Source organism: Mesoplodon densirostris, chromosome 15 (assembly GCF_025265405.1).
Source record: "Mesoplodon densirostris isolate mMesDen1 chromosome 15, mMesDen1 primary haplotype, whole genome shotgun sequence".
Taxonomy (NCBI): domain Eukaryota; kingdom Metazoa; phylum Chordata; class Mammalia; order Artiodactyla; family Ziphiidae; genus Mesoplodon; species Mesoplodon densirostris.
Window position 1 is genome coordinate 7,453 of NC_082675.1, and position 144,179 is coordinate 151,631.

Here is a 144,179-nt window from a genome sequence, read left to right on the forward strand (position 1 = left end):
AGATAGATATAGATGCAACTAACACGTACATTGCTAAGTGAAAGAATCCAGTCTGAAGTGCTACACACTGTATGACCTCATTTATATGACATTCTAGAAAAGGTAAAACTGACACTGGTAAACAGTTTAAGGAATATGTGGTAGAAATAGTCCATATGATACTTTAGTGGTGAATACCTGTCACTATGCATTTGTCTACACCCACAGATTTTTACAACACAACAAGTAATTTACAATCTATTCAAACTTAGCTACTTAGGATATGGGAGTGTCAAAGCCTGGAATACAGAATGTAACAAAGAATCTAACTGTTTCAGAAATGTATGGAAAAACTCACTGTTGGTAGTGGGACAAATGGGCTGACCTAAGTTAACTTTGGAAATGTACAGAATCTGTAGACCAAAGACAAAATGTGCCATACATACACAGTGGACTCTAAGTTCTTTCCCATGAGGGGTAGTAGCTAACAGTACTGAAACTACTATATCAGTAATTGAATGGAACAAGCACTGAATTTAATAAATGACAAATGGTGGAAGCCAGGTTTCTTACCACTGGAGTGGGATGTTACAGTCAAACAAAGGGAAAAGGTTACGATATCCATGTCATAACAGATCCGGTTGGAGACATCGGTATAAACTATCTTTAGCCTACACATAGTTCCACATGGATATCTTTATAATTATGTGTATATGCATAGGCTGGGATACATGCATGTATTTCTATGTACTGTCAGCTGAGCATATTTAGCTCCCACATGTAAGTTTTTAATACCATTCTCTAATAAAAGGAACAAGGGCTCTTTGAAGAAAGGGCTGATGCTAGGACTGAGACAGTAAATATATGAAGCAGCGTAATCTTAAAATATCAGAAAGTAAAGAAGTACCCAAAATTTTAAAAACCCACAAAAGGAAAATTATGTAAAATGAAAACAGGAGCAAATGGAAAAAGCTCTCAACAGCCAAAGCAAGAATGAACTAAGCAGTCTAATAATGTAGTGCTGGATTATAAACAAAAGTTTACAGTAATCATTCATGTGTCCAAACTGGTAAAAATAAATTACATAGTTTTCGATGAATGGTGTTAAATAGAAATCTCCTATGCACAAAGCTTCTAAACAATTCATATAGACACTCAGCTGTAACACCTCTCTCCTCAAGTGTGGCTTCTGCATTATGACTTCCTCCTAAATAAGACACGCAGGATGGACATGGGAAAAAAATTAGCCTGTGGGAAAACTTGACAAACACTACTTCAGCTAGGTGACCAAAGTTAAGAATATAAGTGAGAAGTTTCCTTAAGAGCCTGTCCTCTTGATATATAGTGAAGAGGAAGCACTTCACCTCTGTGATCTGCTTTTTCAAAGCCAAGTCTAACCACGACAAAAACACCAAGCAAATCCCAGTGCCCGGCAGTCTATACAATACCTGACCAGTCCTCCTCCACACTGTCAAGGTCATGGAAACAAGGAGAGTCTGAGCAACTGTCAGAGCCCAGAAGAGACTAAACAGACATGATGACCCCATGTCCTTTGAGACCCTGGAACAAAGAAAGGTATAAAAAAGGGAACGTGAATAGGAACTTCAGTTAATAGTAAAATATCAGTATTTGTTCATTATTTGTCATGATTCTGTAAAAAATTAGACAGGAAAAAGTAAACGTCAAATAAGAGAAATCTACTGTAACAAACTGGAAATCTAGAGGAAAAGGGGGATTTCTTTGTAAAAACACATTACCAAAATGGACCCTAAATTAAGGAAAACACAAAAAGGCCAATTAATCACTGAGGAACCTCTTCCCCTACTGGTTATCCTATCACTGTTCCAGGCTTTTCCTCTCCTGGGACAGGGAAGGAACAGGGACAGAGCTGTTTGGCAGCTCCCCTAGTATATGACCCCACCCAGTGTCTTCACCTCCCCCAGCCACGCCTACCCAGTGAGGACACCTGAGGAAGGATCAGGGATTATTGACTCAGATGTATCAACCAGGACTTTTTCTTTTCCCAGCGACTGGACACACTTACGGAAGTAAAATAAATTAGTATTTATTGTAAGGGTAGAAATACATTAATACTTGCAAGTGACAAGTTGAAGAATGGGTTTGGACCTGGCAGGTCCAGCGGCTCACACTGTCTCAGTGTGACCTTGCTTCTCTCCAAACCTTAGTCCTGCTCAGTGCCTTTGGGGGACCCCATTCACAGGCACAGGCTCTCTCACTGCCCTTTGGCCAACAGCAGTTCTAGGCTGACAACCACTCACCATCCATTTTCCGAGAAAGAGTTTCTCCTTTTCTTGGATTCCAAAAAGTCATGGTTTTAAATGCCTTTGATCTGGCTTGGGTTGCATTCTCATCCTTGACCCAACACCAGAAGATGGAAAATGGGACTGGCTAGATGTGGGTTGTAAACCCTTCTTCGAGCTGGGTGGAACATGGGGTCATCCTTCTGCAACTGTTTGGACTGGAAGCAGGTGAGATGTAATTCCCAAAGGAAAACTGAGGCACTTGGGCCTGAGAACAGATGTTGGCTGGGAGAAAGCAACAGATTCTAAGTCAATGACAGCTCACTGCACAGCACAGAATCTGACACAAAAGGAAGAAAGGGGTTCACTTAGGGTCAGGGGCTGCAGCTACTCATCCAGTGCTCTCACTGTCCCTCCCAAGACTGCAAGAAGTTCTTTCACTTGCTGAAAAGTCAGGATCATTGGTGGTGGTAAACTCAAGTCTCTTTCCTTGGGCATCAGGTCCTCACATCTCAGAGGCTGGCCCAGAACAGCCCATGTGCCCTCAGAAGACCCACAGACCTCATTCCTGCCCCTGAGATGTGGGATCCCGTGAGTTATGCCATCTCCCTGGCCATATTAACTACCCATCCCTGAAAAACAATACTGCTCCTTTTCCAGTTTCTTCTCTCTCCTTTTCTAAGGGAAGAAACCAAATGCTAGGGTGGTAAGGAAACTCTTGTGCAATGAAGTAACGGGAGGCTCAAGAATTATTCCATGCCATGGAACCCATAATTGTCAGGCTTCCAGAGGCCACATGGATGCATATGGCTCTCCAAGACAATGGCAGTGTCAGTGTAAACCTCCCACTGGGCGGTCCAGGTGCTCCCATATCTTTGATTCTTAATGAATATGCATGTCAAAAGTTTCTAATGACTGAAAGGACAAAGGATTGCAGGGCCATGGTCTACTGTATGGGTGTTGTGTCAGGGACACAGTCCAATGTTTAGAGGATTATTACTTCTCTTGGCAGCCTATGAGGCTGTGAGCGGGAGGCCTTTTTCTCAGCCACATGCATGTTAGTAGTTGAAACTTCTCAAAGAAATGTCTACACTGCCCAGGTAGCTCTTGAATTGCCCAGCATCATGGTCAGCTCCGTAACTGTACATGAGGGCCTGACAATGCCCAGGCTGGACTGAGCTAGAGGACCACAGATGCCTGCCTGGATAGTCAGAGGTCAAAGGCTGTCCTGCCTGAGACTTGATCATCTATTCATGCCCACTCAGATGGAACAAAGGATGCCTCCAGGGCCAGGAGGGCCCCACCAGCCCTTAAGAAGGCGGCATCTGGGGGCTGGCAGGTCACTGCACCCAGTCCTGTATAAATCCACACGTGTCCGCTGAGTGCCCTCCTGTCTTGGCTGTGCTGGAACCTGGGGCTGCCCAGGCAGAGTAGGGCCAGCATCACCCTTCCCAGGTAGGAGGGCAGAAGGAAACCATGCATGACTTCTGACACCCTCCCCAATCCTTGACAGAGGTTGACTTGGATAAGAAACAGTCCGAGACAAGAACAGACATTTCATTTTTCTCTCAGAGCCCAGGACTGGGGGAAGGGATGCCAGAAAACCAGTTATTGACCTCAGCTCCCTGACTCCTGTTTGACCCTGGGCAAGTCCTATCCATTCTGGAGGCTTCAGAGAGAAAGAGAGGGGAGGGCAATGAGGGCCAATTGTGCTTAAACCTAACTCTAACCTTTACCCTAAGAACCCTAACCTCTAACCGTAACCCCCTAACAACCCTAGCCCCAGACCCCTAGACCCTTGCCCCGACCCCTAAACTCTAACCCCCGACCCTTTAGCCACAGCCCTCTACCAGGATGCTCCAACAATGACCCCTAACCCTAAACTGTGACCCCTGAACCCTCACACTGACTCAAACCTAGGCCTAAAGCCTGGCCTAGTGGGTACCGAGGGATGACTGTATGAACTCTCAAATAAACCAAGGAATTAAATCTTCCTGACCATGAATTTAGCTATGGTTTCTTAGATTAGACAGTAAAGCATAAGAAATGAAAGAAAAAAATAGATAAATTGGATTTCCTCAAAATTACAAACCTTTGTGCATCAAAAGAGGCTATCCAGAAAGGAAGAAGACAGCCCACAGAATGGAAGACAATATTGGCACATTCTATATCTGATAAGACTCTTTACCTAGAATATACCCAGGACTTTTCCAACTCATCAACACAAAGACAACAACATTTTTGAAACAGACAAATGGCTGCATGGACTGCTCTCCAGGCAAGACATACAAATGGTCAACAAGGACATGGAAAGAGGTCAAACGTCATTAGTCATGATGAAAATGCAAATGAAAGCCACAGTGTGATGCCCCTTCACACACACTAGAATAAAAATAAACTTTAAAATCAATTTTAAAATATATAAATAAAAATAACAAATGGCAGCAATGCAGAGAAATTGGAACCCTTAAAAGTTACTTGTGGAGATGCACAATGGTGCAGTCTATGCGTACAAACCTTTACCATTTACTTAAAAATATAAAATATAATTACCATGTGGTTCAACAACTCCACTCCTAGATATATACCAAAAAAATGGAAAACAGGCATTCAAACAAAAACTTGTACACCAATTATTCATAGCAGCACTGTTCACAATAGCCCAGGATAGAAAAGATTTAAATGTCCATCAGCAGGTAAACGGATAAGCAAAATAAGGTAGATTCATAAGCTACATTATTCTGTCATATAAAGGAATAAAGTAAAATTATACAGCCGCTGTGGAAAACTGTATGGTGGCTCCTAAAAAACATGGATGTGATCCCTTGATTCCACTCCAGGGTGTACACCCAGAATATTAGAAAGCAAGGGCTGGAACAGACATTTGTACCCCATATTCATAGCAACGTTATTCACAATAGCCAAAAGGTGGAAGCAACACAACACATCCTTCAACAGATGAATGGATAAGTACAGTGTAGTAATATACACAATGGAATATGATTCAACCTTTAAAACTAAGATAATTCTCACACATGCTACAATGTGGATGAACCTTGAAGTCATTATGCTAAGTGAAACCAGCCAGACACAAAAAGGACAAATGTTCTATGATTCCACTAGTATGAGGTATCCAGATAAGTCAAACTCAAAGACAAAGTAGAATAAGGTTGCCAGGGGTTGAGATGAGTTCGTGTTTAATGGTTACGGTTTCACATGGGGAAAATAAAGCTCTGGAGATGGATGGTGAGGATATTTTTACAACAATGTGAATGTAGTTAATGCCACAGAACTGTGTACTTACAAATGGTTTAAATGGGGTTTTCCCCATGGCACAGTGGCTAAGAATCTGCCTGCCAATGCAGGGGACACGAGTTTAAGCGCTGGTCCTGGAAGATCCCACATGCCGCAGAGCAACTAAGCCCGTGAGCCGCAGCTACTGAGCCCTCGTGCCACAACTACTGAAACCTGTGCGCCTAGAGCCCGTGCTCCATAACAAGAGAAGCCACCGCAATGAGAAGCCTGCACACAGCAATGAAGAGTAGCCCCGCTCGCCGCAACTAGAGAAAGCCTGCGTGCAGCAACAAAGACCCGACACAGCCAAAAAATAGAAAATAAAATAAAATAATTTTTAAAAAGTTTTTTAAAAATGATTTAAATGGTAAATGTTATGTGTTTTTAATCACAATGGGAAAAAAATGAATGAAATAATGATCAATGTTACAATGTGTATAAACACTGAAAACATCCTAAGTGAAAGAAGCCATACAGAAAAACCACCCAGATCATGATCATCTTGTACACTTTAAACCCAGCAAGGTTTTTTAAGTGAGGAAAAGCCCCAGTGATGGTTCCAAGAAAAGAAAACTGGATTCGAATAGAAAAATACATTTCCACAAAGCTGGGGCAGCTGGTGAAAGTTGAAGCAGGTCTGTAGATAGGATTATAATGTGGAAACCATAATTATTCCTCATTTGGGGGTTATGTGCTCGTTACCTGGGAGAGTGGCCCTCCTACTCTCACAGGGTAAAACAAACTGGAGTATTTTGTGAATGTGGAAAACTTTATACTGTTATTTAAAGTTTTTTATACACTTGAAATTTACTAGAAAATAAAGTACTTATCAAAACAGCCATGTCATACCATGCCAGAAATACAGACAGAGCTATAGGGACTTGCCTGGGGGCACGGTGGTTAAGAATCCAACTGCCAATGCAGAGGACATGGGTTCGAGCCCTGGTCCAGAAAGATAACACATGCTGCGAAGCAACTAAGCCCGTGCACCACAACTACTGAGCCTGTGCTCTAGAGCCCGTGAGCCACAACTATTGAAGCCTGACGCCTAGAGCCCATGCTCTGCAAAAAGAGAAGCCACTGAAATGAGAAGCCCATGCACTTCAACGAAGAGTAGCCCCAACTTGCTGCAACTACAGAAAGCCCACGTGCAATAACAAAGACCCAACACAGGCCAAGAAAATTAATTAATTAAAAAAAATAGAGCTACAGAGCATACAGCACTTCCACTCCTGGGTGTACATCTCGGGAGAACCATAAATCCATAGGACACAGGCACTTCAACTATTAGTGCAGCCCTTTTGCAGGAGCCTCGACTTAGAAGCAATATAAATGTCCCTGAAAGGAAAAAATGGATAAAGATGATATGGTACTTATGTACAATGGAATATTACTCAGCCATGAGATCAATGAAATAAGGCCAGTTGCAGCAACTCAGGTGAACTTAGGTACAATCATTCTAAGTGACATAAGTCAAACACAAAAGGACACTTAGCATAAGATATCACTTATAGGTGGAATCTAAAAATGGCTACACATGAACTAAATTACAAAAGAGAGTCACACATTTAGAAAACAAACTTAAGGCTGCTAAAGGGGAAAGGTGGGGTGGGGTGAGGCATAAACCAGAGGGTTGAAATTAGCACAGATAGGGTTCCAAAGACCAAATAGGTAATTGACAAGACCTACTCTATAGCTCAAAAAACTAGACTGGGCACACTCTAGTCACCATAAAAGAATATATACGACTGGTAAGAATCTGAAAAAGAATTTATGGATGTCTCTCTGTAAGTGAATCAAGTGGATGTGCAGCAGCAAGAAAGACAGCATTGAAAATCAGCTATACCCCATTATAAAAATAAATTACAAAAAAAAAAAAACCAAGGAGAAACTGTTACAAAATTCGTTCAGGGGCTGTGATGAAACCTGCATTGACCCCATCTAGATCTACAGTGAAACGGGACAAGAGCAGAGGGCTCCATCTCTGTCTTTACGTTTACAGTCTAATGCGAGCTCAAGTCATTTTACCTCTGTTCGTACACTGCTGATTATTTTCAACAAATCACAAAGATATTGGTGTTTTATATTTACTATTTGGTGCTTGAGCTGGAGTAGCAGGCAGCGCCTTGAGGATATTAATCCTGGCTGAGCTATGCTAACCTGGAGCGCTACTTGGAGATGCCCAAATCTTTAATGTAGTCATAACAGTCCCTGCACTTGTAATAATTTTCTTTATAGTTGTACCCATTATACTGCAGGGTTCAGAAACTGACTTGGGCCACTAATAACTGGGATACCTGAGGTAGCATTTCCCCAAATAAATCATGTAAACTTTTGACTACTTCCCCCATCATTCTTACTCCTACTCATATTACCAATAGTAGAAGCTGGTTCTGGTAAAAGTGGAACTGTATATTCAGCTCTAGCCTGCAATCTGGCCCACGCAGGAGCCTCTGTCGACCTAACCATTTCCTCCTTACCTTTAGCAGGTGTCTCTTCAATTCTTCGTGCTATTTCTTGTATTACTATAGTCTTTAATCCAAAACCAGCAGTCAAATCCCAATACCAAACACCATTATTTGTTTAGTCTTCCCTAACTATAGCCATATTACTATAATTACCACTCTCAGTCCAAGCAGCCAGAATTGCCACACTGTTAAGAGATAGAAATCTCAACACTACATTCTTTGACCCTGCAGAAGGAAACCGAATCCTATAGCAACACCTAGTTTGATTCTTTGGTCACACTGAAGTGTGTGTATTCATGGCCTACCAGGGTTTGTTATAATTTCACATATCATTACATTCATTACATTACGATTTAGGACAAAAACTGTCTTTCAGCTATTTGGGAATATTATGAGTCATGTCCACTGGCCTTTTAGGATTTCTCTGTGGGCCCATCTTATATTTACCATAAGGATAGCTGTCGACTCAGTAGCATACTTTGCATCAGCTACCATAATTACTTCTATCCCTACAGGAGTAAAAGTATCTAGCCGATTAGAAACTCTTTATTTAATTTTTTAATTTTTTTATTTTTGGCTGTGTTGGGTCTTCATTGCTGCGCACCGGCGTTCTCTCGTTGCGGTGAGCGGGAACTACTCTTCGTCGCCATGCGCAGGCTTCTCATGGCGGTGGCTTCTCTTGTTGCAGAGCACAGGCTCTAGGCATGTGGCCTTCAGTAGTTGTGGCTCATGGGCTCTGGAGGGCAGGCTCAGTAGTTGTGGCGCACGGGCTTTTTGCTCCGCGGCATGTGGAATCTTCCTGGACCGGGGATCAAACCCGTTTCACCTATATTGGCAGGCCAATTCTTTACCACTGCATCACCAGCGAAGTCCCTGATTAGCAACTCTTCACGGAGGTAATATTATATGAGATCCCACTCTATTATGAGTTTTAGGCTTTATTTTCCTTTTTACAGTAGGTGGTTTGACAGGAATCATCTTAGCCAACTCATCCCCAGACACTGTCCTCCAGGATACATACTATGTAGTAGCACACTTCCATGACGTAGTGTCCATGGGAGCAGTCTTCACTATTATAGGAGGCTTCCTACACTGATTCCCACTATTCTCAGGTTACACAGTTAACTCAGCAGTAGCAAAACTCACTTCACAGGTATATTTGTAGTAGTAAATATGACTTCCTGCAGCACTTTCTTGGCCTCTCAGGGAGGTTACTACATTCCTCTGAGGCACACACAACATGAAATATTTTGTCTTTAGGCTCATTCGTCTCAGTAGCAGAAATAATGTTAATAATCTTCATACTGTGAAAACCATTTGTGTCCAAAGGAGAAGTCTCAGCAGTGGAAACTGCTGCTCCTAACCTAGAATGGTTGCACGGATGCCCTCCACCATATCCTGTATTTGAAGTCCTACCTAAGTAAATGTAAAATAAGGTAGGACTCAAGTCCTTTTCAAGCAGTTTGAAGCCAACAGCATAACAATTATGTCTTTCTCAATAAATGAGATAAAAGTAAAAAGTGATGTAAAATTTTCAAAGTGAAATCATAGGCTAAAATAGTGTATATCACGAAGGCATATCAATTTCATCTAAGCTCTCAAGATACAACATCACCGATTATGGAAGAACCTTTACATTTTCATCACACACATTAATAGTGATTTTTAAAAGAAGTTCTCTAGTCCTCTATATTATTTCACTAATATTGACAATTAAACTAACTCATATAGGTACAATAGATGCACAGGTAGAGAAAATTTGAACATTTTACCAGCCATTATTGTAATCTTAGCTGCTCTATCATCATTGTGAATCCTTTACATGATACATGAAATCAATAACTCTTCCCAAAGCATAAAAACTATGGGTCAGTAATGATACTGATGCTACATATACACAGATTAAGAAGATTTAAATGTTGACTGCTCTGTAATCCCCACATCAGAGCTAAAACCAGGAGAATAGTGATTAATAGAAGTCAACAACCTAGCACTATAGAGATAGTCATTGAAGGTTAGTTTCATCTGAAATTGTTGTACACTCCTGAGCTGTTCCTTCTCAGGCCTAAAAAGAGCTGCTCTCCCAGGACGCCTAAATTAAAGAATCCTAATACCGACAGGACCAGGCCTATGTTGTGGACAATGATCAGTAGAGGTCGTTTTCCTGAGGTCAAAGACAGGACAGAGGGATATGGCTGAGATATGGGGTGAATCTGGAGCCCATGGGGATGCACCCTCCAAGATCCAGGATAGGAATGGGGCCTCTGGGGTCCCAGGCCACCCACCACGCCCTCCTGAGCAGCATCTTGGCAACATTCCCTGTCGGTGATGAGGCAGCCCCAGCACTTGTCACGCCCCAATGCTGTGTCCTATGTGGGTCCCCTGCTCTTGGGGCCACACCCACACTCTGCAGGTCCACGCTGCAGGGTCCTTCCTGCCTCAGGAGTAGAGACCCCACAGCAAGCAGTTTCCTCCCCAACCAGCAGGAGGAGGGCAGGAGAGCAGGGGCACCAGGGGAATCTCACTCAGACAACACCCCAGGGGTGCCAGCGGGAACAGTGATGATGCAGATGAGGCACAGACCAAGAGACGGAACCAGAGGACCCAACAGGCAGCTGGTCAGGTCCTGGCTCATCTGCACCCCAGACACCTTTGTCCCTCATACAGCCCCTTCCTCATACACCCTCTCCTTAAATGCAGATTCTTCAGATGCAAACAGGCAGAGCTTCAGACTGAAAGTCAGCTATTCCAAAGTGACCCCTCAGCAAACACGGCAGGATTCCACTCCAGTGGGTGCCCTGGAGTCCACAACTCAGGACTGAAGTGGATATCGGTGCCAGGGGCAGTGGGAGGGAATGAGGAGTGAGACGTTCGTGGTTGTGGAATTTTGGTTTTGCAAGATGAAAAGTTCTAGGGATGGTGGTGATGGCTCCACGAGAAAGTGAATAGATCTGATGCCTCAGAAACGTGCACTTAAAATGGTGAAGATGGTAAAGGGTATGTGACGTGTGTTTTATTTCACTTAAAATAAATTCTTAAAATAATGTCTTGTTCACTGTGATTCCATTTCGACTCCCCTTCATCACAGATGTCGGAGGCCCAGACACAGTCCACTACCTTAGGGGCCATCACGGTACCCTCACATGGCACATGGGAGACCATTCTTAGGGGGGGCTAGTCTGTGCTCACCTGACCTCTGTCCAGGGGGACCCAGGCAGTGGTGACCCCCATAGATTAGACATATGATATGATATGTTATTAATACGATACCACCAAGCATTGTCACTCACCAGAACACAGAGCAGCAACCCACTCAAACATGCCTGACCTCACATGAATGTGAGAAGACTAAGAGAAGAAAAGGTACCACAGGTTAATCAGGTCAACACCCTTAATGCAGAGGTTGGAAATCTCAAAGGGGAAAAGACACACTGCAGGCAAAGAGCACATATGGGCTCTCCCCGTACATGTGATCCTGACCCATGCAGATGTGGTGAGAGCCACACAGTCCCCACACCCTTTACCTGGGGTCGCACGTCCACACTCACCACGGTGACCCCACCTCCCTAGACCCTGCACCTAAAGTCACACGTTCTCTCTCAACAGGTGACCCCTCCTACCCAGACCTCTCCACCTGAGTCACATGTCCACAGTCCCAGGGTGAACCGCCCTCCCCAGACTCCCCCAACTGGGGTCACACGTGCACAGTCTCCAGGGTGACCTCACCTCCCCAGACCCTGCACCTGGGGTGACATGTCCCCTTGGTCAGGACACCATGGCTCTGCTGGTGGATCCCCTCATGTGGAAACAAGCTGTGTTCCTGGGGCCTCCTGGGATGGGAAAATGTGGCAGGTGGGTCTCCTCTCCCCACACTTGTACCAGAGAAGTCCTCCTTTTTCAGTTTGATTCTGTTGATTTTACCTGTTTTTAAAGCTTTCATGCTAAAGTTGAACACACTACTTGGTTCTGGCAGGCTCAGTCCTTTCTTGTCTCACATGCTTGTTGAGATAACTCACAGGACAGCAGGGCTGAAAGCAGAGGGGCAGCTCTGGACGCTTCTGAGTAGGGACGGTAGAATGGAAGGAGAGCTCAGCAGCAGCCTCAGCTGTTACCCATCGGACTTTTGCCCGATCTGCATGCCCTGCAATCAATTCACCAGCTAAACCTGCCTCCCTACGCACCATGCAAGTGCTGGTGAATTGGAATTATTGCCAGGTAGCCCTCCTGTGGATTCTCCACGAGCCCCAGGGAAGGTGAACCTTACAGGGATTAAGACTAAGGCCCCGACCAGAGCACTGACCCTTGGGAGGACCAAGTAACCACACTCAGAAGAGAGGCTGTTACTTAGAGAAGCCCACCTCAGTTCCAGACCCCAGACATTTAAGCACTCACCTTCAGATGCAGGCACGGAGCTTCCCAGTCCTGAGGCCAGGCCGGGTTTCTACCCAGGTTCCCATAGTCCTAGCGTACACAGAACATGGTCAGGCCTAAATCTTCTTCTTATAGACAACACATGGTCAGCTCTGAACATAATCACTAGAAAGGACATACAGAGGTCTAAATCTACCATGTAGCCAGAACTTGACCATGTTTAAACTAGCTTAGGGCTGATCTCATAGGAGGTACAGATCACACACATGGGTCTCTCATCTTTGGACACCCACATCAGGAAACTGAACAAAATCTTTGTCATTAAACATTTCAACAGGCAAAACAGAAATGTTACCAGTTTCTCTGGCCACCTGATGGTCAGGATCCATGGGTGAGCCATGAACTTCTGAGAGTGCAGCCCTGTCTGCTGCCAGGACAGACAAGAAGTGGCCTGATTCCAGCCTCCCAAGCTTCCAGAAGGAGGCGGCCGCACTGGAACCCAAGCAGGACAGTCCTGCATGGTCCGGGCCGGGAGATCCGGTCTGTCCATTCCACTGGCCAATTCCGGGCGGGGCGCTCAGGGCCACTGAGAGCCCTGCACTCAGGTCCTGCTTCCCTGCAGCGTGTGCATGTGCATGTGCGTGTGTGTGTGTGTGTGCGTGTGCGTGTGGGTGTGTGTAGAGGGGGCGGTGGCTGACGGCTCCCATGGCTCCCGTCCCGGGCACCGCGCTGTCTTCGAGGGGAGTCACGGGGAGAGGTAGGGGCACAGAAGCTGTTGGAGAGGAGAACCCACCGCGGAGCTCCTTGCACACTGGCTCGCCCCACCTGGTGACCCGCCTGCCCACCGTGGGCCGCATGTCACCCCCCAGCCCCCACCCCCGAGGGCAGGGCGCCTGCTCTTTCAAAAGGACAAGGTCTCACATGAAGGAGACCCAGTGGGGACTGTCACGCCCCCACTCCTGATGCTGACTTTGGGAGAATGAACCCCCTTGACTGGGTGATGGGACACTGTGAGGAAAGAGGTGGCGGCCCCATCCAAGTCGGGGCCTGGCTGAGAGATGGGAACACAGGAGCCAAGTGCAGGGCCTGGAGGCCAGGCCAACAGGAGGGGCATCCCCAGCCTTGGCCGGCCTCTCCAACTGTGACATTGTAGCTTTAGGGGACCTGGGGCAGGTGACTGAATGTAATGGGGGTCTAAACTGGACCCTGAATGGGGCTTAAGGAAGGTGTGAAGGATGTTACTGAGACCGTGACAGTCATTGGAAGACAGACTCTGTGTCAGGACATCCTGCTCCATCCATTTAAATCCCTGAGATCTGTGACCTTTACGTGGCTACGCAGGATTGTTAGAGCAGCTGCGTGTGGATATATCTGCAAGTGGTTCCAGCAAACACACAGTTGTGCACACAGGCGGGCATAGCACACACACAAACATATGTAGGTGCACAGCACAAATATATTCACACACTAGCATATGAACACACATGCATGCATATGCCCATGCACACACTAACGTGAGCAAGTGCACACTAACGAACGTGTGCAAGTGCACATACCTATGCACATGCACAGCATAGGTATGCAAACAGGCACATGCACACGCATGTACATAGCACACACACAGGGAATAAAGTGAATCCATAAAGTGAGTCCGTAAAGCATTAAGTCCTGAACACAAGTGAAGCTGACATGTATTTTTCCCTTTTCTTAGCTTTGATGTTTTTCACAACAAAAAGTTTAAGGAAAAAGTTAATGGCAAATGACTTTTGATTCATAGGACTTTCTGACGTTATTCCACAAATATTATGACAGGAGAAATGAATGTAGATAGTACATGTGTCCACTAATGGATGAATGGAGAAGAAAAACATGGTCCATCAATACAAGGGAATGTTATTCAGTCTAAAAGGGAAGGCAATTCTGACACAGGCTGCAGCAGGGATGAACCTTGAGGGCATTAATGCTCAGTGATGTAAGCTAGACACAAACAAACAAACAGTGCTTGATCCACTCATACAAGGCCCCTAGAGCAGTCGGAAACATAGAGACAGAAAGTAGGATGGTGAGTGCCAGGGGCTGAGGGAGGGACAATGGCGACTGAGTGTTTAATGGGGACTGTTTCAATTTTGCAGGATGAAAAAATTCTGGAGGGCGATGGCGGTCAAGTTTGCACAACAGTGCGAATTACTTCTGGACCCTGAAATGTGCACTTAAAAATGGTTAAGATAGTAAAGTTTATGTTTTGTGTATTGGACCACAATTTTTAAAACTTTAAAAAAAAACCAACAGGAAGTAGTCCGTGAATAACACAAGATGCACAACTTCACTAACAACCGAGGGATTAAAACCGTAAGAAAACTACTGTGCACACACCTACCAGAATGGCAGACATGAAGACACAGTATCAAATATCAGCAGGATGTGGAGCAATGGAAAGCCTGGTGCGCAGCGGGGGGTGCAACCACTTCTGAAACAATCGGGCCTCAGAGAGCGAAGTCCGTGCACACAGACCCACAGTGTTCCTCCCAGCTGAACACAACCCCCCCCCAGCCCTGCACCAGGACACACAGACATGGACTCTGCAGCCACAGGAGCCAAACCTGAAAGAACCTGAAGACCATCACAAGCAGATGCAGAAATGAACCATGCACGCTCCTATGAAGGAATATTCCACAGCAATGGAGTACATTTTGTTTAAAGGCAGTAAAACTATAAAAAATCATTTTTTTAAAAAAACTATATTCACAAGATGAAAGAATCTATAATTCTGGCACCTAGGGATTGTTGAATGCTCCTAAAAATAGATTGTTGTGGAAACGTTTATTATAAGGAAATTGACATATTCTCTAGGAAGGACGGGGTGAATGGGTCTGTTACATTTTCTACATTGAAGACATATACAGGTTTTGATTCTACTTCTGTTAACTCAAGTGGGGCTTCATTGGATTTCTGCTACCGCGGAGATAATCAAATTCTGGGTAGGGGTCAGGAGGAAACTAGTCATAGGCGTTCTCGTGTAATAATTACTGTTGAAAGTGTAAATGATCCATTTATCAGTAAGACTGAGAGTAGAATAACTGCTACATTACTTCATAGGAGGTTGTGTGTGCTACTGTCCCTAGGGCTCCAGTGAGTGAGTATTTTGAATGTGAAGCTCATCCAGATCTGAGAATGGAATAAATGGCTAGAGGTGATATGGCTAATATACATAATATGCCAACATTTATATTAATTAGTGGGTAAGATATGGGAAGAGGAATTCATGTTTTGAGAGCCAGGGTTAAGGTTAGCATTGGGGCAATAATATATAAATTGATGATGTTGATGGACATAGTGGTTCTTTAAGAAGTAATTTGTATGCCTCAGCAATGGTTTGTAATCATCCATGGGGGCTGAGGATTGTTGGCCCTTTCTGGATTTGTATATAGCCTAGGATTTTCCATTTAATTAATATGAGGAATGCTATGGTGAATTAAATTGGGTCATTTGTGAAAGAATGTTGATTATAAACATATTCTTAGGAAGAGGACTTGAACCAGTGCAGATAAAGGTTTCAGTTTTACATAATTACCGGGCTCTGCCACCTTAACACACATGGCTCTACAGTAGGGTATGTATAAATTAATTGAATGTAGAGTATATCATCATTTAGTTTCCAGACATTTTGTAAAGTAAGCCGTAATGCTCTTGTCCTTTCCTACTGGCAGAAATCTGCAATAGACAGAAAGCAACCAGGATGACTCCAGTCTGAACTCAGACCACGTGAGACTTTAATCGTTGAACAATTAAAAGCAGTTATACCATTGAAATGTCGTGATCCAGCATCAAGGTCATAAACCATATTGCCGCTATGAACTCCAGAATACAATTACACTGTTATCCCTAGTAAAACTTGTTCTGTTGATCAGTGTTTTAGAACAGGTGATAAAGCATTTTGACTAGTTGGTCTAAATTTTGATCACTCAGAGGTGGTTGATTCTCCAAAAAATAAATGACACACGGGCCCAAGGCGCACCAGCTTCAGTAGTTGTGGCACACAGGCTCAGAAGTTGTAGCCCACTGGCTTAGTTGCTCTGTGGCAACTGGGATCTTCCCAGACCAGGGATCGAACCCGTGTCCCCTGCATTGGCAGGCGAATTCTTAACCACTTCATCACCAGGGAAGTCCCAGAATCGCAGTCTCCCTTTTAGTATACCTTAAGCCCAAAGAATCCATGGAGAATTGTTACAGAAAATAAGACAATAAAATATTGTAAGGACTGTGACAGAAGCATATAGTACACAGTTCATATAGACACAGCCCAAGCAGTTACAAAGTATATTAAAAGGGAGGCTGCAATTTTATTTTATTATTTTTGTTATTTTTAACATCTTTATTGGAGTATAATTCCTTTACAATGATGTGTTATTTTCTGCTTTATAACAAAGTGAGTCAGTTATACATAAGCATATGTTCCCATATTTCTTCCCTCTTGCATCTCCCTCCCTCCCACCCTCCCTATCCCACCCCTCTAGGTGGTCACAAAGCACTGAGCTGGTCTCCCTGTGCTATGCGGCTGAGGGAGGCTGCAATGTTAAAAGAATAAGATAAATTATACCCACAAACTCCCAATCTTTCCTGAAACGTTGCAATCTGGAACCCTATTGTAGGAAGCAGAAGATTCCAGGAGACATTGTACAAATGAAGGACTCTAAACCCTGTGGTTGGATAAGGAATTCTGGAAGGAAGGTATCCTCACCCGAGGAGAGCAGGTTCCTATACTTGTCTAACATCACATACCTGGACAGTTCCCACTGATCTTGGTCCAGGCATTGCCTGTCCTCTTGAGAGAAAACTATGGCCATATCCTGGAATGTCAGCAGTCCCTGAAATTAAAAGTACACATACCGTGTGGCCACGGGAAGAGTTCATAATGTGACCCAAGAAGAAAAGAGCAAGTTTAGAGAACTGGTTTTAATTTAGAAGAGTGTCTTCAATTACCCACTAATGTATATATATATATATATATATATATATATATATATATATATATATATATATATATTTTTTTTTTTTTACAAAGTAAGTTTCTCTATCTTATTTCTAACTACAAGAAAAGAGTGTGGCATGTGATCCACAAAACCAGTATAGAGACTATACTTATCTGGAAAAGAAATGATAAAATGATGGTTTCAACACAGGCATATGCATTTTTGAGTGTTTTATTTATATCAAATTGGATAAAATGTGTGTATTTCTCAGACAGAAAAGACGTGTCGAGGTAGAAATGTACCTTTCAACTATTCATGGGTACACAAGTACACTGGGGAGATTGTAAAAGTTCAGATTGTGATTCAGTAGGTCCGGTGGGCCTGAGTTCTATTTTTTTAACAAGCTCACTTTTAACTAGTGATGCCACAGTCTGATTCATTATCGACAATTGTGAATAGCAGAGACATAATTAGAAAGGTAAAAATTCATATTTAATTTTGAGCTTAAAGTGTTTTATGGATTTTACACCTTTAATAGGATAGTAAGCACAGCAGCAACAATCATTTGTGAATATTTACTATAGACCGTGTATCTTTCTAACTTTGTAGTGTAGGACTCCAGGAAAAATGCCTGGGCTGCGGTCACAGTGGGCGGGGCCCTCAGGCCGGGCCGCCCCTCCAGGACCTCCGACGGGGCCCTGCGCTCCTGGCGGCTCCCTCCCCCGGCGCCTCCGTCCCTCCCAGAAGGCCTCGGGGCAGAGCGGTCCCACCCACTGCGCCCAGAACGGAGCCCGCGTTTCCGCAGAGCTGGAGCTCCCGGCTCGGGGTCTCTTCCCTCCGCCTTCACGGAACTGCCCCGGAGCCCGCGGCGAGGGCGGCCTCACTGACGCTGCCGGCTCTGGAGGGGCCCCGGAGGCCGAAGCCGCGACAGTCGTGCGGACGGCGGGCCGGGTAAGTGGGCGCCGACCCTCCGCCTGGTACGGTGCCCTGGCGGCAGGGCAAGACCAGCTTCTGAGGGGCAGGGGTTCGCTGCCACCCGCCGCTGCTGTGCAGAAAGGGCGGCCCCCAGCGTCTGGTCCCGGGAACTTCGGTCCCTCCTCTCGCCCCTGCCCTCGGCCTGGCTCGCGGGGCCTGGGGGGCGTGGGGAGGGGGTCGGCCTGAGTGTCCTGAGGGGAAACGGGGCAAGGGAGGCGCAGGGCCCGGCTGCAGCGTCAGCGCGCCTCCCCGCGACTGCGGGGAAGGCAGCTAAAAACTCCTCCCGAGGCTCGCAGGCCCCTTATTCAGCGGAGTCCCTCTGCCCTCCTTCCTCCCTGAGCTAAAGGACCGGGGGGAGGGGACAGGGCAGGGCTCTGGCGCAGGTAATGGGGACCATCAGCAGGTGATTGTTAACTAAGGAAAACCGGCTTTCCCAACGTGAGGAATGCAGCGCTTTTCTTTGTTTGAGGAGATGCCAGAGGCTGGGCTCCCTGAATTCCTTCCTTTCATATGCACCTCAGCGCTCTGGGGCCTGCATTCTGTATTTGCATATCCTGAGATCCTCAGGGCTCGCGGCTCACACTGGAGGGCTGCAAGGGCTGATGACTGTGATATCCTTTGTTTACTGAGATGGCAAGAAATATTCCATTTCTCACAGGCTTGAGGGGCACAGAGTGAAAAGGGTAGGAGAATCTCACTCGGCATGTACTTTGGTTTACATGTAGATAATATGTACACTTAACTGTGCTACTAGAGGTTCTCAAGTGCGATCAATTGTACTACTGCCCTCTATGGATTCATTTCATGAATATCATAAGATACATGCCTATAGAATTGACTTAATCCATTTAAATAGGATAATGGTTTTTAAAGGAAACATAATAGAAATATGACAACAAATCCCTTACCACTAAAGGCTGGGTCTGGAGCAACCTAAATAAATGTTCCATTGTTAAAATATTGAAAGATGTATTCAATAGAAATATCAACAAAAATGACAAATGATGAGGGCAGCAGAATGTTGAAATGTTCTATCTTTATCCTTAAAGTGGCAGAACATCATGTATTAGTAGGCGCTGAGGGCAGAAGATGCCTGATTTATACCTTTGTCATATTTGTACAGTTGTTTCAACAAGTAACTTAAAGACCAAATGGAAAAAAAGGAGGTTTGTGCCTGAGATCATGTTGATGTGAAACCAGGGATGGCCACCTTGTCCCAGGTGAGTTAAGTTTACCTGGCAGGTAGACCACAGAGCTCCTGAGAAGCAAGGGTTGGAATTTTTCTGCTGGGTGCCCCTTAGGTTCTGTGACTTGACTGATTGTGAGTCATGTTTCGGGAAAGACCTGATCACAGGAAAAGGGTGGGGAAGAGTGATTTGGGGAGCAGCTAACAACATGCATCACGGCTCATGGCTTGAATGAATTTTAAAGAAACAGGAAAACAAATGCTTCTTATGGAATCAGAGAATGTCCAGCCGGACAATCCCAGAAAATGAGGAACACCCATCCCATTTTCCAGATGAGAAAACAGAGGCCCAGCAAGGTGAAATCCCTCACCCAAGTTGCACCCGTCTCTCCTCCCCACTACATGGTTCATGAAAGCACGACTTTTCCTGTCGTGATCACTGCTGAACCCCAAAAAGGACCAGGCATCTAGCCGCTGCTCCAAAAATTTTGGTTGACTGTAGGAACAATGCTATTTTTTTCTTTCTCACTCTTATTCAGGATTGTGCCAAGAACTCCCCAGGCTGCAATGTAATTCGATAAATGTAAATATTAATTGAGTTTTGTTGTGATGAGGACTTAGGCTTTGGAGGTAACAGACTTGGTTCAGATCTTGGTTCTGCCACTCAATAGCTGTTTGGCTTTGGGAACATTACTAAACCTCTCTGAGCTTATTTCCTCCTTTGTAAAGTGGGGATAAATGTATCTGAGCCAGCAGAGCACCTGCATGAGAGATGTGCACTAAATATTGGTCTTTCTCACTCTCCCACGCCATCTCTGTGCTTCCCAGAGAAGATGTATAGAAGGATATAGTACTTTTTAAAATTAATTAATTAATTAATTAATTTTTGGCTGTGTTGGGTCTTCGTTGCTGTGCGCGGGCTTTCTCCAGTTGCGGCGAGCGGGGGCTACTCTTTGTTGTGGTGCGCGGGCTTCTCATTGCAGTGGCTTCTCTTGCTGCGCTTGTTGTGGAACACCGGCTCTAGGCCCACGGGCTTCAGTAGTTGTGGCCTGCAGGTTCACTAGTTGTGGCGCATGGGCATAACTGCTCCGCAGCATGTGAGATCTTCCCTGACCAGGGCTCGAACCCATGTCCCCTGCGTTGGCAGGCATATTCTTAACCACTGCGCCACCAGGGAAGTCCAATATAGTACTTTATAAAGAGGGGTTTTAGTTGATTTCAGATAGTGTACATGTTTCTTGTAGAAAAGATTTTTCCACTATAGAAACATTAACATGCAATACCACTACAAATGCAGTATTCTATGGGTTAGATATTATCAGTAAATTTTATAAGTAATTGGGCAAAGGCCAAAGCACTAGGTACTGGGGAGTAAGAAGTCTCAAGTCTGGGGTGCCCCCCCACCCCAATTTCAAGAGCAGGGTGTGTTTTTCAAATCCATATTTCATCTGGTCTTTGTTTCTCATCCATCCTCTGTGTCTGCCTTTCACAAAAGGCTCAGATCCTCCACTTTCACACCCACCTGGCTGGCTGTGCTCCAGCTCCCGTCCTGGAACCTCTGCACGCATGGGTGTGTCTGCTCTCCCTGGGCCTCACCAGCTTTGCCAGGGAGCTGCTGTATCGTGCACTCCTAGCTGTACCCCAGAGTGCCTAGACCCTTCTGGTACATGAAGTACACCCTCATCACCATGAGTGCACGCCCATCCCCTTACCTTATATCCTGCCTCTAAGCCAGGCTTGGGGGTGACTAGTGTGCATTCAGCTATGTGAGGTGCTGGGATCAAAGTGAAGTTCCCAACTTTTGAAGTTGCAGGCTTGAGGGGCACACAGTGATGTAAAGTCGGGTCACCTGACCTAAAGCGGGGGCTGATTGCTTTAAAGCCAGGGCAGCTGGCTTAAACCCTGTGTCCCTCCGCTGCAGGACGAGACCAACTTTGGCGCTGCTCGGGTTTGCTCCAAGCCAGCACTGCTGTGCAGGAAGAGCTTCCAGTAGCGCCTTAGTGCGGGGGGACTTGGTCCGTTGTCTTGCCGCTGCCCTCAGAGCGGGACCACCTGCTCTTCTGGAGGAGAATCAGGGAGGGGGAAGTGCAGAGTCCCGGCTGGAGTTGCGGCACCCCTTGTCTGATGGCAGGGAAGGGGGGACGGGGCTGTGTGGTGTCCTGGGGCTGGACTCACCAGGTCGACTCAGCCTCTCAGCCTCCTAACCTCACCCCACACACCCCACAAGAGTCTCCGATAATATGTAATTGTGCCTTAGGTTCTCGGTCTTCAAACTCATACCCAGGCTCCCAGGTCCCTTGATTTAGCCAATTCCTCTGTGCTCTTTCTTCTATTAGATACAGTCCCAGAGGGAGGGGCTGGGGGATGGGACTGGAGGGACCCCGGCAGCACTGGCCTAGGCTGACTAAAGAGATCCAGGGCCTGCGCTATGACACATGTGCGAGGACCCTTAAGGCGCAATCGAGGGGGCCAGTTAGAGGCAGTCCTTGTTGCCTCAAGTGAGTATGGATCACCGTCGGGTGGGGAGCATGCTGACCCCTGAGAAGTACTGTTAGAAGGATGTGTTCCTCCCTCGGGTTCAAGGACATGGGTGGGCTTCAGGGCTCCATTTCCCCTCCAGACCTCCAGGGCTGACTGCACCCCAGCGGCCTTGCAGACCTGGCTTCCTGTCCCAGAACTTGCCAGGCTCCAGGAAGAATCCAGACTGCAGAGATGGTGCTTGAGCGCTCCAGCTCAAGAAGTGCTGTCCCTGGGGACCCAACAGTGGAGGGAGGAAGGGTGAAGGGAGTAGGGGGGTGGGGTTGGGAGGGGTGGCTGCCCTGGGAGACGTTGAGATAGAAATATCGCCCCCCACACCCCCTGCCCCCTGCAACTGACTGACCCACTGATGCCATAGGATCTCAGGCCCTTTTAGTCAGGGATGCCTCGGTTTCTTTACTCCTGCGTTCAAAGCTATGCAAAACCAACTCTTCATCCTCTTGCTGCCTGGCCAGGACTTGTAAAGCACTGTTCTTTTGGAGCACTCGTTCCCTAAACTGCAGTTTGGAGCTGTCCCAAAGGTGTTTAAAGGTGTTCTCCTTAAACTGAGACTAAATCCTACTCTTTTGGAAAAACGCCCTGCACTTCCGAGGAGATCATGTTTTCTGCCCATTCCTTCCTTCTACTTCCCTCTTAAGCCCTGTGCTCAAAGGGCTTGGTGACTTATTTTTTGCTTGATGTCAAAAAGAAACCTTCCCCATGCACCGCAAAAATCTTTCCTGGAGCATAGGTGTTTCAAAACCATGACCGTGTTTTGCAGTCAGTATACACTGGGTAGACTGCCTAGCAGTCCCTCCAAGAGCCAGAGGTGAGCGTAATCAACTTATCTGATTGGATGCCCTTCAAGTTTAGGAAGGTCCCATTCTTATGCCCCAGCAGATAAGACAGGGCCCTGGATGGCTGTGGCTGTGATTAGATAACTTCTGATGATTTTATTTCCCTTACTGAGCTGCTGCTTCTAGGTTAAATTCATTTTATTACCTGTCCTTTTTTTTTTTTTTTTTTTTTTTGCGGTACGCGCGGGCTGCTCACTGTTGTGGTTTCTCCCGTCGTGGAGCACAGGCTCTGGACGCACAGGCTCAGCGGCCAAGGCTCATGGGCCTAGCCGCTCCACGGCATGTGGGATCCTCCCGTACTGGGACATGAACCTGTGTCCCCTGCATTGCAGGCGGACTCTCAACCACTGCGCCACCAGAGCAACCCTACCTGTACATTTTTAAAGAAAGACTGAAAAAGTCACTGTAATAGGTCAGGAGTCTGAGCTCAGGGTTAATCAAAGGTACTCACAGGGAGGAAGGTGGATAAACATAGGTGCGTAAAATAGGAGGGTTGGCAAGTACAGCCAGGACAACAGGGCTCACCTTGCGCACTAATAAAGGCCAGAAACTCCTCATTTATCTCTGGTGGGAAGTTCTGATGGTTTCTCAGGATCAAACTCAAATCATATTCAAACTAGGGGGCTTCCCAGAAGACGCTGAAGCACCGGCAGAGCCCACCTGTGCTCCCACCTTGGCACTCCAGGATCAGAGTTGGGTTTGGAGATGGGGTTGCTGTAACCCCAAGGAGGTGAGCAGAGAGGAGGAGTTGATTACCCGTCTCCTCTGACTCTCTGGCCCAAATTGCCTGGCTTCACGGTGGGGGTGCAGAGTTTTGCTTTGAGCAACTTATGGGGCACTTCCAGACTGGTGGGGTTGCCCAGTGGCCCGACAGTCTGACAGGCTGGCTGCGGTGTGACCGCCCTTTGTTTCTTCAGAATCTGTTCATCAGGAGGTGCATGGTTGCGGAAGCCCATTCACCGCCCCCCCCCCCCCGAGGGTGATGGCACCTTCCCTGGCTGTACCCTATGATCACCAGGTACTTGAAATGAATGCAAGGTTTTTGACTTCAAGGAAGAGCTCACATAACCCCTTCTGCCTCATAATGTGTGGGATTTACTATAATGGAAGGACATTATAAAGAACAGGTAGAAAACTCACCTGTTGGTCTCCATGTAGGAGTTTATTTTGCATGAATCTCTCCTACATGAGTAGATAGCAGAGGTTTATTTTTGTTCCCGTGTGTGTAGTTGTGGCAGAGGACATAGGTATGGTGGTTTGAAGCCCTCAAAGAAATATTCTCAGAATTCTCAAGACTTCTCTTGATTGGAACCGAAAGAGACCTGGGAAAGGAGGAAAAGCAAAGGAGGAGGGAGAACGAATGGCTGTTTCTCAGTAAATTCACCTTCCTCGTTGATTTTTCTGTCTTCTCATTTCTTTTAACTTCTATGTATGTCTAATGGAATGATGTAGAAAGGCTGATTTTTATGCTTTAAAAGATTTTACATCACAAAGAAACTAGAAGTGGCTAACAGAACTTATTCACATCAATGTTACATAGAGACTTTGATATTAAATTCGTATACTAAAATGGGTTAATCCAAATTTTCTTTTTCTTTTTGAGTGAATATTTGTAACATATTTTTGTAGATAATAATTTATCCTAGATATACAAGATTGTGAGAATGGGTACCATTTTTCACCACTTAAATGATTTCTTTTAAATGAATAGATCGTACACTTTAAAGGCCAATGTTGTCTTACATGTTGTTTTTTAATTCCTTGATTTCCAAAACTTGTGTTTATTTAATTGATTTCTATCTAATAATCTGTCTCTCCTTTATTGTTTCTTACTTTATATTTTATTGATCTATAGTTAATTTACATTATTATATTAGTTTCAGAGGTACAACATGGTGACTCATAAATGTTTAGGTTCTTCTCCATTTATACTTATTATAAAAGAGTGGCTCTATTCCCCATGCTATACAGAACGTCACTGTAGATTATTGATTTTATACATAGTGGATTCTTCCTCAGAATCTCCTACCACTATTTTGCTCCTCCACCCTGTCTCTCCCTGCTGGTAACCACTAGTCTGTTCTTTAATCTGTGAGTCTGTTTCATTGTTGTTGTTGTTGTAATCAATGTTTTAGATGCCACGTGTAAGTGATAACCTACCAGGCTTGTTTTCTCTGCGGCTTATTTTACTAAGCATAATACCCTCCAAGTCCATCCATGTTCTTGCAAATAGCAAAATTTCATTTTTTGCTGAAGTCATCATAAATATCATTTTTTATCCCCTAACCTATTGATGAACACTTAGTTTGACTCTATATCTTGGCTATGGCAAATAACGCTGTTATGAACATTGGTGTGCAGTTATTATTTTTTTTTAAATAGTGTTTTTGTTTTCTTCTGATATACCCAAGAGGGAAATTGCTGGATATTATGGTAGTTCTATTTTTAGTTTTTTGTGGAACCTCCATTCTTCTTTCCACAGTAGCTGCACTACTTCACATTCACATCAGGAGTTTACAAGAGTTTCCCTTTCTCCACATCCTCACTAACCTTTGTTATTTGTGACCTTTTTGATGACAGCCATTCTGACAAGACTGAGGTGATATATCTCATAGTTTTGATTTGCATTTTATTGCCGATTAGCTATGTTTAGCATCTTTGTGCATTCTGGCTGTCTATCTGTATTTTTTCCTTGGAAAAATGTCTATTTAGGTCTTCTCATTTTTTAAAAAAATATTTTGGGTGCAGTTCTGATGTTGAGTTGTATGTGCTGTTTCTGTAGTTTAGATATGAACCCTTGCTTGGTCATCTTTTTGGTGTTAACCTCTTATCATGTGCAAATATTGTCTCTCCTTCAGCAGGTTGTCTTTTCATTTTGTCTTTGGTTTCCTTTGCTGTGCAAAATCTTTTAAGTTTAGTGAAGTCCCATTTGTTTATTTTGGCTTTTGTTTCATTTGCCTTAGTAGACTGAACGCAAAACTGTTGCTATCATTTATGTTGAAGAATGTTCTGTTTTTTCCTCTCGGGGTTTTGTGGTCCTACATTTAGGTCTTTATTCAGTTTTGCGTTAATTTTATATACGGTGTGCTAAAATACTCTAATTTTATTCTTTTCCATGTAGCTGACCAGTTTTCCTAGTACCACTTATTGAAGAGACAGTCCTTTCTCCATATTGCCTGCTTTGTCATAAATCAATTAAATATACGCGTGTGGGCTTATTTCTGGGATCTCTATTCTATTCCAGTGATCTTTGTGTCTGTTTTTGCTCTGGCCCGATGCTCTTTGATTACTGTCGCTTTGCAGTATAATCTGAAGTAAAGGTGCCTGATGCCTCCAGCTCTGTTCTTTCTCAAGATTGTTTGGCTATTTGGGGTCTTTGTGTTTCTATACAAATTTTAAAATTACTTTTTCAAGTTCTATGAAAATGCTTTGGTATTCTGATAGGGATTGCATTAAATCTGTAGATTGTCTTTGGCAGTATGGTTATTTTAACAGTATTAATTCTTCCAGTCCATGCACCTGCTATATTTTCTCATCTTTTTCTGTTGCCTTCAACTTCTTTCACCAATGGCTGATACATTTCTGAGTACATGTCTTTTACCTGCTTAGGTGTGTTTGTTCTTAGGTATCTTATTATTTTTAGTGTGATTGCATATGGTATTGTTTTCTTAATTTTTTTCTTTCTGACAGCTTTGAGTTTTGTTTTTTTCTTCTTTTTCTAATTCCTTCAGGTGTAATGTTAGGTTGTTTATTTGATATTTTTCTTGTTTCCTAAGAATAAGCTTGTATCACTATAACTTCCCCCTGTCAACTGCGTTGGCTGTGTCCCATAGATTTTGGATCACTGTGTGTTCATTTTCATTTCTCTTGGGTATTTTTAGAATCCCTCTTTAATTTCTTCACTGTTCCTTTCTTCCCCTTTTATTCATCTGTGATGTGAGGACTATCTTTAATATTATGTTTGTATTTCTTTCAGTTGTGTGTGTGTGTGTGTGTGTGTGTGTGTGTGTGTGTGATTATTTAAGTTGCTGAGCTCTTAATTTTACATGGACACTAACAACCCTGCATTGTTACCCTGCTCCCCCACAGTTACTGAATTTGACCTTATATTTTACATCTACTTGTTTTGTGTGTCCCTTAACTTCTTATTGTGAATATAGATGATTTTATTACTGTTTTCTTTCATCCTTCCTATTAGCTGTGTACATGGTTGATTTACTGCCTTTGTTGAATATTTGCCTTATCCAATGAGGTTTTTCCGTTAGTAAGTTTCCTTTTCTAATTTTTATGTTTCAGTCATGGCCTTTTCTTTTTCACTGAGAAAAGCCCCTTTAAGATTTCTCATAAAGCTGGTTTGGCGATACTGTGCTCTTTTAGTTTTGCTTCTCTGTAAAACTTTAGATCTCACCATCAAATCTGAAGGAGAGCCTTGCTGGGTAGAGTATTTTTGGTTATAAGCTTTTCCCTTTCATGACTTTAAATATACCATGCCACTCCCTTCTGGCATGCAGAGGTTATCCTGAAAAGTCAGCTGATAACTTAATGCAAGTTCGCACGTTTGTAACTTGTTGCTTTTCCTTTGCTCCTTTTAATAGTGTCTTTTTATCTTTATTTTTTTGCCATTTTAATTACAATGAGTCTTGGTGTGGTCCTGTTTGGGTTGATCCTGTTTTGGCCTTACTGTGTTTACTGGACTTGGATGTCTGTTTTCTTTCCCAGGTTATGGAAGTTTTCAGCTCTTATGTCTTCAGGTATGCTCTACACTGCTTTCTCTTTCCTTTTTGCTTCTGGGACCAGTATAATGCAAATATTAGTACACTTGATGTTTCACATGTCTGTTCAACTTTCTTCATTTCATTTTAATCTATTGTTTTACAGTTCATCTTCAGTGATTGCCAGTACTCTGTCCTTCAGTTTTCTGATTCATTCCTCTGTGTCAATTAGTCTACAGTAGTTTCCTTTTAGAGTATTTTTCATTTCAGTTATTGTATTCCTCATCTCTGTTTTGTTGTTCTTTAGTGCTCTCTTTTTTAAAAAATTCTACCTTCTTGCTCTGGTCGTCCACTCTTCTCCTGAGTTCTTTGGTCATCTCTGTAGTCATTACCTTGAACTACTTTTTGAGGAGGTTGGCTACCTCCACTTCACGTAGATCTTCTCCTGAGTTCTTTGATCATCTTTGTAGTCATTACCTTGAACTACTTTTTGAGGAGGTTGGCTACCTCCACTTCACGTAGATCCTCTTCTGAGTTCTTTGATCATCTTTGTAGTCGTTACCTTGAACTACTTGTTGAGGAGGTTGGCTACCTCCACTTCACGTAGATCCTCTTCTGAGTTCTTTGGTCATCTCTGTAGTCATTACCTTGAACTACTTTTTGAGGAGATTGGCTACCTCCACTTCACGTAGATCTTCTCCTGAGTTCTTTGATCATCTTTGTAGTCATTACCTTGAACTATTTTTTGAGGAGGTTGGCTACCTCCACTTCACGTAGATCCTCTTCTGAGTTCTTTGATCATCTTTGTAGTCATTACCTTGAACTACTTTTTGAGGAGGTTGGCTACCTCCACTTCACGTAGATCCTCTTCTGAGTTCTTTGGTCATCTTTGTAGTCATTACCTTGAACTACTTTTTGAGGAGGTTGGCTACCTCCACTTCACGTAGATCCTCTTCTGAGTTCTTTGATCATCTCTGTAGTCATTACCTTGAACTACTTTTTGAGGAGGTTGGCTACCTCCACTTCACGTAGATCCTCTTCTGAGTTCTTTGATCATCTTTGTAGTCGTTACCTTGAACTACTTGTTGAGGAGGTTGGCTACCTCCACTTCACGTAGATCCTCTTCTGAGTTCTTTGGTCATCTTTGTAGTCATTACCTTGAACTACTTGTTGAGGAGATTGGCTACCTCCACTTAACGTAGATCTTCTCCTGAGTTCTTTGGTCATCTCTGTAGTCATTACCTTGAACTACTTGTTGAGGAGGTTGGCTACCTCCACTTCACGTAGACCCTCTTCTGAGTTCTTTGGTCATCTTTGTAGTCATTACCTTGAACTACTTTTTGAGGAGGTTGGCTACCTCCACCTCACGTAGATCCTCTTCTGAGTTCTTTGGTCATCTCTGTAGTCATTACCTTGAACTACTTGTTGAGGAGGTTGGCTACCTCCACTTCACGTAGATCTTCTCCTGAGTTCTTTGATCATCTCTGTAGTCATTACCTTGAACTACTTGTTGAGGAGGTTGGCTACCTCCACTTCACGTAGATCCTCTTCTGAGTTCTTTGGTCATCTTTGTAGTCATTACCTTGAAGTATTTTTTGAGGAGGTTGGCTACCTCCACTTCACGTAGATCCTCTCCTGAGTTCTTTGATCATCTTTGTAGTCATTACCTTGAACTACTTTTTGAGGAGGTTGGCTACCTCCACTTCACGTAGATCTTCTCCTGAGTTCTTTGGTCATCTTTGTAGTCATTACCTTGAACTACTTTTTGAGGAGGTTGGCTACCTCCACTTCACGTAGATCCTCTTCTGAGTTCTTTGATCATCTTTGTAGTCATTACCTTGAACTACTCTTTGAGGAGGTTGGCTACCTCCACTTCACGTAGATCCTCTTCTGAGTTCTTTGGTCATCTCTGTAGTCATTACCTTGAACTACTTGTTGAGGAGGTTGGCTACCTCCCCTTCACGTAGATCCTCTTCTGAGTTCTTTGATCATCTCTGTAGTCATTACCTTGAACTACTTTTTGAGGAGGTTGGCTACCTCCACTTCACGTAGATCTTCTCCTGAGTTCTTTGGTCATCTTTGTAGTCATTACCTTGAACTACTTTTTGAGGAGGTTGGCTACCTCCACTTCACGTAGATCCTCTTCTGAGTTCTTTGATCATCTTTGTAGTCATTACCTTGAACTACTCTTTGAGGAGGTTGGCTACCTCCACTTCACGTAGATCCTCTTCTGAGTTCTTTGGTCATCTCTGTAGTCATTACCTTGAACTACTTGTTGAGGAGGTTGGCTACCTCCCCTTCACGTAGATCCTCTTCTGAGTTCTTTGATCATCTCTGTAGTCATTACCTTGAACTACTTTTTGAGGAGGTTGGCTACCTCCACTTCACGTAGATCTTCTCCTGAGTTCTTTGGTCATCTTTGTAGTCATTACCTTGAACTACTTTTTGAGGAGGTTGGCTACCTCCACTTCACGTAGATCCTCTTCTGAGTTCTTTGATCATCTTTGTAGTCATTACCTTGAACTACTCTTTGAGGAGGTTGGCTACCTCCACCTCACGTAGATCCTCTTCTGAGTTCTTTGGTCATCTCTGTAGTCATTACCTTGAACTACTTTTTGAGGAGGTTGGCTACCTCCACTTCACGTAGATCCTCTTCTGAGTTCTTTGGTCATCTTTCTAGTCATTACCTTGAACTACTTTTTGAGGAGATTGGCTACCTCCACTTCACGTAGATCTTCTCCTGAGTTCTTTGGTCATCTCTGTAGTCATTACCTTGAACTACTTTTTGAGGAGGTTGGCTACCTCCACTTCACGTAGATCCTCTTCTGAGTTCTTTGGTCATCTTTGTAGTCATTACCTTGAAGTATTTTTTGAGGAGGTTGGCTACCTCCACTTCACGTAGATCCTCTTCTGAGTTCTTTGATCATCTTTGTAGTCATTACCTTGAACTACTTGTTGAGGAGGTTGGCTACCTCCCCTTCACGTAGATCCCCTTCTGAGTTCTTTGATCATCTTTGTAGTCATTACCTTGAACTCTCTGTTGAGGAGGTTGGCTACCTCCACTTCACGTAGATCCCCTTCTGAGTTCTTTGATCATCTTTGTAGTCATTACCTTGAACTACTTGTTGAGGAGGTTGGCTACCTCCACTTCACGTAGATCCTCTCCTGAGTTCTTACCTTGTTCCTTCATTTGGATCGTGTTTCAGTGTCACCTCATTTTTCTTAACTTGCTGTTTTTATTGCTGTGTATGTAGTAGGTTCGTTACATTTCCTGACCTTCTAGAAGTGGCCTTTTGTAGGAGAGGTCCTATGTGTCCCAGAAGCCCACTGTCCCCTGGTCACTAGAACTATATGTTCTAGGTGTACCCCCTATGTGGGCTACTTGTGCTCTTCTATTGTGGTGGGCTGACTGCTGTGGGTGGTCTGGTAGGCTTGGCTGCCCCCAGACGGCTTGTTTGACAGACTCTGCCTTGTATGGAGGCTGTCTGTGCTGCTTGGTGAGGCTAAATCATAAGGCAGTTGGCTGCACGACTCTGTGGGACACCAAACCTAATGCTGGTTCACTTATGGGTAGAATTGCAGCCCAGGTGATATCAAGGCTAGTGCCCAGTCACTGGGGTGATGCTGGCTACTGGGAGGAAGACACAGGTCCTGAGTTCTGGCTGCAGGGCCCAGGAGTCTCAGAGTTGGTGTTGGATCACTGTTCCTGACACAGCTATCTGCAGGGTCTGGGGTATCCCTAATCTTGTGCTGTCATTCTGATGGGCAGGGTCAAGACCCAAGCGAGTCCATGGCTGCTTCTGGCCTGCAAGTGAGTGTTCTGGTCACACAGGCTGCTGGGCTGTGGTATTCCTGGCGCTGGTGTGTGCCTGTTGGTGTATGAGGCTGATCCCACTGCTAGAGCAGATTTGCTGTTGGGTAGGTCCAAGCTCCATCCAGTCCCTGTGCAGTAATCACCTGCCGACGGTGAGACTGATTCCAAGGCCAGAGCTGGCTCACTTGTCAGAGGGGCCAAGGACTCTGGGGCTGGTTCCTCTCCACTGAGGTGTGGAGGCTGGTCCTGGGGCTTTTGGTGGCTGGGCCCATGTCCAGCGGCAGCTGTGCATTGAGAGGGTCTGAAAGCAGCCTGTTTGCTGGTGGATGGGGCTATGCCCCTGCTCAGTCAGTTGCTTGGCCTGCAGCATCCTAGTACTTGTGTCTATAGTCTGGTGGAAATGGGTAGGGCTAGACCCTGAGGCTAAAAAGATAGAGGGAGGACTCTGAAATTACGCTTGCTGGTACCAGTGGCCACGAGGTAGAAGGAGCTCCCCCAAGTGGCTGCTGCCAGTGTCTGTGTCCCTGAGGCTGTGCTGTAGTTGCCTCTGGACTCTCTGGGAGACTCTCCAAGACCAGGAGGTAGGGGTGACCCAGGATCCATTCAAATGACTGCTTCCGTTCTGATTCTCGGGTCATGTGGGATTTTGTGAGCATTTTTTTTTTTTTTTTTTTGCAGTACGCGGGCCTCTCACTGCTGTGGCCTCTCCCGTTGCGGAGCACAGGCTCCGGACGCGCAGGCTCAGCGGCCATGGCTCACTGGCCGAGCCGCTCTGCGGCATGTGGGATTCTCCCAGAACAAGGCACGAACCCGTGTCCCCTGCATCAGCAGGTGGACTCTCAACCACTGAGCCACCAGGGAAGCCCCGTGAGCATCTTTTAAGTGTGGAATCTCTATTTCCCACAACCCTCTGGCTCTCTGAAAATAAGCACCACTGGTCTTCAAAGCCCAACTTTCTAGGAACCCTTCTTTCCAGAACAGGGTCCCTGGGCTTGGGAGCCTGATGTTGGGTTCATACCCCTTGCCACCTGGGTGCACCTCAGAAATTGTAATTATTCTCCCATCTGTGGGCCACCCACCTGGGGGGATGGGTCTTGACTCTGTTGAGATTTTGCCCTTCCTTCCTGTCTTGCCGAGGTGCCTTCCTTATATCTTTAGCTCTAAAACATCTTTTATGGTAGGTCCCGGCCTTTTTCATCAATTGCTGTTCTGTAAACAGTTGTGACTTTGGTGTGCCCATGAGAGGCATCAAGCTCTGGGTCTTTGAATGCTACCATCTTAGACAATCTCTCCACTTCATTCTTAAATCATATGATTTAATTTTTCTTAGTATCTTATTTGACCAGCGACAGTTTAAAATTTATTATCACTCATGTTTACTTCTCCTGTTTTAAAAAAAATTGAATAGTGCATTCATTCATTTTGAAATGAAGGTAGTGACCTGTGAATTTCCATACCTCAAAAATCAAGGGTAGAACAAAAGCATTTTCTACCGGTTTTACCCTCAAACTCTGCACCCCACACCAGACTGGGGATTAACCTCTTGCACCCATGCTCACCTTCTTTTTTTGGACCGTTAACCATCGCTGCATCTGTATGTGTGTTGACAAAGTGAACTCTAGTCTTTCCAGTTTTTGTGTTTTGTTTTTTGGATTAGGGAACAGTCCTACTATCAATGTACATTTACTGGTCTGCTGAAGTTCATATTAAACCTGTCAAGCACATTACCAGAATTGGAATTGCTTGTATATACACTTTGATAAATTTTAGAGACAATGGTAGAACAGAAGTAAATTGTATTTCAAATCCCACAATATTCTCACACCATGAAAACCCTTCCCTTTTAAATATATTTGTGTGTAGTTTATCTTTTTGCCCATACTTTATTTCCCAGAGATGGGTAAGTGTTACGTTTCTTGCTAGCACATTTACGGTATTGTTCAAAGTCAGGCGTTTAGTGATTTAACATGATCATATTTCCATGAACTTGCAAGTACAAGATCTTCTCTCACACTGTCTTTTACTCCCTGCTTTTTTATATTGCCCTCCTAATTCTCAGTCCTGGTTTTTCTTTATGTTCTTCATCAACCTGGATAGGTTATACTATTTTTTCCCTTATTCAAGACCAATAGAATAGAATAGAACACCCAGAAATAAACCCTGATATATGGCCAAATGGGTTTTGACAAGTTGCCAAGTCTTTTCAAAGTAGAAAGGATAGTATTTTCAACAAATGATGCTGAGAAGTCTTGTTGTCAACATGCAAAAGAAGGAAGACGGACTCTTACCTAACATCATATGCAAAAATTAATGAAAACATATCAAAAAACTAAATATAAGACCTAATAAAATAAAAAGTCTTAGAAGAAGACACAGGAGAAGAGTTTCATGACATTGTATTTGGCAGTGATTTCCTCAATATGAAACGAAGGAACAACAAAGGTACAGCTAACAAAAAAATAAACAATTTGCAGTACATATTTAAAAAAATGTGTATCAAAGCAATGTAAACAGAATAAAATGGCAACCCACAAGATGGGAGAAAATATTTGAAAGCCATCTATCTGACAAGAGATTTCTATTCCGAATATACAGAGAACTCCTACAACTCAACAAGAAGCAAACACCCTGATTCAAAAATGGATAAAAGACTTGAATAGATGGTTCTTCAAAAAGATGTACAAATGACTAAGCACTTGAATAGATGCTCCATATCATTAAATGCATGTTTATATATTTGTGTGCATGCATACACACACAAGCACACACACACATACACAAGCAGAAAACAAGTATTGGTGAGGATGTGAGGGAGTTGGAAGCTTTGTGCTCTGTCAGTGGGAATGTAGAATGATACAGCTGCTTTGCAAAAGAGTATGGCAATTTTTCAGATATTGAAAAATAGAATTACTACATGATCCAGGAAATTTTTACTATGAGGTATACCCAAAGGAATTGAAATCGGGGTCTTAAAGTAATATTTGTACTGCAGTGTATAGAGCAGTAATAATCACAGTAGCTAAAATATGAAAGCAACCTAAATGTTCATCCACTAGTTCCTGGATAAGCAAAGTGTGGTATACCCATATAATACAATATTATTCAGTGTTAAGAAGGAAAACATCTAGGAATATGCTACAACATGGATGAATCCTGAGGAAATTTAGCTACCAAATATGCCATTTTTGTGACTTTTAGTGAGTCATAACAATGCAACTACTTATTTCAATTATATGGGGTACTTAGTGTAGTCAAAACCATAGAAATTGGGAGGGTAATGATGCTTTTCAGGTGGTTATGGAACAAAAAGGAAAGTTATGTTTAAAGGATATAGAGTTACAGTTTTAAAATGTAGAAAAGAATTAGAAAGATAAATGGCGATGTTGATCGCCCAATAATATGAATGTATTTAATTAATATCACTGAACGGTGCACTTTATAATAATTAACATGTTATACTTTATGTTATTTGATGTTACTAACATACAAAATTGGGAAAGAATGTAATATCAGGAAAGGGAGTGGCCCTGGGATAGAGCAGAGAGTAATCAGAAGGGTGAGACACTGCATATGTTGAAGAAGAAGAGCTGAGAGTGTTCATTGGACAGAAGAGACTTTATAAAAAAGAAAACAAATTCCTCTGAGGGCGTATTAAATAGATATCTGTGGGTGTACTGCTATCTCCCATGGGTTATCTTTAAGAGTCTTTAATAAAGTCCATAAGGCTTGCTGAGGCTTTTTTAAAAACTGGATTCCCTAGAAGATAATTAGAAGGTGGTACTTAAGTCTATGTCTAAGTTGACAGATTTTGCAGGGAAGACGAACCTGAGGACAGTGGAGGTCCTGAGAGTGTAAGTACATGGAAATTGGAAAAAATAATAATAAAGGGAATTAGGAAAACTTTTGACTTCGAAGGTCATGTATTACTGAGTCATACCTGAAGTTTCTAAGGAGTTATATACACAGTTGCTATTTGGATTGCTTGTTGATGAAGATCAGTGGAAAAACTAGAGTCGTTTCCAAGTGGAGGTAAGATATAATGAGAGGATGGAGGTGGGAAGTAGGGAGGCCCAGAGAAAAGTGGGAAGGTCATACTGGGCCAAGATGGTGGTAATATCCAGCAGAACGGATGGTAGGGCAGACTGTGGTTTCATCTTTTTTATTTCGGCTCCCCACCTCATCCTTAATAATTCTTTGGGAATATTTCATTGCTCTGTGATGCAGGTACAGAATTCGAGTGAGGAGACTACACCCTCAGTGTCCAGCTGTCTGAGTCCTCAGTGTGCTTCAAATGATGGAGAACTATTGCTGCTTTATGAGAAGAGTTAGTACCTCGTAGCTAAGCTTTAGCTGGAGCTTATGCAGGATTGATTCCAATTTATATATACTGTTGGCATGGAGGTTCCTCCTCCTCTTTTCTTGACCGTTATGAAATGAATCTATATTTCTCAATATTTGTGTATATCAGATAAATACATTAAGTAAAGGAATCTTATATATTGCTCCCTGCATAGTTTGCTCTTTCTTGTTTCTCTTTTACCTTTACTAAATTAGCACAGTGAGAGACCGTGCAATGTTCTAATCAGGAGAGATTAGAACATCATATTTCTAGAGAGGTTGGTTGGACAGAGCAGGGGTCCCAGTGAGAATCAAAGCTTCTGTTTCTACTTGGAAGTGTACCTGTATAGAGTAGAGGGCTCCAGGAAATATCCTAGAATATTGCAATGTCCCTGCGGGAGATCATTAAGAGAGGCAGGATCTGGTCCCAGATCAGTGTACTATGACATGTTTGTCAGTCATCTGGTGTGAGATTCTCAGAGCCAATCCCGTATGGTAAAGCTGGGTGCAGAGTATGAAGAACCTGTGAAAGCCTTTGATTGAATGTTAAAGATGAAGCTCTGATTTTGGGGAGAATTTTCTTACCTGACTGAATGTCACCCTTCTGTGGGGATGAGATTCTGTGCTTTTCTTCTCTTGATGACCACTGACTGAAAGTCATTAGAGGATCATGTCTAGACAGCATTCTTTATTTAATTTCTTAAAGAAGAAAACATAGAAAACATTTTTATCCACTTTCAAATTGAGGGTCAAGGGGAATGACATCAGTGAAAATGTCAGAGTAGGGAGCTCTAGCTTGTGTCCATCACCAGAAGCACTGACATACGTGGTAAAACCTGTCAGAATGATCTTATCAACACATGTAAGTTTTCTTTTCTTTTCACCCTGTAGATTTATCTTTCACTGAAACTTAACTTACTACAAGATGTGGAGAATAAACAGGGAAGTAGAAACTGCATTTCCTGATGAGAGAATCACTAAGTCACATTAGTTGTTCTGAGCTATGTCTTACTCACTGTGACTGTAATTAAAACAAACAAACAAACAAAACATTTTTTTTTGGTAAGTCAGTTCTGACATTTCCTCGTTAAAGACAAGGTAACAGATACAGATTTAGATCTACCAGAATTGAGCAAAATGTTGATTGTACCTGTGCTGCATATATGAGCATGACCTGCTACAAATCTTCATTATACTTATTGCCACAACTGACAAATTCACTTTGGCCACTCCTGATATGTTGCATGTAAGGAATGCATAGGACACTAACCCCAGCTGGTCACAGGTAAACTCTGCCACGTGGATTACTGCATGTTTTCCTGCTGGAAGACCACACATTCTCGAGTATCATGACTGCAGAGTATGTGGGCTCTTCTTTTTTCTGGATAAAGGTTAGATAATCACCTAATTTTATGAGAAATATATAAATTGTATTTGCATATTCTTCAGGTTTTTATTTATCCATTCTCTTTCAAGTCCTAAGTGCAAATATTAAAGTGATTTCCAAGAGGGTGGTAAATAAGACAGCTACGTTTACGCTCCAAAATTAGCAATAAAGCATAATACAATTGTAAATGCATTAATGTGTGATTAATATGTAGATACTATGTAAATGCAATTTTAGTAATGCTTTGTGGAGAGCTTCAGAATCTAGGTATTTAAAAAAAAAGAAGAAGGAGTTTTTGAAACTCTCAGGGAATTATATAGAAGTCTTTGTGTCTATAATTATCAATCTGGAATAATGCATTTTCTCAGAAATAAACTAGGCATAAAATTGTAGGAAAAAGCTTCATGAAATGAAAGAGCATGTGAGATGGGCATACAAGAAAAAGAATATCCTCAGAGAATAATGAACAGTGTGAAGTTCAGCAGAAGTGTAATACAGATTCAAAGAGTAAAACTTTGGAGAGCCTAATTATGAGTTCCTCATATTGCATCTTTGGAGAGACGGTAGTCATTTGAAATATGATGTTATAAGATGATGTTAACATACTTAAATACTTTCGTTTAGAAATGACCACTTAGAACCAGAATAAATGAAAGAGAGCACAAAATTATGTTTTTGTTGATTTTTGAAGATCTCAGGTGAGTGCTGATAATTTAAATATATATGATGTCAGGCTTCCCTGGTGGTGCAGTGGTTGAGAGTCCGCCTGCCGATGCAGGGGACACGGGTTCGTGCCCCGGTCCTGGAAGATCCCACATGCCACGAAGCGGCTAGGCCCGTGAGCCATGGCCGCTGAGCCTGCACGTCCGGAGCCTATGCTCCATAATGGGAGAGCCCACAACACTGATAGGCCCGCGAACTGCAAAAAAAAAAAAAAAAAAAAAATGGTGTCTTTCACTGCAAAATAAAGGAGCTGTGGAGGATTCCTGGAATGAATGTCAATATTATGACAATAGTATGAGTGTGTTTCATGTTCGGTAATTACAGTCATTGTTGCTTTTGCTGTGGTCATACATTTACAATGTTTGGTGTCAGTTGATTTTTCTCTTGTAAAAATAAAATGCAGTCTGTGTGTGTGGAAAAAAAACATACATGATGTCGTGATAAAGTTGTATGTAATTTGAGATCTGGCAAAAAGCATTTCTTTTCTGTAATGCTAGGATGCTAATTGGACATTTTTGCAAGAAAGAGATTTCAGGATGTAAATCTCGTGTCTCTAAGGTGGGAAGCCAGTTCATGGTGGAACATTCTATTAAACTTGTGTGAGTGCAGAAATATTTCTTTGGAAGAAAGAGGTCATGAATCCCTTTTTAACAGTTAGTGGTTTATAGTATACTGAATGAGCAAAATGGGTATTTCTGAACTTTAGAAAAAAAATATAGTTTTTCTGCATTTATATTATGCAGCTGATGTAGAATATCAAAAATTCTTTATTTTGAAAAACAATGTAATCAATTTGACATAATTCATATATCTTGAACCTGTGGTACACACACACAGTAAAACATACATTCAAAAAACCTTTTTCACTTAAGAAATATTTTCTAGTGTAGTTGATTTACAACGTTGTGGTATTTTAAAATACATGTTTATTAGAGTATAATTGCTTTATAACATTGTATTAGTTTCTGCTTTACAACAAAGTGAATCACCTTAATGTATACATATATCTCCATATCCCCCCATCTTGAGGCTCCCTCCCAGACTCCCTATCCCACCCCTGTGGGGGACATAAAGCACCGAGCTGATCTCCCTGTGCTACACGGCAGCTTACCACTCGCTCTTTTACATTTGGTAGTGTATATATGTCAGTGCTACTCTCTCACTACGTCCCTGTGTCTCCTTCAGCCCTGTGTCCTGAAGTCCGTTCTCTACATCTGTGTCTTTATTCCTGCCCTGTCACTAGGTTCGTCAGTACCATTTTTCTGAATTCCATATATATGTGTTCACATACAGTATTTGTTTTTCTCTTTCTGACGTACTTCACTCTGTATGACAGACTCTAGGTCCAACCACCTCACTACAAATAACTCAATTTTATTCCTTTTTATGGCTGAGTAATACTCCATTATATATATAGGCCATATCTTCTTTCTATATTCCTCTGTCGATGGACATTTAGGTTGGTTCTATGTCCTGGCTCTTGTAAATAGTGCTACAGTGAATATTGTGATACATGTATCTTTTTGAATTATGGTTTTCTCCGGGTATATGCTCAGTAGTAGGATTGCTGGGCCATATGGTAGTTCTATTTTTAGCTTTTAAGGAACCTCCATATTGTTCTCCATAGTGGCTGTATCAGTTTACATTCCCACCAACAGTGCAGGAGGGTTCCCTTTTCTCCACACCCTCTGCAGCCTTTATACATTATTGTATTAATTTCTGCTGTGCAGCAAAGTGATTCAGTCATATATATATATATATATATATATATATATATATATATATATATATATATATATATTCTTTTCCATTATGATTTATCACAGGATACTGAATATAGTTTCCCCTGCTGTACAGTAGGTCTTTGTGGCTTGTCCATCCTATGTAGAATAGTTTGCTTCTGCTATTCCAAAACTCCCAATCTTTCCATCACTCTCTCCTTGGCAACCACAACTCTGTTTTCTATATCTGTGTGTTTGTTTCTGTTTTGCTGACATGTTCATTTGTGTCCTGTTTTCGATTCCACATGTAAGTGATATTATATGGTATTTGTCTTTCCCTTTATGACTTACCTCAGTTAGTATCATTATCTCTATGTCCATCCATGTTGCTGCAAATGGCATTATTTCATTCTTTTTTATGTCTGAGTAATATCTATTGTATACGTATACCACACTTTCTTTATACATTCATTTTTTAATGAACATTTAGGTTGTTTCCATGTCTTGGCTATTATAAATAGTGCGTCTATGAACATAGGGTTTTATATATTTTTTTGAATTATAATTTTGTCTAGATATATGTCCAGAAGTGGGATTGCTAGATCATATGGCAACTCTCTTTATAGTTTTTTTGCGGAACCTCCATACTGTTTTCCATAGTGGCTGCACCAACTTACATGGCCACCAACAGTGCTGAAGGGTTCCCTTTTCTCCATACCCCATCCAGCATTTGTTAATTGTAGATTTTTTTTAATGATGGCCATTCTGATCTGTGTGAAGTGATACCTCATTGTAATTTGGATTTGCATTTCTCTAATAATTAGTGATGATGAGCATCTTTTCATGTGCCTGTTGGCTATCTGTATGTCTTCTTTAGAGAAATGTTTATTTAGGTCTTCTACCCATTTTTCCATTGAGTTATTTGTTATATTGTTATTGAGTTGTAGGAGCTGTTTGTATAGTTTGTAAATTAAGCCGTTGTCAGTCTCATCATTTGCTAATATTTTCTCCCAGCCCATAGGTTGTATTTTCATTTTGATTATGGTTTCCTTTGCTGTGCAAAAGCTTATAAGTTTGATTAGTCCCTGTTTCTTTTTTGCTTTTACTGTAAGTCCGCTACGTATGAACAAGTTCTGTTCCAAGAGTGCGTTTGTAAGTCCAACAGAGTTAGCCGAGGTACCCAGGTTACACAGTCGGCTATATGGTATTGTACCGTAATAGGTTTATAATACTTTTCACACAAACAGTATATAAGAAACAAGCACAAAAACAAAGAAGACATTTTTAGTCTTACAGTACAGTAACTTGAAAAGTACAGTAATACAGTACAACAGCTGGGATACTGGGGCTGGCATCGAGGGAACAGGCGAGAAGAGTTACTGATTGGAGGAGGGGGAGGAGGTGGGAGATGGTAGAGGTGAAGGATTATCAGCAGTGGGAGACAGGGGGCAAGCTCCAATTTCACTCCTACCTGACATGGATGACACAGGTTCTGGTTCCTTGCTGGATTTAATTCTATCTACCCTCTTGAAAAAATGATCCATTGATGTCTGGGTTGTAGCTCGTTTCTTCTCATCATAGATGATGACATGGTAGCACTGGTTTGCATTCTGAATGGCTGCTGCCACCTTTGGGTTCCATTGTAGGTTCGAGCCCTGTGCCTCCAAAACTAACAGTGCCTCCTCAAATTTAGAAGACTCCCTTGGCATTTTCTGTGTCGTGAATCTCTTCAGTTCTTCAGTTACTTCTTCTTCCTCCTGTCCCTCTTCATCCTTTCTCTGCGCCTCCAATTCCATCAGTAAGCTCCTCATGTTGCACAGCAAGGAGTTCAGTGAAATCGTCCTCTTGCAGATCTAGCTCCAGCTTCTCACTGAGGGTCACTACGTTGCTGAAGACCTCTTCAGACTTCTGATCTGCCTTCTCAAATCCACAAACATCATGAACAAACTGTGGGCAAAGGTTCTTCCAAACCCCATTCATGGTGACCAACATACGCTCACACCATGCAAAGTCAATGTTTTTTATGGCCTTGTAGATGTTATAGTCCTTCCAAAATTGTCCCTAGGTTCTTCCTGATTTCTCACTTACCTTTACTGCCTGACAAAAAGTGTGACATAAATAATATTTCTTGAAAGTCGCTATAACTTCTTGGTCCATAGGATGGATGAGCAATGCAGTATTCGGTGACAGATGCACTACTTTGACGTTGGGAAAAGTCATCCATGAAAGGGGCGTGGCCCAGAGCATTGTCAAGCAGCAAAAGAATGTTTTTCTGGGACGTCCTTCTCCGAGCAATATTCCTCTACATCTGGGATAAAGTGTTGGCAAAACCAGTCCTGGAACGTGGCCTGTGTAATCCAGGATTTGGGGTTACACTTCCACACAATAGGAAGAGAGTCATTGGCTATGTTTTTAAGGGTTCTTGGGTTCTCTGAATGATGAACTAAGAGAGGCTTCAGCTTCATATCACTGGAAGAATTGCCACCAAACAACAGTTAGCCTATCTGTTGCTGCTTTACAGCCCGGCATCAACTTTTCCTTCTTACTGATGTAGCTTCGGTCTGGCATCCTCTTCCAGTACAGTTGTGTCTCATCCCCATTAAACACCTGGTTGGGTAAATGCACACCATCATCAATAATTTCTCAAAGTGTTTCAGGAAGTTCCTGGACAGCTACCCTATCTGCACCTGCTGCCTCTCCACTTACTTTTACCTTGTTGAGGTTGGCTCTACTCTTGAACCGATGAAACCAGCCATGGCTGGCATTAAAAAATATGCCCTCTGATTCTTTCCCGTGTTTCTTTCAAGTCTTCATAAAGGCTTTTAGCGTTCTCTTGAATCACCATAAGCTGAGCAGGATTTAGCGCTGATGTTGATCCTGCACCTGCACACTGAGAAATTTCTCCATCTCCTCCATCACTTTTCCGTGCTTCTTTGATATTTTGTCATGAGCATTGAATATTATATTGGCTGTGGGTTTGTCATAAATAGCTTTTATTATGTTGAGATATGTTTCCTTTATACCCATTTTGGTAAGCGTTTTTATCATGAATGGATGTTGAAGTTTCTCAAATGCTTTTTCGGCATCTATTGAGATGATCATTTGTTTTGTGTTTTTCCTTTGTTGATGGAGTGTATCATGTTGATTGATTTGCATACGTTGAAACAACTTTGTGACACGGGGGTGAATCAAATTCGATCATGGTGTATGATCCTCTTATGTGCTGTCAGATTCGGTTTTCTAATATTCAGTTGAGAATTTTTGCATCCATATTGATCAGAGATATTGGCCTGTAATTTTCTTTTTTGCTAGTGTCTTTCTTTGTGTTTTTTTTTTAAGTCTTTATTGAATTTGTTACAGTATTGCTTCTGTTTTATGTTTTGGTTTCTTATTTGTGAGGCATGTGGGATCTTAGCTCCACCACTAGGCATTGAACCCACACCCCCTGCACTGGAAGGCAAAATCTTAACTGCAGGACCACCAGAAAAGTCCCCATCTGTGTTTTTTTATTTTTCAGTAAATTTCTTTATTTATTTATTTTTGGATGCATTGGGTGTTTGTTGCTGTGAACGGGCTCTCTCTAGTTGTGGCAAGTATGGGTTACTCTTCGTTGTGGTGTGCGGGCTATTCACTGCACTGGCTTCTTTTTTGCAGAGCATGGGCTCTAGGTGCGTGGGCTTCAGTAGTTGTGGCTATCAGGCTCAGTAGTTATGGCTCGTGGGCTGTAGATCACAGGCTCAGTAGTTGTGGCACACAGGCTTAGTTGCTCCACGGCATGTGAGATCTTCCCGGACTAGGGCTTGAAACTATGTCCCCTGCATTGGCAGATGGATTCTTAACCACTGTGCCAGCAGGGAAGTCCCCCCCCCCGCATCTGGTTTTGATATCAGGGTGATGGTGGCTTCATAGAATGTCATTGGATGTATTCCTTAATCTTCAATCTTTTCGAAGAGCTTGAGAAGAATCAGTGTAAGTTTTGCTTTGTATATTTGGTAGAATTTGCCTGTGAAACCATCTGATCCTGGATTTTTGTTAGTAGGGAGTTTTTGTAAATTACAGTTTCTATTTTGCTTGTAGTGATCAGTCTGTTCAAGTTATCTATTTCTTCTTGATTCCGTTTTGTTTGGCTGTAAAAAACAACATATATTTTTAAGTTATGTTAGCAGCTAAATACTTACCATGTATTAGACCACAAAAGAGCAAAGAAAAAAATATTAAAGTATTTTTTCAAATAGAAAAAGTATTGAAATATTTTTAAGAAATTGGGATAATAGTACTAGTTACAATAATGACAAATTGTTCTGAAATTAAACACTACTTTATCTAAGATGCATATCATATGCTTATTGTTTTACTGTTTTTAAATACATGGAATGTTTTCACCTTTCTAAAGTAATTATTTTATTTTACCTGTATATTGGGAAAAAATTTTAGTTGCACATAATATAAAAAATTACAGTTTAATAGGAGACATTAATCCATTTACCTTTGCTGTAGTATTGAAAATACTTAGGTTTAGAGTTACCATGTTATTGAGTACCCTTATTTATTTATTTATTTATTTATTTATTGCGGTACGCGGGCTTCTCACTGTTGTGGCCTCTCCCGTTGCGGAGCACAGGCTCCAGACCGGGGCACGAACCCACGTCCCCTGCATCGGCAGGCAGACTCTCAACCACTGCGCCACCAGGGAAGCCCTATTTATTTATTTTTAAAAAGACTTAATTTGGGGGAGGTACAAGTTATTTATTTATTTATTTATTTTTAGCATCTTTATTGGACTATAATTGCTTTACAATGGTGTGTTAGTTTCTGCTGTATAACAAAGTGAATCAGCTATACATATAAATATATCCCGATTTCTCCTCCCTTTTGCATCTCCCTCCCACCCTCCGTTTCCCACCCCTCTAAGTGGTCACAAAGCACTGAGCTGATCTCCCCATGCTATGCAGCTGTTTCCTACTAGCTATCTATTTTACATTTGGTAGTATATATAAGTTAATGCCACTCTCTCACTTCGTCCCGGCTTACCCTTCCCCCTCCCCATGTCCTCAAGTCCATTCTCTACGTCTGCGTCTGTATTCCTGTCCTGCCCGTAGTTTCTTCCCAACCATTTTTTTCTTTTTTTAGATTCCATATATATGTGTTAGCATACAGTATTTGTTTTTGTCTTTCTGACTTACTTCACTCTGTATGACAGACTCTAGGTCCATCCGCCTCACTATAAATAACTCAATTTCATTTATTTTTATGGCTGATAATATTCCATTTTATATTGAAGATGTGCAAAATCTTTTTAATCCATTCATCAGTTGATGGACACTTAGGTTGCTTCCATGTCCTGGCTATTGCAAATAGAGTTGCAATGAACATTGTGGAACATGATTCTTTTTGAATTATGGTTTTCTCCAGGTATATGCCCAGTAGTGGGATTGCTGTGTCATATGGTAGCTCTATTTTTAGTTTTTTAAGGAACCTCCATACTGTTCTCCATAGTGTCTGTGTATCAATTTACATTCCCACCAACGGTGCAAGAGGGTTCCCTTTTCTCCACACCTCTGCAGCATTTATTGTTTGTAGATTTTTTGATTGATGGCCATTCTTACCTGTGTGGGATGATACCTCATTGTAATTTTGATTTGCAATTCTCTAATGATCAGTGATGTTGAGCATTCTTTCATGTGTTTCCTGGCAATCTGTATATCTTCTTTGGAGAAATGTCTAATAGGTCTTCTGCCCATTTATGGACTGGCTTGTTTGTTTCTTTGATATTGAGCTGCAGGGGGTGCTTGTAAAGTTTGGAGATTAATCCTTTGTCAGTTGCTTCATTGGCAAAGATTTTCTCCCATTTTGGAGGTTGTCTTTTCATCTTGTTTACGTTTTCCTTTGCTGTGCAAAAGCTTTTAAGTCTCATTAGGTCCCATGTTTTTATTTTTATTTTTATTTCCATTTCTCTAGGAGGTGGGTCAAAAAGGATCTTGCTGTGATTGATGTCATAGAGTGTTCTGCCTATGTTTTCCTTAAGAATTTTCTAGTGTCTGGCTTTACATTAAGTCTTTTATCCATTTTGAGTTTATTTTTGTGTATGGTGTTAGGGAGTCTTTTAATTTAATTCTTTTACCTGTAGCTGTCCAGTTTTCCCAGCACCACTTATTGAAGAGGCCGTGATTTCTCCATTCTATATTCTTGCCTCCTTTATCAAAAATAAGGTGACCATATGTGTCTGGGTTTATCTCTGGGCTTTCTCTCCTGTTCCATTGATATATATTTCTGTTTTTGTGCCAGTACCATACTGTGTTGATTACTGTAGCTTTGTAGTATAGTCTGAAGTCAGGGATTCTGATTACTCCAGCTCTGTTTTTCTTCTCAAGATTGCTTTGTCTGTTCGGGGTCTTTTGTGTTTCCATACAAATTGGGAAATATTTTGTTGTAGTTTTCTGAAAAATGCCATTGGTATTTTGATAGGGATTGCATTGAATCTGTAGATTGCTTTGTGTAGTATAGTCATTTCACAGTGTTGATTCTTCCAATCCAAGAACATGGTATATCTCTCCACCTGTTTGTGTCATCTTTGATTTATTTTATCAGTGTCTTATAGTTTTCTGAGTAAAAGTCTTTTGTCTCCTTAGGTAGGTTTATTCCTAGGTATTTTATTCCTTTTGTTGCATGGGTAAATGGGAGTGTTTCCTTAATTTCTCTTTCAGACTTTTCATCTTTAGTGTATGGGAATGAAAGGGATATCTGTACATTAATTTTGTATCCTGCAGCCTTACAAACTTCATTGATTAACTCTAGTAGGTTTCTGGTAGCACCTTTAGGATTCTCTATATATAGTATCATGTCATCTAGTGGCAAACAGTGACAGCTTAACTTCTTCTTTTCCGAGTTGGATTCCTTTTATTTCTTTTTCTTATCTGATTGTTGTAGGTAAAAATTCCAAAAGTGTGTTGAATAATAGTGGTGAGAGTGGGCAACGTTGTCTTGTTCCTGATCTTAGTGGAAATGGTTTCACTTTTTCACCATTGAGAACAATGATGACTGTGGGTTTGTCATATATGGCCTTTACTATGTTGAGGAAAGTTCCCTCTATGCCTAGTTTCTAGAGGTTTATCATAAATGGCTGTTTAATATTGTCAAAAGCATTTTCTGCATGTATTGAGATAATCATATGGTTTTTATCCTTCAGGTTTTTTAATATGGTGTATCACATTGATTTGCATGTATTGAAGAATCCTTGCATCACTGGGATAAACCCAACTTGATTATGGTGTATGATCCTTTTAATGTGCTGTTGGATTCTTTTTGCTAGTATTTTGCTGAGAATTTTTGCATGTATGTTCATCAGTAATATTGGCCTGTAGTTTTCATTATTTGTGACATCTTTGTCTGGTTTTGGTATCAGGGAGATGGTGGTCTCATAGAATAAGTTTGGGAGTGTTCCTCCCTCTGCTATATTTTGGAAGAGTTTGAGAAGGCTAGGTGTTAACTCTTCTCTAAATATTTGATAGAATTTGCCTTTGAAGCCATCTGGTCCTGGGCTTTTGTTTGTTGGAAGATTTTAATGACAGTCTCAATTTCAGTGCTTCAGATTGGTTTGTTTATAGTTTCTATTTCTTCCTGGTTCAGTCTTGGAAGTTTGTGCTTTTCTAAGAATTTGTCCATTTCTTCCAGGTTGTCCATTTTACTGGCATATAGTTGCTTGCAGTAACCTCTCATAATCCTTTGTATTTCTGCAGTGTCAGTTGTTACTTCTCCTTTTTCATTTGTAATTTTATTGATTTGAGTCTTCTCCCTTTTTTTCTTGATGACTCTGGCTAATGGTTTTATCACTTTTGTTTATCTTCTCAAAGAATCAGCTTTTAGTTTTTTTGATCTTTGCTATTGTTTCCTTCATTTCTTTTTCATTTATTTCTGATCTGACCGTTATGATTTCTTTCCTCTGCTGACTTTGGGTTTTTTTCTTTCTTTCTTTCTCTAATTGCTTTAGGTGTAAGTTTAGCTTGTTTATTTGAGATGTTTCTTGTTTCTTGAGGCAGGATTGTATTGCTATAAACTTCCCTCTTAGAACTGCTTTTGCTGCATCCCATAGGTTTGGGGTCATCATGTTTTCATTGCCATTTGTTTCTAGGTATTTTTTAATTTCCTCTTTGATTTCTTCAGTGATCTCTTGGTTATAAAGTAGTGTATTGTTTAGCGTCCATGTGGTTGTATTCTTTTACAGATTTTTTCCTGTAATTGATATCTATTCTGATAGCGTTGTCGGAAAAGATACATGATACAATTTCAATTTTCTTAAATTTACCAATGCTTGATTTGTGACCCAAGATATGATCTATCCTGAAGAATGTTCCTCAAACACTTGAGAAAGAGTGTATTCTGTTGTGTTTGGATGGAATGTCCTATAAATATCAATTAAGTCCATCTTGTTTAATGTATCATTTAAAGCTTGTGTTTCCTTATTTATTTTCATTTTGGATGATCTGTTCATTGGTGAAAGAGGGGTGTTAAAGTCCCCTACTACGATTGTGTTACCTTCGATTTCCCCTTTTATGGCTGTTAGCCTTTTCCTTATGTATGGAGGTGCTCCTATATTGGGTGCATAAATATGTACAATTGTTATGTCTTCTTCTTAGGTTGATCCCTTGATGATTATATAGTGTCCTTCTTTGTCTCCTGTAATAGTCTTTATTTTAAAGTCTCTTTTTTCTGATATGAAAATTGCTACTCTAGCTTTCTTCTGATTTCCATTTGCATGGAATATTTTATTCCATCCCCTCACTTTCAGTCTGTATGTGTCCCTAGGTCTGAAGTGGGTCTCTTGTAGACCGCATATATACCGGTCCGTGTTTTCAGATCCATTCAGCCAGTCTATGTCTTTTGGTTGGAGCATTTAATCCATTTACATTTAAGGTAATTATTGATATGTATGTTCTTATTACCATTTTCTTAATTGTTTTGGGTTTGTTATTGTACGTCTTTTTCTTCTCTTGTGTTTCCTGCCTAGAGAAGTTCCTTTAGCATTTGTTGTAAAGCTGGTTTGGTGGTGCTGCATTCTCTTAGATTTTGCTTGTCTGTAAAGGTTTTAATTTCTCTGTCGAATCTGAATGAGATCCTTGCTGGGTAGAGTAATCTTGGTTGTAGCTTCTCCCCTTTCTTCACTTTAAATATGTACTGCCTGTCCCTTCTGGCTTGCAGAGTTTCTGCTGAAAGATCAGCTGTTAACCTTATGGGGATTCCCTTGTATGTTTTTTGTTGTTTTTCTCTTGCTGCTTTTAATATTATTTCTTTGCATTTAATTTTTGATAGTTTGATTAATATATGTTTTGGCATGTTTCTCCTTGGGTGTATCTTTTTTTTTTTTTTCGGTATGCGGGCCTCTCACTGCTGTGGCGCACAGGTTGCGGAGCACAGGCTCCGGACGCGCAGGCTCAGCGGCCATGGCTCACGGGCCCAGCCGCTCCGCGGCATATGGGATCCTCCCAGACCGGGGCACGAACCCGTATCCCCTGCATCGGCAGGCGGACTCTCAACCACTTGCGCCACCAGGGAGGCCCGAGTGTATCTTGTATGGGACTCTCTGCACTTCCTGGACTTGATTAACGATTTCCTTTCACATATTAGGGAAATTTTCAACTATAATCTCTTCAAATATTTTCTCTGTCTCTTTCTTTTTCTCTTCTACTTCTCTGACCCCTATATTCGAATGTTGGTGTGTTTAACATTGTCCCAGAGGTGTCTCAGATTGTCCTCAATTCTTTTCATTCTTTTTTCTTTATTCTGCTCTGTGGTAGTTATTTCCACTATTTTATCTTCCAGGTCATTTATCCATTCTTCTGCCTCAGTTATTCTGCTATTGTTTCCTTCTAGAAAATTTTTAATTCCATTTACTGTGTTGTTCATCATTGTTTGTTTGCTCTTTAGTTCTTCTAGGTCCTTGTTAAACATGTCTTGTATATTCTCAATTCCAGTTCCAAGATTTGGGATCATATTTAGTATCATTACTCTGAATTCTCTTTCAGGTAGACTGCCTATTTCCTCTACATTTGTTTGGTCTGGTGGGTTTTTACCTTGTTCCTTCATCTGCTCTGTGTTTCTCTGTCTTCTCATTTGGCTTTGTGGACGGTGTTTGGGGTCTCCTTTACGCAGGCTGAAGATTCGTAGTTCCCATTGTTTTTGGTGTCTGCCCCCAGTGGCTAAGGTTGGTTCAGTGGGTTGTGTATGCTTTCTGGTGGAGAGGACTGGTGCCTGTGTTCTGGTGGGTTTGTCTGGATCTTGTCTTTCTGTTGGGCAGGTCCGCATCCGGTGTTGTGTTTTGGGGTGTCTGTGACCTATTATAATTTTAGGCAGCCTCTCTGATAATTGCTGGGCCTGCATTCCTGTCTTGCTAGTTGTTTGACATTGGATGTCCAGCACGGGATCTTACTGGTCTTTGAGTGGAGCTGGGTCTTAGCATTGAGACAGATATCTCTGGGAGGCTTTTGCCGTTTTGATATTACAAGGTGCCCAAGGTCTCTGGTAGACGAGTATTCTGAACTCTGCTCTCCCAACTCAGAGGCACAGGCCTGACACCCGGCTGGAGCACCAAGACCCTCTCAGTCACACAGCTGGGGGTGAGAGCAAGAGCTAGCTTTGGTACATCTCAAAGAACACCAATGAGATTCACTCACCATTTTCTCTCCATCAGTGAAGAAAACAAAATTCAGTGTTCGGTGAGTCAGCCACCTTGGTAGCCAGCCTCCAAGAAGGCCCTAATCATACCCTAATTATCTCCCAGTCATCATGCACCTGTGTGCCTCCTCACAGTTGAAAAGGGCTGATGTTTTAACTAATAAGACATTGCAGAAATGACAAAGTGCAGCTTCCAAAGGTATAAAAGATATTGGAGCTTCTGCTTTGGTTTCTGCTAGATCACTCATCCTGTGGTAAGCCAGCTGCCATGTCATGAGGACACTCAAGCAGCCCTAAGGAGAGATTCATGTGGCAAGGAGCTGAGGCCTCTTACTTACAGCCACATGAGTGAGTCATCTCACAAGTCACAATACTTAATTTTATTTATTTATGGTTGTGTTGGGTCTTCGACGCTGCACAGGGTTTCTCTAGTTGTGTCGAGCAGGGGCTACTCATCATTGTGGTGCATGGGTTTCTCCTTGCTGTGGTTTCTCTTCTTGTGGAGTATGGGCTCTAGGTGCATGGACTTCAGTAGTTGTGTCACGCAGGCTCAGTAGTTGTTGCTTGCAGGTTCTAGAACGCAGGCCAAGTAGTCGTGGCACACGGGCTTAGTTGCTCTACAGCCTGTGGGATCTTCCCAGACGAGGGATTGAACCCCTGTCCCCTGCATTGGCAGGCAAATTCTTACCCACTGAGCTACCAGGGAAGTCCAGTGTGCTCTTTTTTAAACCTAGTCTGTTTTCATTATTTTCTATCTTAACTGTTCTATATTAAATAAAAAATAATAATACTCCTTTCTACCCCTCCTCTTTGAGGATGATATATGAAGAAGTATGTCTTATTTATTAATCTGAAATTTTCACCTTACTTTTAAGAAGTAATCACAGTGTCAAGTATTTAATACCTTTCACTTCCACCTTGAAAAGCATGGATATTAAAGTGCTAATATAATTACCTTCCCTAGTCTATCATTTTTACTTTTTGTTATGTATAAAAAACAACTAAAAATATGCATGGTTTGTAAGGAAATGACAAATTTCAGAAAATTCAGAATCTGCATACACTCTATACATAGCTTCTAGATACAGACACAGAAAATTGCCAGATACTCAGAACCCCCCTTGTCCAATTCTAGTGACTCCCCTTAAGGTTTAATATTGTTCTGGTATCTAACAAAAAGATCACTTTACCTGTATTTTGTATTTTATATAAATGTAATGGCACAGTAAAATCACTTTTGGATTGGGCTTTTTTATTTTATGTTGTTTATGAATACGCCTGTATGGTTGCCTGTTGTTGTTGTCATGCACTGACACTGTTGCATAGGATTCCATAGTGTAAATATTTAACTATTAATTAATTTTTTCCAAAATGTATTACAATATGAGTGATTTTCAGTTTGGGTCTATTGAGAATTGCACTGGTATATACATACTAGAACTTGAGCTTTGGTGGTATGTGTATAAATTATTGTTCAATATACATGTAGTAGTAAAATTTTTGACTCATAGCTTTCATCTGTTTATCTTTTTAGATATTTCTAAATATTTTCAAAACATTTGTATGATTTTTCATCCTCAGCAGCAGTGAATGAGATTCAAGGATTACACACATTCTTGTCAAACTTGATAATACCTGTCATTTTCATTTGAACTTTCTGGTTGGTGAGTGATAATTCCAGGTATGACTTTTTGCATTTAATTGACTACTAAGAAGCCAAGCATCTTTTGATATGTTTACTTAACGTTCTGTACTCTCTTTCTTGAAATATCTTTTGGTATATTTTTCCCATCTTTGCTATTACATTATCTTCTTATTGAAGACTTTTTTTTTTTTTAACATCTGAAGACTTCTTATTTAGGAGTTTTAAATATATACTTGATATAAGTTCTTCTGTCTTTCTGTCTCTCCTCTTTCTTTAGATGAGTGTCAGTTTTTAATGTTAATAACATCTAATTTGTTATTTTCCTCTATTTAGTCTTATTTCTATTTATTTATGTAATCTTCTTATCTGTTGCAGAACACATTATATATTCTAAACCACAAATATGTTTTCGTTTCTTCAATAAATCTAATTGTTAAGCTTTAAATTTAAGTTAACTTTCTGAATTAAATATGTTGTATCATAGTGAGCATTAATTTGTCTATGACAGCTGCAAGGTTACATTTATTCAGAAAATGTTGTATTCAGCTCTCTTTTCATTTGCTCCTACTTCTTATTGATTCACAGAGGTAAACATCACTTCATCCATGGATCTGACTTTTCTTGATTTCTCATGGTCATTCTCATTAATTCTTCTTGCCTCATGAAATCTTTAGGCATTGCATTATTCCACAAAAGCAAAAAGCTTCCTTGGGCCTTTTTCCTCAGAAGATTGATTATTCCCACATTTCAAATGGGAGATTGCAATAAGTTAGGAGAAAATGCCACAGGGGTCTCTCTCTCTTTTTTTTTTTCTTTCACATCTTGTATCAGCCTCTGCTTGCACTCTGTGTTCAAAGATTTTTGTACAACACATTGATAGAAGTGCCAGGTGTTTCTCTCCTTGGGGCAAAAGACAGATTAATTACCTGACAAATAAAATAAAAACAGTGTCTTTCTCTGTTCAAATGTTGGAAAGGATTGCTTGCATCCTAATTTAAAAGTTTCAGATGAGTGAAGCTTAAGATTCCAAAGCTTTAATCCATATTTGCACCATGCACAGCATCCAACAGGACTGCTTTACATAACCCCATGAGACTTTTGTGTGCAAGTGAAATAGATAAAAATATAAAACTATTGCTGTCTTTTTGGGTCATAAAAAAGATTTTTTGTCTCATTAAAAATTTTTTTTTTCTAAAATCCAAAAACGTGTCAGGCTAAAATATTGGAATTTCAAACATGGTAAAACCCCTTTTGAACGATGCGAAGTGAGACTTCTTTGTAGTGCTGATTTGCATTGCCCACTTGCTTGGTTGGCCAAAAAGGGCGTACGCGTTTTTTCCTGAATATATTCAGGAAAAAAAAACGTACGCCCTTTTTGGCCAACTGCATCATTGTCGAAGTTCTGCCGCTTTTCATGTGCTTTAAAGGCGACTCCGATCTACCTCTTGAAAACGGTTTCCTGCAATTCTGCCTTGTTTTCAAATCCTCTTCGTTGCCTTACCTCAATAAGGTATGAAAGTTATCATTTATTATCCTGCAGGTTTGTGAATTTTAGTGCCTCTGAGATCCATTTTTCAACTCGCCTTTTTAGGAGCTGGCCTCCAAACCGCAGGACTGCTTCAGGCCCTATTCTGGTTCCGGGGGGTAGGCAGAGCCTTTGGTTAATTCTTCTTCCTGATTGGAAATTAGAGTGACATGTGTCTGTCCAAACACCTAGAGCTGATCTCTCATTGGTTCCCCCTCTACCCATTCAACCTCTGGACAAATTGCAAACTGTACGAAACAGGAGGTTAAAGGTGCTGATTCTCCAAGTGGGGAGCTTGTTGGTAAAGCAGCTGGAATGGCGAACCCGAGCACCACGAGATGAAAAATGAGGTGCGTTTTAGAAACGTTTCCCGATCATATGGTGTACCATCCTCTGGGTTTCCCATGCATGTTTTAGCTGTAGGAAGATTCCCTTGAACCTGGAGATTTCTGACCCATGGAATGGGTAGCACGCAGTATTACTTTAAAGGGTCTGCATTTGCTCACACAACCTCACCAATCCGGTCGCCCCCAAGAGTGTCCAGCCTTATGTCTCTTCCAGCTGTGGGTCTAGATGTGGTCAATCCAGGTTGCATCACAGCCACTGAACGAATTTTGTAAGAATTTCTCTCTCTTTCACTATCTTTGCTTTTTTTTGTAATTTGTATTTATAATGGGATTTAGCTGATTTTCAATGCTGTGTTTGTGCCCCTTTACACCCACTATATTCACTTACCGAGAAATATCAATAAATACTTTTTAAGATTCTTACTACGCGGATATATTCTTCTGTGGTGAATAAGGTGTGTTGAGTCCAGTTCACTGAGCAATGAGTAGGTCTTTTCTATTACATATTTGGTTGATGGAACGGTATCTGTGCTAATTTCAAACTATTGTTTTATGCATCACCCCACCTCACCTTTCCCCTTAAGCAGCCATAAGTGTGTTTTCTAAATGTGTGACTGTTCTGTTTTGTAATTTAGTTCATGTAGCGATTTTTACATTCCGTCTATAACTGATATCTTATGATAAGTTTCTTTATCTGTGTGACGTATTTCTCTTAGAATCATCGTACCTAAATCCACTCATTACGCTGCTACTAGCCTTAGGACATTGATTTCATGGCTGAGTGATATTCCATTGTACATAAGTACTACAACTTGTTTATCCACTTTTCTCTTTCATGAGATACTTAAGGTGTACCCGAGTCAAGGATTTTGTGAACACAGAAGCCCTAAAATTTGGGGTGCCTGTGTCCTGTCGATTTTTGGTTTTCTCAAGATATAAGCCCATGAGTGGAAGTGCCCTGTGCTCTGTAGCTCTGTTTTTTAGATGTTTTAGGAAACACCATACAATTTTCAAGAGTGGCCGTTGGCAATTTATATCACGCCCATCAGCGTAAAAAAGCTCCCTTTTCTCCTTGACTTGCCCTGCATTTCTGGTTTTTACACTTTTTCAGCATGGCCCTTTTGACCGATGCCTAGTGAGACTTCTTTGCAGTGTTGATTTGCATTGCCCACTTGTTTGGTTGGCCAAAAAGGGCGAATGCGTTTTTTCCTGAATATATTCAGGTGCTCACCAGGGCATGTAGCAGGTGTGGGTGAGTGTCACGTAGCGCACACCCAGCGCATAGAAGGTACGCAAGATGGAGAGGCTACTGTCCAGTGAGTGCCCGCCCTCCACACCAGTAAGGCAAGCCAACTTCCGGGTATTGTTGAGAGCTGGGGGCACGTAGGTCAGATGATCATTTTCAGAGGCAGGGGTAGCTTACTGAAGTCCCTAACACCCACTACCACCAGTCTGTTTACCTTTTTTTTTTGGCCGTGCCACGCAGCATGAGGGCTCTTAGTTCCGCCACCGGGGATCAAACCCGACCCCCCTGCAGTGGAAGCGTGGAGTCTTAACCTCTAGACTACCAGGGAAGTCCCCTGTCTACCTTTAACTGAGGTCACAAGCTCCAGCTCAGAATAGGAGGCACACATGAGGCGGATGAGGTCAATTTGTTCCAGGGTGAGGCGCACAGCATCCCGTTCGTGGGTCTGGCATGGGACGTAGGCTGACCAGAACTGAGGGAAGGCCGGGGCTTAGTTTGGGCTTTGGAACTCCTTGGGCTTCTCATAGCCTCCTCAGCTGGCACAGCACTTACTGTGCCCAGAAGTCACATGTAATGCGTTGCTTTTTCTGTGGTACTTGGCAGCCCGTCAGGTGGGCTCACTGTGACCCCTGTAGCCCCCAGCATCCATGGCATGGCACTTTCCAGGTCACTATGGTAACTTCGTTCCAATGTGAGTAACCTGTGGTCTCTGAGGCCCCCAAAGTGCCCCACATTCCCCAGCAGCCATGGTGGCACCTTGTGTGTCCCTTTGGTACCTGGCCACCCACGAGACTGTCTTTCAGCCTGTCCAAGCTGGTCTAGCCATGGCTGAAATTGCGCAGATTAACATGCTGTAGCCCATTGTGGTAAAACTGCCCCAGGACCAGGGGCATGTTGTTGTGGCTGGAGGGAGGTCAAGGCAAATGGGTGGGCTCCTTAGGTTTTGGGATCAGGCAGGACACATTGCCTGGCCTGGGCCAGCCTGGGGGTCCCCCACCTCACACTGTCACACAGACTATACTAGGAGCAGCTGAGGCCTGGGCTGAGGGGTTCTCGCCAGGGAGGGGATGACAGAGAAGGGGAAGGGCATCCGTAGATGATGGAGAGGACATCCAGGGGTGGTGTGAGGGAGCCTCCCCACTAGCGCTGCATGCTCCAGACCTCCTCCCCTGCCCAGGGCCAGGCTAGGCCCCCACCGGCCCCCAGCAGCCCGCACACACTGCAGCCACCCTTCCACAAGCGGGAAGTGGCCCGCGTGCGCTCCCGCGGACTTGGGCTGCTGGAGGTGCCCAGCGTGGTCTGCACGAGGGTTACCGATCACAGCAGCAGACCCAGCAGGAGCAGCAGGCACAGCAGAGGCCGCTGGCTGCGTGCACGGGGACCTTCGAGGCCCCCGGGCCGCAAGCTGCGCAGGGCAAGGCAGGCGGGCAGAGGCGGGTCTGAGAGGGGCGGGCGATGGGGTTCTGCCCGTCGACACAGGCCACCCAGCGGCGCTGCCTCGCGAGGGGGGCGGGGTGAGGGAGGGGATACAGATTCACAGGATCCTGCGACCCGTGTGTGGAGAGCCGCGATCCAGGAAGCCCGGCAGCCACAGGGTGGCACTGCCCTCCCGCCCCCTGCTCAGAGGCAGCTCCCGCGGGCTAAGCTGGCCTCTGCTGAGAGCCCACTCGCCTCCCATCGCGGGTTCCCTCCGCCTCCGCCCCTCTTCCCACACCCACTGCTCCGAGGGGGCGCCCTAGGTTGCTCTCCCCCGCCTCTAACCTTCCTGTCCAAGCTGGGGTGCTTCTCTCAGAGGGCCACCTGCAGCCCGTGGCCTCCCGGGAGCACATCTCGTCCCCATCTGCCCGCAGCCGGCCCCGCCCACCCCGAGGGCTGCGTGTGAGTGTCTCTGTGGCCACAAGTGCTCTGGGCTCCCAGTTTCCCGGTACTGGGCCATGGGGGCTGGTGTGGGGGAAGAGATAGTTTCTGGAAATGGGGGGGGTAACCTTGTGAGCTCTGGATTCAGGATGGGGCCCTCTGCCCCCAACCTTCTCTCTCCTCCTACTTGACTCCCCAACCTGCATGACCATTCTCTGGGGACTTGAACCAGCGCCTGGGAACTATCAGGAGCCTCCCCCACTTCTGTCAGCCAGCCTCAGGAGAGCGCCCTCAGGAGTTGCTACACCTCCCCAGGGCCTGAATAGAGGGACTTTTGGGATGTGAACTGAACAACCTTCTGGGGAGAGTCAACGACCCTTTTACTCAACAGAGCAGGAACTCAGTCAGTAGGCTATTTGTGTGGAAGGAAATGAAGTCGCTTCCATGGCAGAAGAGCCCCCACCGCAGCAACCTTCGTCCCAGAGCTGCTGCCTGACCTTCTGGCCAGGATCCCTCCTACCTCAGCGTGGAAGGCCCGGCCTCGTGGAGAAGTGTAGGTTCTGAAGAAAGACCTGGCACCTGGGTTCTGCTGCTACACTTGCCTTATCTCGTGGCCCTTGTGGCTCTAGCTTTCCCAGAAACCTCAAGGGCTAAGTGCCTGTGCTTGCTCAGAGGCTGCACGCCATTCCCCATTTCCAGCCTCAGGCCCTCCCGCTAGCTGCCTCCTCTAGGGACCCCCTCCCCCCAACACACACACGCACACTGGGGATGTGCCTTCTCACAGCAGCTCAACCACTGAGATGATTTAGGGACTGTGCCCAAACTCCTGCATCCCCAGCCTCTCAAGTTTTTGCTCTGATCCCTGGCACCCCCTGGAGCTGTTCCACCTTTGGAACCTTTCCCAGGTGGCAGGAGTGCCTAGCACAGGGGTAGTGACCTAAGTCTGAGCACTGGCGACCCTAGAAATCTGTTACAGAAAAGCATTTTATTGAGCAGTAAGGGACGCCACTGGGGACGGAAAGGCCTGGCAATAAAGGAGCATGTGAACCTCGGGACAGGGTGCGTGCTGCTTGACTCTCCATCCTGTTCTTGCTTCAGGGAGCAGGGCTTCCTGGGCCTCTCTATCCTGCCTCCTGAGACCCCAGGCAGGAGGCTCTTTGGGAAGCCACAGATTGCTGCTTTCAGTTTCAAAAAGCCCAGCTCCCCACTGGTTTGTGGTGGTGGCCGCTGACAATGGCTCAGGGCAGGAGCCCATGTGGTAGACTGCTAAGGCTTCTCTGCACCCTGTCTCTGCTCCTGCATCCTCCTCGGCTCGCAGAGTGCAGACTTCACTTTCTTCAGCTCACAAAGGGGCCCGTGAGGATTGAGCAGAGGAATGCCAGGTTTTCTTCCAGGCCAGCTTCCGCCCTGGGATGTTCAGGGCAGGCTCTCATTTCAAACCTCACTTTCTGAGGCTCCTGGCTTATGGCCATTTAGTGTGCAGGGAGGCTCCTGGCTGAGGAAGGCTCAGACAGAACGACGCAGGTTCTAATCTGTGGTAGTGGGCAGTGGCGGGGGCGGGAGGGGTCACTGCAGGAAGAGGCATTCGCTGTCTTAGGCAGTTAAACCATTGCCCTGTCTTCAGAATGGTTCAGCCAGCAAGATTCTGTGGAGTCCGCCTCCTGGCACCATGCTACAATCGCCGGATTTTGGGTCTGGAGCAACCGAGATTTTCGTCCGACTCTTCCGGAGCTTGCTTTCTCTCGGGAGCACATCTGGGGACTGGCTTCTCGGCTTCCGCCTTTGCTGGCATGGCCAAAGGAGCATCCCCGTAGGCCCGGTAGCCACCAACCCGGCAGTATGTCTCCCCATGCCGGCCCAACTGCGTTTCTCCACACCCTCGGTTGAGGACATGGTAGTGACCAGATTTAGGAGGAGAAATGGGAGCCGCAGCTGCTGCAAAGAAAATCAGAACTGATCAGTCACTTCTGCTGTACACAGTCTCCTGCCAGAATTTCCCTCTCATGTCTCTCCCAGTTTCTGGCTGAAGACCTTTAATCTACTTGACATCCCAAACACAGACTTGGCCCATCACCTCTATGAATCCCTAGAGAAGGGACACTGGCTGCAAAAGCAATTCCTAGAGCCTACGGCTGCATCAGGTGAGGTAGTCTCTTCACCGTTGCCAGGGAAAACAGTAGAACCCGAAAGAAATTGCAATCATGATCCTCTCCATCTCTCCCTTCCACAACAGAGAAAACATTTCTTGCAGTGTGTCACTTCTGAGGCTTTAATGGAAACGTCTTTCAAGTTTTGGAAAAAGATAATCTAATATAAATTGGTTAAGGACCCCTCCCACCTTGGCAACCCCTCTTGGGCCCCATTTATACTGCCTGTTACAACCACACTGAACTCTAGCCCTCTGATACTTTTATCTAGATTAGAACAAGGCCAAATACTGAGGCAGAGTGATCAGGAGACTCAGAACCAGGTTCTGGGTACCAAGTGTAGGCTCACATCCACCCAGCCTCCTGGGACACCATCTGCTCAGCCCTCCAGTCTCACTAGCACTTCATCACCCCCCTTGGTTCTTCCGGTCTTCCCATGAATAAGGCACCACCCTCTCCCCTAATACTCAGCAGCTCAGTATGGGATGTGTCTGAGGGGACCGATATAGATGTGTACATGACAGCACAGAGGTGCCTGGGTTTGAAGGTGCGGTTCAAGAGTGGCCCTCTTCCTCAAACTGCTCCGTTTACCATCTGCCAACAAAAATGCACTTGCCTTTTGCTAAGAGGCCAACCAGGAAAGGGTCTGAATGGAAGCATCCTGTAGCCCAAAGCGGAAGGCAACATTTATAAAGATCAGAAGCTTCCTGCACACTAGTTCAGGGATGACCTTTCACTTGTCCTCAGCAGTGAGCACTGTGGGACCCTGAAGGTGTTCCAGGTCACTGGTATTACTTACAGCTGGGAAAGTGCTGAGGTTTACGTAGTGGGCAAGCCCCACAGGAACATGTGGCAGCCAGGTGAGGTTGTGTGTACACCATGCCTCTTCTACAGATGCCCAGTCTCGGTGTACCTGCTGCACTGCCCAGCCAGGGAACAGAGCACAGGTTTGAGTAAATATAGACAATCCGGTCAGACATTCTCAGACAACCAAAGAGATTGGTATCTGGTGGAGAACTGGTAGGGAAGTTTCTCTGAGGGCAGCACATTTCCATGGTTATGCTGCCATGGAACTGTGAGAAGGCCTGTGAGGTCATCACTACCCAGTGAGGTCATAATAAGGAACCTGTGACTTGCGGGTCAGGCTTCAGGAGGAGGGGCAGTTTTGTGGAAGAGAGCAGGGTGGAGGCAGAGGTACTCTGCCTGGTCCCTCACACCTGGGCCTCCCCACCCATGCCCTAGTCTAGTAGACACCCCACGTGGGGCGTGCAGGTGGGCTGGTACAGCCCCAGGGGCCCCAGGAGGGCAAGAGAGACCCACATTCTGAAATTGGCTTGAGAGGCAAGATTAACGTTGAGACAGCTAGGTTGTATGGCACTGACCCTAAGAGGCAGAGAATTGTGTGGACTGGGGAATCAGGGAAGGCTCCTTGGCAGTGGGCCTGAAGGACAAGTGAGATCTGGACCCATGGGGAAGAGAGGGAAGACATTCCAGTTTGGAAGAATACAAGCAAAGACACACTCTTCTCGACCTTGTCCTGCCCCAAATATAAATTCATAGAACCCTCACATTTTTACACCTGAGGGCTTAGAAAAACCAAGATGTTAAGGAGCCTACCCAGTGTTACACAGCTAGTGGAGAGGGGTTCTGCTCAATGGTTACGTTCATGTCGGGGCTCCGGATTTACAGCTGATAGGAATGTGAGGACAAGCTCATGCCGTTTCAAACATTTCCAAGTGATACTGAGAGAGATGTTAAAGGTGCAAAATGAGGGTGCTGAGTGACCTCACAAAGTGGGAATGGTGGGCCCATTTTAATATGAAATTCAAAACAAATTCATGACAAAAGGACATAATACAAAATGACAACATAATCATTACACTCCCCTCTTCCCTAGAAGTAAAAATCATTATAATCCTCTCTCTCTCCACCATGAAAGGATGAGATAAAGGCTCAGCAGCAGCCCCCCGTGAAAATCATGGTCAACACTGTGAAGAGGGGTTAGTAAGACGACTTGGTCCGACTCAGAGAAGGAAGGAGACAACTCTGCCCTTAGCCTGATCAGGCCCACAGGAAGGAACCACATTTGGGGCAGCTTTTGATAGTGTGGCAATGAGAGAGAACCTTCTTTAGGAGGGGACTCCCTGTTGCCGACCTTGAAAAAGCAAAGATGGGACCTTCGTTTACTGGGGCTGTTGCAGAGGGGATGTGCCCAGGAGGTAGAGACTGCTTGGACTACCCTTTTAGAGGTTGGGCCACCCTGGTTGAGAACCACAGCATCTTCTGTCCCTAAACTGCTTGAATCAGTGGGTGCCCGTTAGGACAGACGAAGTCAGGCCTCATTGGAGCAGACTGCCTTTGGGAGTGGTAGAAGGTAAAATGTGAAGGGGAATGCTCTGGCGGAGGTTTGTCACGGCAGGTGGGCCAGCATGAGACCATTCAGAATCTCCAAGGCTCCGGAGATTACTTGGCTGGGAGCATCCCTCTGATGTGGTGTGGGGACTCCTACCTTAACAGGACCTGGCTGGGCATCTGGGGGAGGCAGAATAAACGGTTTATTAACTTAAGAGAGCGAGAGAATCACCTGGGGGGTTCCACCAAACCACTTAAAAAGCCTTGTACCTGGATTCTTGAGCCAACCCTCAGAAAACTTATCTAGATCTGGAGTAGGGCTCAGGAAGCTGCACTTTTCAAAAGCTTCCTGGGCAGTCCCACCACAGTGGTCCATGGATAGAGAGACCAAATTATTGTGTATTCTCGGTTGCTTTTGGGAGTCAAAGTGGGCAATATTAAAAACTGCAGCAGGCATATGTATAAACAGGGAATATTCAAGGCAAGCAGAGGTGTATAGTTATTCTATGCATGAATCAGATTTGAGAAAAGCTAGCCTGGTGGTTAAAGAACACAACCCTGAGGACAGACAAACCAGATTCTTTCCTACTGACTTGTGTGATTTTGACCAAGTTCTTTTATCCTTCTGACTGTTTCTTTATATGGAAAAGAGCTATGACTGTACATTTAGCACAATATTCTCTTTCGGCAAAGGTTGCTCTGGGTCCATTTGTGTTCTCTGCAACTTAACCCTTTCCAGTGCACAAGCATTTTTAAGTTGTTTGGTGAAGTATTACATTTGACTTTCAACAGTTCATTACTTTGGGCAAAGCTTATATAATGCTGCAGAGACTAGAACCTATGCAGAGATAGTGAGAGGATGTTATAAGCTTATTCTGCTGGTTTATAAAAAAGTTTAACCTTTTCTTCTCTTCCTCCACCTGCCACCAAGAGATGAGAAAGAAGGCAGAGCCTGGAAATGCACACCAAGCAATATTTCTGTGTCAGTTTGCCTTTTATTCCTCTGCCAGTACTTCCCAGAGAGATTTCACCAAAAGTGCCTAAGCTTGCCATGGCCATTGTTGTGAAGAAAATTTCTCTTTATTGCTAGTCACATCCCCTTTTCCTTCTCCTGGAGGCTTAATGGATGTTTGGGGGCAGGAAACAAAATTTAAACTAAAACATCAATTGAAAGAGCCTTCGTCCTAAGTGTGGTAGTTTGGAGTGTGAATCTTCTCAGGGTCTACTGAATTCTGCCCCAGTGGAAACTGTTATTAAGGGGCACCCATAGAAACATCGCTTATTGTTAGAAACCATGACATAATACAGAGCCAAGATCGACATTATTCTTCATGTGAAAGGCTACAGAGAGCCAAGCTCAGTAGTTCACCCTCAAGTGTTGGCCAGCAACTTACCTTTTGAAGCCAGACAGCAGCCCGGGTCTTCAGAAGGTGACTAGGCAGCCCAGAGCACCCTACTGACAAGTGTGCTCACCCATCCAGCACAGAGGGAAAGGTCCCTGTTATGGCATCATATATAAGCCTGCTGCAATAAGGTTTGCTGGTGCAAAGGCTCTCTCACTGAGGACCCCAGTCCTGGACGGCTTCTCCTCTGGCGAGCTGCCAGTTCAATCTTCTGAGCCAGGCTCACGTCCCAGGGATGGGTCACAAAGCTGATGACAGTGACTGGCACCTCGATCCCCACCCGGCCCACCCTCCCTGCTCTGTGGATGTAGTCTTGCAGGGTGAGAGGGAAATCATAATTGATGACTAGCTCCACCTGGGTGCTGTCCAGGCCCTGAGAGGCGATGTCTGTGCAGAGAAGAATGTCTCGGGAGCCCTTCTGGAAGGACTGGAAGATGCCTGCTCTCATTGAGGCTGGCATTTGTCCCTGCAGTCTTTTAAGTGTTGGATTTTGTGGTCATCCAGAATATATACCCCAGCCAGTTCACAGTGCTGTAGCAATTACAGAACACCAGAACAGTTCCTGCGGCGCCAGTCCTATATGCTCTGTCATGCTGCCTAAGGATCTGTACCAACCCAGTCACCTTCTCTGTTCCCTTCGGCCTCATGAATGTCTGTCTGACATGAGGCATGATGCAGTGGAGCTTGTCACTGGTAACGGGGGTTAGAGAGTCTAAGCTGGCAACTTTACTCAGCAGCTGGCCTCCACCTTCGGGAAATGTGGCACCCACCAGCACTAACTGAGCTTTGGGATTGAAGGGGTCTTTTAAGTCAGCTGGGCCTTCTGCTATATGGCTCCCCTCCAAGATGTAATCCACCAGTTCCAGGAAGATTTCATCCAACAGCATGTCTGCATCATCCAACACCAAGAAGGAGAGCTGCTCCAGGCTGATCAGTTGAGTTTTCAGGGCCTTCCACAGAGCCCCCAGAGTGGCCACCAGAATATCTGATGGAGGTTGTTTGGACAGTTGCAGCCGGATCCTCCTCATGCCATGGCCTCCCCCTAACTCCCGCACCTGGAGGTCCAGGGAGCTGCCCAAGGCCTGGGCCACGGCACGCACCAGTTTGGCTAATTCTCGAGAAGGCACAAGAACCAGGCGTCGAGGAGCAGGGATACGACAGGGGTCCAGTCTTGGCTGGCCCAACAGCCGTTGAAGGAGAGGTAGCATGTAGCTGAGAGTTTTGCCACTGCCGGTTTCTGCGGCGCAGAGAATGTGGCGGCCGCGAAGAAGTCGGGGAATGGTACTCGACTGCACGTTTGTGGACCGAACAACTTCGGGAGCAGCCTCCTGTAGCACGCTCAGAACGGGGACCTCCAGACACACTTCAGTGCAGCTGCCCTTGGGCGAAAGGTTCCGCAGCGCTGCAGCCTCATGTTGCGCGCACTCGATGGAGAAATGGTCCGCGTGGGTGCACCGATTCCTCCAGCCCCATGAAGAGAGTGGCGCGGGTTCCAAGAGCCCAGCGTGAGGTGAGCCGGCTGGTTCAAGTCGGGTCGCCGCACTGAAATAAGCGTCAGCCCAGGACGCGCCAGCATCAGCCGCGGGGGGGCAACGCTGGCCGCTATGCCGCTCTTCCTGCCGCCGCTGTAGAGCCCGCAGGATGCGCACCACGGGCAGGGGCTCGATGGGACCGCAGACCGTCAGGTCCCGGTGAGGCGCCAAAAGCAACCGAGCCGCGAGCGACAACAGCCGCAGCCGCCGTGCGAGAGCCATACACCCCTCGTTGCGGGAGAGGCGCACGACAGTGACGTCACAGGCGCGCCAAGGCCTCGCGGACGGTGGCCGGCGCGGCTCAGTAAGGCCCGCGGACTCGGCGAACTGTGTGGAAGGAGCGGGATGTGTAGAGCTCAGCAGTGGCGAGGTGTGTAGGTCCGAACCGGGGATGGTGACTCCAGACCCCCGCCAGCCTTGGGGAAGGGTGCGCGACGGAGGCAGGACCGGGGTCCGGCGATACGCGGCGATGGGGCCCTGGCATTACGAACCAGGAGGGCGGAGGGCTTCTGGCGATCCGATGTCCGATCCCTGCCGTGCTCTTTTGTCGCCCTCACAGCTCCTGTCATGGCTTGGCCAGTTCGGGTCTCCCCCTGTGACTTATGATGAGGGTGCGGCGATGTTTTCCCAGATGTGGTCCCCGTGTAAGGTCTTTGAATACAAGTATTTATTGAGAGTCTGAGTGAATGGGTCAGGCCTGGGGGCCGAGACCAGGAGTCCGGAGTCGTAGGTCCAGGCTCACCCTTCCCTTAGAGCTCCCCAGAGAGCTGAGGGCCCCGAGGGCAAGCTGATGGCTTTCAGCGTATCTTCTCTTCAGTCAAGAGAACTCATCTCTTGGTACTTTTCCCCTTTCTTTTCAGCTGAGGTTCATTCTCCCCTCCCTTGTCACCCTTTCCAAATTCTCATCCTGAACCCACTGCTTTCTTGGGTAGTTCACCTCCAACGGCTTTCCAGTCAGATACCTCAATTCCGTAAACAGCAGAGAGGAGGGTCCTGCTACAGGTTTGTGTCTTGTCTCACAAAGCCACGGTCAGGCAGAATATTTTACTTTAGTTCAGTTGTTCAGGTTGCCGAAAAGCCTTAGACAACAGGTACTTCCTGAACGGATACCGAAAATGGGTGTCCGATCACTTCTGTAATTTCCAGTGTCTTGGGTAGGAGATAAGGTAAACGTGGATTAATCACCTGGGAGGTTCTTAACATCTGGCGAAAGAGTTTTACTTTCATCAGACACCGTTATAGAGATAAATACTATCAAATTTCAAATAGCATTTTGATACACGATAGACGTTCTGGAGAGTTGAATGCTAAGCCAGCAGAGGGAGAGGGTTTTGAGTCCTCATGGGTGAACAGAGTCATTGGAAAGAGCAGTGGCTCTTGAGTGAGGGTGATTTTGCCATCACCCGTCCTCCAGAACGTTTGACAATGGCTGGAGACAGTTTTCTTTGTCACATCCGGGGTGTGGGGGCGGGTGGGGCGGTGCTGCAGACATCTAGTGGGTAGTGGCCAGGATGCTACTACATATCGTACAAGGCATAGGACAGCCCTCCCCACCACCCCAAAAGAATTATCTGGCCCAAAATGTCAATAGTGTGCTATGGAGAAACCTTGGATAGAGGCTGAGGACTGAAGAGAGGCTGAGGTTCTCACATGTACTCTCCCTTCAGGTTGTCAGTCACATTTGCCAGACCCTTGTGTGGCCCTGCCCCTTTCCTAGAATCTGTAGCAGGCACACTGATGCCATTGCTTGTCATGGCCTTGGGATGAGAAAACCTTGGGGGCTCCTCAAAGTCATAAACACAGGAAGGAAGGAGTGATTTAGGAAGGTGACGTGGGAGAAGAGAGCTTTAGGAAGAACAAAATTGTCCTCATGTGTTTGGGAAATGGGCCAGATGGAAAAGAGATGAGGTGTGCCATGGGGTGTACCATTGCAGAAGGCAGACTGGGACTGATGCGTGACAGGGAGTCAGATTCTGAATTTGATATAGACTGCTGTAGCAACTAGAAGTGCCTAGACCTGTCTAGACAGTGCTGGGTCTTCTGTCACTGCAAAGTTCATGTATAGGCTGATGACCAGTGACTGGTGATATGCAAGAGGGGATTTCATATAAAGGATGCTCTAAGATATTGTGATTCTACACTACTTTTACGATTCTCTCCCAGAACTCGGAGCTCCTCGTTCGTTAGCTGAAGAGCTCCTTGGATGTCTGCTCTGACAAGTTTCATCCATTTACATGTGCCACTCACTCATTTTTCAGGTACAAAACAAAGAATCGCTTTGCACAAAGCCAGAAGGGCTACGCTGAAAGAATGATCAGAAAAGAATAATACATAGGTAAGCATTTACATTGACTTTCTCCACATATTTGAGACAGGGTAGCTGGTTAGTGGCTGCTTTCTCGTGCTCGAGCCCTTACAAAGTGAATCTCCTCAGAATGTCATAGAGATTGGAGCCTATCTAAGCCTGTGTGTCTCTGCCCGTGGACCCTAGTTTCTTCGTGTCATTGCTTTAGATACTGTGTAAGGCCCTTCTCTTTTCCTCCGATCACAGCAGACATTGAGTAACCTCTAGTTCTGACTGAGATGCATATTTCACATTATAGTACTTTGAAATGAGAAAGGTTTACCTATTGTGGAAACAAATGTAGGCTCCTGGGAATGTTAGTGTCACATGGTAATGTTTTTCCCAGGGCTGCCATGGTAACTGACGTTGCCTGGTTACTCCCTAAGTTTTGAAAAGAATGTCTCCTTGGATCTCAGGTGATAGTGGTACATTCCTTCCTTCATTTATTCATTCAGTATATATTTTCTGAGCACCATGTATGTCCCAGGTACTTTTCATATGGACAGTGAGTGAAACAGACAAAATTCCTGCCCTAGTGAAGTGTATATTCTGATTAAAATGGGGTGAGGCCTGGCCATTGGTAGTTTTAAAAATCTCTCCAGATGATTCCAATGTACAGCTAGGTTTGAGAATCACAGTTATAAGTGAAGCACTTTGGGAATTGCAAAGGCATTGCAGAAATAAAAAGTGGCTGGCTATTCGTATTCCTTCGCTATTCCTGCATTCTCCTGCCTGCATCCGGACTGTTGTACAAGTGCCGATCATTTTCTTTTCAGCCCTTTTCGCTGTTTGCCTAGACCCTTTATCCCTCTTTCTAACCTAACACCCTACCTCCTTCTGGTCTTCCAACCTCCAGTCCATCATCTGTTTGGGATTTATCCTAAAGTTGGTGGGAAGCCATTGCAGGGTATAAACAGGGAAGTGGTGTTAGCAGAGATGCCTTTTTCAGACACCACACTGGCTATTGTAAGAGAATGGATAGGAGGGGGCAGGAGAAGATTTGGGGAGACTCATTAGGAGACTGGCTTTGTGCACAGTGGTGGCCTTGGAGGTGGAGTAAAGCAGGCACGTTAGAGTCATATTTGGAAGGTTAGTGATGGCTTGGAGGCGAATAGGAGTAAGCGATGAATTGGATGTGGGGAATGTGGGTTAATGGTGTGTAATTGGGTAAATGGAGGTGCTACTTACTGAAATGGGAAAAATTTTCTCCCCACGTATTGGCCCGACAAACACCTTCTCACCCTTTAGACCTTGAATCAGAGATCCTTTCTTTTTTCATTTTATTTTATTTCATTTTTATTTGGGCTGCGGTGCCGGCTTTCAGGATCTTAGTTCCCCAACCAGGGATTGAACCCAGGCCCCCTGAACTGGAGGCACAGGGTCCTAACCAGAGGACCACCGGGGAATTCCCAGCAGAGATTTTTTTTTGTTTGTTTTTTTAAATATAAGCTTTAATTAATCAATTTTTGGTCGCGTTGGGTCTTCGTTGCCGCGCGTGGGCTTTCTGTCGTTGCGGCGAGGAGGGGCTACCCTTCGTCGTGGGGCACGGGCTTCTCACTGCAGGGGCTTCTCTTGTTGCGGAGCACGGGCTCTATGTGCGCGGGCTTCAGAAGTTGTGGCGCACGGGCTCAGTAGCGGTGGCTCGTGGGCTTAGTTGCTCCGAGGCATGCGGGATCTTCCTGGAGCAGGGAGCAAACCCGTGTCCCCTGCATTGGCAGGTGGATTCTTGTTTTTGTTTTTGTTTTGTTTTGTTTTAAACATATTTACTGGAGTATAATTGCTTTACAATGGTGTGTTAGTTTCTGCTGTATAACAAAGTGAATCAGCTCTATGCATACGTATATCCCCATATCCCCTCCCTCTCGAGTCTGCCTCCACCCTCCTGATCCCACCCCTCTAGGTGGTGGCAAGGCACTGAGCTGATCTCCCTTTGCGACGCCGCTGCTTCCCACTACCTAGCTATTTTACATTTGGTATTGTATATATGTCAGTGCTACTCTATTACTTCATCACAGCTTACCCTTCCCCCTCCCCGTGTCCTCAAGTCCATTCCCTACGTCTGCGTCTTTATTCCTGCCCTGCCCCTAGCTTCATCAGAACTCTTTTATTTTTTTAGATTCCATACATATGTGTTAGCGTACGGTATTTGTTTTTCTTTCTGACTTACTTCACTCTGTATGACAGACTCTAGGTCTATCCACCTCAGTACAAGTAACTCAATTTCGTTTCTTTTTAAGGCTGAGTAATATTCCATTGTATATATGTGCCACACCTTCTTATCTATTCGTCTGTCGATGGACACTTGGGTTGCTTCCATGTCCTGGCTATTGTAAATAGTGCTGGCTGGCGGATTCTGAGCCGCTGCGCCACCAGGGAAGTCCACAGAGATTATTTTTTGAAGGAGGCCCTCCTCAACCCCCATCAGTCTCTTCGCTGCTGAGCTAGACTCCTACAGCCTTACGTAAGTGCTCCATCATAGCACCATGCACACTTTTATTTTCACACGTATCTGTAAGTTCCCTTTCTATAACCCTCTGTTCTATTGAACCTTACCCTCCTGCCTCGTCTTTCTGTCTCTAGTGCCTAGCAGTGCTTGGCATATCTTAGGGGCTCAGTAAGTGTCCGCTGAATAAATAATTGGAGACGGAGTATGAAGCTTAGGAAGGTTGATCAAGGCTTTGTCTTCTACACGTGGAGTAGGAGATGCCCTTAACACATCCGAGTGGGGATGTGTTTTGAGCAGTTGGTGTGAGGTTGGGATGCCTTTGGAGATGATCGTGGCCAGTAGTTTATACCATGGGAGTGAATAAATTTGTGGGGCAGGATGTGTGAAATTAGCAGGGAAGAGGGCCCACGACTGAGGAGCAACCTCAACATGTGAGGGCAGGAGGTGAAACCAGGAAAAGAGACTGCAAAGCAGGGGTAGAGAGAAAACCTGGGAGAGTGTGCGGTCGACGAACCCAGGGAGGAGAGAGATCAAGCAAGAGGGGAGGCTTCACCGTGCCATGTGCTGCTAGCAGAACACGATTGAGGACAGGTCAGTGTCTCATAGATTGAGCCACTTCGAGGTAATTGGTGACTTGAATCAGAGCGGTTTGGGGAGAGTGGCAGAGGGGGAGGGCATGCCGGAGTGGGCTGAGTAGTACAAAGGTAGTACCTCTGAGAAGAGCATCCTTGGCAAGCTTTGTGGTTTTTAGGAGGGACCGAGTTTGCTTAGAATAAATAAATTAACAGTTATCTCTGGGCCACGGGATTTGGATTTTCTTCGTTTTACTCCTGTTGCTCTCCCTTCAAAATATTTTTAGAATGTGACCACTTCTCGCCACCTCCCCTACTATCTCTCCGTCCTGAGCCACCATCATCTCTGACATCGGTGGCAGAAGAGCCTTCTGATGATCTGCCAGTGTCTACCGTGGCCCCCACAATCTGTTTTTCATACAGCAGTCGGCGTGATCATGGGGAATGTGATCAGTCGTGCCACTCCTCTCCTTAAAATCCTTCACTGGCTCCTATCGTGAAGCGCTAACACAGCCCGCAGAGCGTCCGACAAGGCCATTCGGGGTCCGACCGCTGTGTCCTGCCTGCTCACTGCTCTCCATCCATTGTGTATCTGACTTCCGTTACCCTCTTCTCCTTTCTGTGCTGCAACCACAGTGGCCTCCTTCCTGTTCTTCTAACACACCAGACAAGCTCCTGCCCCAGGGTCTTTGCACCGGCCCTTACCTCTCCTGTGCGCTCTTCCATTAGATACGAACTTGGCTAACTCAAATCTCTGCTCAGATGTCACCTGCTCATTGAAGTTTATCTGGGCTCCTCTATTTAAAATTTTAACCTATGGGGATGAGGTGGGGGGGCGGAAATGGGTGAGGCTGGTCAGAGGATACAAACTTCCAGTTACAAGACAAATACGTTCTGGGATGTAATGTGCAGCATGGCAACTATGGTTAACAATACTGTATTGTATCTTTTTTCATTTTATTTATTTGTTTACTTTTGGCTGTGTTGGGTCTTCGTTGCTGCACGTGGGCTTTCTCTAGTTGCGGTGAGTGGGGGCTCCTCTTCGTTGCGGTGCACCGGCTTCTCATTGTGGTGGCTTCTCTTGTTGGGGGCCACCGGCTCTAGGCGCGTGGGCTTCAGTAGTTGCGGCACGTGAGCTCAGTCGTTGTGGCAGCGGCCCAGGTCGCGCCAGCACCGGCCGCGGGGGGCCCCGCTGCCCACTCTGCCGCTCTTCCTGCCGCCGCTGTAGAGCCCGCAGGATGCGCACCACGGGCAGGGGCTCGATGGGACCGCAGACCGTCAGGTCCCGGTGAGGCGCCAAAAGCAACCGAGCTGCGAGCGACAACAGCCGCAGCTGCCGTGCGAGAGCCATACACCCCTCGTTGCGGGAGAGGCGCACGACAGTGACGTCACAGGCGCGCCAAGGCCTCGCGGACGGTGGCTGGCGCGGCTCAGTAAGGCCCGCGGACTCGGCGAACTGTGTGGAAGGAGCGGGATGTGTAGAGCTCAGCAGTGGCGAGGTGTGTAGGTCCGAACCGGGGATGGTGACTCCAGACCCCCGCCAGCCTTGGGGAAGGGTGCGCGACGGAGGCAGGACCGGGGTCCGGCGATATGCGGCGATGGGGCCCTGGCATTACGAACCAGGAGGGCGGAGGGCTTCTGGCGATCCGATGTCCGATCCCTGCCGTGCTCTTTTGTCGCCCTCACAGCTCCTGTCATGGCTTGGCCAGTTCGGGTCTCCCCCTGTGACTTATGATGAGGGTGCGGCGATGTTTTCCCAGATGTGGTCCCCGTGTAAGGTCTTTGAATACAAGTATTTATTGAGAGTCTGAGTGAATGGGTCAGGCCTGGGGGCCGAGACCAGGAGTCCGGAGTCGTAGGTCCAGGCTCACCCTTCCCTTAGAGCTCCCCAGAGAGCTGAGGGCCCCGAGGGCAAGCTGATGGCTTTCAGCGTATCTTCTCTTCAGTCAAGAGAACTCATCTCTTGGTACTTTTCCCCTTTCTTTTCAGCTGAGGTTCATTCTCCCCTCCCTTGTCACCCTTTCCAAATTCTCATCCTGAACCCACTGCTTTCTTGGGTAGTTCACCTCCAACGGCTTTCCAGTCAGATACCTCAATTCCGTAAACAGCAGAGAGGAGGGTCCTGCTACAGGTTTGTGTCTTGTCTCACAAAGCCACGGTCAGGCAGAATATTTTACTTTAGTTCAGTTGTTCAGGTTGCCGAAAAGCCTTAGACAACAGGTACTTCCTGAACGGATACCGAAAATGGGTGTCCGATCACTTCTGTAATTTCCAGTGTCTTGGGTAGGAGATAAGGTAAACGTGGATTAATCACCTGGGAGGTTCTTAACATCTGGCGAAAGAGTTTTACTTTCATCAGACACCGTTATAGAGATAAATACTATCAAATTTCAAATAGCATTTTGATACACGATAGACGTTCTGGAGAGTTGAATGCTAAGCCAGCAGAGGGAGAGGGTTTTGAGTCCTCATGGGTGAACAGAGTCATTGGAAAGAGCAGTGGCTCTTGAGTGAGGGTGATTTTGCCATCACCCGTCCTCCAGAACGTTTGACAATGGCTGGAGACAGTTTTCTTTGTCACATCCGGGGTGTGGGGGCGGGTGGGGCGGTGCTGCAGACATCTAGTGGGTAGTGGCCAGGATGCTACTACATATCGTACAAGGCATAGGACAGCCCTCCCCACCACCCCAAAAGAATTATCTGGCCCAAAATGTCAATAGTGTGCTATGGAGAAACCTTGGATAGAGGCTGAGGACTGAAGAGAGGCTGAGGTTCTCACATGTACTCTCCCTTCAGGTTGTCAGTCACATTTGCCAGACCCTTGTGTGGCCCTGCCCCTTTCCTAGAATCTGTAGCAGGCACACTGATGCCATTGCTTGTCATGGCCTTGGGATGAGAAAACCTTGGGGGCTCCTCAAAGTCATAAACACAGGAAGGAAGGAGTGATTTAGGAAGGTGACGTGGGAGAAGAGAGCTTTAGGAAGAACAAAATTGTCCTCATGTGTTTGGGAAATGGGCCAGATGGAAAAGAGATGAGGTGTGCCATGGGGTGTACCATTGCAGAAGGCAGACTGGGACTGATGCGTGACAGGGAGTCAGATTCTGAATTTGATATAGACTGCTGTAGCAACTAGAAGTGCCTAGACCTGTCTAGACAGTGCTGGGTCTTCTGTCACTGCAAAGTTCATGTATAGGCTGATGACCAGTGACTGGTGATATGCAAGAGGGGATTTCATATAAAGGATGCTCTAAGATATTGTGATTCTACACTACTTTTACGATTCTCTCCCAGAACTCGGAGCTCCTCGTTCGTTAGCTGAAGAGCTCCTTGGATGTCTGCTCTGACAAGTTTCATCCATTTACATGTGCCACTCACTCATTTTTCAGGTACAAAACAAAGAATCGCTTTGCACAAAGCCAGAAGGGCTACGCTGAAAGAATGATCAGAAAAGAATAATACATAGGTAAGCATTTACATTGACTTTCTCCACATATTTGAGACAGGGTAGCTGGTTAGTGGCTGCTTTCTCATGCTCGGGCCCTTACAAAGTGAATCTCCTCAGAATGTCATAGTGATAGGAGCCTGACTGAGCCTGTCTGTCTCTGCCCATGGACCCTAGTTTCTTCTTGTCATTGCTTTAGGTACTGTATAAGGCCCTTCTGTTTTCCTCCCACTCACAGCAGACACTGAGTAACCTCTAGTTGTGACTGAGATGCATATTTCACAGTATAGTAGTTTAGAAATGAGAAAGGTTTACCTATTGTGGAAACAAATGTAGGCTCCTGGGAGTGTTAGTGTCACTTGGTAATGTTTTTCCCAGGGCTGCCATGGTAACTGACTTTGCCTGGTTACTCCCTACGTTTTCCATTCGACGCAGCAGGCCCACTGCTAGGCCTCTCACCTGAGAAGTCCAGAATCGGGAAGACACAGGCTGTATCAGTTGCACTGCGGCCTTATTCACAATAGCCAAGATGGTGAAGCAACCCAAATGTCCATCAACAGGTGAATGGATAAAGAAGAAGAGGTCCATGTACACAATGGAATATTTACCATGGAGAACAATGAATTAGTGCTCTTTGAGGCACCACAGATGAGCCTAGAGATAATCATGGAACATGAGGTAAGTTGGAAATCAAAAGACCTATATATCCTATGATATTACTTATAGGCGTTATCTAATATCTGACCCACAGGAAAATATTTCCACAGAAAAAGACAGTCACAGATGTAGGAAAAATCTATACTTATCTAAAAGGAAAGGTGGGAGGAATGGATAAATTAAGATCAGTGTTACATATACCAATACATATTATATACATGTGTCACAAAGACCGACCATATAGCAAGGGAGGTCTACGGAACACTGTGCATGGGAAGAGGATCTGTATATGAATAGACATATATAATGTACAAATGATCCAGATTATGTACAGCTAGGACAAACAATATTCTAATAATTACCCCGATTACAAAAATTAAGACAACCAGTAAGAAGTAATGAGACATAAACGTATGGGGGTTTCTCCTGGCACATTCCATTCTAATTTACAACCTAGGAACACGACTTCCAGAAAGGCTCTCCTGCCCTACTACCCAGATTGGGGAATGAAGAAATGCTGCCTCCTTGTGACCGTTTCACACAACAGCAGCTTTAAACCCACTGCTAATGGTCACTAACTATTCACCAAACGTGCAGTTCTGTAATGGCACCTGTCCACCAAAAAATTTCTGGGGTCGAAAACCGTATAAGAAATTCAAAAGAGGGCAACCTTCCAAGAAGACAATTTCAAGAGGTATATTGTATGCACACTTTGTTCTCCTTTTTTTTAAACAGAAACAAAAACGGCTTGGAAAAATGATGAATTTTTGGTATTTGTAAAGACACGCAAACCCAAATTACAAAAACCTATCAGCTCACAGCAGTCAGAATGGCCATTAGCAAAAATGCTGCAAGCAATAAATGCTGAAGTGATCGTGGGGAAGTGCGTACCCTCCGTTCTAAGGGGGATGTGGTAAGGGCCACTAATGAAAACACAATGGAGGTGCTTTGAAAAGGGAAACATTGCGCTACCAGGCAATCAATCATACCCACTGCTGGACCTGTCACCTGAGAAAATGAGAATCAAAACCTCACAGACTGGCAATTCTGCACTCCAGCAATACTTACCATAGCCAACACTTGGAAGCAACGAAAATGTCCATCAACAGAGGAGTGCACCAAGAATCAGTGGTCCATGTACACAATGGAATATTACTCCAATAAAAAAGTTTAAATTAAATTTAAAAACAAACATAAGTAAGGAGACATAAGCATTTGGGGGTTTATCTGGGCACATTCTTCTCTAATTTATAACCGAGGAACACCACTGGCAGGAAGGTCTGTTTCCCTAGTACCAGCGTGGGGAACTTAGAAAGGCTGCCACCCTCTGGCTGTTACCTGCAAAAGCAGCTTTAAAGCCTGTGCTAATGGTCACTTCATGTGAACAAGTACTGCAGGGCTGTAAATGAAACCTGCCCTCAAAATGTCTTGAGGGAGGTAATGGCCAAAAAATTTCAAAATGTGACACATACTTTAAGAAAACACTTTGAAGAGCTAAGCTGTAATCACAGTTTGAAAAATAAGAAGGACATGCCTTAAAGCTTAATGTCAAGGGATTATGAGACACACGGAAATTCAACCACAAAGAGGTATCAGTTCACACCCCTCAGAATAACCTTCAGCACGAAACCCATAATCAATAAATGCTGGGGCTTCCCTAGTGGCGCAGTGGTTGAGAGTCCACCTGCGATGCAGGGGACGCGGGTTCATACTCCGTTCTGGGAAGATCCCACATGCCGTGGGTGCCTGTGCTCCGCAACGGGAGAGGCCACAACAGTGAGAGGCCCGTGTACCGCAAAACAAACAAACGAAAATAAATGAATGAATGAATGAATGAATGCATGCATGCATGCTGAAGGTGTTGTGGAGAAATGCATACCCTCAACTTTCAGTGGGATGTACCCTGGAAAGAGCCACTAATGAGAAGAGAATGGAGATGCCTTTAAAAGGTACACATTGAGCTACAATATCATTCAGCAGGCCCATTCCTGGACCTATAACCAAAGAAGACAGAATTGGAAAGGCACAGGAAGGCAAATGTGCACTGCACAGTATTACAATAGCCAAGATATGGAAGTAACCAAAAAGTCCAGCAACAGATGAGTGGACAAAGAAGAACTGGTACAAGTACAGACAAAATATTAGCCAAGGAAAAAAAGGACACATTGCCCTGTGCAGCACCGTAGATGATTCTAGATGTAATCACACAACCTGGAGTAAGTCAGAAAGAGAAAGACACATATCGTATGATATCACTTATAGGTGTTACCTAAAAATTGATACCAGTGAAGATATTCCCACAGAGAAGGGCTATCAGAGATTCATTAAACAAATTTATGGTTCACCAATGGAAAGGTGTGAGGATTGGATACATTAGGATATTGGGGTTAACAGACGTATACAAACACAGGTGAAATATATAATCACCAAAGACCTACGGAATACCAAGAGAAGACTATTCAACATTCTGTCATAACGTACATGGGATAAGGATCCCAGGAAGAATAGACATATGTTTATGTGTACAAGAACGACATCTTGCACACCTAGAACAAGCCAAATATTGAAATCAAACTTGCTGTGATGAAAAATAAAAATTATATTAAAAAAACGAACAAGAAGTTGTGAGACAAACTTAAGGAGCTTTCTCCTGGGATAGTCCATTCTAAATTACAGCCTAGAACACGACTTCCATTGAGGCTCTGCTGCCCTAGTAACCAGATTTGGTAAGGGAGAACTGCTGCCGCCTTGTGGCCATTTCCCACAACAGCAGCTTTAATCCCAGCGCTAATGGTCAGTTGATATTCAAAATAAGTGCAGGCCTGTAAATCACACCTGCCCTGAAAACAAATCCTGGGGTCATATATCGACCAAAAAATTCAAAAGACGTCCATATTTCAAACCGACAGTTTCAAGAGGCATAATTTATGCACATTTGGCTTCTGTTTCTTTTCCTTTCTTTTTTTTTTTTAAAAATGGGAACGGAAAAAGGCTGAACATCAGGAATTAATAAAGCCATGCAAGTCCAGTGTATGAAAACGTTCACCTCACAGCCGTCAGAATGATTATCAGCAAAAAAAGTCTAAAAGAATAAATGCTGAAGGGGTTTTAGAGAACTGTGTACCCTTTAGCTGCTGGTGGGATGAAACCTGGTAACAGCCAGTAGTGAGACCAGATTGGAGGTGCGTTTAAGGGTAAAAATGGAGCTACCATGTGATCTGGTAAGCCCACTAATGGGCCTATCACATGAGTAGACCAGAATCAAAAAGACACAGGCTGGCAATCCTGCACTGCAGCAACATGTACCATCCCAAGACCTGGAAGAAACCAAAATATCCATCAACAGAAAAATGCACCAAGAAGTCGTCATCCATGTACACAATGGAATATTAGCCATGAAAAAGCATGGAACAGTGCCGTTGGCACCACCATAGAAGGATCTACAGATAATCACCCAACATGAAGTAAGAAAGAAACCGAAAGACAGACATCCTATGACATCACTTATAGGTGTTACCTAAAAATTGATACCCATGAAATAATTTCCAAGAGAAGGACACACATAGATTCAGAAAACCAAATTATGTTTAACCAAATGGAAAGGTGTAAGGAATGTATGAATTAGGATATGGGGGTTAACAGACATGTACTAATACATATGAAATATATAATCACACAATACCTATGGGATACGAAGAGAGGTCTACTCAACACTCTATAATATACACGGGAAAGGATCCAAAGAGGAATAGACAGATACATTGATAGGATGAACCAGAGACTGTACACCTAGGAGAATCTACATTTTTATCAAATTTGCTCTGATAATTAATAAAAATTAAATTAAAAAAACAAACAATAATTTAGGAGATATAAACTCTTGGGGCTTTTCGCTGGCACATTCCACTCTAATTTGCTGCTTACTAACACAATTTCCAGGAAAGCTCTGTTGCCCAAAAACCCAGAGTTGGAAATGTAGAAATGCTGCCGCCTTGTGGCTGTTTCCCACAAGAGCAACTTTAAACCCACAGCTAATGGTCACTTAACATTCCCAAGGACTCAGGGCTGTAAAGGACACCTGCCCTAAACAATTGTGCGGAGGTAGGGAATGGCCAAAAAAATTCAAAACTGGCAAATTTTCAAGGAGATAGTATGGAGGGGTAAGTTTTACTCACTCATTTTCAAAAAAGAGGAAAATGGGTAAAAGCTCAACATCAGGAATTATTAGACTCATGCAAGTCTAACCTCCAAAAATTTTCAACTCACACATGTCAACTACCATCAGCAAAAAGTCTACAAGCAATAAATGCTGAAGGGGTTTTAGAGAACTCTGTACCCTCTAGCTTCTGGTGAGATGTAAAGTGGTAACAGCAAATAATGAGAAGAGAAAGGAGCTGCATTTAAACATAAAAATTGAGCCACCATTCCATTCAGCAGGCCCACTGCTGAGCCTCTCACCTGAGAAGTCCAGAGTCGAGAAGGCACAGGCTTCAACAGCTGCACTACAGGAATTTTCACAATAACCAAGACATGGAAGTAACCAAAATGTCCATCACCAGATGAGTGGAAAAAGAAGGACTGGTCCATGTACAAAATGGAATATTCGCCGTGGAAAACAATGAAACACTGCTCTTTGAGGCACCATAGTTGATCCTGGAGATAATCACATAACATGAGGTAAGTCGGAAAGCAAAAGACATATCCTATGATACCACTTATAGGCGTTATGTAACAACTGACACAAATGAACATATTTCCACAGAGAAAGATACTCACAGACTTAGAAAACAAACTATGCTTATCTAAAAGGAATGGTGGGGTGAATGGAAAAATTAAGATTAGGGTTACCATACGTGTACAAATACCTACTAAATACATATATTAAAAAGACCGACCATATAGCAAGGGAGGTCTATGGAACACTCTGCAATAATTTACATGGGAATTGGCTCTGTACAGGAATATATATATATATATATAATGCACAAATGAACCAGATTGTGTACACCTAGGACAAACAATATTCTAATCATTACCCTGATTAAAAAACTAAAACAACGAACAAGAATTAATGTAAGATAAACTTATGGGGGTTTCTCCTGGCACATTCCATTTTAATTTACAACCTAAGCACAGGACTTCCAGAAAGGCTCTGCTGCCCTAGTAACCAGATTTGGGAATGGAAAAATGCTGCCGCCTTGTGGCCATTTCCCACAACAGCAGCTTTAATCCCAGCGCTAATGGTCAGTTGATATTCAAAATAAGTGCAGGCCTGTAAATCACACCTGCCCTGAAAACAAATCCTGGGGTCGTATATCGAACAAAAAATTCAAAAGACGTCCACATTTCAAAACGACAGTTTCAAGAGGCATTATTTTACGCACATTTGTTTTGTTTCTTTTTCTTTTTCTGTTAAAAAAACAGGAATGGAAAAAGGCTGAACATCAGGAATTAATAAAGCCATGCAAATCCAGTGTACAAAAACTTTCACCTCACAGCCTTCAGGATGATCATCAGCAAAAAAAAAAAAGTCTACAAAGAATAAATGCTGAAGGGGTTTTAGAGAACTGTGTACCCTTTAGCTGCTGGTGGGATGTAACCTGGAAACAGCCAGTAGTGAGAACAGAATAGAGATGCGTTTAAGGGTAAAAATGGAGCTACCATGTGATCTGGTAGGCCCACTAATGGGCCTGTCACATGAGTAGACCAGAATCAAAAAGACACAGGCTGGCAATCCTGCACTGCAGCAACATGTACCATAGCCAAGACCTGGAAGAAACCAAAATGTCCATTAACAGAAAAATGCACCAAGAAGTCGTCGTCCATGTACACAATGGAATATTAGCCATGAAAAAGCATGGAACAGTGCCGTTGGCACCACCATAGAAGGATCTACAGATAGATAATCACCCAACTTGAAGTAAGAAAGAAACCGAAAGACAAACATCCTATGACATCACTTACAGGTGTTACCTAAAAATTGATACCCATGAAATAATTTCCAAGAGAAGGACACACATAGATTCAGAAAACCAAATTATGTTTAACCAAATGGAAAGGTGTAAGGAATGTATGAATTAGGATATGGGGGTTAACAGACATGTACTAATACATATGAAATATATAATCACACAATACCTATGGGATACGAAGAGAGGTCTACTCAACACTCTATAATATACACGGGAAAGGATCCAAAGAGGAATAGACAGATACATTGATAGGATGAATCAGAAACTGTACACCTAGGAGAACTACATTTTTATCAAATTTGCTCTGATAATTAATAAAAATTAAATTTAAAAAGCAAACAATTTAGGATATATATGCTCTTGGGGCTTTTCGCTGGCACATTCCACTCTAATTTGCTGCTTACTAACACAATTTCCAGGAAAGCTCTGTTGCCCAAAAACCCAGAGTTGGAAATGTAGAAAAGCTGCCGCCTTGTGGCCGTTTTCCACAAGAGCGGCTTTAAACCCACAGCTAATGGTCACTTAACATTCAGAAGGACTCAGGGCTGTAAAGGACACCTGCCCTAAACAACTGTGCGGAGGTAGGGAATGGCCAAAAAATTCAAAACTGCAAATTTTTCAAGAAAATAATATGAAGAGGTTAATTTGGCTCACTTTTAAAAAAAGGAAAATGGATAAAAGCTCAACCTCAGTAATTATTAGACTCATGCAAATCTAATCTACAAAAAGGTTTCAACTCACACCAGCCAACTGGCCATCAGCAAAAAGACTACAAACAATAAATATTGAAGGGATTTTAGAGAACTGTGTACCCTCTAGCTGCTGGTGAGATGTAAAGTGGTAACAGCCAATAACGAGAACAGAAGGAAGCTGCAATTAAAATAAAAATTGAGGTACCATTCAATCTAGCAGTCACACCACTGGGCCTCTCACCTGAGACCTGAATCGAGAAGACCCAGGCTGAAAAATCTGCACTGCAGCCTTATTCACAATAGCCAAGACAGTGAAGCAACCAAAAGGTCCATCAACAGATGAACAGATAAAGAAGAAGTGGTCTATTTATACAACAGAATATTAGCCATGGAAAACAATGAAACACTGCTATTTGAGGCACCATAGATGAGCTTGGAGATAATCACAGAACATGAGGTAAGTCAGAAAGCAAAAACCTATATCCTATGGTATCACTTATAGGTGTTAACTAACACAAATGAACATATTTCCACAGAGAAAGACACTCACAGACTTAGAAGTATGCTTATCTAAAAGGATAAGTGGAGTGAATGGAAAAATTAAGATTAGGGTTACCATACGTGTACAAATACCTATTAAATACATATATCAAAAGACCGACCATATAGCAAGTGAGGTCTATGGAACTGTGGAGACGTCCCAATCACCTGACTGCCCTCCGACCTGCCGTGAATTGGAGACTGAGACCAGGCACGCCTCTCTCCTTCTCCATTCACTCAGGGACAGACTGGGGGTCATGGGAACCTCAGAATCGAAACCAGATTCTAAGACACCCCTGGGGTGTCTCCTAGCCAATTTTACAGCCCTCGGTTTCTCCCAAGTTCTCCGTTGCCGACGGCTTATTTTCTATTCCACTGTGGCCAGGCCACAATATCCTCTAGACAATCAATCCAAATGGCCTCCTGAAGGGACTTTCAATTTTAACATCCTCTGTGATCTAGATAATTACTGCCGCAGGATGGGCAAATGATCCGAGGTCCCCTATGTTCAGGCCTTCTGGTATTTACGCTCCCGCCCCTCCCTCTACGTCGATTGTTCCACTTCCCAGATCTTTCTTGCCAGACATCTCCTACATCCAAGCCCCTAATTTCCTTTGATGATGACTCCTCTCCACTAGGCGACCCACCCGAATCTCTCGCCTCTCCCCGCTCCAGAGCTTCTCTCCAGCCTCCACCCAACCCTGAAGCGGTCCCTCCTCATCCCGCAGCCGCTCTGGCCCATCCAACCGCTCCCTCGCCTCCCTCAACGGTTTCTCCTGCCACGCCCCTTGCTTCGCCAATTAGTGCACATACACGCTCTCCCGACTCCCAAGATCCAAATCTCTGCCCTCTGAGGGAGGTAGAAGGAGCTGAAGGATTAGTTACAGTTCATGTTCCCTTTTCCCTCCAAGTTCTCTCTCAAATAGAAACGCGATTAGGCTCCTTTTCGGTGGACTCTTCCCGCTACATCAAATAATTTCGCTACCTCTCTCAAGCTTACGATCTAACCTGGTATGATATCGCTGTGATCCTATCTTCTACTCTGACCCCTGATGAGAGGGAAAGAGAATTCAAACTGCTGCCCGAAACCATGCAGATCAGGTTCACCTTACCGACAACTCCATGCCTGTCGGAGTGACTGCTGTACCTGGTACCAATCCAGGCTGGACTTATCAGGATGGCCAAGATAGCCGTCATAAACACGACCTCATGATCCAGTGCCTCCTGGTTGGCATGCAGGCTGCTGCTCATAAGGTAGTCCATTTTGAAAAACTAAAAGAGATAATCCAAGAACCTAACGAAAATCCAGCTATCTTTCTCAATCGCCTTACAGCGGCCTTAACTTTCTACACCCAACTGGATCCCGACACCCCGGCAGGGGCAGCGGTCCTAGCCACCCATTTTATCACCCAATCAGCCCCGGACATCCGAAAGAAATTAAAACGGGCAGAAGACGGCCCTCAAACCCCTATTCGAGATCTGGTAAAGATGGCCTTTAAAGTCTACAATGGCCCTGAGGATTTGGCAGGATCCAGCTGACAGGCTCGGATGCACCAGAAGGTGGCCCTCCAAACCCAACCTCTTGTAGCCGCCCTAAGGCCGGCCATCTCCCATGTATCACAGCATCCATGGGGTCCGCAAAAGGCAACCCCGCCGGGGGCCTGCTTCAAATGCAGAAAAGAAAGCCACTGGGCTCGCCAATGTCCCAATCCCCAACCTCCTTCTAAGCCCTGTCCCAGCTGCGGGTTAACGGGCCACTGGAAGAGTGACTGCCCTACGACTGGCCCTCCCTCAGCATCTCCACGTGGGGGGGCAGGCCGACCCAATGGCATTACCACTCGAACTGCTGGGATTGGCTGACGACTGACGGCACCCGGACTCGAAGACCCCCATCACCCTCACCGAGCCCAGGGTAACGCTACAGGTAGTGGATAAGTCCATTTCATTTCTGGTGGACACGGGGGCTGCCTATTCGGTCCTGCCTACTTATTCCGAGCCACTTTCTCCTTCCCAGATCTCGGTTATGGGTATTGATGGCAAACCATCCTTCCCACTCCAGACCAGTCGACTCCCATGTCATATCAAAGGACTCCCTTTTACTCATTCCTTCTTAGTCATACCATCCTGCCCAGTTCCCTTGCTAGGCCGAGATGTCCTTTTCCACTTAGGGGCCTCCCTCCAGCTGGATAGACTTGACCCTAAGGTCCCCTCCTCCCAACTCCTGCTTCCTCTTCTCGGCCTGTCTCTAGAACCCCCCCCCTCCTATCCCCCTCTTCCAATCACATGGAACCCAATCAATCCCCATGTCTGGGATGCTTCTAAGCCCATAATAGCAACACACCATTCCCCCGTCCTCATCCGCCTAAAGGACCCCTCCAAATTTCCATCAAGGCCCCAGTTTCCCATCTCTGAGACTCACCTTAGGGGCCTACAACCTATTATCACAGGACTCCTAAACCAGGGACTCCTTATCCCCAGTGACTCTCCCTGAAACACCTCCATCCTGCCTGTCTGCAAGGCCTCTGGGGATTATCACCTAGTCCAGGACCTCCTACTAATCAATGAAGCCATAATCCCTCTCCACCCAGTAGTACCAAACCCATACACCTTGCTCTCCCATATCCCCCCATCCACAACCCACATTACGGTTCTGGATCTCAAAGATGCCTTTTTCACTATCCACCTACATCCCGACTCCTATTTCCTCTTCGTCTTTACCTGGATGGATCCGGATACTCATACTTCCAGTCAGCTCACCTGGACAGTTCTTCCCCAGGGCTTCCGCGAGAGTCCTCACCTCTTCGGTCAGGCGCTGGCACAAGACTTCACTTCCTGCTCCCGTACCCCCAGCACACTCCTTCAATATGTAGATGACCTCCTCCTTTGTAGCCCATCTCTCAGCCTCTCAAGACAACATACTGCAGATCTCCTCAATCACCTTGGCTCTCGCGGTTATCGGGTCTCCCCAGCCAAGGCTCAGTTATCTATATCTTCTGTAACGTACCTGGGGCTCCATCTTACCCCTACCACAAAAGATATAACAGCCAATCGCACCCGGATTATCTGTGAACTCCAGCCTCCGGAAACAGCGGAACAAATTCTCTCCTTTTTGGGCCTTACAGGATTTTTCCTACACTGGATCCCTAACTTTGCTCTCCTCGCTAAACCCTTATATCTAGCCGCTAAGGAAACCCCTCAAGGACCCCTCACCTCTCCTTCCGCCGTTCAACAGGCCTTTCTCACCCTCCGTAACGCTCTGATATCTTCTCCCATTTCTCTGCCCAACCCAAACCGACCTTTTCACCTTTTTGTGGATGAACGGGCCGGAATAGCCACTAGACTCCTTGCCCAGCCTGTAGGGCCTTCCTACCGCCCCGTGGCTTACCTCTCCAAACAGCTAGACCCAACCATTCAGGGATGGCAACCATGCCTTCGGGCCCTAGCAGCAGCAGCCGAACTGACCAAACACTACAGATACTCAACCACACAGGAATAGGCAACATCTCCGACTGCTTTCTATGTGCCTCGCTTGGCCGTCCACCCTTGGCTGCTGTCCCACTCGACCAGCCCTTCAATTCTACTTCCTACACATCCCAAAACCCACCTTTTTCCCCGTTAAAAGTCCCCATATTCCTTGATTCAAAAAAATCTCACCATCTGTTACGGCAGCCGCCCAAATCTACCTGATACTGGGTTTCTTTGCAACACATCCCTCACGGTAAACACACCAATTGAAGCACCACCAGGCATGTTTTTGTGGTGCAATGGTTCCCTCACAAAAGAGATCAATTCTTCCTCCCCCTTCCCATGTATCCCCGTTACTCTCGTCCCACAACTCACACTGTATAGCCAAGATGAATTTTCCTCGCTAATCACGCCGCCGTTTACCCGACAAAAAAGAGCTATCTTTCTTCCTCTGGTCGCAGGCATCTCTCTCGCCTCCTCCCTGGTCGCTGCAGGCCTCGAGGGGCGGGGGGGAGCTCTAACACATAGTGTTTCAACATCCCGCGACTTAGAACATAAACTCCAGCTAGCCATTGAAGGCTCCGCCGCCTCCATCTCCTCTCTCCAGTGCCAAATCACCTCCATAGCCCGAGTCGCTCTCCAGAATCGACGAGCCCTGGATCTCCTGACGGCCGACAAAGGAGGTACCTGCCTCTTCCTACAGGAGGAATGCTGCTGTAAACACCCTCCATCGCTTAAGAGAAGAACTCCAACGCAAACACCAACAGTCCGCCTCCCCAATTCCCGATTGGTGGCAATCCACTCTCTATACCTGGCTAACACCAATCTGAGGCCCCTTAATTCTCATCTGTATCTTGCTCATGTTTGCCCCCCGTTTTCTTAGGTTCCTTCGCCGGCGCATGGAGGAAGTCTCTCGGGTGGCCACAAACCAAATGTTCCTCGGTCCTTACACCTTACTTCCTACAGAAACCCCCACTGGTCTCCCCTAAGCCTCGGACCTCTGGTCGCCCGACTCCCCTTTCGATGCCCCCATTCAGCATGAAGTAGCCAGAGATCGGAACGCCGCCCCATTACACCAAAGATGTCGGGATGTAAGGCCAACTGGCCCGAGGCAGGGGGACGCAATCAGATTCACAGGTTGCATCAGACCGAAACTCTCCGGACCACCCAGTTCCAGAAACTGACCTGGAGACATTCCGGACCACCCAGTTCCAGGAACTGACCTGGGGGATTTCCACCCGGCCCAGCCTTCCCGCCTTTCGAGGGACGGGACTAGCGGTCCCAAGACTGATGTAATCGGCACCAGATAGTGCCACAACACCCGAAGAGACAACCAGATAAGGAATTCCCTGCGCCCTCCCAGATTCACCACACCCCTTTCCCTTCTATAAAATCTTGCCCAGCCCTTGCCCGGGGGCGACTTCTCTGGTCCATTTCTCTCGGACCAGTGAACCTCGCCCGGGAGCGCCCCCTAATAAAGCTCACTTGAAGTTTTCCTCTGTTTTGCAATGCCGTTTGTTAAGATCCGACCTTACACTTACACATCAAGGATGGCTCTGAGCTGAATTTCTGCAAAACAAGACTATCCCGTGCAAAGAACCCAGTAGAGCTTTGTATCCCATCAGCTACAGAAGAGAATGGCTGCAGGCTAGGCTACTGAAAGCCAGCAGCATTTACAACTTAACTCCCATGGCCTCTGCAGTGGAACGTCTGAGTTTTCTGTTTCTGCCCCTGTACCAAACAGCTCTGGTGTAATTCCTCGTTCCTTCCTCCACCCACCCCCACCAACCCCTGTCCCCTTACCTGCGGTCCGCAGCCCTCCGCTCCGCGCTCGGATGCCGCTGGGGTGCCAGGGACCCACGGAACGGGTCGTTCCCAGCAGCCGGGCGCTGGCTCCGTAGACCCCCGCCAGCTCGCGTGGCGCCGACGGCGAGGAGCCCCGAGGACGCCCCGCGCCAGGTGCGCTCTGGCCGGGACGTCCACTTCCAAGACACTCTCTTCCGGCAGAGGTGCGCAGACCACCGCCGCGCTCAGGTGACCCACAGCCAATGCCGAGCAAGACCCGCCCCGGCGGCGCCGCGTCCGCGCGGCGCAGCACAATCACGGCGCTCCAGGCACGGGCGCCGGAACGCCCACTTGCAGGACATTCTCCTCCAGGAGAGGCGCGCAGACCGCCGCCGCGCTCAGGTGACCCGCACCCAATGCCTAGCAAGACCCGCCCCGCCGGCGCCGCGTCTGCGCGGCGCAGCACGATCTCGGCGCTCCAGGCACGGGCGCCGGGGGGCGGGCGTCTCCTCTCCTGAGAGGCAGCTAGCGATGCCCCGGGGCGCGGGCCCCTGCAGCGCGGAGACGGCTCCAGGCTGGACTCACCAACACCAACGCCGCCAGGAGGAGCGCTTGGCGGGACTCGGCAAACAACCCAATGTTTTAAATGGAAAAAAGGCTTCAAAAGACCCTTCTCCAGATAAGACATAAAAATGGTCAGCAAGCACATGAAGAGATGTTAATCGTCATTAGTCGTGATGAAATGCAAGTTAACACCACAACGCCGACCCCTCCACACACTAGAAAGCCTACAATCAAGAAAGCTAAAAATAACAAATGTTGGCAAAAATTTAGAGAAACTGATACAGAATTTTCCATAGGGAAAATAACTTCCGGAGGTGGATGCTGAGAATATTTGTACAACAACGTGAATGTAATTAATGCCATAGAACTGTATGCTCAAAATGATTTAAATGGTAAATGGGGGTTTTGACATAATTTAGCCCCTGCTTTATACCAGACCCCAGAGTCGAAGCTTCTCATCCATTTTCTCACTTTTACTTAACCTCCTAGGATCTTCACACTCCCATTTAACAGACGAAGCTGAGCCTGAGAGGTTAAACTAAGTGACTTGCCCAAGGCTCACTCGGCCAAGTCTACACTGTTCAATGTTGCTGTATTTACTGAGCACCTACTAGAGCACCTACTGAGCAATACCTCCAGCACCTGCCAGAGACATTGTGGGAAGACCAGGATGAACGGGGGCTGAAAGCAGATTACAAAACATGGGTAGATCCTGGGGCCCTGCTCTCAAACACTGAAGTTTCTTGGAGTGGAGGGGATGGCTTGTCACACTTGTGGAGCCTTTTATTCCACGCCACCGCACCCCCCCCCCCCCAGAGGAGGGAAGCAGCTGGCCTGATACTGAATATTAGCTCAGCTGCGGAGGAGTCCTGGGGCTTTGAAGAAGGCATCTCCTGCCCCACTCCCCACATTGCCCCCTAGAGTCCAGTATGTGGGCACAAGCATCCCTGTGGCGGGGCAGGAGGCACGTCTCATGGCACCCCTCGCCTCCCGCCCTGCAGTAATGACACTGTACCCATACACCCGCCAGAAGGACAATGAACTCTCCTTCTCTGAGGGCACCATTATCTGCATCACCCGCCACTACTCCGATGGCTGCTGTGAGGGCATCGGCTCAGAGGGGTCTGGATTCTTCCCCAGGAACTATGCGCAGCCCAGCTGCTGACAACCTGGGACCTCTGGGATGCTGACCCAAGCACCGCCTTGAGTGAGCCTCTTGAGTCCCACACCAAAGCCTGCTCCAGTCAAGACTGGACCAGACCGGCACGCCTCCTGGGCTGTGAGCTGCGTCTCTTCCTTTCCCCCATTGCAGTGGGAAGGCGTCCGGGTAAAGAAAGAGGAGGCACCCAGAGGCCTGCTGGAGACAGGAAAAAGAACTGGAAGCCAAGAAGTTTGGTGACCTTACCCACAGGGGACCCTTACGCCATGCAAGACCGGGTCTCCAGCTGCAAGTGCCAACTTTGAATAAAATTCTGATGACCTCCTGATGATTGCCCTGCAGGGCTAGCGGGCCGAGGGACTGAAAGGCAACACACTTGTAAGGCTCCCACTAGTTAAGCCTCCTCTGCCTGCCCTAAGCAGCAGTATCTCCCATCTCCTTGGTGCTCACTGAGCCCTCCACACTAGATCCCTGTGCCCCTCTGCGAAGGTGGGCCGCACCCTGCTCTTTTGCCTGTTGCCTGCTTTGTTGTGTATTCAGTCTTGGTGCCCCAGGCTGGACACTCCTCCAAGAGTGGGAACCAGCTCCCTCACTTAGGTGGGGCTGAGAGCAGAGCTCACCTCGCCCTCATCCCCCAGACGGCAGCGTGAGACACCTCGCTCACCTCTGCCCCTTCACCTCCTTCACAGCTCTGAAACTCCAAAAGGAGGAGGTGGGCCTTGGGTTTCCACTGGCTCTGCTTTACAGCATCATGGCTTTCTGTTCCATACGGGAGGAGGGGGGCTCAAAAGGGCCCAGTCAGTGGGGCGACTTTGGTTAAGTCCCTGCTTTCTTGCTGCATAGACGAGGCTGGGGTGCAAGGAGACATCTTCGGGCTCTGTGAGGTCCCTGGCTGGCCAGACCCGAGCCCCGGGACAGTGTGCTACCTCTTTCCACCAACAGGAGGTGACTGTTCCCTCGAGCTTTTTATCCTGTGGGGATGCTAACAGGGTGGGGTTGGGGGAGGCAAGGAGTGTAGTATACAGCCACAGTAGGTAAAGCAAGATCTAGGCCTGGGACCATCAGCAAGGAGCGCCACCTCTCTCCGTGGGGAGTCTGGTGCGGGGAGGTGTGGGGGAAACATTTCGGGGCCTGGGTCCTCTGGACAGAAGACTGGAGGAGGGAGGCCATGCAGCCCAAGGCAACAGTTAACCGCAACGCGGCGGGACATGTTCCTTCTCTACCCTGACAGGGAACCCCGTCCTCCCAACTGAGAGGACAAGGTTTGTGGAAACACTGCCGCCTGCTCAGATATGCGTGCCACGCTGCTGCGGCCAGACTCCAGAATTCGCTTGCAGTGGAACTGGGGGAGGCAGCCGAGCTGGGTTAACTGCACAGATGGGGACAGCTTCCAACTCCCTCCTCCAGTCCTCAAATGGACCAACCTGGGATTCCGGGAAATCCCGGAGGGATATACCGAAACGAACGGGAAAGGGAATAATAAAACTAGCTTTCTCTTTCCCAACCCCCACCGCCCCACCCCCTCCCCGCCCGGGTGGCCCCTGCAGGCCACATCCTCAGCACCTGATGCAGGTGTAGGCGCACTTCGGTGGAGGTTTCCCAGGGCACCACCCTGGCGGGGAAGGAGCTGGGCTCGGCCTTCTGCGCCTCCTGCATAAGGCGGTGCATGGGGTAGTGGCGGCGCGGGAAGGCCACGTCGCCGCCTGCCAGCAGCCCCGTGGGGCAGAAGTCGTTGGCGCCGTCGCTCACATAGAAAAGGCGCTCGAAGGGCACGCCGTCGTGGGCCTGCTCGCGCAGATAGTCGCTGAGCACCTTGTGCTGGCACATGTTGGCGGGGCAGCGAGCGCAGCTGTGTGCGTGGAAGGGCTGCAGCGCCAGCAGCCCCCAAGGGTCGGGCCCCGACGGGTTGCTGAAGATGCGGCAGAACAGGCCGTGGTGGCCGGCGGCGCGCAGCGCACTCTCCACGCCAAAGGTGTTCGCGTCTGAGATGAGAATAACCTCAAAGCAGGCACCCTGCTTGGCCACAAACTGCAGCAGCCCGCCCGTGCCGCGCGACAGGGGGATGGCCTCGTAGATGGCGCGCAAGTCCCGCGGCCACACGCCCTGCTCGCCCAAGTACTGGAAGACATGCTGCATGTACTCGTTGTAGAAGCCCTCGCACTAGGTGGCACGCAGGCTCTCAGGCAGCCGCTGGCCCGCCGCGGCACGTGCACGACGGAGTCGTCGCTGTTTTCGTCCACGATACTCTCGTCCAAGTCGAAGGTCAGGAGGAAGCGTGGCGCGCCGGGCACAGCCATCCCACTGTCCTCTACCAGCTTTGTCCTGAGCGACCAAATCCTTTTGTGGTCACCAAAAAGAGTCCCTCAGAGGAAAGGGGGACAGGACCTCTGAGCTTCTCCTGCAGGGTGGGGAGCGGCGGCTGCAGAGGTCTGTCCCGGTTGAGTCTGGAGTGTCAAGAGTAGGGCGAGGGCCTAGCTGAGGTATTTGGGTGCAGGATGGAGCAAGGGGCGCTTACAGGAATTGGAGGGGACGCTGCATCTTATCCATCCCCGGATTTCTGGGCTCCGGCTCTCACGAGTCCTTCCAGTCCAGAGGGTCCGTGAATGGTGTGCATCTGGGCCGTTCCCTCCACTTGCCCCCCATCCCCATGTTATGTATTTTTAACCACAATAAAAAATGAATGAAACACATAATACATGTTACAACATGGATAAACACTGAAAACATTCTAAGTCAAAGAAGTCATACTGAAAAGGCCACTCATATCACAACCATCTTGTGTGCTTTAAATCAATAGCAGTTTTGAAAATGAGGGGATGGGACTTCCCTGGTGGTCCAGTGGTTAACACTCTGAGCTCCCAATGTAGGGGGCACAGGTTCAATCCTTGGTCAGGGAACTAAAATCCTGCGTGCACAGTATGGCCAAAAAATAAAATAAAATTAACGTCATTGGCCTGGTTTGGATCATAGCATCGTCCTTGAACCCATCAGAGCACCCCTAGGATGGAACATGGGATTGGCTAAATGTGGATCATATGCCCATCTTCAAGGTGGGTGGAACGTAGCATCAGCCCTCTGGAACTCTTTGGACTGGAAACAGGTAAGAAGTTCCCAAAGAAAAGCTGAGGTTCTGGACTTTGGCATGAGAACAGATGCTGGATTGGGGAAAGCGGCAGATTCCACATCACTGACGGCCCACTGCACAGCTGTGGGATCTGAAGGCCAAGGAAGGAAGGGGATGATTTAGGGTCCGGGGCTGCAGCCACCCATCCACAACAGCAAGAACCTCTTCCTCTTGCAAAAGGCACAGCCCTCCTTGATGTCTCTGGTGGCGGGAGCCCAGGAGTCACACCTGCCCCCTGGCCACATGACTCACCCATCCCCCAAGAACAATACTGCTCATTTATCCAGCCTCCTCCCTCCTTTACAAAGAGCAGAGACTAAATGCTATGGTGGTTAGCAACTTCTTGCTCAATGAATCAGTGGGAGGCTCAAGGATTATGCTGTATCATGGAATCCATCATTGGCAGCTTTCAGAGACCACATGGGTGCATGTGGATCTCCAAGACCATGCGGCCTCAGTGTGAAACTATCCACTGGGTGACCCAGTTGCTCCCGTATCTTTGACTCTTAATGAGTATGAATATCAAAAGTTTGTTACAGCTGGAATCCCAAAGGATTGCAAGGCCATGGTCTGCTGTATGGTTGTTGTGTCAGGGACACACTCAAATGTTTAGACGGTTATTACCTCACTTGGCAGGCTATGGGCCTGTGAGGGGGAGGCCCTTTTCTCAACCACATGCATGTTAGTAACTGAAACATCCCAAAGGGCTGTCTGTGCTGCCCAGGTAGCTGTTCAATTGCCAGCAGCAAGGTCAGCTCAGTAATTGGCCACAGGGGCTTGACAGGGACCAGACTGGCCTGAGCTGGAGGACCATAGGTGACTGCCTGGATGGTCAGAGGTCAAGGGCTGTCCTGAGACTTGATGTCTATTGATGCCCACTCAGATGGGACAAAGGATGCCTGCAGTCCCAGGAGGGCCCCAGCAGCCCTCAGGAGGCAGCACCTGGGGGCTGGTAGGTCGCTGCACCAAGTTCTATATAAATTCGTAACATGACCATGGAGTGAGCTCAGTCAGGCCTCTGCTGGACCCGGGCTGCCCAGGCCAAGTGGGGCCAGCACTACTCTCTCCAGTTCAGATGGTAGGAGGAAACCCTGTGGGCTTCTGAGGCCCTAACAGCCGTTGACTGAGGTTGAGTTGGATTTGAAGCAGTCAGTGACCAGAGCAGACATTTCATTCTTCTGCCATCAGGTTCCAGGATGGGGGTAGATAACCAGCGGTCCAGGTGAACCCCCACTCGTGAGTGACCCCGGGCAAGTCCTGTCCACCCTACAGGACTCAGACGTGTGGGGTTAGGGGGGCTGTGGGTCAGCTGTGCTTAACACTAACCCACTAACCCTAACGCCCAAATCTCTACTGTTCACTCCCTAACCCTAACCTCCTAATCTCTAATCCTAAACCCTAAGGCTCCTAACCCCTAGCCCCTAGATACTCGACCTTGACCTGTAAACTCCCAACCCTTACCCTGACCCTGACTCAGACCGTCTAACCTGATCCTCTAACCCTGACCCTCTAGCCTGCATCCTTTAACTCATCCCTCAAAACCTGGGCTCACCTGAGTGGCTCCATCCAGAGGTGAAGCAAGACCTGTCTTTGGGCCCCCACTGCCTCTGCCCTCTCCTCCCCCCAGGAACCAGAAAGCCCTGGGTTGTTGGGACTCTCCTGACCAGATGGGCAGCTGCTCCTGGTCTACCTGTGCCCACACCCCCCTCCTCTGGGGCCCTTGGCCTCTGGACTGTCTGACCTTCAGTCCACCTTCAACAGCCCGGAGACTAATCCAGGTGAGACGCCTGCTTCATTGGCACAGGTGGGACCTGGTCCCCATCCTCACGGCCCGGCCAGAAACCTTTGTGCACACTGTGTCATGAGGCTGCCTGTCCCCAGCCAGCTGGAGGGGTCGGGAGTCAGATGGGGAACCGAAGTGTCCTTGAGGTTGGAGTGTGGGCAGGACAGGGTAGGAGGGGCGAGAGGTGAGGTGTCATCATTCCCAAACCAGGCAGGGAGTGTGTGCTGTGTTTGCATTTCGGACAGGGAAGAGTATGTCAGATGGAGGCTCTGAAGTAGCACACCTTGCAGGCCAACCTACTAGGGCAGTTCTTCCCTAAGCCAACGGGTGGCGCAAGACAACACAAGAAACTGTACATATATACTTACAATGAATCTGGAAACTGGAAAGGAAACGTTACAGGTCATGGCAACCGAGGCACGAGGAGCCCGTCCCGCCCGCCCAGGCTTGCGCAGTCTGGAGGTGGAGCCAGGGTAGGCTGGACAGGCAGCTCCCAGCTAGGGCCTGGGCCGGAGAGCCCCCAGAAGGTGTGGCAACCCGCAGACAATTTCCAGAGCCCACTGCAGCCAGGAGACGTTCCCTACAGAAGAGCCTCTGGCCCTGTGTGTCCACCCTGCACACAGCAAGACCGTTGGTCCGTCGACCCCTGGGCCTAGTTCACGGCTGTCTGGCCGCCCCTCCCCTCACTTCCTGAGTCTCTGAGCCCCCAGGGCCCCCTTGGCCGAGCCTTCTCTGCACACCTGGCTTTCCTGACTATCCCTGCCTCTCTGAGCACACCGTGTCCTTCCCCGGGGTCTGCGGGTCTGGCTAAGGGTCCCCCTTGTCCCCGGGTGGGCACCCCAGCCAACGCTGACGCTTGCCTTTCCTGAAAGATGGCCCCCTCAGTCTCACCAACTCCAAACTGTGTTGCGTTTACTTCTGGGAAAGAGGGAATGAAGAGGAAGCCCCATTCCGGCCTCACGCAAGGTGTGTGCTAACCTTGTGGACCCAAGGGACCACCACAAAGAGGCTGGAAGCCTGGCGGAGGCACAGCCCCCACCGTCACCCCTGTTCCTCGGCCCATCTCCTCTCTTCTGCCATCAAACCCCTCAGCCGCCACCAGAGGAAAAATGTGGGCCTAGTCCTGTCACTCTGGTTCCAAAACTGTTCTGTCTATAAAACGAAGTCAAAGCTAGCTGTCTGGCCACCCTTGCAGCCCCTCTGTGATGCGTCCTCCCCGCGAGCCAGGAACCCAGCCCCTTCCCCTGCCCCCTGCCCCCACCCTCCTCTAGAGCGAGCTCCGTCCATCCCGCTCCTTCAGTTCAGCTGCCACCTCCGCTGACCCACCAGCCAGAGGTAACCTCTCCCTCCACAGACACACCTGGCCTGCAGCTTCTCTGTCCCGCACACGGCTGGGCTGAGCACAGCTGAGAGCATGCGCCTGCTTCACTGTGGACCCCAGGCCCCAGCACATGGCACAGGCTCAGGGATGTTTACTGGACAGATGGATGACCATGACGATGAGCAGGCAGATCACTCACGGTAGCGGGTAGTGGTCCTCCTTTTGAGTCTCTACACTTCACCACAAAGTGCTGAGGCAACAGCAAAAGGGAGGGTGGGGGAAGGCGGCACCAGAAAGCAACAACCCCGTGCCTTCCTCATCCCCCCCACAGTATGCATCTGTACACACACATGTGCACGTACACGCCCAAGCATACCTGCATTCACACACATGTACACACACACATGCAAAGATGGACTGCAGTCACACACAGGCACACAACCACACGTGCTGCGTATGCAAAAACACGTGCATACACACATGTGCCTGCCTGCACATAAACACACTCACATGCCCTCGGATGTACACAGACCTGTGCACAGACAGCACACACATGCACATGCTTGCGCACAATCACATAATACACACGCATACACACAAAAGCTCAGGAAATTTCACAACGTTTGTTTTTGTTTCAGCCTCCCCAAGAACGAGGAGACAGAAGATGGTCCCTGGGAAATAAAGATGGTCACGGCCCTGCACCTGTCACTGAGGCTCGTTGAAGGCTCAAGCACGCTCTGCCCTGCCCAGTCGTGGGGTACAGACCCAGCCTGCTCAGCTGCCTCAGCCGAGCCTTCCGCTGCCCCAGCCGCTCGTGGGAGAAGCAAGTCTCAGTGTCAGTTGCAGGTCATGTCTGTGCTACTTCCTGACAGGAGGTCTTGTGTTATCTTGCATGGTATCTTGCTCTGCGTTGAGGCTTACATTTTGCTATCTACTCTTCCATAAGCACTTCACCATATTCCTGAATGCCTATGCCCTCCAGAGGCCCCAGTTCTAGAACCCTGGAGTTGGGAAACAGTCAGCCATCTCTGTGCACAGTCACAAAGCTGCAGTCTGACCCAAGTCCACTTCTTCTATGTCTTAATGCTGCTCCACCTGGGGCTGATTGCGGAGGTGCTGGGTCTACAGTCCATGAAGATCTGGGAGACATGATCCCCCTCTTGCAGGCCTGCACGGACTTGCCTTTGCCTGTTAGTCCAAGTCATGCTCTATACAACATCTGTTTTTCTCCTCTAGAAAAAAATATTCCCAGAAGCAGCAGCATCTCTTTAGACCACAGTCAGGATGACCCACCTGGAATGAGCCTCAATCCTACCTCAACTGGACTATCTCCTGCCCTATGCCTGACAAGGACCAGGCCTTGGGTGTGGTCAGTCTCCCCTCCAGTCTGACTGGGCCTTCCTGACCAGAGAACCCAGGAATACCCCCTGAGCCTGTGGACTCAAGCACGTGCTGTGGGAAAATGTGCTGATGCATAAAAAAAATGATAGGACTCTCCAAGACCATAAAAAATCACACACAACACAAACCATAAATAACCGCCAGGCTTGTTCTACACTGTGTGAAAACTGTCAATTTTTCACTACACTGGAACATACTCAGAGATGCTCTGGGCCTGGAAGAGCCCCAGGGCCCTGGTGCTGCCCAGACTGGAAAGGGCCTCACAAAGCACCTTCTGGATACTCACTGTGGTGGGATGGGGGATCCAGGGAGACTGCATAAGAAGTGGGTACGGGAGCCCAGCCAAGCTCCCAGGCTTCTGGTGCCTGGAGGGTCAGAAAGTTCCAGAGTATTCCCCTTGCTGAACTTGGATTCAGAATCCCAGGTGCTCTGTGGGCAGCAGGATCCTCCCATGAGGACATTGACCATCTCCTCCAGGCCTCTACCACACAAAGGGTGACCAAACACAGAGCTGTGCCACAGGGACGCGGGAAGGCCAGGGAGCCTGAGGGAGAGGAGGCGGGAAGCGGAGGCACCCCAGTTGCATGGTCTTCTCGTCCCCCTGGAGCCCCTGCCCTGGTGCACAGTTCCCTCCCGGGCTCACCGTGAGTGATGCGCTGAGCAGGCCTTAGTCTTACCGATGGCCAGATCTCTCGGGCCCTCTGCATCCTGTGTTTGCTGCAGACAGTACACCCTTAGTAACTGCTCAAGTCACAGATTGAGAGGGTCAATGAACGAATGAGCAAGGGAATGAGTGAGCGATGAAGGAACAGAAAAATGGGCAGATGGTGGATCCGCACTGCCGTGCTGACCTTGAGAACGAAATGTCACAGGTGTGCAAGACTCTCCCACGAAACACAGTCTCCACCGCCTCCTGAACCCAAGCCACTCCCTTCAGGACACCCTTGCTCCACACCCTAAACAGTAACCTAGCCCTAGCCCGTACCTTAAGCCATACCCTAACCTGTACCCTAACCCATACCCTAACCCTAACCCGTAGCCGTACCCTAACCCATACCCGAATCCTAAAACTAAGGCATACAATACCCTAACCCTAACCTAACCCTGAACCTGACCCTGACCCTAACCCCTAACCCTAAACCTAACCCTAACCCAACACTAACACTAACCCTAACCTTAACCCTAACCTGTAACCCTAACCCTAAACCTTACCCTAACCCTAAACCTAACCTTAACGCTACCCTAACACTCACCTTTACCATAAACCTTACCCGTTCGCTAACACTAACCCTAACCCTAAACCCTAAACCCTAACCCTAACCCGACCCTGACCTGGACCCTAACCCATACCTCAACCCTAACCCGTGCCCTAACCTTAAACTGTACCCTAACCTGTATCCTAACCCTAATCCATACCCTAAGCCTAACCTGTACCCTAACACATACCCTAAGCCTAAGCCGTAGCCATACCCTAACCTGTACTGTAACCCGTATGCTAACCCTAAGCCTACCCTGTTACCCTAACCCTCACTGTAACCCTTAAATCGTAACCCCAAAACCCTAGTCTTGACCGTGACCCTGACCCTAACCCTAAACCCTAACCCTGAAAGCCTAAAAGCCTAAAAGCCTAAAACCCTAAACCTAACCCTAAACCCTAAACCTTAATCCCTAACCCTAACCCTAAACCTAACCCTACCCCAACCCTAACCCTAACTAACCCTACCCATAACTAACACTAATGCTAACCCTAACCCTAACACCTAACCCTAACCCTAAACCTCTAACCCAAAAACTCTATCCATAACCCTAACCCTAACCCTAAACCTCTAACCCAAAAACTCTATCCATAACCCTAACCCTAACACCTAACCCTAAGCCTAAACCTCTAACCCAAAACCTCTATCCATAATCCTAACCCTAACCTAACAAAAGCACCGATGCTACTCCTATCTCAGGCCCTGACCCTGTCCCTATATAAAGACCTGCTGCTGTCAATATCTATATCCTGACACAATCCTGAGCTTATATCCTGACCCATCTCTTACTGAAGTCCTGAAACTCTCCCTAAGTGAACCTTGACGCTGTCCCTAAGTGAGGCCCCGAGGCTGTCCGTAACAGACACCCCGATACTATCTTTAACCAACACCCTGATGCTGATCCCACAGAGGCACTTGTGGTGCGACTAAGCCTTTCCCGGACACTGTCCCTCGATAAGGCCCTGACGCTGCTTCTAAATAAGGCCCTGATGCTCTGAGTAACTAAAGCCCTCAAACCATCCCTTGCTCATTTACTGACATTATCCCTAGCCCTTAACCTGACTCGATCCACAGCTAATGTCCTGCCTCTGATCCTACCTGAAGCCCTAATGCTGTCCCTAACTAAGGCCCTGACTAGTCCTAACTCAGGCCCTGACACGATACCTAACAAAGGCTCTGATGCTACGCCTAACTAAGGCCCTGACACTCTCCGTAACTAAGGCCCTGAACCTACTCCTAACTCAGGACCTGAACATGTCTTTAACTAAGACCCTAATAGTGATCCTACAAAGGCCCTGATGCTGCTCTGAAGTCATGACCTGACAGTGTCCCCAGCTAAGGGCCTGACGCTAGGCCTCACTCAGGCCCTGTCACTCTCCCGAAGTCAGGCTCTCACGCTGTCCCTACCTGAAGCCCTGACATTGGTTCTAAAAATGGCCCTGGTACTCTCAGTAACTAACGTCGTGACACAATCCCTAGATGTTAATCTGACCCTGTCACTAGCTAATGTCCTCCCTCTGATGATAACTAAAGCCCTGATGCTGCGCCTAACTCAGGCCCTGAATTTAGTCCCAAGTCCGTGACACTGTCCTTAATTAAGGCCTAGATGCTTCTCCTAGGTCAGGGCTTGATACTGTTCCTAAGGCCCTAACACTATTCCTAACTCAGGTTCTGACACTACGTAACAGAAGGCCCTGACGCTAGTCCTAAGGCCCTGACACTACTCCTAACTCAGGCTCTGACACTAGTCCTAACTAAGGCCCTGACACTGTCCCTAACTAAGGCCCTGACACTACACCTAACTCAGGCCCTGACACTGGCCCTAACTAAAGCACTGACACTACTCCTAACACAGGCCCTCACACGAGTCCTTTGAAGGCTCTGATGCTAGTCCTAAGGCCCTGACACTGACCCTAACTAAGGCCCTGCTGCCGTCAATATCTAAAGTCCTGACACTATCCTGAGAATATATTCTAACAAATGTCTTAATAACGTCCTAGAACTCTCCTGATGCAAGCCTTGACGCTGTCCCTAAGTGAGGCCCTGAGGCTGTCCCTAACACAGGCCCTGAGAATGTCTTTAACAAAGACCCTGATGCTCATCCTACAGAGGCAATTGTGCTGCTCCTAAGCCTGGCCTGACACTTTCCCTAGATAAGGCCCTGACGCTGGTCCTAAATAAGGCCCTGATGCTCTGAGTAACTAAGGCCTTCAAACTATCCCTCGCTCATTTCCTAACATTTTCCCTAGCCCATAACCTGACTCGATCTGTAGATAATGTCCTGCTTCTTATCCTAACTGAAGCCCTAATGCTGTCCCTAACTAAGTCACTGACTACTCCTAACTCAGGCCCTGACACTGGCCCTAACTAAAGCCTTCAAACTACTCCTAACTCAGGTCAGACACTGTCCCTAACAAAGACCCTGACACTACACATAACACAGGCCCTGACATGATGCCTAACAAAGGCTCTCATGCTAGTCTTAACTAAGGCCCTGACACTCTCCCTACCTAAGGCCCTGAACCTACTACTAACTCAGGCCCTGATCATGTCTTTAACAAAGACCCTAATGCTCATCCTACAAAGGCCCTAATGCTGCTCCTAAGTCATGCCCTGAGAATGTCCCTAGTTAAGGGCCTGATGCTAGGCCTCACTCAGGCCGTCACTCTCCTTACATCAGGCTCTGACGCTGTCCCTACCTGAAGCCCTAACACTGGTTCTAAACAAGGCCCCTGGTACTCTCAGTAACTATGGTATTGACACTATCCCCAGGTCATTTCCTGACACTATACCTAGATATTAACCTAACTCTATCTTTAGCTAAAGTCGAGCCTCTTATGCCGACTAAAGCCCTGATGCTGTGCGTAAATCAGGCCGTGAATTTAGCCCCAAGGCCATGACACTGTCCCTAACTAAGGCCTAGATGCTGGTCCAACGTCAGGGCCTGATACTGTCCCTAACAAAGGCCCTAACACTATTCCTAACTCAGGCCCTGACACTGTACCTAACAGAAGGCTCTGATGCTACTCCTAACCAAGGCCTTGACACTGTCCCAAACTAAGGCCTAGATGCTGGTCCAAAGTCAGGACCTGATACTGTCCCCATCTAAGGACCTAGCACTATGGCTAACTCAGTCCCTGACAGTACCTAACAGAAGGCCCTGACCCCAGTCCTAACTAAGACCCTGACACTGTCCCTAACAAAGGCTCTGATGCTAGTCCTAACCAAGGCAATGACACTGTCCCTAAGTAAGGCCTGAGATTACTAATAACTCAGGCCATGACACGATACCTAAAAAAGGCTCTGATGCTGTTCCTAACTAAGGCACTGACACTACTCCTAACTCAGGCCCTCAAACGATTCCTAACAAAGGCTCTGATGCTAGTCCTAACTAAGGCCCTGACACTGTTCCTAACAAAGGCACTGATGCCACTCCTAACTCAGGCCCTAACACTGTCCCCAATGAAGGGCCTTGTGCGACTCCTAATTCAGGCCCTAACACGATACCTAACAAAGGCTCTGATGCTAATCGTACCTAAGGCTCTGACACTGTCCTTAACTAAGGCCTGGACACTACCACTAACTCAGGCCCTGATACTGTCTCTACCTAAGGCCCTGACACTACACCTACCTCAGGCCATGACAGTGTCCCTAACTAAGGCCCTGACACTACTCCTAACTCTGCCCTGACATTGTAACTAACAAAGGCTCTGACGCTAGTTCTAACCAAGGCCCTGTCACTGTCCGAAACAAAGGCGCTGACACTACTCCTAACTCAGGCCCTGACATGGTACCTAACGAAGGCTCTGATGCTAATCCTAACTAAGGCCCTGACACTGACCCTAAGCCCTTGACACTACTCCTAACTAAGGCCCTGATGCTACACCTAACTCAGGCCCTGACACTGTCCTTAACGAAGGCCTTGACACTACTAATAACTCAGGCCCTGACACGATACCTAACGAAGGCACTGATGGTAACCCTAACTAAGGCCTTGACACTATTCCTAACTAAGGCCCTGATGCTACACTTAACTCAGGCCCTGACACTGTCCCTAAATAAGGCCCTGATACTACACCTAAAACAGGCCCTGACACTGTTCCTAATAAAGGCCCTGCTGCTGTCAATATCGAAAGTCCTGACACTATCCTAAGCTTATATCCTGACCAATCTCTTACTAAGTTCCTGAAACTGTCCCTAAGTGAGGCCTTGATGCTGTCCCTAAGTGAGGCCCTGAGGCTGTCCCTAACAGAGGTCCTGACAATGTCTTTAACAAAGACCCTGATGCTGATCTTACAGAAGTACTGGTGCTACTCCTAAGCCTTGTGTGGACACTGCCCCTAGATAAGACCCTGACGCAGGTGCTAAATAAGGCCCTGATGATCTGAATAACTAAGGCCTTCAAACTATCCCTCGCTCATTTCCTGACATTATCCCTAGCCTGTAACCTGACTCAGTCTGTAGCTAATGTCCTGCCTCTTATCCTACCTGAAGTCCTAATGCTGTCCCTAACTAAGGCCCTGACTACTGCTAAATCAGGCCCTGACACTGGCCCTAACTAAAACCTTCACACTACTCCTATCTCAGGTCCTGACACTGTCCCTAACTAAGGCCCTGACACTACTCATAACTCAGGCCCTGAGACGATACCTAACAAAGGCTCTGATGCTAGTCTTAACTAAGGCCCTGACACTCTCCCTACCTAAGGCCCTGAACGTACTCCTAACTCAGGCCCTGATCATGTCTTTAACTACGACCCTAATGCTCATCCTACAAAGGCCCCGATGCTGCTCCTAAGTCATGCCCTGAGAGTGTCCCTAGCTAAGGGCCTGATGCTAGGCCTCACTCAGGCCCTGTCACTCTCCCTAAGACAGGCTCCCAGGCGATCCCTACCTGAACCCCTGACACTGGTTCTAAACAAGGACCTGATACTCTCAGTAACTGTGGTATTCACACTATCCCCAGGTCATTTCCTGACACTATACCTATACCTTAACGTAACCCTGTCTGTAGCTAAAGTCGAGCCTCTTATGCCAGCTAAAGGCCTGATGCTGTGCGTAACTCAGGCCCTGACTTAGTCCCAAGGCCTTGACACTGTCCCTAACTAAGGCCTAGATGCTGGTCCAACGTCAGGGCCTGATACTGTCCCTAACAAAGGCCCTAACACTAATCCTAACTCAGGCCCTGACAGTGTACCTAACAGAAGGTCCTGACGTTAGTCCTAACTAAGACTCTGACACTGTCCCTAACAAAGGCTCAGATGCTAGTCCTAACCAAGGCCCTCACACTGTTCCTAACTAAGACCCTGACAGTACTCCTAACTTAGGCCCTGACCCGATACCTAACAAGGCTTACTTATTAAGTAAGTAATAATTAGCCTACCTGAAGCCCTAACTCTGTCCCTACCTAAGGACCTGAATAGTCCTAACTAAGGCCCTGACACTGTCCTCACCAAGGCCTTCACCGTACTCCTAACTCAGCCCCTGACACTGTACCTAACTAAGGCCCTGACAGTACTCCTAACTTAGGCCCTGACACGATACCTAACAAAGGTTCTGACGCTATTCCTAACTAAGGCGCTAAAACAGGACCTAACTAAAACCCTTGACTTAGGAGTAGTGTCAAGGCTTTAGTTAGAGACAGTGTTGGGCCTTAGTTCGGACTAGCATCACAGCCTTTGTTAGGTATCATGTCAAGGCCTGAGTTAGGAGTAGTGTCAGGGCTTTAGTTGGGGACAGTGTCAGGTCCTTAGTTAGGACTAGCAACAGAGCCTTTGTTAGTAATCGTGTGAGGGCCTGAGTTAGGAGCAATGTCAAGGCCTTAGATAGGGACAGTGTGTGTCAGGGCCTTGGTTAGGACTATCATCAGAGTCTTTGTTAGGTATCATGTCAGGGCCTGAGTTAAGAGTAGTATCAGAGCTTTAGTTAGGAACAATGCAATGGCCTGAGTTAGGAGTAGTATCAGGGCGTTATTTAGGGACACTGTCAGGGCCTGAGTTAGCCGTAGTGTCAAGGACTTTGTTAGGGATTGTGTCAGGGCCCTAGGTAGGGACAGTATGAGGCCCTGACTTAGGATGAGCATCTAGGCCTTAGTTAGGGACAGTGTCACGGCCTTGGGACTAAAGTCAGGGCCTCAGTTAGGCACAGCATCAGGGCTTTAGTTGGCCTAAGAAGCTCAACTTTAGCTAAAGAAACGGTTAGGTTAAGGTCTAAGTATAGTATCAGGAAATAACCTAGGGATAGTGTCAAACTTTAGTTACTAAGAGTATCAGGGACTTGTTCAGAACGAGTGTCAGAGCCTGACAGAGAGACGGTCAGAGCATGACTGAGGCCTAGCGTCAGGCCCTTAGCTAGGGACACTGTCAGGGCATGACTCAGGAGCAGCATCAGGGCCTCTGCAGAATCAGCATTACGGTCTTAAGACATGATCAGAGCCTGAGTTAGGGAGAGCGTCAGGGCCTCAGTTATGGATAGCTTCAGAGCCTATGTTAGCGACAACCTCACGGCTTTATTTGGGGACAGCGTCAGGGCTGACTTAGGAATAGTGTCAGGACCTTGGTTAGACATGGGTCAGTATATTAGCTCAGTATAGTGTCAGGCCTTTAGTTATTACTGTCAGCAGGGCCTACATGAGGGACAGCTTCCGGGCCTTACTTACAGACAGTGTCAGGGCCTTAACAGGACTATTCAGGGCCTTAGTTAGGAACAGTGTCACAGCCTTGGGGCTAAATTCAGGGCCTGAGTTAGGCACAGCATCGGTGCTTTACTTGCCATAACAGGCCTGATTTTACCTAAAGACAGGGTTAAATTATGATCTAGGTATAGTGTAAAGAAATGACCCAGGTATAGGGTCAACACCTTACTTACTGAGAGTATCAGGGCCTTGTTTATAACCAGTGTCAGGGCTTCAGGTAGGGACAGCATCAGAGCCTGACGTAGGGAGAGCGACAAGGCCTGAGTGAGGCCTAGCATCAGGCCCTTAGCTGGGGACACTGTCAGGTCATGACTCAGGAGCAGCATCAGGGCCTCTATAGGATCACAATTACGGTCTTAGTTAAACACTTGGTCAGGGCCTGAGTTAGGCGGAGTGTCAAGACGTCAGTTAGGGATAGCTTCTGGGCCTGTGTTAGGGACAGCCTCAGGGCTTTATTTAGGGCCAGCATCAGGGCTGACTTAGGCATAGTGTCAAGACCTTGGTTAGAGATGGGTCAGTATATTAGCTCAGGATAGTGTCAGGCCTTTAGTTATTGCCAGCAGCAGGGTCTGCATTAGGGACAGGTTCCGGGCCTTAAGTACAAACAGTGTCAGGGCCTTAGTGCTGACTAGTCAGGGCTTTAGTTAGGGACAGCATTAGGGCTTCAGGTACGGTAATAGGCAGGACATTAACTACAGACTAGGGATAAAGTAAGGAATGGAACGAGGGAAACTTTGAAGGTCTTAGTTATCGAGAGCACCTGGGCATTTTTTACGATGAGTGTCAAGGCCATCGGTAGGGACAGTGGCAGAGCAAGGCCTAGGAGGAGCATAAGGTCCTCTGTAGGATCAGCATCAGGGACTGGGGCTGGGGCTGGGGCTGGGGCTGGGTCTAGGACTGGGGCTAGGGTAAGGCCTTTGTTAGGAATACTGTCAAGGCCTTAGGGTCACTGTCAAGGCCTTAGTTAGGGTTAGCATCAGAGCCTTCATTAGCTGTAACGTCAGGGCATGAGTTAGAAGAAGTGTCAGGGCCTTAGTGAGGGACAGTGTCAGGGCTTGGTTAGGACGAGCGACAGAGCCTTTGTTATGTATAATGGTAGGGCGAGAGTTAAAAGGAGAGTCTGGCCGTTAGTTAGGGACACTGTCAGGGCCTTAGTTAGGGACAGTATCATGGCCTGAGTTAGTAGTAGTGTCAAGGCCTTAGTGAAGGACACAGTCAGGGCAAGGACTAGGAGGAGCATAAGGGCCTCTGTAGGATCAGGGGCTGGGGCTGGGCCTGGGGCTGGGGCTAGGGCTAGGGCCTTAGTTAGGAATAGTGTCAAGGCCTTAGTTAGGGTCACTGTAAGGGCCTTAGTTAGGGTTAGCATCAGAGCCTTCTTTAGGTATAATATCACGGCCTGAGTTAGAAGTAGTGTTAGGGACTTAGTGAGGGACACTGTCAGGGCCTTGGTTAGGACAAGCGTCAGAGCCTTTGTTATGTATAATGGCAGGGCCAGAGTTAGGAGGAGAGTCAGGCAATTAGTCAGGGACACTGTCAGGGCGTTAGTTAGGGTTAGCATCAGAGCCTTCGTTAGGTATAAAATAATGTCAGGGCCTGAGTTAGAAGTAGTGTCAGGGCCTTAGTGAGGGACACTGTCAGGGCCTTGGTTAGGACGAGCGTCAGAGCCTTTGTTATATATAATTGCAGGGCCAGAGTTAGGAAGAGAGTACCGCCCTTACTTAGGGACAATGTCAGTGCCTTAGTTAGGGACAGTATCACGGCCTTGGGGCTAAATTCAGGGCCTGAGTTAAGTATAGCAGCAGGGCTTTAGTTGCCATAAGAGGCTCAACTTTAGCTAAAGACAGGGATAAGTTATGATCTAGGTATGCTGTCAGGACATGACCCAGGTATAGTGTCAAGACCTTAGTTACTGAGAATATCGGGGCCTTGTTTAGAACCAGTGTCAGGGCTTCAGGTAGGGCCAGCGTCAGAGCCTGACGTAGGGAGAGCGACAGGGCCCGAGTGAGGCCTAGCCTCGGGTCCTTAGCTGGGGACACTGTCAGGGCATGACTCAGGAGCAGCATCAGGGCCTCTGTAGGATCAGCATTACGGTCTTAGTTAAAGACATGATCAGGGCCTCAGTTAGGTGGAGTGTCAAGGCCTCAGTTATGGATAGCTTCAGGGCCTGTGTTAGGGACAGCCTCAAGGCTTTATTTAGGGCCAGCATCAGGGCTCACTTAGGGATAGTGTCAGGACCTTGGTTCGAGATGGGTCATTATATTAGCTCAGGATAGTGTTAGGCCTTTAGTTATTGCCGGCAGCAGGGCCTGCATTAGGGACACCTTCCAGGCCTTACTTACAAACAGTGTCAGGGCCTTATTGATGACTAGTCAGGGCCTTAGTTAGGGACAGCATTAGGGCTTCAGGTAGGGTAAGAGGCAGGACGTTAACTATGGACTAGGGATAAAGTCAGGAACGGAGCGAGGGACACTCTGAAGGCCTTAGTTATCGAGAGCACCTGGGCCTTCTTTAGGACCAGTATCACGGCCTTCGGTAGGGACAGTGTCAGGGCAAGAGCTAGGAGGAGCATAAGGGCCTCTGTAGGATCAGCATCAAGGGCTGGGAATGGGGATGGGGATGGGGTAGGGGAGGGCGAGGGCTAGGGCTAGGGCTAGGGCTAGGGCCTTAGTTAGGAATAGCGTCAAGGCCTTAATTAGGGTCACTGTAGGGCCTTAGTTAGGGTTAGCCTCAGAGCCTTCGTTAGGTATAAAGTCAGGGCCTGAGATAGAAGTCGTGTCAGGGCCTTAGTGAGGGACAGTGTCAGGGCCTGAGTTAGGAGTGGAATCAGTGCCTCTCTTAGGAACAGTGTCAGTGTCTGTGTTAGGTGCAGTGTCAGGGCGTAAGTTAGGACAGTGTCAGGGCCTTACTGAGGATGAGCATCAGAGCCTTGGTTTGGTATCGTATCATGGACTGAGTTAGCCGTAGTCTCAGGCCCTACTTAGCAACAGTGTCAGGGCCTTGGTTAGGACTACCATCAGAGCCTTTGTAAGGGACAGTGTCAGAGTCTTGGCTAGGACTGGCGTCAGGGCCTGAGTCAGGCATAGTGTTAGGGACTTTGTTACGGACAGTATCAGGCACTGAAGTTGGACCACCATCTAGGCCTTAGTTAGGGACAGTGTCACGGCCTTGGGGCTAAATTCAGGGCCTGAGTAAAGCACAGCATCAGGGCTTTAGTTGCCATAAGAGGCTCGACATTAGCTAAAGACAGGGATAAGCTATGACCTAGGTGTACTGTCAGGAAGTGACCCAGGTATAGTGTCAACATCTTAGTTACTGAGAGTATCGGGGCCTTGTTTAGAACCAGTGTCACAGCTTCAGGTAGGGACAGCGTCAGAGCCTGACGTAGGGAGAGCGACAGGGCCTGAGTGAGGCCTAGCATCAGGTCCTTAGCTGGGGACACTATCAGGGCATGACTTAGGAGCAGCATCAGGGCCTCTGTAGGATCAGCATTACGGTCTTAGTTAAAGACCAAAATAGACATTTCTTCAAAGAAGATATATGGATTGCCAACAAACACATGAAACTATGCTCAACATCATTAATCTTTAGAGAAATGCAATTCAAAACTAGAATGAGATATCATCTCACACCAGTCAGAATGGCCACCATCAAAAAATCTAGAAACAGTAAATGCTGCAGAGATGTGGAGAAAAGGGAACACTCTTGCACTGCTAGTAGGAATGTGACTTGGTACAGCCACTATGGAGAACAGTATGGAAGTTCCCTAAAAGACTACAAATAGAACTACCATATGACCCAGCAATCCAACTACTGGGCATATACCCTGAGAAAACCATAATTCAAAAAGAGTCATGTACCAAAATGTTCATTGCAGCTCTATTTACAATAGCCAGGAGATGGAAACAACCTAAGTGTCCATCATCGGATGAATGGATAAAGAAGACGTGGCACATATATACAATGGAATATTGCTCAGCCACAAAAAGAAACGAAATTGAGCTATTTGTAATGAGGTGGATGTAGCTAGAGTCTGTCATACAGAGTGAAGTAAGTCCGAAAGAGAAAGACAAATACCGTATGCTGACACATATATATGGAATTTAAGGGAAAAAATGTCATGAAGAACCTAGGGTTAAGACAGGAATAAAGACACAGACCTACTAGAGAATGGACTTGAGGATATGGGGAGGGGGAAGGGTAAGCTGTGACAAAGTGAGAGAGTGGCTTGGACATATATACACTACCAAACGTAAAATAGATAGCTAGTGGGAAGCAGCCGCGTAGCACAGGGAGATCAGCTTGGTGCTTTGTCACCACCTACCTAGAGGGGTGGGATAGGGAGGGTGGGAGGGAGGGAGACGCACGAGGGAAGAGATATGGGGACATATGTATATGTATAACCGATTCACTTTGTTATAAAGCAGAAACTAACACACCATTGTAAAGCAATTAGACTCCAATAAAGATGTTAAAAAAATGATTCTTTGGCAAAATCCTGCATCTTGTTGTTCATTCCTCATTGCTTTCAATTCCTAGAAAGTATCTTTGCAAGGCAACATGGACATTCACACCTGGATGACGCTGTTTCTACAGAAGGCCCTGACACTGCCCCTAAATAATGGCCTGACACTGGTCCCAAGTATGGACCTGATCCTGTCCATAACTAAGGCCCTGAAGATGTCCCTCATGAAGTCTCTGACACTGCCCTTAAGAAGCCCCTGACACTGTCCCTAGCTAATGGCCTAAGCTATAACTTACAAAGTCCCTAACACTATCCCCAGGACGCTGACACCCTCCCTGAGGCTTTGATGCTGTCCTTTAGTGCCTAAGCGGTGACAAAATAACACCCTGATTCTATTACTAAGGCCCTGAATATATCCCCAAGAAAGTCTCTGAAGTGTCCCTAACTAACGGCCTGAACTGTCTCTTACGAAGGCCCTCAAGTCATCTCTGAGGGCCTCACAACACTGTCCCTAACTAAGGCCCCGTTGCTGGCCCTAACGAACGTCCTGATGCTGAACCTAACTGAGGCCCTGTTGCTCTTCCTAACTAAGGCCTTGATGCCCATTCTACCTGAGGCCCTAAAACTGTCTGTAACTAATGACCTGACTCTTTTCCTAACTAACACCCTCATTTTGTCCCTCATTAATGCCCTGACACTGGTCGACACCACAGCCCTGATGCTGGCCCAGTCTAAGGCCTGGACGATGTCCCTAATAGTCTTAGATGTCCCTCACCGAGGCCCTGACCCTCTTCCTAACTAAGGCCCGGATGCCTTCTCTACCTCAGAATCTGAAATTCTCATGTCCCGACGCTCCCTAACATCCTGACGCTGCCCCTAAGTGAGGCCCTGACACTCTTCTTAGCTAAGGACTTGCCGCCGTCCCCACCTAAAACCCTGACACTGTCTGTAACTAATGACCTCTTTCCCTAACGAACACCACCGTTTTGGCCCTACCTAACGCCCTCACACTGGTTCTAATTATGGCCACGATGCTGCCTCTAAGGCCCTGAAGAGATCCCTAAGTAACAGCCCGACCTGTGTCGAGCTAAGGCTCTCACGTTCTCTCTAACGGAAGCACAGACACTGTCCCTAACTTAGGCCCTGATGCTGTCCCCTACAGTCTCAGCTGTCACTAAATAATGCCCTGAGCCTGTCCATAACTAAGGCCCTGAATATGTCCCTAAGTGCATCTCTGACGATGTCCTTAACAGCCTGAACTCTCTTCAGGTTATCTCTGAGGCTCTGACACTGGCCCTTCCTAAGGCCTCACCCCGGGGTTGTCCCAGGCTGCTGGGCAGTTCTCTCTTGTCCGCATCTCTGGCCAGCTGCCTGCCACTGGCCACTCTAAGATTCTGCGATGCAGTGGTCCCACGTGGGATGGGCCTGTGTAGGCTCACCTGTGGGAGGAGAGTCATGGCCACTCCGCCCTCCAGGGGACTGCGGCTCAGGGTAGGAATCTCTCCGCCAGTGTCTGGAGAACGGGTTCTGTGTCCTTGTTTGTTGTAAATCCCTTGGAGTTACCTCTAACATGTTTTAAATGGATATCCCCCTCAGGATAATTTGATAATAATTTGATTGTATCAATAATCAAATTACTGATAAATAATATAAATTACTTACCACATAAAAATTCAGGAATGACATCATGAGAATGAGCAGGAAAACACTGGATGCCCCCCACCCCCAATGATCTATTACTTGCAGGATTTAAAACTCTAATGAGAAAACACTCACTCTCCTCACCCTCTTGGGTGTCAGCACAAGGCGGGAATCAGCTGCATCCTTTATTTATCCCTCTGATTTTCCAGAACCTTTCCTTCAAGGAGAAATCTCTGGGCTCTGCGGGAGCTGTGAGTGGTGACCATCAGGTAAATCTGAGACTGAAAAGCAAGAGGAAAAGAGATAGAGGAGGAGATGAGACTCGGTGATGGGGAGAAGCAGGGGCATCCCCGTTCAATCGCAGGCCGAGGGTCTGGGTTAATCTCCAACGAAGCTAAGGGCCACCAGGATCTGGCCCCACTGGCCTTGTCACCTGGTGTGGGGACTGGGGACAGCCAAACCACCATGGCCACTCTCAGAGAAATAAAGAAGGTGGGAGGGCACCCCGAGAGCCAGATTGAAAATGGTCATGCTGTGAGATAGTAAGATGCCCTTTTCAGAAAAGTGAAGACTGTTCTCTTGGCTCTCAAAGACTTGCAAATACTCTGTGTCCTTCTGGAGGCATGCTGAAGGCTTCAGCCTTTGAGGGCAGTAATGGGAGTGCATCGGGGCTCAAAACCATCCAGCACTCACTCATTCCTTGAGGGTGCCGAGGATGACCAGTGACCACCCCGCGGGCGCCATGGGGCCTGAAATTCCCTGATCACCGAGGACGGGAGGGGCCGCACAGACACTCCACTGGACCACCGGGGGCTTGGCCGGTGGGCTACATACAGTCCTTTATCAGACACATGGTTTGCAAACATCCTGCGCCATTTTGGATGGTGGATTATCTTATTCCTTGCTCCTTTTAGACACAACGCTTTTTCATTTTGAGGAAGTCTAATTCATCTATTTTGTCTTTTGTTGCTTGTGCTTTTGGTAGATCTAAGTTATCATGACCAAATCCAAGGTCATGAAGATTTACTCGCATGTTTTCTTCTACGAGTTTTATAATTTTGGCTCTTGCACCTAGGCCTTTGGTCCATTTTGTGTTGGTTTTGTATGTGGGGTTGGGGGAGGTAAGGGTCCAACTTTACTCTTCTGCATGTGGGTATCCAGTTGTTCCACTACCTGTGCTAACTATTTGGGAGAAAATACCTGCAAATGATGCGACCAACAAGGTCTTAATTCTAAAATATACAAACGGCTCATACAGCTCAAAAAAGAAAAAAAAAATCAAAAAATAAGCAGAAGGTCTAAACAGACATTTCTCCAAAGACATACAGATAGCCAATAGGCACATGAAAAGATGCTCCACATCGCTAATTATTAGAGAACGCAAATCAAAACTACAGTGAGTTATCACCTCATAGTGGTCAGAATGGCCATCATTAAAATGTCTAGAAAGAAATGCTGGAAGGGGTGTGGAGAAAAGGGAACCCTACTACACTACTGGTGGGAATGTAAATTGATGCAGCCACTATGGAAAACAGTATGGAGGTTCCTCAAAAACTAAAACTAGAATTACCATATGACCCAGCAATCCCACTCCTGGGCACATATCCAGACAGAACAAAAATTCAAAAAGATACATGCACACCAGCATTCACAGCAGCACTCTTCACAATAGCCAAGACATGGAAGCAACCTGAATGTCCCTCAGCAAATGAATGGATATAGAAGATGTGGTACATATATACAACGGAATATTACTCAGCCATAAAACAGAATGAAATAATGCCATTTGCAGCTACATGGATGGACCTAGAGATTATCATACAAAGTGAAGTAAGTCAGACAGAGAACAACAAATACCATATGATATCACTTACATATGGATTATAAAATGAGACCCAAATGAACCTATCTACAGAACAAAAACAGACTCACAAATATAGAAAACAGACTTGTGGTTGTCAAGGGGAAGACAGGGGAGTGGGATGGATTGGGAGTTTGGTATTAGTAGATGCAAATTATTATATATAGGATGGATACATAAGGTCTTCCTGTACAGCACAGGGAACTGTATTCAATACCCTGTAATGAACCATAATGGAAAAGAATGTGAAAAATATGTACATATGTATGTACGTATATATGAATCACTTTGCTGTGCAGCAGAAATTAACACAACATTGTAGGTTAACTATACTTCAGTATCAATTAGTTTGAAGGCACTTTTTTAAATTAGGTCTTAGTTCTCTTGTCCTTTCATCCTGGAACAAATGTATAACAGAAACTAACCTGGATTACTCCGGGATGAACTCATATCACACAGAACTTTAATTGTTGAACAAACCATGAATACCAGTTACACCATGGGATGTCCTGATCCAATATGAAGTTTGTAAACCTTGTAACAAGCCTGCAGAATCCACTAAATTTGGAAATTCAAACTGAAATGAAGCCTCCTATCCCATGACTTCTCCACAACTAGTTATACAACATCAATTGGAAACCATATACGATCAAATGAATGCAGACAGAAACAACTATAACCTTCCTTTTTTTCCCTTTTAGATGAAGACGGTATTTAAGGTGATGTCTTGGGCCGTTTCAGGGTGTTACTCAATTTCCTGGGTATCTGCCATGCACACAGGAGGTACACATGTTAGTTAACTTGTTTGTGCAACTAAATGAAGGTAGTTAATACCACAAAACTGTATACATAAAGTGAATTAAATGCTAAAGTCGTGTTTTGTATTTTTAATGACAATGAAAAAAAAGTGTAGCGCTGATATTTGTTACAAAAATGAACGTTAAAGACATTCTTAGTGAAAAAAGCCATACAGAAAAGGCCCCCTAGATCCCATACTCATCTCGTCTGCTTCAAATCCATCAAGGTTGTCCAAATGAGGGAGAAACTCAGTCATGGTTCCAGAAAAAGAAAACTGGATCAGGATGGAAAAAGACATTTTCATACCGTTCGGACAGTAGGTGAAGGTTGAAGTGGGGCTGAGTATTAAATTATAATGTGGACATCAGGATTTCTTCATTTAGGGGTTATGTGCTGGCGCCTTGGGCAAAACACACTGAGCATTTTGTGTCAAGTGGCAAATGTGAGTACTTTTTGACATTATTGCAACTTTTCTATACATTTTAAATTACTGGAAAGTAAATTACTTTTCTAGACAACCATGTCAGTATCATGCCAGAAAATCAGAGAAGACAGACATCAAATTTTTCTTATAGAGGCCAAGACTTACCCAGACCACGTTCAACCAAAGTTGTGATACTTATTTCCCTTGTAGGAGTCCGCAGGGTATTAAGAGGCACCGTGGGAAGAGTGTATTAGTAGCTACCATGTCGTGGGTCCTGTGGATCACCTGGGGGGCAGTAGAAACGGTGAGATTTTAGTCTTGCAATTGTTCACATTACTTCAAAAACTATGTTAAAAAATAAATTCAGTAAAGTCGCAAAATATGCACTCAATATACACAAATCAGTTTCGTTTCTATACACTAATAATGAACCACCAGCAAGAAACATTCAGAAAACAATCCCATTTACAATTCCATCCAAAAGAACGAACTATTTAGCAATAAATTTAACCAAGGACACGAAAGACCTATACTCAGAAAACTATAAAGCACTGGTAAAGAAACTGAAGGCACAATAGGAAACAATATTCCATGCTCATGCGTCAGAAAAATTACTATTATTAAAATGTTTGGGAGAGGGGGAAGATGGCGGAAGAGTAAGACACGCAGATCACCTTCCTCTCCACAGATACATCCGAAATACAGCTACACGGGGAACCACCCCTACAGAACACCCACTGAACGCTGGCAGAAGACCTCAGACCTCCCAAAAGGCAAGAAACTCCCCACGGGGCTTCCCTGGTGGCGCAGTGGTTCAGAGTCCGCCTGCCGATGCAGGGGACACGGGTTCGTGCCCCGGGCCGGGAAGATCCCACATGCCGCGGAGCGGCTAGGCCCGTGAGCCATGGCCGCTGAGCCTGCGCGTCCGGAGCCTGTGCTCCGCCACGGGAGAGGCCACAACAGTGAGAGGCCCGTGTACCGAAAAAAAAAAAGAAAAGAAAAGAAACTCCCCACATACCTGGGTAGGGCAAAAGAAAACAGAATAAACAGAGACAAAAGGATAGGGCCGGGACCTGCACCAGTGGGAGGGAGCCGTGAAGGAGAAACGGTTTCCACACACTAGGAGCCCCTTCACGGGCGGAGACTGCGGGTGGCGGAGGAGGAAAGCTTCGGAGCCGCGGAGGAGACCGCAGCCACAGGGGTACGGAGGGCAAAGCAGAGAGATTCCCGCACAGAGGACCGGTGCCGACCGCCACCCACCAGCCCGAGAGGCTTGTCTCCTCACCGACCGGGGCGGGCGGGGCTGGGAGCTGAGGCTCGGGCTTCAGTCAGAGCGCGCTGGCGGCGTGAACACAGCCTGAAGGGAATTAATGCGCCACGGCCGGCCGGGAGGGAGTCCGGGGAAAAGTCTGGAGCTGCCGAAGAGGCAGACTTTTCGTTCCCTCTTTGTTTCCTGGTGCGTGAGGAGAGGGAATTCAGAGCGCTGCTGAAAGGAGGCTCCAGAGACAGGCGCGAGGCGCGCCTGAAAGCGCGGACCCCAGAGACGGGCGTGGGACGCTGGGGCGGCTCCTGCCGCCACCAAGAAGCCCGTGTGCGAGCGCAGGTCACTCTCCACACCTCCCCTCCCGGCAGCCTGTGCTGCCCGCCACCGCCACGGTCCCGGGCTCCACAGACAACATCCCCGGGAGAACGCACGGGCGCGCCTCGTGCTGACGCAACGTCACGCCGGCCTCCGCCGACGCACGCTCACCCCGCCTCCGTGCCCCTCCCTCCCCCGCGGCCTGAGGGAGCCAGAGCCCCCGAATCAGCGGCTCCTTTAACCCCGTCCTGTCTGAGCGAAGAACAGACGTCCTCCGGCGACCTACACGCAGAGGCGGGGCCGAAGCCAAAGCTGAGCCCCGGGAGCTGTGCGAACAAAGAAGACAAAGGGGAATCTCTCCCAGCAGCCTCAGAAGCAGCGGATTAAAGCTCCGCAATCAACTTGATGTACCCTGCGTCTGTGGAATACCTGAATAGACAACGAATCATCCCAAATTGAGGAGGTGGACTTTGAGAGCCAGATTTATGATTTTTTTTCCCTTTCCCTCTTTTTGTGAGTGTGTACGTGTATGCTTCTGTGTGAGATTTTGTCTGTATACCTTTGCTTTCACCATTTGTCCTAGGGTTCTATCCGTCCGTTTTTTGTTTGTTTGTTTTTGTTTTTTTTACTTAAAAATTTTTTTCTTAATAATTCTTTATTTTAATAACTTTATTTTATTTGACTTTACTTTATTTTCTTTTATCCTCTTTCTTTCTTTCTTTCTACTTTTTCTCCCTTTTCTTCTGAGTCGTGTGGATGAAAGGCTCTTGGTGCTGCAGCCAGGAGTCAGTGCTGTGCCTCTGAGGTGGGAGAGCCAACTTCAGGACACTGGTCCAAAAGAGACCTCCAAGCTCCACGTAATATCAAACGGCGAAAATCTCCCAGAGATCTCCATCTCAACACCAACAACCCAGCTTATCTCAATGACCAGCAAGCTACAGTGCTGCACTCCCTATGCCAAACAACTAGCAAGACAGGAACACAACCCCACCCATTAGCAGAGAGGCTGCCTAACATCATAATAAGTCCACAGACACCCCAAAACACACCACCAGACGTGGACCTGCCCACCAGAAAGACAAGATCCAGCCTCATCCACCAGAACACAGGCACCCTCCACCAGGAAGCCTACACAACCCACTGAACCAACTTTAGCCACTGGGGACAGACACCAAAAACGACGGGAACTACGAACCTGCAGCCTGCAAAAAGGAGACCCCCAAACACAGTAAGAGAAGCAAAATGAGAAGACAGAAAAACACACAGCAGATGAAGGGGCAAGATGAAAACCCACCAGACCTAACAAATGAAGAGGAAATAGGCAGTCTCCCTGAAAAAGAATTCAGAATAATGATAGTAAAGATGATCCAAAATCTTGGAAATAGAGAAAATGCAAGAAACATTTAACAAGGACCTAGAAGAACTAAAGATGAAACAAGCAACGATGAACAACACAATAAATGAAATTAAAAATACTCTAGAAGGGATCAATAGCAGAATAACTGAGGCAGAAGAACGGATAAGTGACCTGGAAGATAAAATAGTGGAAATAACTACTGCAGAGCAGAATAGAGAAAAAAGAATGAAAAGAACTGAGGACAGTCTCAGAGACCGCTGGGACAACATTAAACGCACCCACATTCGAATTATAGGGGTTCCAGAAGAAGAAGAGAAAAAGAAAGGGACTGAGAAAATATTTGAAGAGATTATAGTTGAAAACTTCCCTAATATGGGAAAGGAAATAGTTAATCAAGTCCAGGAAGCACAGAGAGTACCATACAGGATAAATCCAAGGAGAAACATGCCAAGACACATATTAATCAAACTGTCAAAAATTAAATGCAAAGAAAACATATTAAAAAGCAGCAAGGGAAAAACAACAAATAACACACAAGGGAATCCCCATAAGGTTAACAGCTGATCTTTCAGCAGAAACTCTGCAAGCCAGAAGGGACTGGCAGGACATATTTAAAGCGATGAAGGAGAACAACCTACAGCCAAGATTACTCTACCCAGCAAGGATCTCATTCAGATTGGATGGAGAAATTAAAACCTTCACAGACAAGCAAAAGCTGAGAGAGTTCAGCACCACCAAACCAGCTTTTCAACAAATGCTAAAGGATCTTCTCTAGGCAAGAAACACAAGAGAAGGAAAAGACCTATAATAACCAACCCATGCACATATGGTCACCTTATCTTTGATAAAGTGGCAGGAATGTACAGTGGAGAAAGGACAGCCTCTTCAATAAGTGGTGCTGGGAAAACTGGACAGGTACGTGTAAAAGTAGGAGATTAGATCACTCCCTAACACCATACACAAAAATAACCTCAAAATGGACTAAAGACCTAAATGTAAGGCCAGAAACTATCAAACTCTTAGGGGGAAAACATAGGCAGAACACTCTATGACATAAATCACATCAAGATCCTTTCTGACCCACCGCCTAGAGAAATGGAAATAAAAACAAAAACAAACAAATGGGACCTAATGAAACTTCAAAGCTTTTGCACAGCAAAGGAAACCATAAACAAGATGAAAAGACAACCTTCAGAATGGGAGAAAATATTTGCAAATGAAGCAACTGACAAAGTATTAATCTCCAAAATTTACAAGCAGCTCATGCAGCTCAATATCCAAAAAACAAACAACCCAATCCAAGAATGGGCAGAAGACCTAAATAGACATTTCTCCAAAGAAGATATACAGATTGCCAACAAACACATGAAACAATGCTCAACATCATTATTGATCAGAGAAATGCAAATCAAAACTACAATGAGATATCACCTCACACCAGTCAGAATGGCCATCATCAAAAAATCTAGACACAGTAAATGCTGCAGAGGATGTGGAGAGAAGGGAACACTCTTGCACTGCTGGTGGGAATGTGAATTGGCACAGCCACTATGGAAAACAGTATGGAGGTTCCTTAAAAAACTACAAATAGAACTACCATATGACCCAGCAATCCAACTACTGGGCATTTACCCTGAGAAAACCATAATTCAAAAAGAGTCATGGGGCCTCCCTGGTGGCGCAAGTGGTTGAGAGTCCGCCTGCCGATGCAGGGGATACGGGTTCGTGCCCCGGTCTGGGAGGATCCCATATGCCGCGGAGCGGCTGGGCCCGTGAGCCATGGCCGCTGAGCCTGCGCGTCCGGAGCCTGCGCGTCCGGAGCCTGTGCTCCGCAACGGGGGAGGCCACAACAGTGAGAGGCCCGCATACCAGAAAAAAAAAAAAAAAAAAAAGAGTCATGTACCAAAATGTTCACTGCAGCTCTATTTACAATAGCCCGGAGATGGAAACAACCTAAGTGTCCATCATCGGATGAATGGATAAAGAAGATGTGGCACATATATACAATGGAATATTACTCAGCCACAAAAAGAAACGAAATTGAGCTATTTGTAATGAGGTGGACAGACCTAGAGTCTGTCATACAGAGTGAAGTAAGTCAGAAAGAGAAAGACAAATACCGTATGCTAACACATATATAAGGAATTTTTTAAAAGTGTCATGAAGAACCTAGGGGTAAAACGGGAATAAAGACACAGACCTACTTGAGAATGGACTTGAGGATATGGGGAGGGGGAAGTGTAAGCTGTGACAAAGCGAAAGAGAGGCTGGGACATGTATACACTACCAAACGTGAGGTAGATAGATAGTGGGAAGCAGCCGCAGAGCACGGGGAGATCAGCTCGGTGCTTTGTGACCGCCTGGAGGGGTGGGATGGGGAGGGTGGGAAGGAGGGAGATGCATGAGGGAAAGGATGTGGGAACGGATGTATATGTATGACTGATTCACTTTGTTATAAAGCAGAAACTAATTAAAAAAATTTAAAAAAAAAGAAAATGCCCTTTTAGGAGGTAAATTTCCATTTATTACGGATATCTCCATTTGTAAGGGTATGTCCCTCTTTGGACCAGGAATTGAAAGATGACTAAATATCAAGAAAAGTTTGTTGGGACTTCCCTGCTGGTCCAGTGGTTAAGACTCCACACTCCCAATGAAGGGGACCAGGGTTCAATCCCTGGTCAGGGAACTAGATCCCACATGCTGCAATTAAGGGCCCGCATGCCACCACTAAAGATTACACAGGCTTCAACTAAGACCCAGTGCATCCAAATAAATAAATGTTAAAAAAAAATAAAGCTTGTCAATGAAATAGGCCTGGGTGTAAATCTGTGTAACAACCATACCCTTGTTTACTGGGCTTTGACTAATAACATCCCTTAAATGGCTTCCTTCATTCCCTAACATCTTTCTTTTATTCTCAGCAGAAGATAGCATTTAAGGTAATGGCTTGTTCCATTTCAGGGAGTGACTCAGTTTTCCTGGGTATCTTTCAAGTATACAGGAGGTACGCATGGTATATATTAAACTTCTGATTGTTTTCTCCAGTTCGTCTCTTTTTCATTACAAGGGAGATCTCAATAAAGAACATAGAAGTGTAGAGGGAAAACTATTTTTCCTCTCATATACATGCAGTGCAATAGTATTCAGAGATATAAAGGAATGGATCATCAACCCGTGCAAATATATATATATAGATAGATATAGATGCAACTAGCACTTACATTGCTAAGTGAAAGAATCCAGTCTGAAGTGCTACACACTGTATGACCTCATTTATATGACATTCTAGAAAAGGTAAAACTGACAATGGTAAACAGTTTAAGGAATATGTGGTTGAAATAGTCCATATGATATTTTAGTGGTGAAAACCTGTCACTATGCATTTGTCTACACCCACAGATTTTTACAACCCAACAAGTAATTTACAATCTATTCAAACTTAGCTACTTAGGATATGGGAGTGTCAAAGACTGGAATACAGAATGTAACAAAGAATCTAACTGATTCAGAAATGTATGGAAAAACTCACTGTTGGTAGTGGGACAAATGGGCGACCTAAGTTAACTTTGGAAATGTACAGAATCTGTAGGCCAAAGACAAAATGGGCCATACATACACAGTGGACTCTAAGTTCTTTCCCATGAGGGGTAGTAGCTAATAGTACTGAAACTACTATATCAGTAATCGAATGGAACAAGCACTGAATTTAATAAATGACAAATGTTGGAAGCCAGGTTTCTTACCACTGGAGTGGGATGTTACAGTCAAACAAAGGGAGAAGGTTACGATATCCATGTCATAACAGATCTGGTTGGAGACATCGGTATAAACTATCTTTAGCCTACACATAGTTCCACATGGATATCTTTATAATTATGTGTATATGCATAGGCTGGGATACATGCATGTATTTCTATGTACTGTCAGCTGAGCATATTTAGCTCCCACATGTAAGTTTTTAATACCATTCTCTAATAAAAGGAACAAGGGCTCTTTGAAGAAAGGGCTGATGCTAGGACTGAGACAGTAAATATATGAAGCAGCGTAATCTTAAAATATCAGAAAGTAAAGAAGTACCCAAAATTTTAAAAACCCACAAAAGGAAAATTATGTAAAATGAAAACAGGAGCAAATGGAAAAGGCTCTCAACAGCCAAAGCAAGAATGAACTAAGCAGTCTAATAATGTAGTGCTGGATTATAACCAAAAGTTTACAATAATCATTCACGTGTCCAAACTGGTAAAAATAAATTACATAGTTTTCGATGAATGGTGTTAAATAGAAATCTCCTATGCACAAAGCTTCTAAACAATTCATATAGACACTCAGCTGTCCATCAAGGATGTGAAGCTAACCCCTCTCTCCTCAAGTGTGGCTTCTGCATTATGACTTCCTCCTAAATAAGACATACAGGATGGACATGGGAAAAAAATTAACCTGTGGGAAAACTTGACAAACACTGCTTCAGCTAGGTGACCAAAGTTAAGAATATAAGTGAGAAGTTTCCTTAAGAGCCTGTCCTCTTGATATATAGTGAAGAGGAAGCACTTCACCTCTGTGATCTGCTTTTTCAAAGCCAAGTCTAACCACGACAAAAACACCAAGCAAATCCCAGTGCCCGGCAGTCTATAAAATACCTGACCAGTCCTCCTCCACACTGTCAAGGTCATGGAAACAAGGAGAGTCTGAGCAACTGTCAGAGCCCAGAAGAGACTAAACAGACATGATGACCCCATGTCCTTTGAGACCCTAGAACAAGGAAAGGTATAAAAAAGGGAACGTGAATAGGAACTTCAGTTAATAGTAAAGTATCAGTATTTGTTCATTATTTGTCATGATTCTGTAAAAAATTAGACAGGAAAAAGTAAACGTCAAATAAGAGAAATCTACTGTAACAAACTGGAAACCTAGAGGAAAAGGGGGATTTCTTTGTAAAAACACATTACCAAAATGGACCCTAAATTAAGGAAAACACAAAAAGGCCAATTAATCACTGAGGAACCTCTTCCCCTATTGGTTATCCTATCACTGTTCCAGGCTTTTCCTCTCCTGGGACAGGGAAGGAACAGGGACAGAGCTGTTTGGCAGCTCCCCTAGTATATGACCCCACCCAGTGTCTTCACCTCCCCCAGCCACGCCTACCCAGGGAGGACACCTGAGGAAGGATCAGGGATTATTGACTCAGATGTATCAACCAGGACTTTTTCTTTTCCCAGCGACTGGACACACTTACGGAAGTAAAATAAATTAGTATTAATTGTAAGGGTAGAAATACATTAATACTTGCAAGTGACAAGTTGAAGAATGGGTTTGGACCTGGCAGGTCCAGCGGCTCACACTGTCTCAGTGTGACCTTGCTTCTCTCCAAAACTTTGTCCTGCTCAGTGCCTTTGGGGGACCCCATTCACAGGCACAGGCTCTCTCACTGCCCTTTGGCCAACAGCAGTTCTAGGCTGACAACCACTCACCATCCATTTTCCGAGAAAGAGTTTCTCCTTTTCTTGAATTCCAAAAAGTCATCGTTTTAAATGCCTTTGATCTGGCTTGGGTTGCATTCTCATCCTTGACCCAACACCAGAAGGTGGAAAATGGGACTGGCTAGATGTGGGTTGTAAACCCTTCTTCGAGCTGGGTGGAACATGGGGTCATCCTTCTGCAACTGTTTGGACTGGAAGCAGGTGAGATGTAATTCCCAAAGGAAAACTGAGGCACTTGGGCCTGAGAACAGATGTTGGCTGGGAGAAAGCAACAGATTCTAAGTCAATGACAGCTCACTGCACAGCACAGAATCTGACACAAAAGGAAGGAAGGGGTTCACTTAGGGTCAGGGGCTGCAGCTACTCATCCAGTGCTCTCACTGTCCCTCCCAAGACTGCAAGAAGTTCTTTCACTTGCTGAAAAGTCAGGATCATTGGTGGTGGTAAACTCAAGTCTCTTTCCTTGGGCATCAGGTCCTCACATCTCAGAGGCTGGCCCAGAACAGCCCATGTGCCCTCAGAACACACACAGACCTCATTCCTGCCCCTGAGAGGTGGGAGCCCGTGAGTTATGCCATCTCCCTGGCCATATTAATTGCCCATCCCTGAAAAACAATACTGCTCCTTTTCCAGTTTCTTCTCTCTCCTTTTCTAAGGGAAGAAACCAAATGCCAGGGTGGTAAGGAAACTCTTGTGCAATGAAGTAACGGGAGGCTCAAGAATTATTCCATGCCATGGAACCCATAATTGGCAGGCTTCCAGAGGCCACATGGATGCATATGGCTCTCCAAGACAATGGCAGTGTCAGTGTAAACCTCCAACTGGGCGGTCCAGGTGCTCCCATATCTTTGATTCTTAATGAATATGCATGTCAAAAGTTTCTAACGACTGAAAGGACAAAGGATTGCAGGGCCATGGTCTGCTGTATGGGTGTTGTGTCAGGGACACACTCCAAAGTTTAGAGGATTATTACTTCTCTTGGCAGCCTATGAGGCTGTGAGCGGGAGGTCTTTTTCTCAGCCACATGCATGTCGGTAGTTGAAACTTCTCAAAGGAATGTCTACACTGCCCAGGTAGCTCTTGAATTGCCCAGCATCATGGTCAGCTCCATAACTGTACACGAGGGCCTGACAATGCCCAGGCTGGACTGAGCTAGAGGACCACAGATGCCTGCCTGGATAGTCAGAGGTCAAGGGCTGTCCTTCCTGAGACTTGATCATCTATTCATGCCCACTCAGATGGAACAAAGGATGCCTCCAGGGCCAGGAGGGCCCCACCAGCCCTTAAGAAGGCGGCATCTGGGGGCTGGCAGGTCACTGCACCCAGTCCTGTATAAATCCACACATGTCCGCTGAGTGCCCTCCTGTCTTGGCTGTGCTGGAACCTGGGGCTGCCCAGGCAGAGTAGGGCCAGCATCACCCTTCCCAGGTAGGAGGGCAGAAGGAAACCATGCATGACTTCTGACACCCTCCCCAATCCTTGACAGAGGTTGACTTGGATAAGAAACAGTCCGAGACAAGAACAGACATTTCATTCTTCTCTCAGAGCCCAGGACTGGGGGAAGGGAGGCCAGAAAAACAGTTATTGACCTCAGCTCCCTGACTCCTGTTTGACCCTGGGCAAGTCCTACCCATTCTGGAGGCTTCAGAGAGAAGGAGAGGGGAGGGCAATGAGGGCCAATTGTACTTAAACCTACCTCTAACCTTCATCCTAAGAACCCTAACCTCTAACCGTAACCCCCCAACAACCCTAACCCCAGACCCCTAGACCCTCGCCCATGACCCCTAAACTCTAACCCCCGACCCTTTAACCACAACCCTCTACCAGGACGCTCCAACAATGACCCCTAACCCTAAACCGTGACCCCTGAACCCTCACACTGACTCAACCCTAGGCCTAAAGCCTGGCCTAGTGGGTACCGAGGGATGACTGTATGAACTCTCAAATAAACCAAGAAATTAAATCTTCCTGACCATGAATTTAGCAATGGTTTCTTAGATTTGACAGTAAAGCATAAGAAATGAAAGAAAAAAATAGATAAATTGGATTTCCTCAAAATTACAAACCCTTGTGCATCAAAAGAGGCTATCCAGAAAGTAAAAAGACAGCCCACAGAATGGAAGACAATATTGGCACATTCTATATCTGATAAGACTCTTTACCTAGAATATACCCAGGACTTTTCCAACTCATCAACAAAAAGACAACAACATTTTTGGAACAGACAAATGGCTGCATGGACTGCTCTCCAGGCAAGACATACAAATGGTCAACAAGGACATGGAAAGATGTCAAACGTCAGTAGTCATGATGAAAATGCAAATGAAAGCCACAGTGTGATGCCCCTTCACATACACTAGAATAAAAATAAACTTTAAAATCAATTTTAAAATATATAAATAAAAATAACAAATGTTGGCAGCAATGCAGAAAAATTGGAACCCTTAAAAGTTACTTGTGGAGATGCACAATGGTGCAGTCTATGTGTACAAACCTTTACCATTTACTTAAAAATATAAAATATAATTACCATGTGGTTCAACAACTCCACTCCTAGATATATACCAAAAAAAATGGAAAACAGGCGTTCAAACAAAAACTTGTACACAAATTATTCATAGCAGCACTGTTCACAATAGCCCAAGGTAGAAAAGATTTAAATGTCCATCAGCAGGTAAATGGATAAGCAAAATAAGGTAGATCCATAAGCTGCATTATTCTGTCATATAAAGGAATAAAGTAAAATTATACAGCTGCTGTGGAAAACTGTATGGTGGCTCCTCAAAAACATGGAAAATGTGTGATCCCTTGATTCCACTCCAGGGTGTACACCCAGAATATTAGAAAGTAAGGGCTGGAACAGACATTTGTACCCCATATTCATAGCAACATTATTCACAATAGCCAAAAGGTGGAAGCAACACAACACATCCTTCAACAGATGAATGGATAAGTACAGTGTAGTATATACACAATGGAATATGACTCAACCTTTAAAACTAAGGTAATTCTCACTCATGCTACAATGTGGATGAAACTTGAAGTCATTATACTAAGTGAAACCAGCCAGACACAAAAAGGACAAACGTTCTATGATTCCACTAGTATGAGGTATCCAGATAAGTCAAACTCAAAGACAAAGTAGAATAAGGTTGCCAGGGGTTGAGGTGAGTTAGTGTTTAATGGCTACGTTTTCACATGGGGAAAATAAAGTTCTGGAGATGGATGGTGAGGATATTTTTACAACAATGTGGATGTAGTTAATGCCATACAACTGTATACTTACAAATGGTTTAAATGGGGCTTCCCTCGTGGCACAGGGGTTAAAAATCTGCCTGCCAGTACAGGGGACACGGGCTCAAGCGCTGGTCCTGGAAGATCCCGCATGCCGCAGAGCAACTAAGCCCATGAGCCAGATCTACTGAGGCCTCGTGTCACAACTACTGAAACCCGTGCGCCTAGAGCTCGTGCACCGCAACAAGAGAAGCCACCACAATGAGAAGCCTGCACATGGCAACGAAGAGTAGCCCCCGCTCGCCACAACTAGAGAAAGCCTGCATGCAGCAACAAAGACCTGACACAGCCAAAAAATAAAAAATTAAATATTTTTTTAAAAAAGCTTTTAAAGGGCTTCCCTGGTGGTGCAGTGGTTGAGAGTCCACCTGCCGATGCAGGGGACACGGGTTCATGCCCCAGTCCGGGAAGGTCCCACATGCCGTGGGGCGGCTGGGCCCGTGAGCCATGGCCGCTGAGCCTGCGCGTCCGGAGCCTGTGCTCCGCAATGGGAGAGGCCACAACAGTGAGAGGCCCGCGTACCACAAAAAAAAAAAAAAAAAACTTTAAAAAAATGGCTTAAATGGTAAATGTTATGTGTTTTTAATCACAATGGAAAAAGTGAATGAAATAATGATCAATGTTACAATGTGGATAAATACTGAAAACATCCTAAGTGAAAGAAGCCATATAGAAAAACCACCCAGATCATGCTCATCTTGTACACTTTAAATCCAGCAAAGTTTTTAAAGTGAGGAAAAGCCCCAGTGATGGTTCCAAGAAAAGAAAAGTGGATTCGAATGGAAAAATACATTTCCACAAAGCTGGGGCAGCTGGTGAAAATTGAGTAAAAACAACCTGGAGTATTTTATGAATGTGGAAAACTTTATACTGCTATTTAAAGTTTTTATACACTTGAAATTTATCAGAAAATAAAATACTTATCAAAATAACCATGTCATACCACGCCAGAAATGCAGACATCAAACTCTGTTATAGAGGCCAACCCCTACCCAGATCCAGTTCACCCACAGTGGTGATGCTAATCACCCTTGTAGGAGTCCACATACTATAAGAGGCACCACGGGAAGATTATATTGGGAACCACTATGTCTTGGGTGCTGTGGATGACCTGGATGTAGCTGAAACAGTGGGATTTCTGAATTCTAGTTTTCCATATTCAACCACCAAAAAACTGTTACAACTAAAAAATGAATTCAGTAAAGCTGCAGGATACAAAAAAAAGAAAAATCAATGCACAAAAATCATTTGTGATTTTATACACTGATAATGAACCATCAGAAAAAGATTTAAAAAAAATCCCACTTACAATTGCATCCAAAAAGATAACTAGGAGTAAATTTCACCAAGGACGTAAAGGACCTGCACACTGAAAACTGGGAGACACTGATAAAGGAAACTGAACAGACAAAAATAAATGGGAAGATACCCTGTGCTCATGAGTGAAAAGAATACTGTGAAAATATGAATTCTAAGGTGGGACTTCCCTGGCCATCCAGGGGTTGGGACTCTGCTCTCCCACTGCAGGGGGCATGGGTTCCATTCCTGGTTGGGGAATTAAGATCCCACATCCTGCATGCCACATGGTGTGGCCCCAAATATTTTTAATTAAAAAAATATATACATCCTAGCCAAATTAATGTACACATTCAACGCAATCCCTACCAAAAGTCCAATGACATTTTCCATAGAAACAGAACAAACTATCGTAAGTTGTGTGTGGAGCCACAAACGACCCAGAAGAGCCAAAGCGACCCTGAGGCAGGAGAACGGGCTGGAGGCATCTTGCTCCCCGACTTCACACTTCATTATGAAACTACAGTCCCCAAAACATGTGGAATTGGCACGAAAACAGGCCCAAAGACCAGAGGAACAGAGCAGAGAACCCAGGAATAAACCCACAGGTATGTGGTCAGTTAATTCACAAAAAAGGAGCCAAGAACATACACCAGGGAAAGGACAGTCGCCTCAGTAAACGGTGCTGGGAAAACCAGACGCCACACACCAAAGAACAACACTGCACTCTGTCTAAAAGGGGCCAAAACCCCAGTTTTCCACACCAAGCCCCTCCTCTCCTGGGTCCTCTGAAGACAGACACCCTCAGTGGTCAAAAATGCACAGGAACATTCTCCCCACTTTTCCTCACCTTTTCCCTCAGTGACATCACCTCCCGGCAGGTCCTGAGGAGACCAGGCTCCTGTCAGCATGAACTGGACCCCCCAGTGTCCCAAAGCTGAAGCCCCAGCAGGTCCTGAGGAGACCCGGCTTCTGTTAGTGTGGACTTGACCCCGGGTTGTCCCGAAGCCCGGCCATCAGCGTGGACTCAGCCCAGCATGTTCCAGAAGCCAAAGCCCCAGCGGATCCTGAGGAGAACCAGCTTCTGTGAGTGTGGACTCGACCCCGGGTTGTCCCAAAGCCCGGCCATCAGCGTGGACTCAGCCCCGCGTGTTCCAGAAGCCAAAGCCCCAGTGGGTCCTGAGGAGACGGGGCTCCTCTCAGCATGAACATGACAGCATGATCTGAACAGACGTCCCGCCGAAAAAGATACACAGAGAGTGAAAGTCATACAGAAACAAGCTCAACATCATACACCATTAGGGAATCACAAATTAAAATCATGAGATAAGACAGCACACCTGTTAGGACTGCTAAGCTCCAAAAATAGGACAATACCAATTGCTGGAGGGTGAGGAACAAGAGGAACTCTCCCTCATCGCTGGGGGGATGCATGTGCAGCCACTTTGTAAGACAAGTTGGCAGTTTTTTCCAAGGCTAAACAAGTCTCACGTTGGGATCCAACAATCATGCTTCCAGTATTTAAGCAACTGGTTTGAAAATCTATGTCCAAATGCAAACAAGGATGCAATTATGCACAGCAGCACTTCCATAATGGCTAAAAACTTGAAGAAATCAGGATATCCTTCAAAAGATGAATGCATAAGCAAATTGGGGTACATCCATGTCAAGGCGAGTAGAATATGCCACCCCAAAATATGTCTCCCTGGCATAAGGATTATTTGTCTGCTTTAAAAAAAAAAAGGCTTCCCTGGTGGCTCAGTGGTTAAGAGTCCGCCTGCCAATGCAGGGAACACGGGTTTGAGCCCTGGTCCGGGAAGATCCCACATGCCACAGAGCAACTAAGCCGGTGTGCCACAACTACTGAGCCTGCACTCTAGAGCCCACAAGCAACAACTACTGAAGCCCGCACACCTAGAGCCTGTGCTCCCCGACAAGAAAAGCCACCACAATGAGAAGCCCACACACTGCAATGAAGAGTAGCCTCTGCTCACCACAACCAGAGAAAAGCCTGCACGCAGCAACGAAGACCCAATGCAGCCAAAAATAAAATATAAATTTATTTTTTAAAAAATCTCAGAAAACTGAGATTGCCGTTTTATGAAGGACATTTACAATAGAGAAATCTCCATTTATAAGTGTATGCCCCTCTTTGCACCAAAAATAGAAGGATAAGTAAATCTTAAGTAACTCTTTTCAATGGAGAGGTCCTGACTTTAATGTGCAAACAGTCATACTCTTGTTTACTGTGCTTTGCATGATAACCTGCCATAATGGGCCTTCCCCCCTTACCTAGTATCTTTCTTCTGTTTTTAGCTGAAGACAGTCTTTAAGGGGATGGTTTTGGTCATTTCAGGGAGTGACTCAGTTTCCGTGGTATCCCCCCTGGATTCAGAAGGTATACATGTTATTAAACTTCTGCTTGTCTCCTGGTAATCTGTCTTTTATTACAGGGGCAGGGGGGGCCTCAACCAAGAATGTAGAAAAGTAGAGGGAAAATTGTTTTTCCTCCCATACACATGCAGTGGAATACTACTCAGCAGAAAGGAATGCACCATCAACCTATGGAAAGACATGGATAAATCTTCAGTATATACTGCTAAGTGAAAGAATCCAGTCTGAGCAGGCTGTACACAGTATGACCCAATTGATGACATTCTGGGAAAGACAAACCTACAGAGATGATAGCAGATCATGGGGTGGGGGTTTTGAAGTAGTCCACGTGATACTCTAGGATGGATACCTGTCACTATACATTTGTCTAAGCGCAAAGATGTGCATAGCCCAAGGGGCCAATCATAATCTATTCAGATTTAGTTATTTAGGATGTAGGAGTGTTGCAGGATGGAATACATAATGTCACAGAGTCTAACTGTGTTAGAAATATATGGAAACAACTCACTGTAGGGGATGGGGTAAAAGCTGCTGACCTAAGTTACCTTTGGAAATGAATGGAACCTGTAGACTAAAGGCAAAATGGCCCATATATAAACAGTGGGCTTTATTTTATGAAGTTCCTTCCAGGGTGTAGTAGCTAACAATTCTGAAACCTCTGCACATGTAACCTGGAAAGGAGCAATGCACAGATAAATGGGAGATGGTGGCAGCCAGGCTCCTTGCTGTGGGCGTGGGAAGTTACAGATAAGCAAGGGGAGAGCCTCTGCCCTCATAATCCTGGATCTGGGCTTCCTGGGAGGATGCTGACTGGCCGGGGGAAACACACACATCTTCACGCTGGGAAGACCCTGCAGACCTAGGAACTTCACGCCCCATCTTTCCACCCATACCTGCTGGAAACACTCAGCCCTCCCTAATCAGTCAATTGCAGCATTTAAGACATTCTCACCCCCAGGCAGATAAAGGAGCATGAGGGTCTTGCTTACCCTTAAGCTGTCCCAGAATCCAGGCCCTGGGGGTGGAGCCAGGTTGGGGGTTCCTGGACCTCTGAATCCAGGCCCTGGGGGTGGACCCAGGTTGGGGGTTCCTGGGCCTCTGACCAGCAGGTGAGAGGAGGGAGGAAGACCGGTCCTGAGGACAGAGGTTCCCTCAAGTCTGTGATCCCAGGAGCCCCGATGGGGTTCATTCCCAGTGAGGACATGGGCGGGGCCTGCAGTGGTCCTGCGTTCCCCCTGGGCCCTTTGATGAAGCCACGGCAGCACTGGGCCCGGACGTCCCCTGGGGTTTGTCTCAAGCTCTGACACAGCGGTTTTACAAAGGAACAAGAGGGTGGAGCCGAGCCCCTGACGGCCACTCCTTTCTGGCTCTGAGTTGCTTCCACCAGGACCGCAGTCACCTGCACGTAGCCTGCTGTGACCTACCTGCCCCCACTGGCCTTTCCTCTCCCTCCCTGGGATGATTCCCATGACACTTCCAGCCTGGACCCCTCCCCCAGGCCAGACGCCTCTGTCCAGCCACTGCACCCCCATTTCACCTTGGGAGCTAACAGGCCCCTCAGAGGACTGGGATCCCGCAGCTCCCCACACCCAGGAGCAGCCCCACCTTCCCAGGTTGCTGAGCCCAGGCACCGGGTATAACCGAGCAGGACCCTATGGGGCCTTCCCAGGACAGAGCCCTCCCCCACGTCCTCTGCTGTAGGTCCTCTCTGAAGTACCCGGATAACAGTGTCTGACGCACGCTTCCTCCACCGCCAAGTGGAAGGAATTAACTACTTGATGATCATGAACAGGTAGCCCCGGAGCTTCTGGTGCCTAAGAATTTACAATGTTAACCGCCTGTTACCTCACCATCAACCAGAGAATTGTGCACCAGCTGATCACATACCCTGCGACCCCCCTCCTTCACCTGGCCTTTGAAATTGCTTTGCTGAAATCCTTCAGGGAGTTCGGGGTTTTAGAGCACAGGCCACCTGGCCTCCTTGTATTGGCACTTGTACAATTAGAGCTGCACTTTCCTTCACCACACCCAGTGTCAGTAGACTGGCTTTACTGCACTCGGGCAAGAGGACCCACGTTTTGCTCGGTAACACTGGGGTCTCCCAGGCTCCCACCTTCCTTGTGCCCCACTGACTGTCATCTGTTCCTCCAGAGTCTTGTTGCAGCAAAAATAGAAACGAAGTTTTCCCTCCCCTGAGAACAAGGAAAACAAAGGGAACAGCAAACAGGCTAGAGAAGAAACACAACCTGGCCTGAAAGAGTTCATCACTCCTTGTTTTACTTTGTCACTCATTTGTAGTAACTAGATTTGTACTTTACAAAGCTAACCTCACTCCCTGACACTATGTAATTTACATTCGGCACCCATCACCCCTGACTCTGTGTGAGTTACATCCCCTGCCTCTCACTCCCTAACCTTATTATGTCCAGCACTTACATTCTATATGCCCCTCATAACAAATCACCCACTAATTTTTCATTTCAGAAACAAGTTCATCGGCTGATAAACCAGAGACAAACATATGCAATTACCAGACTGCTGGACCCCAATTACCGGGCGGTCTGATGCCAACTATGACTGTTTTGAAATAATGCAAAGGAAAGGAGGAATGCAAGACCTTCACTACTTTGATCCTCATCCTATACCCCGGACTGCGAGAGCCCCACATATAAAATCTTCCCTGATTCTCAAGGAGGGGGTGCCCAGTTCTTGAGGCACTAGCCGGCTGTGTCTTCCCTTCTGCCTGGCAGAAAAATAAAGCCATCTCTCTCTTCCTCCAAAATCCCTGTCTCTGTATTTCTGCTCGGCCTCAGTGCACAGGGAAGCTGATATTTCGACAACAGTCTGTGGCCAGTTCCCACACTAATTCCCCTCTATGCCCACAGCCCTGGCCCAAGCCCGATCTTGTGCCTGGTTCCTCCATCAGGCCTGACAAAGCTCCCTGCCCCCACGGTGCATCTCACATCCCACCCCAACGTGGTCTTCCTGAAGCATAAACGAGACTGACTCTCTCCCACCTGTAATCCCCCAAATGTTTCCCCACTTTCGCTAGGGTATCTGCTGGGAGAGACATCTGCCAAGGCCCTGAGTGTCCCCGGCATTCCCACTAGGCTGCTGGCTCCTGGGTTCCCTGACAGTGAGCACCTCAGCAGGCCAGGAGACACGGCAGGAAACCCCAGAACTGCTCACCTCAGGAGGGGACTGGCACTGCCACAGCCTGATCAAAGAGAGCAGAGAAGGGTTCCCCAGCTGGGACACAAACTCTGCATGAGTGGCCTCTCCTTGAGCCATTACATCACCTCGTGTGACTTGAGGGAAGGAAGGACCGAGGCACCCTCGGTTCCTAAGGAGGATGGTACAGGCTCAGCCACGTCCCCCCAAATCCACATGCTGAATCCCTAACCCCCAGGACCCCAGGACGTGGCTGTATTTGGAGATGGGATTTTTAAAGAGGTGATCAAGGTAAAAATGAGGTCACTAGGGTGGATCCTAATCCAATAGGATTGATGTCCTACAAGAAGAGATTAGGACACAGATAGGCACAGGGGGAGACCATGTGAGGACCTGGGGAGAAGATGGCTGTCTACGAGCCAAGAAGAGAGTCCTCAGAAGCCAGCCTGCACACACCTTGATCTCCGACAGCACCCAGGACTGGGAGATAGGCCTGTTATTCAAGCTGCCCAGTCTGTGGTGTTTGTTACAGCGGTCCTGAGCAGACTGACATGCAGGGTAACTCAGGGCTCACACTGGACAGAGCCCACTTTCCATCCCCCTGTACCTGACTTACAGGAGCCCCAGAAACTGAGGAGGGGGTCCCTGATGGGAAGCACAAGATAGAAGATGTTAGGCATTAACATGACTGCATTCATGTTAAACATGCCTGAAGTCCATTCACACGAGATGGTTTTGTCCTGTATGTACGCCCACATCATCACCTTCAGTCTGAACTGAAGATCTTTGGCTTCACCACCTCCACTCAGGGCATTAGCTTCACCTGCTGTGGACCGTCTCCTATAGGATTTCCAGAACCACAAAGCATCAAAGCTTCACAGGACCCAGAGTCTGTGCGCTACCGTCCAGGTGACCCTCACAGCAGAGCCATGGAACTGCCTGTCAGAAACCATTTCCCTTTTTCCTGTTCACAGCTACCCTGCACCTCCTAGCCTTCCCACCCCTTAGAGCTGGGGTGCAGTGTCTCGTGTTACCAAGGGGAAGGGGTGGAGGTGGTGAGGGCCCTGGCCAGCCTGCATCCTAGGATGGAGGGCATCATGCCCACCTGGTCACCCCACCCTGCTGGTTGGAGCCCTCACCTGGAAGCAGGGAGGAGAAACAAAGGGGACAGAGCCTGGACCCTGACACCCACCTGCCCTGGACTCTCACAAGAAGGGGACAGAGACGTCTTGAGCTTCGGCCCATTTTTGGGAGACACTTTGTTCCAGCAACAAACCTTTGCCTTAAAAGCCAAGGTGCTTTACAAAGCCCTCCCCAGCTGTCAGAGAAAGTCAGGCTTAATCTCATCACACTTTTCTCAAACCCCAGCTCACGCTGAGACCACCACTAAGGTGATGGTGCTTCAGAGCAGCCCCTTTAAAACATCCCTGGAGTTCAGCTCCCTCAGCTCTGCCTTCAGTTTAAGGGAGAAGTTTCCTTGACAACCTTGACAAACCTGCTCAGTTTCCTTGAAAACCAAGCTTCGCAATCTCCCAAACTCTTCTCCTTCAAACGTTCCTATTCTAGGCTGGATGAGCCTAAAGTGACATTGCTGTCATCACGTGCCAGAAAACGATTCCCCCAAGCCCGTAGTTATTAGTTACATGATGCTATTGATGATGAAATCCCAGAAGAGACAGCTTTGCAAGGTAACCACTTCTAGACTTGGCACTGGATCTCTTTCCACGGACAAAGTGGAGTGGCTGTTTCCACGGCCCCCATGGTGGAAGAGCTCACCTAATGCAGCCAGGACTTCATCCTTTCCAGGTGATTCCAGGGTCCTCATTCTGCCCAGACCCCCACCCACGTGGCTGCTGTCTGTGCCAGTCTATACGGGACCTTGGTAATCTCCTAAAATGAGGGTCATGGTCCCAAAAGATGTGTCCCCCCAGAACACGTGAACAGGACCATATCTGGGAAAAGCGTCTTTGTATATGTAGTTAAGGATTTCAAGGTGAGGTCATCTTGGGTTAGGGTGGCCCTCAATCCAATTGAGAGAGTCCTTATGAGAGACAAAAGAGGAGAGACACAGACACAGAGGAGAAGCCACATGAAGATGAAGGCAGAGATGGGAGGGATGCAGCCGCAAGCCTGGGGATGCCTGGAGCCCCCAGAAGCTGGAAAAGGCAGGAAGAACCCTATCCTGGAGCCTCTGGAGGGACTTCAGCCCTGCGACACCTTGATATCAGATGTCTGGTCTCCAGGCCTGGGGGGAGGATGAATTCCTATTGTCTTAAGCCACCCAACCCAGCTTGTGGTCTTTGGTTACAGAAGCCACAGAACAGTCACACCGACCCTGCTCTGTAGGATCCTGGAAGTGCGGGTCTCATTAAAGGCCAACAGAGGCTGGATTGCAGACCCCTTAGAGTCAGCATTGGGCCCCAGAAATCGTAAAGTAGTGGCTGGGCACCAGAATGTTGAGGGGTCAGTCGGAAGCCCATCCCTAAGGGTGCTGGCTGCACACGGCCTCCCCAGGTTTTTACGCCTGTACATGTTGGGGATAAGTATTTCCATCCTGATTCAGGTCCTCTGATGTCACCATTCACGTTGCTAATTAAGAAACCCCTAGTTACACAGATGAAAACCCTATCAGGGCACTTGCTTCAGTGGTAAACAATTCTGAAGTTGGTCAGAGGTGGGGAATCATCTCCCAGGTAGCCAGCAGCCCCCCCGCAAGGAGTGTCCTCATTGCAAAGCTGGGGGACCGTGCCAAGGCGTCTCTGAGTAAACGTGAGCTGAGCCCCAGGCCAGCTGCTGCTGAACTGTTCCCACCCTTCCCAGGTAAAACACCTGAATGTGTGCAAGGACTTGAAAGTCTAGAGGAAGGGCTGTGGAGCCACACCAGCGACAGCACGCAGGCCAACCTGGTGCCTGCAGGCCAGCCAGGATGGTCCTGGCCCCGGGCGCTCTTCTGGAAACCTTCCACTTCCCTGCCTGAGGTACCCCTCCTGTCCCAGCCCCCACTGCTTTTTTCCTTCCTCACCTCTGCCCGGGGAGAAATTCCAGCGGCAGCTATGGGTGACACATCCTCTTCTTTAGCAGGTGGCAGCCTGGCAACTCCTGCAGAAAGTCCAGCAGAGCCCCACTCACACCGGGCCACCCAAAAATCCACGGCCCCTCACTCCCTCCCACCAGCACAGCCCCGAGACTGCTGACGGGGTAGAGAATATGGCATCAGGCACAGCTGCAGGGGCTCTTGCTCCCTGGAAGGGTGTTAATATAGACCTCAACACAGGCACACCTGGGGAGGGCTGGCCGGCCGGGTCAGGCTGCCCAGGTCAGCCAATCCTTGCCCATCAGGGACTCAGAGGTGTGGAAAATGGGCCTTGCTGCACCGGCCAGGTCCAAGGAACAGGTGTGGGGTCCTGAGGGTCAGGATAGACACGGGGCTGCAACTCTGCTTGTATTCTCAACATTTTATCTGGTCCATGAGTGGGAGACAACTTCCAGATACTCTCCTAATGAGAGGAACCCAGGAGTCAGGGAGAGGAGCGGTGGTGGGTGGAGACAGAGGCCTGGTGCCCCAGCTGCAGTGGAAGCCTCTGGAAGACCAGATGGAAGGAGGCCGCACAGAGTGAAGCCCAGGGTCACAGACCTGTCCAGGAGCTGCTGTTTGTTAGTTCAGGTCCTGCTCTCAGGTGCTCAGGGTCAGCTCTGACCGACAGGAGGGCTGGGGGTGCTCTGCAATGAGGGCTACGTGCACGGTTCCTGGGTGCCCAGCCCTGCCGGGTGTCTGCCCACGGGAGCTCCATATCCTGGGAGAGGCCTGACCATGAGGGCCCCGGGGGATGCTGGGTGCCTGCCCAGGTGAGCTCCATATCCTGGGAGAGGCCTGACCACGAGAGCCCCAGGGGCTGCTGGGTACCTGCCCAGGTGAGCTCCATATCCTGGGAGAGGCCTGACCACGAGGGCCCCGGGGGATGCTGGGTACCTGCTCAGGTGAGCTCCATACCCCGGGAGGGGCCTAACCACGAGGGCCCCGGGGGCTGCTGGGTACCTGCCCAGGTGAGCTCCATACCGAGGGAGGGGCCTGGCCACGAGAGCCCCGTGGGCTGCTGGGTACCTGCCCAGGTGAGCTCCATATCCTGTGAGGGGCCTGGCCACGAGAGCCCCGTGGGCTTCTGGGTACCTGCCCAGGTGAGCTCCATATCCTGGGAGAGGCCTGACCACGAGGGCCCCGGGGGATGCTGGGTACCTGCTCAGGTGAGCTCCATATCCTGGGAGGGGCCTGGCCACGAGAGCCCCGTGGGCTGGGCGGGGGGCGTGTGTATGAGCGCCCTCTCTGTGCAGCAGGCACAGAGTTGCTTAGCAACTTCCTGTGGGCAGTGCTGGGATGAAATGAGAACCAGAAGATGCCACGGGCCCCCTGAACCTGTCCATCCTGAGTGATGAGGTCAGGAGGCGGGTGCTGGCCACTGTGCTGCGTGAGGGAGGCCCCACGGGTACCTCTTGTGTCGTCCACCTGACAGCACGGAGGCCTCCCCAGGACACAGCAGACAGCCTGCCTGGGGCAGGTGGGAGCTCCTGGTGACACTGCAGGGGACATGAGAGGGATGGACTAGGCAGGAGGAGGTGGGAGCCGAGGAAGAGCCATGGGGCTCGGGGCCGAGGGGGCCTTTCTGGGTCTGAGCTGAGAGTGGACGTGCAGGTGGTGAGTGTGATCCAGGAAAGCTGCCCTGGTGACGTGAGGCTGATCCTGCTTCAGTGACAAGCCTTCCAGATGATCCCAAAACAGGACAGTGAGACGGATCCTGTTAGAAGAAGTGAATCCCCCCAAGAGGAGGCTCTGTGAGCTGGTCCCGTGAGGGGGGTGAAGGGAGCAGGCGTGGAACCTGCAGGGAGTGGGCAGTCCCCCTGGGGGGGCGGCAGGTGCAGACCCCACTCCGTGTCCCACATCTGTGCTTCCGGCTGGATTACTTGGCTTCTCGGAGCCTCAGCTTCCTGGATTGACTAGCAATTTGCTCAGAACAGGGTAGGAAGAGGTCTAGTGGAAATTCCACGGAACACCATCAGTATAGGAATCGCAGGTCCTGTTTCCCGCAGGTCTACCTTCAGGATCGGGAGAGCAGATCCAAGCAGACTCGCAGCAGAGCCTGGGGACGGGCTCTGTGTGGTGGGTCCCCCTGCTTCCTGAGTCTCGGAAGGAGCAGCTCCAGCGGGCAGTGGCAGCTTCATCCCACACCTGGAAGCATCCAGACCTCAAGGCCCAGCAACCCCGAGTCCTGTGTCTGGGCCCCCGGGAGGCAGACGGGACAGGCCGGCGTCCTCCTCGGCCCTCTTCCTGCCCAGAACATTCGGGGTCCAGGCCATCATTAGGGAGAAGCAGGGATGGGGGTGTCCCATGTGGGAAGAGGACACAGAGCAGCTTGTGCACATGGACGTCCACACTGGGAATGTGGGTCGGTGGGACGCGGGCCCTAGGAAGAGCAGACGGTGGGCCTGAGGAAACAGGGCGGGGCCGGGGGTCCTGGGGGGTGTGTGTGCGAGCTTTGCCTGTGCCAGGCCTCAGACTCCATGGGGCTTCCCTCCCCTGGTCACTGGGGAGGAGGGGCCGAGCAGCGTTGGTGGAGGGACCCCTCGCGTCCCCAGGCCCTGGCAGCCTCAGCCCTCCAGGCTCTGGGTCGGGGAGCCTGAGGGGCGCAGGCCCAGCTGTGCCCACAGGGAGGCCTGGAGAGGTCAGGCGGGTGGTCTCACCTGTACGGAAGCGTCCGAGCCAGTGTCCAGTGGGAGCTCTCACCTCGCACATGGGTTTCAGGTCCACAGCTCAGATCACCTTCCAGCCGCTTGGTTTGTTTTCTAGACACAAAGTCCTAATATCTCCTACGTCCCCTGCCCGTGAAAAGGCACGTCTCACCTGGCACCAGGTGCTGCCTCTGGTCCCCCGACTGGACGCCCAGCAGCCAGGGTCACCGCATCACGACTGTCAGGGGGTGTCAGGCGTGGGGGGACGAGACCACACGGTCCAGGCCCACGAGGGGCCGTGCCGTCCACGGAGCCGGTGTTGTGGCTATAGGTGTTCCCTGCCCCCACCCCACGGGCAGAGACCACCGCCCCCTTACAGACTGTTCCCAAGTGACGTCACGTGGACCCTGCTTGGGCCCCAGCCTGGCGAGGCGCTCTGCCTCAGCGGGGGAGGTTTCCTTTGTCCACGTGGAGTCAAGTAGGCAAATAACAAAACCAAAGCCGAGACCACCACACACAGGCTCTATCCAGTGGCCTAAGAATGGAGAAGCAGGAACTAAGTTCACAGATCAACTTCTCGCCCTCCTGGAGAGAGTGGCTTAATTTTAAAGAGTGAAGACAAAGGGAGGAGGAGCGAGGCTAGTGATGGGATGAAGAGGCCTTCCGGGGGAAGGGGCGGGGCTTTTCCCAAGGGGGTGGGGCTTTTCCCAAGGGGGTGGGGTTCCACCTCCTTTGACCCGTTTCTGGTCCTTCATGTCCAGTCATGGCCGCCGGTGGGTGTGTCACTTAATATGCTGATATAGTAAATTCAACCTGTGATGAGATTCAGGGTCGGTTGGAGGTCACATTTGTTGCCATCTTGGTCCCATCTGGTTCCATCTGTTTGTTTGTTTCTGGCTTCCTTTCTTACCTCTGGACCCCTTCACTTAAATACTTAGGTGAACTCCTGCTGAAGTTGGGGGGTGGAGGACAGCCCTGTGAAAGGTGGGTGCACGGGTTTTGAGCAGGGCCTGGAGCAGCTCTGACAAGAGGAGGCTGAGACGGGCGGTCAGTCTGACGCCCGCACTGGGGCCTGTGATCGGCATGCAGAGGTGGTCAGCTAGGGCATGTGTCAGGGAAGGTTCCCGGTGTTTACACAGAAGATGTGAACGTGGGCCCAGATGCAGAGCTGCCTGCGGACGCTGGTACAGAAACCCCTGATTCTTTCCTGAGAAAATGTCTGGGCGTTCATTCAGGCAACAGGGAAAACAGCTTGCTCTGGGTTTCTTGTGGGGAAGTGGGGACTTAGCCACAGGGGCTCAGCCCGCATAACCCCAGAAGCCCTCCCAGGACAGCCCCAGAACTGCTTCTGGAATGGCAAGAAGTGAGTCTTCCACCTACTAGACGTGGAGGAGAGGGCTGGGGTCTGCAGGGCCGCCCTCACCTTCAGGGACTGGCTGGGAGGCTCACAGGACTCGGCACATGCTCGTGGCTTGTGTGCTCACAGCTGAGATGGGTCACAGCACGCAGTGAGGATGCCCAGGCGGGAGGGCCCCTGCTCCAGTCACCTCATGACCCTCAGGCCCCCTCCTTCCCTCGAGGGTCTCTAGGGTGTCTCTTCCCCCAGCGACGAAGGACAGAGCCACGACAGTTACCCGCACCCCCGTCCCCCCAGGGAAGCTCATTAGAGGCTTGGCACCCGGCTGGGGGCTGGTCGCGTGGTGTTCTCTGCCCTCACCCTCCAAAATGCCGGTGCTCAGAAGGGGAGCCGGGGTTCAGCATGAGCCACATGGTTTGTGCAACAGCACAGGTGCAGGGGGCTGCCCCTAACGGGAGGCGGGAGGGTTTAGATCAGGCCCGGGAGCTGCTCACCAGCTGCATTAGCTTCCCGGGGCAGCTGTGACGAACGACCACAAACGGAGGCTCAGAGCAACAGAAACCTGTCCCCTCTCAGTCCTGGAGACCAGACGTCTGAGGTCAAGGTGGCCCAGGGCTGCGCTCCCTCCGGAGGCTCCAGGGGAGGGTCCTACCTGCCTCTTCCAGCTTCTGGGGGCTCCAGGCGTCCCTGGGCTTGTGGCTGCATCCCTCCCGTCTCTGCCTCCATCTTCACGTGGTGTCTCCTGTGTGTCTGTGTCTCTCCGCTTGTCTCTTAGAAGGACATTGTCACTGATTCGGGGCCACCCGGATCCAGGATGACGTCATCTCCAGATCCGCAACTAATTATACCTGCAGAGACCCTACTTCCAAATTAGGTTCCATTCTCAGATTCTGGGGTGCATGACGTGGACATAACTCCTTGGGGGAGCCCCCCATTCAACCCACTATAGCAGCCAGTTCCCAGATGCCAGCCGACCTTCCTCAGGACAGCATCAGGCTGGTGATGTTCTGTGTTTCCTCACGGAGTTGTCTCTTGTTTCCTGTGGTAACAGTGAGGTTGGGTGGGGGGTGCTGCCAGCTGACCTCCCGGTCATTCCAGGGACCATGCTGATGTGTCCTTCCCGGGAGGGTGCGAGCACGGCCAGGGCTCCCTGGGAATCCTCCACACTGACCGCTCGGTGGTCACACACCTGCATGGGCTGGACCGGTCCCTGCAACTCTGCAGCTTCTACCACATCCACAGCCTGGTGGACTCTGTGTGGGCCTATGACTAGGAGGTGTGGACCGGCAGGCTCGGTGGGAGCCCTCCTGCCTGCCACGTGGCCTCCAGCCCACCACAGGCCCTCCAGTCCTGCCATGGACACCCCCATCCCATGTACCCCCAAGAGGCCTTCTGGGAGGGGTGAGAACTTGGCCGTGAAGAAGACAGGGCAGGCCCTAACTGCAGCAGGTGAAGGCAAGGACTGGGGGTGCTTGGCTATTTGTCCCCCGAAGACCCAGGATGTGGGCTCTGACTTGAGGGGTCTACCTTCACCTGGGCTCAGCTAGGGGGTCGCTGCAGGGAGAGCGCGTCCTTGGATGATTTTCCAACTCTCCCCACCCCCAGCTTCACCCTCTGGGCCCCCTGGCCCCATTAATAGTCTTTAAATAGTGTCTCTCACCCATCAGGCCTGCATGGGAGATTTTAATATCGTGTGGGAGTCCAGCGACCAGCGCCCATGTGTCCTGTGTGTCTTGGGAGGGGAGGGGGCCTCGCTCTCACGTTCCTGCCCCAGTGCACCTGGGGGCAGGGGCAGCAGACCCAGGCTCTGTTCCGGCAGAAGCTCCCTTTCTGTGAACAAGTCTTCCCCCACTCCCGTTATCCTCACTGGAGGCTCAGGAGGCCACAGCATCGGGGCACCTCCAGCACCAGGACCCCACCCTAGGGAATCTCTCAAGAGCAGGGACCAGGCCTGGGGGCGGAGGGGAGGAGGGAGCCGGCCTCTTCGGGATCCCCGGGGCTAGGATGCCTCCTACGCAGGAGGGCCTTGGACTCAGCTTAACTACCACCCAGGGTCTCCTACCCCTCCCCTGGTAGGGGGGCCCTTCAGATTCCAGGGCCCCAAGATCCTCCCCACCGACTTCTGACCCCAACTGCAGAGTTGGGGACCCAGAGACACCCTCCCCGGCTTCTTTTTTCTTGGAGGCTCCCAGAATTCCCTGAAGCTGTTATACCCAGGGTTTATTATGGTGAAGGATGCAAGTTAAAATCAGCGAGGACGGGGGGATGAGCAGGGTCCAGCCTCCTCGGCTGTGGCAGCCCAGGGAAGCCCACCTGAGTCCTGAAGTGCAGGGTTTATTGGGGTCTGTCACGTCAACGTGGGGACCACCATGTGCCTGACCTTGGCCTCCAGCCCCCGGGGGACTCAGGAAGCCCCACCGTGTATCACGCCGTCAGCACAGACCAGCCTGGAGCGAGGCCCACGGAGCACGGACACTCCTGTCAGACTCAAGGTGACCTATGGAGCCAGGACAGAGGCCCGGCCTCTCTGTGGGCAGGTGAACCCACACCACACGGGCCCTGGTGCAGTGCCCGTTCCGCGTGGTCAGTGTGGGTGCACACGGGTCAGCCAGTGTCTGTGTGTCTCAGCCTGTGACCACAGACCACACTGTCCTGCTCTGCTCACAAGAGCGAGGCCAATGGAGGGACGACGTGGGTGGGAACAAGGCCGGGTCCTGGTCCGGCTGGGTGAGAAAGCGTCCAAGGAGCGAGAACCCGGCTGCCCTTGCCTGGTGAGCCGAGAGCGGACGTCCGCCCTGTGGGCAGCCCCTCTCCCCACGTCCCGAGGTAAGGCTGCCTTTCCTGCACCCTGGGGCAGGGTCATGCCTGTGTATACATCAGGACGCACAGCAGTGCATGCAGCATGCCTGATGCCTGCCCTTGTCATGTACTTGGGGGCTTGGTGAGGGTGGAACGTCCCAACAGGACGTGGGCCAACCCCGGGGAGGAGGTACGGGTGAAGCGTTTGGGAGCCTCTGGAGGGGATCCTCACCTGTCTGCACAGGTGGACTGAGGACATCGACCAAGGTTGGGCAGGCAGGGAGCCCAGTCCTGGGTCATCCCTGAGGCTTGACAAGGGGTGTGGAGCTGGGCGTGATGGCGGTGGGGACGAGGGGCTGATCACAGGACAGTGCGGAGAGGGACCGTCCAAGGCAGCGGGGAAGGTGAAGACTGTGCCCAACGGGAGGACGGAGAGACCAGCAGGCGGCGCTGCAGGCGCGGGTAGCAGGGCTTCTCCCTGCAGGGCGGTGCCAGAGCCCCGCACCGCTGGAAACCCCGCGGTGTCCGGACAGAACCCCAGAGGATGGGGGCCGGATGGGCGGGAAGAGTTTGGAAAAGTCACCTTATCTCCACATGTCCTGGGGGAGGGGTCCCCGCTCCAGCCTCTTTCCTTAGAGTCTCCCCACCTGGGGAGTCAGCACACTCAACAGCCGGTCGTGCGCGGCTTGCAATTTGTACGGAGGATGAAGGGGAAGGGGGGAAAGAATGAGAAACAAGCTCTGCGTGCTTGGACAGCACATGCCACTCTAATTTCCAATCAGGAAGAGGAATTTCCCAAAGGCTCAGGCCGCCCCTGTAACCAGAATGGGGCTTGAAGCAATCCTGCCACCTTGTGGCCGGTTCCAGAAACAAGTTGAAGACAGTTGCTCAGGGGCACCGCAATCCACCACGCCTGCAGGGTTGTAAATGACAACTATGGTGGGAAAACGTCTTGGGGTAAGTAATTGAAAAGAACTTGAAAACAAAGCAGAATTGCAGGAACCGGATTGCAAGAGGTAGATTGGACTCGCCGTTGAAGTACATGAAAGCTGCTCAACATTGCCTATGATTCAGTTGGCCAAAAAGGGCGTACAGGTGTAAATCCATACGCCCTTGTGCCAACCAAACATGCGGGAAATACAAATCAACACTACAAAGATGTATCATTTTGCCCCAGCCAGAATGGCCACCCTCACAAAGTGTAAAAACAAGAAATGGAGGAGAGGACGTGGAGGAAAGGGAACCCTGCTACGCTGATGGTGGGAATGTCAATTACTAACAGCCATGCTGGAGAAGGGTATGATGTTTCCTAAAAATTCTAAAAAATAGAACTATAGGGACTTCCCTGGTGGCGGAGTGGTTAAGAATCCAACTGCCAATGCAAAGGACACGAGTTCGAGCCCTGGTGCGGAAAGATAACTCATGCCACGGAGCAGCTAAGCCCGTGCACCACAACTACTGAGCCTGTGCTCTAGAGCCCATGAGCCACAACTACTGAGCCCGTGTGCCACAACTACTGAAGCCCGATGCCTAGAGCCTGTGCTCTGCAAGAAGAGAAGCCACTGCAATGAGAAGCCCACGCACTTCAATGAAAAGTAGCCCCAACTTGCTGCAACTAGAGAAACCCCGTGCGCAATAAGAAAGACCCAACACAGGCAAAAAAAAAATTAATTAATTAATTTTTAAAAATAGAGCTACAGAGCATACAGCACTTCCACTCCTGGGTGTATATCTCAGGATAACCATACATCCATAGGACACAGGCACTTCAACTATTAGTGCAGCCCTTTTACAGGAGCCTCGACTTGGAAACAATATAAATGTCCTTGGAAGGAAAAAAATGGATAAAGAAGATATGGTACTTTTGTACAATGGAATATTACTCAGCCATGAAATCAATGAAATAAGGCCAGTTGCAGCAACTCAGATGGACGTAGGTACGATCATTCTAAGTGACATAAGTCAGACACAAAAAGACACTTAGCATAAGATATCACTTATAGTTGCAATCTGAAAGTGGCTACACATGAACTAAATTACAAAACAGAAACAGAGTCACACATTTAGAAAACACATTTATGGCTGCTAAAGGGGAAAGGTGGGGTGGGGTGAGGCATAAACCAGAGGGTTGAAATGAGCACAGATACCGTTCCAAAGACCAAATAGGTAATCGACAAGACCTACTCTATAGCTCAAAGAACTGGACTCAGCACACTCTAGTCACCAGAAAAGAATATATACGACTGCTAAGAATCCGAAAAATAATTTATGGATGTCTCTCTGTAAGTGAATCAAGTGGATGTGCAACAGCAAGAAAGACAGCATTGAAAATCAGATATACCTTATTATAAAAATAAGTTCCAAAAACAGAGAGACAGAGAGAAATTATTACAAAATTCGTTCAGGGGCTGTGATGCAACCTGGATTGACCCCATCTAGATCCACAGATAGATGAGACCTAAGGCTGGACACTCGTTGGGCTCAGAGGCTTGGAGAGGATGAGTCAGCAAATGCAGCCCCTTTAGAGTAATACTGCCTGGTCCCCATTCCATGGATCCCAAATCACCAGGTGCATGGGACCCTTCCTACAGCTAAAACACGCATGGGACACGCAGAGGATGGTACACCATCGGTTCGGGAAGAGTTTGGAAAAGGCACCTCATCTCCTCATCTCCTGGTGCTCGGGTTCCCACCTCCAGCCTCTTTCCTAACCATCTCCCCACTTGGGGAATCAGCACCTTCAATATCCTGTTTTGAACAGTTCGAATTTGTCCGGTGGACGAAGAGGAAGAGGGGGAACCAATGAGAGACAAACCCTAAGTGTTTGCACAGGCACATGTCGCTCTAATTTCTAATCAGGAGGACAAACTGACCAAAGGCTCAGCCTGCCCCCGGAACCAGAATAGGGCTTGAAGCAATCCTGCTGTTTTGTGGCCAGTTCCCAAGAAAGCAAGTTAAAAAATGGAGCTCAGGGGCACTGCAATTCACAAACCTGCAGGGTTGTAAATGATACCTATTGTCGAAAAATATCTTGAG

General features: G+C 47.1%; 1 protein-coding gene, 1 long non-coding RNA gene and 3 pseudogenes across 8 annotated transcripts; 1 reads left to right on the forward strand and 4 right to left on the reverse strand.

Moving 5' to 3' along the window:
- The first annotated feature begins 18,103 nt into the window (after positions 1-18,103).
- On the forward strand, positions 18,104-86,513 carry LOC132502331 (uncharacterized). Of its 7 annotated transcripts, none has more exons than XR_009534473.1 (8): positions 18,104-18,294; positions 19,442-19,538; positions 66,554-66,630; positions 73,045-73,121; positions 73,536-73,778; positions 78,192-78,434; positions 79,182-80,878; positions 85,034-86,513. It is a non-coding gene; the product is annotated as an uncharacterized LOC132502331 (long non-coding RNA). The 7 variants fall into 7 exon arrangements; XR_009534471.1 differs by having other exon boundaries at positions 85,310-86,513; XR_009534475.1 differs by having other exon boundaries at positions 78,195-78,434; positions 85,310-86,513.
- Positions 54,986-56,682, reverse strand: LOC132502672 (dipeptidase 2-like; annotated as a pseudogene).
- Positions 58,402-59,988, reverse strand: LOC132503150 (DPEP2 neighbor protein-like). The gene is made up of 2 exons (XM_060119560.1): positions 59,922-59,988; positions 58,402-58,796 (listed from the first exon to the last, which is right to left on the reverse strand). The coding sequence occupies exons 1-2, from the start codon at positions 59,986-59,988 to the stop codon at positions 58,534-58,536; spliced, it is 330 nt and encodes a 109-aa protein (XP_059975543.1). The 3' UTR covers positions 58,402-58,533.
- LOC132502330 (probable ATP-dependent RNA helicase DDX28) lies at positions 62,725-71,008 on the reverse strand (annotated as a pseudogene).
- Positions 86,514-86,609: 96 nt separating the features above from the next.
- Positions 86,610-90,481, reverse strand: LOC132503216 (phosphoethanolamine/phosphocholine phosphatase-like; annotated as a pseudogene).
- Positions 90,482-144,179: the final 53,698 nt, after the last annotated feature.

Bases quoted from the DNA above. Each gene is read 5' to 3' on its own strand.
- LOC132503150 (XM_060119560.1), bottom strand. From the start codon at position 59,988: ATGTCTGACCGGATTGTCTATATTTACTCAAACCTGTGCTCTGTTCCC. The intron at 58,797-59,921 runs GTACACCGAGAC...TTTTCTTTGCAG, and splicing joins CTGGCTGGGCAGTGCAGCAG to CAGCTGCGGCTCCCATTTCT.